The sequence below is a fragment of the Catharus ustulatus genome, chromosome 1 (genome assembly GCF_009819885.2).
Source record: "Catharus ustulatus isolate bCatUst1 chromosome 1, bCatUst1.pri.v2, whole genome shotgun sequence".
In the NCBI taxonomy this organism is placed as follows: Eukaryota; Metazoa; Chordata; class Aves; order Passeriformes; family Turdidae; genus Catharus; species Catharus ustulatus.
Genome location: NC_046221.1, coordinates 77,738,001 through 77,882,179, shown reverse-complemented (window position 1 = coordinate 77,882,179; position 144,179 = coordinate 77,738,001). Strand labels below are relative to the sequence as shown.

Here is a 144,179-nt window from a genome sequence, read left to right as displayed (position 1 = left end):
TTAGAAGGTGTTTCTAGAAAGCGTTTTTGATTTCGTTAACTCATTCTGTCAGTAAGGGTCTCAGCAATATATTTGGTTTTATCTATAATAACTTACTAAACCCAAGAAAGCAATCTTAATTACATAACAACCATCTACACAATATAGTGCTAATGTGTTACAGAGTAGATACAACACCTCCAGTTATTATTTCTCAGTAGCGAGCAAATAATAGTGGTCTTAACTTTTTTTTTTTTGCTTGGTTTTGGTTTCTTTTTTTATGTTTTTTGGGGGTTTTTGTGGGTTTTGCTCGTTTATTTGTTTGTTTAGGTTTTTTTTAAGGGCTAATGAAGAATGGAGAAATCTCTTGCAGCAATTTCGAGGGCTTTATCTGAAAACATCAGTAGAAGAAGATCAAGAAAAAAGAATATAAGGAAGTAAAGTGTGAGAGATTTTTACCTTGAAAATTAATTTGAAGTTATCTTGGATGAATTGTCATGAAAAAAAAAAGCAGAAATGCTGAAAGATGAGCAGAAAAATCAGTCTAATAGAACTTGCTGCTTTCTCACATAATCTTGCTTCACTTGTTAGGAATATTTGACCACAAAACTCTCTGATTGGAGCAGTTTATTTTTTCTTCTATTCCACTAGGCATAATAAACTATAGATCTCCCTATAGAATAATTTCTGACATTCTAATGGGAAGGCGAAACATGTTGTATAACATCAAAAATGTATAAATTCATTCTACCACTTCTGATTGAGGTATTTATTCTAGGAGACACGCAGAGGAACAGGCCAGTATTGCTCCCTAATAAATGATTATTAAGAAAATGGTACAGTAGTCACTTTTCAATCTTCAAAGAGTTTTGTCTGATCAAGGAAATAGTGAATTGGTTGATTTGTTTACCTGGTTCGGTTTTTCTGCCTAGCATGAATACAAAGCTTCTTGGAGTGTTTTGAAAAACACTTCAGCATAATTACTATGCACATCATTGATCTGCTAGCCTCCTGGAGTTTCTTCTATTTCGCTGGCTTTCCTGTGTGTAATACTTAAATGACAGACATGTTTTTGACACTGAAATTTTGGATTTTATCCTGAAATACATTAATTATTTTTTAAAAAGTGTTAAATTATTGATGCCTCCCTATAGCTGTATTGTTGGTTTTCTTAAACAACTGAAATCTTCCTTTAACACATGAAGAAAAAAAATCTTGAAACTTTTCTATATTATATAAAATTTTCACTTTTTTTTTTTCCCCTGCAGGTGGAGATTTTTACCACCATGTTAATTGTGCCTCCTTCTGGTAAATTTGCAAGTTTATTTCTCTTATCTGTGGTGAATCTAGAAATAAGATCAAATTGGTTACTAGCTATTGAAATTGCTTGAATGAATTGGTTTAAATTCCTTTAAATTCCTGATTGTTAAAGCACTGCTGTGCACCAAGTAAGAAATATAGTTCACCTAGCCAACATTTTTTATAAACAGGTGGTCTAATGACCTTCAGGAGTTTCTGAAAGAGAAGAAAAGAGGTGCTTACAGGACAGGGATAAATAAGCACAGCTTCTTATGAGCCATGTGTCCTGTTAAAAATTCCTCAGAGTTCAGTTGCTTCAGAAATACACAAGTAAGTGTCTTGGCTATGGATAAGAGTGTAGATTCTGATCTGGATTTGTGAAGCCTGTAGTTCACAATTGCCTGTCTTGCCCTTTTCTATTCTGTGTGTGAATGAAACTTCTAAAGAACTAGCTTGGAAGTTTGGAGAGAGAGGTAGAAGTGGGTTTTTTTTTCATTTGTATTAGGAGGAGATTTCCCTTTCAATGATCCTAGAAATGAGCATCAATAACAGGAGACCAATTTACCTGATTTTCTCTGGCATAAGGCTTACATGTGGTATCTTTTAGTAAACTGGATTATTATTTATTTATTTTTATTTATTAGACAATGAAAATAAGGACATTTTTGCATCCTTTTAAAGTAATGTCAGTATTTAAGACCAAGGCTAAATGGACTCAGACACCAAAACACTAATTACTGAAGTCTGCAGTTTTAAGAATTGACTTCCTGCAAGTAGAAACCACAGAAACATGAAATCACAGAACCATCAAGCCTGGAAGAGACCTTCAAGATCATCTAGTGCAATTGTCAACCTAGCATACTTACCCCTAAACCGCACCCACAAGGTACACATCCAGATGCCTCTGGCACATTTCCAGAAGACATTGTTCAGGAAGATCAACATGGTTCAGGAAGAAAATTGAGTGAATGGGCACATGGTTTTGAGCAGTGCAGGGCACCACGGCCTATGGAGTCCCTAGGATGTCTCTTGAATTTTAATGCATACAAACTGAAGCAAAGCACAGTTGTTGGTGCCTTAAAATACGGATTTTAACTAAGCTGCAAATTAAGGAGGTTCTGAGATATAGCCCACTGTGTTCTAGGAAATATGCAAGGACCTCACTTGGGACTACTGTTTGTAGGGTCATAAGATGATTTACCTTAGGCATTTGAAGTTTCCATCCTGGCCGTAGTCGATGTTTTTAACTACTAAAGCAGACTTTTTTTCCAAGAAGTCCACTGGCAATGATGATGTTTCACTGAAGGTATGATTCAGGTTAATGATTTACCATGGTTAAAAAGGAGAAGTGCTTATCCTTTGTTCTCCACCTTGGCTCAACTGTTCGCCACCTTCCAAGTCGTTCCTATTTTTGCCTTGCAAGAACTCCTGGTATAGTCAAGGGATGCTTCACCACCCAAGTGGTATAGTAAAGAGGTGCTTCACTGCTCAGTTTGTTCAGTCAAGGCTTACCAGGAGTTCCTCAGATCATGGAGAAGGCTTGAGGAGGATGGGGAACAATGCACAGCACAGCCAGGAGCTGCCAGTTGCTGCCTGGGGATGGTCTGAGCATTGGTAATCAATTGTATTGTGCATCACCTGGTTTCATTCTTCTCTATCTGTGTCTCTCTGTCCCTCCTTTTCATCACTATTATTATTATTATTATTATCATTATCATGATTAATAATAATAATAATAATAATAATATTCGTATTAGTTTTAGTATTTTTATTTTTATAGAAATTTGTTTCAATTATTAAACTTTATGTCAACCCAGGAATTTCACTTTTTCTGATCCTTCTCTTCATCCCATTCTCAGGGGAGAGGGGGAGTGGGGGGTGAGTGAATGGCAGCATGGTAGCACTTAGCTGTCAGCTGGGACTAAACCACAATATTAATTTTTTCAGTACAGTGTTTGCTTGCTATGATCAGAAAATATTGATCAGATTGAAAACCTAAACTAAACTTAGAGAAGAATTCTCATGTATTTATTATAATTTGAATGTATGCTTTCTCCTATTTTGCAAACTGTACAATAACTTTCTGGAGAAAAATTTAGTATCGATGGATCCAAAGGTTTGCTTCAGTGCAGTTAAAGCCATCATCTAAACTTGAATGGTTATGAAACTAAATGTTTCCTGCATTAGCCTGAATTGTAGAAAAATTAGGTTCTTCTTAGAATATCTTCTTATAAAGAAATTTTGTTAAGTAATTATGTTGTTTATATATGGGATATGTGACAAGTAGCATGCAGAACAAATTACAGTAATTTCACGATTAAAAGCCGTACCTGATTATAAGCTGCACTTCCGGGTGTCAGCAACTTTTTGTTCTTTGTCCATATGTAAGCTGTACCTGATTATAAGCTGCACGTTACAATACAGAATGTGATAAAAGATATCTATTCTATCACCATCTGTTGAGAGTGGGGGCAGTGATCCTTATCTCAACAGGAGATGTTCTGCTAATGGGCCATTCATTGAAACCAGGTGGGGCATTGTACTTTATCTTTTCATCCTTTATCTTTCATCCATCCTTCCTCCAGGGAGTCGTTTTCTGCTAATGTCCCATTGAGTTCCACTGTGTGACTGATAAAATTACTACATCCCATTGGAAGTTGCTCCAGCCAGGGGGAAGAGACCAACATTTCTTACCAAGAGAAAAACAGAGGTTTTGGGACACTAAGGGAGCCCCTTTCTCCACTGGACTCCAGAGGAAAACTGGATTTCTCCACATCACCACTGGACCTCCGGAGGGAAACTCCACCTTCTACAGAAGCACAGCTTCAACTGAACCACATCTGTCATTGCAGGAGGATGCAGCCACCATTTAATGGGACTGCTACCAACACCCTGCCTGACGGGGTGTCAGGTTGTACTCTGACTTTGTCAGGGTTTGGAGTTTGTTTCTTTGTAGTACTGTATTTCTATTTTGATTTCCCTAGTAAAGAACTGTTATTCTTAATTCCCATATCTTTGCCTGAGAGCCCCTTGATTTCAAAATTATAATAATTTGGAGGGAGGGGGTTTACATTCTCCATTTCAAAGAGAAGCTCCTGCCTTTCTCAGCAGACACACGTCCTCCTAAAACAGTAACTTTTTGTTCTTTGTCCATATATAAGCCGCACCTGATTATAAGCCGCACTCTGGGTTCAGACCAAAATTTTAGTCAAAATGGTGCGGCTTATAATAGTGAAATTACTGTAGTATATTTTTTCTTCTCTCTTGACAGAAGAAGGTATACATGACAATGCAACAATTTAAACCAGTCTGGAGATAAGCCTGCAGCGACAGGTCAAGTAGTAAAATATAAAGATGCCTGTACTTACTGACAAGTATTTAAACTTGTCAATAATAATAATTTTTTCAGGAGACAGGGAAAATAAAAAGGATTTGATAAAAGAAGAACTAATAGAGAAGCATGGAGAAAATCTACTTGAAACCAGCTCAAGAATAAAAGAAAATAGGGTAGTAAATAAAGGAGGATTTGAAGGAGGGAAGAATAGTGGTAAAACATACTGAAGAGACAGTTGAACTCTAGGAAATCTTATCTCAGGTATAAAGGGTGAGTACTAACAAATAAAATACACAGGTATTACTCTCAAGAAGGAAACTAGAAATGGTATGATGAACAAAAAAGAATAAAAAGCAGATGTTGTTTGACTACCTGCTACATGCTGCAGAGTTCAAATCTTCTATTCCTCTGCAATGAAAGAATGTTAGTATTCTTTAATAAGTAATTTGTACCTATATAAAGACACATGGAAATGATTAATCAAGACGTGTACAAATATTATTTTAGGAGTGAACCCCTATTAGATACACATATTTAAATGGTTAAAATGTGTTTTCATTTCTGGTATTATGCAGGTGGTTTTACTCCTCTTGTGTGCCATTTAGCTGTCAAGCTCAGAAGATTTTCCAAGATTTTCCTCAAATTTCTTTGTTTGTTTGTTTTTGTTTCCTTGGTAAAATTTTAATTATAACAGGTTGTCCTGGTTTAAAGGGACAGTATTGCCAGGAAAAGGCGAGAGGTTTTTTTTCAAAAAAAAAATGGATAGTGAAAATCCCTTCCCTCCCAGTTAACTATAATTTGGAAATTCAGGAACTCTCAGGTAAAAGGTATGGGTTTGGAATAACAGTTCTTTACTGATATATTTACAAGACAAACAAAAACAGCATCAGCTATGAGAAAAAAAAAAAAAAAAAAAAAACAGTGACAGAACAGAACGAAACTCAGTCTCAGTCCCTTTTTCCAGTCACAGATGCCCTCCTCGTCTGCACAGTCCCGATGGAGCGGGGCAGGGCAGCCTCTCAGTCGCGGCTGCTGCAGAAGCAGGGGGGCAAGGCAGTAGCGCCGCCCCAGGTGGGAGAAGGGTGAGGGAAGAACTTGCTCACCGTGGGCATCCCAGTTCTCAGCGTTGTTCTCAGAAGCAGGAAGCTTTAGCAGTCGGAGTGCAGGGGCCTGGTCCCACCACGGAGAAAAACAACCTCTCTCCCCGAGTTCAGCCGGTGAGCTGCGAGTGTCCCCCCACCCGCCGAAGGACAAAGCAGCACTCCACCTTCCATAATCGAACCAACCATCCCTTTGTCTTGAGCACTTAACGGCTAAAAGGGGAGCCGCCCCGGCCAGCTTAACATAATAATGGGAAAAATTTCTAAAACTTCCCCAGCCCACAACACAGGTTTTCACGAGTCTCTTGTAGGAAGCTCATGAACACCTTGTTAATGCAATGCACATAGAAGTTTAGGTAGCCTGAAAGAGAGAAGGATTTTTTTTTTTTTGTACATTTTGTTTACAAGTTTGGTAACGAATTTTTTATGGTGTCAGACTTTGAAGAGGAATGACACTCTGATTCTTCATTTATTGTTACAAATATATCCATCCTTTTCATATGGGAAGGTCCTAGGGACAATAATATTTTTTGAGACTCATCTGTAAAAGTTAAGACTTTAACAGTGGTCACATTCTCCGTAAGAGCAAGCAATAATTTGGACAGAGAAGGTGTGAGCTCAAGAAAATTTGTAACAATTATTGCATCTATTTATTGCTAAATAGGTTGACAATTCATTCAGAGAGTCATAACAGCCCTAAAAGAATGAATTTGACAGTAAGTGTAAAGCATTTTAGGGAACTTTTTACTTGAATATGACTGAGAAAGTTTTAAACTATTAAAAAATCTTTTATAAATATCATTAAGAATGAAGTGAAGAAAGGGAAGGAGAAAATATTTAGTTAAAAAATAAATCAAAAGTGAGGAAACAGTAAGAAACTGGAAAAGGAAAGCAAGGAATTATAGTATTAGAAAGTGTGTTTTCAAGATTAGGGTATTTCTGGGCTGTTGTGCATATTTTTTCCTACATCTAGCAATTTCTTTAATAATGTTGCAATATATTGACTTCCACTTTGATCATTAAAAATTATTTTTGATTGTACTACCCTACTGATGTCTTGCTGAGATATTATTATTTCTCCTCCCATTTAAAACCAACAACTTCCTTTCAGAATAAACTTTTTATGAAGCCCTCAGTGATTTGATCAGTGGTACACCATTGCTGTCTATGCAGGAAGTTTACAATTATCCTCATATCTTCTTGCTTAATATTTAATGATTGATCATAGCCGCTTAGAGATTTAAAGCACTGTGGTGCAATTGGATAAGAAAAATATCCTCTTCTTAAGAGAATTCAGGATAAAAAGCATAATGCATTTTTGATACTTTTATTTAAACATACAACCATTGATACTTACAAACAGGTACAGAAGTAAGATCAATGTAGCTATTTAAGTTAAAATTAAAATAATTCAAACATCTGGAGGGTTTTTTAGTTTTAGTTTTCCTTAATTTTAATTCTGCCTTTTATTTTCCACTGTAGTTACCGTGCTCATTTACTTTCTACTTCTACCTAGAAATAGAGTTGCAATCACTTTTAGAGAAGAGATCATGAGGTTAAAAAAACTCAGTCAGTGAAGAGGTTGAAGAAGGAAAGCTGTTTTTCCACTTTATGTTTGGCTTTAGATTTCAAAATCTTAGTTTTCGACATTTTTCTTCTTTACTCTTAAATCCAGTCTATATCCCAAAAGTTATGAAAATGGTATTTATTTTACAAAACCTTTCAATTAAACTGGAAAAGGGACCCTGTAAGAGAGTGACTGTCCCAATATTTTACAATTTCCCAAAATCTTGTTGCAGATGAACATATTTAACTCAAATTTTCTCTTTTTTTCCCATAATATCTGTTGCTGTATTTTTGTCACATGGGGAGTATATTAGAAGAATAATATCATACTGACTAGTAGCCTACTTTGTATGACTGTACTAATTTCTGTAAAGGTGTATATTTTTATATTGCATGTTTTATATTATTAGGGATTTTTTTTTTTCACTAGATGAGCTAGAACAGCACATCTAAATGAGTAATTCTTCAACAGATGTGTTTTTTTTTTTTTCTCCAAAACCTAGCATGTCATAGGATCATGGAACAGTGGAGATTGGACGGATCACTGATGATCATCTAGTCCAATCCCTCTGCTCAAGCAGGGCCAACAACAGCACAGAGAAATGTCCAAAGGGTTTTCCAGTGTCTCCAAAGATGGAGACTACACAACCTCTATGAGCAATTTGTGTCAACAATCACCCGTACAGTAAGAATGTTTTCTGATGTTCAGCCAAAACTCCTGTGTTTCTATTTGTGCCCTGATGCCTTATTCCTGTCACCCAGCACCACTGAGAAGAGATTATAATTAAGTAAATACTCAGAACAATAAAATGAAAACTTTTAATTCTAGAATTTTTTTTTCAAGTAAAAGAAGATACTTCTTTCTTCTGCCTCTAACTTCAATAATCAGAGTGGGGAATTTTTGGTAATTAAAGGCAGCAATTTAGGAAGTCATTCCCATTTACAAACTGAAACATAGATTATATCATTGACAGAAACGAAGGTAATGTGCACATCTAATTTAAACAAAAATCTAAGAGCTTACTTACAAAGGACATGAATGCAAACCTATGTTATTTTTTTCCCAATGTAGGAATGAGTTGAGATGCTACAACTAATAAGTTTGTGCTTAATAATATGTAACTTTCAAAGTGAATCAAACTGTTTTAGAAGTAAATAAAAAGTAACTATTGTGGACACAGCATAAAAGCAGCTTATACAAATGTTAACATACAGGTGTAAATTAAAGGAAAAAGATTCCCACTTTCCATGGCACACCAATTAAGCCAATTCCTGCTGTTTCAGATGTCAGATGCCATAGCTCATATATTCTACTGTCTGTACTGATTCATTACTAGCAATGAATTACAAGTCTAATCTAATAAAACTCAATATTAAAAAATGTAACTACCTACATACAAGTACCCCACAGTACAGTACAGTACTTATTGAATTAAGTTTCATTTAATTAAAAGCTTAGTCAAAAAAATCAGTATTAAGTTCAGTCAAAAATGGTTATTTTGTGTTAATTCATTTGATATTAGGATGTAATGAAGATAAGGTGCATAACTGGTAAATGGCTTAGTACTTAACAAGCTCAATAAGAACTTTTATATTACTAAAAACTTCTGCCTTCGAAAGTCAACAAGGTGAACATGCCACTGAGATAAAAAGAGTTCAACTAGAAGCAGTGTAGGATTTGCACTCCCAAAGCCCCACTTGAATAGCTTTTAAAACTTGCATGGAAAAATTTTGGCATTTTTTAAAAGCACTCATGTACATATCATATCAAATAGAATCACTATTTTATAATTTCTGCTAAAAAACATATTTCTGCAGGCTTTTTCTGTGTGAAATGACTTGGTCTAAGGTTAAATAACTTCATTTTCTATGACTGAACGGTTTCCTTGTGTTTTCTACTCACAAATACATCCAAAAATGTCAACATGTATTTTTATCTCTCTAAAGTTGAAAAATACAGAAATAATATTTTCCTGGATAACTTTAGGGGTAGGGTATATCTAAAAAATTCTCAGGTATGTAGACTTAGAAAAGTTCTTCTTTATATCTACATTTTACTGCGATGTTGTGTTAGATTAAGGAAAGTTAACTTAAACCTTTCCCCCCGCCAAAATTTTTTTCATGGCAAAAAATTAGGAAAACTCGCAAATTCTTTCAAACTGAGGTCTTCTTAATTGATCTTCAAGTTTTTTACCAAAGTTTTGCTCATGATTGTTGCCCAAGCTGAATTATGCACACTGATTTGAATTATGAGTTCTGCTTCAGCAGTATATGACATATCTCTCACTTTCTCTCTCCTCTACTCCATTATTTTGAGATATTATCAAAACATATCTCCAGTATCTCCTTCCTGTATCTTTCAATTTGGACAATATAGCATCTTTTTCATAGTGAATTCTAATTGCTTTGACAGGATTTAATCCTGGAATTGTTTACTTTTCATTGTTCTATATTTAAATGTCATGATGCCAGCCAGAACATAATCTCTTGTGAGCAAACTGTTATGCCCATTGGTTCCAGACTGTCAGACTGGAATTTCAGTTTTATATCATGTCTAAATAGATTGGAAAACTTCCTCCTTTATGCATAATTAACAGCACTTATACAGTATTTACTACAAGAATTGCTACTCTCGGTACTGTAAGACATTTCAGTAGCAACTCCTTGGCATAAGTTAATAGAGTTTTGTTTGTTTGTTTGTATGAAGCTGAAGTATTTTTAAATTGAAGATATATAGTACAGCATTATTAAAGTTTCCCTCCTTTGTCCTTCATATTTTTGAAGCTTCATTATTGTTTGTTTTTGGTTTTTTTTGCCTAGACCACATCTAATACTCAGGATTTTGTTTGCCCATTTACTTCTTTTTCTTCTTATTTCAGATTACACAACTCTATGTGATTGATTCAAGTACAACACTTCAATCAAAGACGCTGAAGTTTTAAAACTAAAATTGCAATGGACAGTTTCAAAACAGCATTTAGAAAGCAATGTTTTCGAATTTGAGAGTAAACTACTTTATCTGCAAAAACCACACGCATCAATATTTTTCAATACCGTGATCTCTTTTCCAAATTAATTACCAACTAATGTAATAGCAGATAAAACTATAATTAAGCTGGTTGTATCATATTATTCAAATAAAAGTCCAGAAATCATCTTAAAATTTTAAATATACAGAGGTCAAAATTGTCATATCGGAACTTATAGGATGGAAAACTTCTCTGCAATAACACAAGAAAATATTTTTTATTGAAGCTATTGAAACTATCAAAAATTAATTGCTCAGTTATTAGTTCAATGAATTTATATTACTCTTGATATAAGCCAGACAGTACTTCAGCATTGGTTTGCTGAGAATCACTTATGAACCTGCGCTGGTTTATGAACTTGCACTGATTTATGAACATACATACTACATGCATCTATTTCCCCCAGGATTCACACTGCAAAACTGAAAAAAATCCTAAAATTCCTTTATTTGAACAGCTTTTAGGTGGAAGAATTTAGATTGTGGATGCTGGGGCATTGTTAATCAAAAAAAAAAAAAAAAAAAGGAAATAGAACAATAACCAAAAAGTAACCAACAAAAAAAAATTCCAAATTATATAGAAAAAACCCCACACAAACAAACAAGAGGCCTAAATCAAGTAAACCTTTATCGTTTTGTGGAAATGAGCCTTCTTTAACCAGCTACTAATTCTGGACTTTTCTAGAGCATTAATTCTCTATGTTTTTCCAGAAGATGTGGTATTTTGCCATAAATTTATAAGAAATTCTAAATATCCAAGCAGTGAGATTAAATTAGATACCTGCTTTTCTGCATATTCAAGACAAAAAGAAGTTCAATGTATTTAAAAATGCTTGAATTCTAAACTGTTGGAAAACATATTTACCCATATAATTGTGGAAATAAAGCATAGAACTCATATCTACATTATTTTAACATTAACTTCTAAGCACTAAGTCATAATGTGTTAACAGAACCACTTTATTCATCAGCTTCCTACTTTAACATTAGAAAACAAACAGTTTAAAAGCTGTTCTCATGCAAACAAGTTGCCTGGTATTTGATACTAAATTATTTTAAATCAAAGCTCTTCTAGAGTCAGTAATTGTCAGATCCATAGCTTGATGTGGTCGTTTTTCTATCATGACAACATCAAAGCTAATGATTAACGGATTAAAGTGGGAATTAATTTATAAACAACCTCAAAGAAAATGGTTAAATGGCTTTTTAATAGTTCTGTTTAAAAATCATATGTGACTATAAGGTATTGCCTGTGTTCATAGGTAGGAATATACACGGTAAAAGTTGATTTTCTGTTTCTGTTTAAGATTAATTTACTTTTATAGTTTTGCCTGCATATTGCATTAGACTAACATATAGTTCAGACAATTATTTTTTTCTGCTCTATTCCATCGAGTTTTAAAACTTTACTTGATAAATAATTCACATTGCTAGAAGAGTCAATAGCAGAAGTTCAAAATAGCTTTTTCCAATATGCTTAGCAATTTATGTGTTTCTATTTGCATACAAGTGTTAGATGGAACTGAATCATTCATGTTAAAACAGATGGGTGAATATCAACTTCAATGTATAATGGAATTTAGAGCATAAGATAAAAATAAATAAACAGATGTGAGGGAAATTTTTTTTAAAAATTCCTTTCTGCAAGTTTGGTTGGGATTTTTTCAGAGATTAAAAATAGACAAACTTTGTCTCAATTACAACCATTAAATTCTGCAAAAAGCAATTTATAACCTAATTTTTATTGCTAATTATTTTACTATGAAAAAAACCATTTCTCACTCACACATTTTTTCTTCTTTTTTTTCCCAAAATATGTTTCAACCCCAAAACTAATATTTTGACAGTTAAGTGTTGCAATCTGTGGCAAAGGATTTGCTGTTTTATTTACTATCACCTAGAAAGTGCAGCTGCATTTTCTGTAAGTTTCTATAAGTTGACTTCTCAGAAATGGTAGATGTTTATTTACATATGCTATAGGCCTCTACGTTATCTTGCCACAGTAGTGACTTTATTCTGAGAAGGAATGAGGCAATTTTTTTTTTCCATTTTTGATATTTGAAATAAAAATTATTTTCATGTCTATAGAAAACTGTAGAATTGAGAGTTAAAGCAATATTAGGCTTTATTCTCTCTAGTTCAATGTGATTTATTTAATTTATTTTTGGCTTGGCACTTGAAACTCCCTTTCCAGTTTAGAGACAGTTGTCTTTATTAATATGATGAAAAGATTATTAGTCTTTAAATATATTATCATCACTCCCAGTAGATGCCTAGCAGATCAAGATAGAATATATTTTTTGTGATTGATTAGTTTGAAACTATCAGCTATATATTTATAGCTTTAATTACTGAAAGATTATACAGATGAGCTTGTAGCATTTCCATATGAGATGTAAAAGGAGGAAATATATGGGATTTTTACATTTTCTGACATAGAGCAGCTTCTTACCCTCAGTAATATTGTCCATGGATGTACAGGAAAAATACTGTAGATTAAACTTCTCTTTGCATTGTTTTGTTGCAAAACACTGGGTGCAGTTTTTCTTCTGAAACCATTACGCTGAAAATTAAGTTTAAAAAACCCTCTAACTTAAGTATGTATGAAGAGTTTTTCCTGACACAGATCTTAATGGAAGATCTCTGGAATGCTGTACACCATTACTGGAAACACTCTTTTCCTCCAGATAGAGCTGACACAGAGTCAAGTGACAAACTTGTCCAGACAGGTTAGCTGAGCAAGTGCAGTAAGTCTGTCTCCAAAATCTGTACAAAGCGCTAAGCAGCTTTGATTAACAACTTAAAAGTTTGAAATGGCTTCACTTGTATCTGTCCTGTCAGCAGATGTGTTTCTGGTTTAACACCTGGCATTTGAAAGCAGGTAGACCACTCTTACTAGGAGTCCTGCTCTGAATATTGAGTGACCAGTCCTGTGCATTCTGTTGCTGGAAATTCACTGCAGGTAAGATGTATCACTCTATTAATAGGAATGTGCTTGGTCTTTTTCAGGGATTCACTTATGCATTGTTTCTTACAAATCCTGTAAATAGGTCAAAGGTATGTATTTGACCAAAACATTCTTTCTTTCACTGAGAGAAATTACTATCTTTTCTAAGGGTGGCGGTTGCAGCACTGTGGTGGTCACAAAAGGAAAGGGAAATATGTGTTATTCTGGTAAGATTAGTTGTATCTTTGCTCAAATTACTAAAATAGCCCTGAGAAATCACTCTCTGGATGAAGTGACTTTTTCCCAGTCTCCCTGTCTCTCTGCTAAATGTACAGTAATTTCACGAATACAAGCTGCACTGTTTTGACCAAAATTTTGCTCCCATACCAGAAATGCGGCTAATATTCAGGTGCGGCCAATATGTGAATAATTTTCTGACAATTTCATTCCTGGGAGTGCAAACCAAGTCAGTGCAAACTGCAAAGTCGAGCTCCTACCAGTAAAACCCTGCATTTATGCGGTTGTTACAAATTGGTTACTCTGTTGCACGATGGGTGGAGCTGCTCTGTGCAGGCAGCACAGGGGGTGGGGAAGGCGGGGCGGTTCTCTCCAACTTGGCCCCGCGGCTCGGGGGGCTCCTGTCCCCACGTACCGCCGCCACAGGAGCAGGTAGGCTACATCCCCGGCTCCCATCACCGCCACAGGTGCCGGTGGGCTCTGTGCCCCCCCTGCCACCACGGGGCAGTGCCGGGTCGGGGTGACCGAGCCCAGTGGTGGCGGCGGCTGGCCTCGAGCATCCCCGCCGAGCGGCAACGCCGAGCTGGGCCACCCAGCCCTGTCGGCAGCCCCAAGCCCTCATGGCCTGAGCTGAGCCAGTAAACCCTGCCCTGCTGCGGTTCTGTTACTAATTGGCAACTTTGTTGCACGCGGGTCCTCGCTGCGAACAACAGAGCGGCTTATACTCAGGTGCGGCTTATTTATGGACAAAAAACAAAATGTTTACCAACACCTGGCGATGCGGCTTATACTCAGTGCGGCTTGTATTCGTGAATTTACTGTATACCAAGAAATGAAGTGAGACGTTCCAGATTGTTTACATGCTAAGTCTCTCTAGTGAGGGTTTTTCCCATTCAGAAGAGGTACTCCCACACTCTGAGAGCTGTGTTTTCACTAGCTATCTTTCCTAAATGTGATGGAATTGAAGTAGTGCCTTCAGCTTTGAGATTCCATGGACAGTGGTGTAGTCTGCAGGCAACTGACAGCAGCTGGTCATAGGCCCTTAAGATCTTAGTTGGGGATTATGTTGGTATATCTTTTTCTTTTCTTGTACAATGGCTAAACCAAGTTTTTTTTTTTTTTTTTGTGCCCTGAATACATTAAGCTGCTCTTTATATTCACTTTTAACTCATACTAAAGCTATAAAAAATTTAGTACTATTATTGTCCTTGATGCTTGCCTGGTTATCTGCTTATTTTTGATGGTTCAGTTGTTTCCTCTTTAAAATGCCTACCAAGTTTCCTAGTTTTAAATGGTAGGATTTTTCACCTTGGTGGCTTTATATGAAATAAAGGGTAAAATAATTGTGAGAGAAACTTTGATAGGAATTAGAGAAAAATGACTCTGACTCTGAGGTTGGTTCTACAATTCCTTATATTTCTCACTGTGAATTTTATTAATAGTTGACACTATCTTAGATTAAGCCTCTGTAAAGAGACCTCAAGAAGTCATCTATATCATACTGCATGATTCAAATAAGGATGAATTATATTCACATCGTTTCAATGTGTATATTCTTGCAAGATCCTAAAATATGGTGACTCCCCAGACAGCTTATGCCAATGTTTTACTATTGTTATGACTAGAAAGTGTTTTTTAATATCAAACCTAAGTCTTCCTTCTTGCAGCTCAAACCCATTATAATTTCACCATCCACATTCACTGTAGATTACCCCCTTTGATGCCTTTTATGCATCTGAGAACAGCTATTGTATCCTTAACAAGTGTCTCCTTTTTAAACTAAGCACTGGAATACTTTCCAGTCTTTTCTTGTAGACCATTATTTCTAGGTCACTGCTTATCTTATTCTTCTGCACTCACTAGATGGCTAATTTTTCTAGCTGCAGTGTACAAAAAGTCAGCGCTATTAACTATTTATGGTTTTCTTGCTTCCTACTAATATGTATTCATATATATACAGACATATTTAGTAACATATGACATTGTTGGCTTATACCCATCTGCTGATCTGTTATAAACACAGTTTTTCTGCACAACTGCTCACTACTTGCATCACTATAAAAGTATCAGTGTCTGTAGTCAATCTCTGACTTGACAAATTCAAATCTGGCCTTGGAATATCACTGAGTTCAGTATTGATTTCCAAAATATAAATATTGTTTTTTGCAATTGAGTTACTGATAGATTCACCTCAAATCACAGAGAAGCTGTTCTGCCGATCTCATTCTTTAAACATAAACAACAGCTATTTTCACTCGACCCACCTCTGTGGCCAGTTCTTAGTCAATCAACCTAGTGACTGTTTTCTTAATTTGCTTATGAAAATAGATTGCCAAGAAATAAAAATATTTAGTGCATTCCAGATATCTTAGCTGTTCCTTCCGCTCTTCTGCTCTGCTCCGATGCATGCTATCATATTAGAGAGAACGGAAAAAAATGTATATGATTTGGTCTTCCCTTTTCACAGGATTGTTGTTTTCTTGCAGATCCCTGCAAATCTTATTCCTCTGAGGGGAAGAATTATGTTGTTGATTTACATTTATTTCCCTTTATTCTTCCCTGAAGACTCAAATTTGTCTTGGTCATGTCCTTCACGACAATGGACTACTAAAGATAAACTTTAGCAAATCTAAGATTGCTACAGCCAGAACTGCATGTCTAGAACAAAATTTGTCAGGTCTAGCAGACTACTTTAATACTTTTACATTGATTTGTTTCACAAAATATTCAGATGACAATCACAATAATTGCAACTAAATAGAGCAAGATAACCCGTGAATAATGAGAGAGCAAGTTACAGGGTACTTGACTAAATTAGAGGCTTTCAGAAATAATCTCTAACCTTTCTTTTTCTATCAAATTTGCAATCTTATCCATTGTCTCTAATATTGTGTTAGTGCCCTTTTTTCTCTGATTTTTATGGCATTAGATGTCTGATTTAAACTGACCTTTTTGCTTAAGACTTGAAAAGACTTGCATGCAAAGAAGCATTCAACACTCAGGCCTTTCTCAGAGTCATTTTTACTACTTTTAAGAGTCCACTAACTAGAGAACCTTTAGTAACTTTATTCCTATTTCTAATATAGAACATCAGTTTACTGGTTTTGTGTCTCTTTCTTTTATTTGTACCTTGACTTCTTTAGCTGTAAAATTTGTGTACAGTACCTGTAGACAGACTTCATTTTTGCAACATTTCTATTTTATGTAAAAAAGTAGATCTGATTCCATTCCTACACTGAATGAACTTGATTTTTTTCAAATACAGCACAACAGATATGATTTATACTGTTACCCTACACTGTTGTATTCACAAGCAAAAGAAATAAACATAGACTGTCAATAGTTATGCTATTCAAAATATGAAATAGTGTATAATCTCAAGGTAAATTCTTTGATTATAATTAATTTTTAAATTCCTAATTAATTTTAAATGTAATATATCCATATAGAAGTATAAAAACTAAAAAAAATGCAATTAGGTTTGCTGAGCATACTGTGTATCTATTAATATATCCATGTTTGTACCATGCAGCATGAATTTATGGTATACTTTTCAGAATTTATGGTATGCTGTTCAAGAACTTACATGCTTCTTGGAAGTGAATTGATATTCTTATATTCAGGTTAAGCTTGAATTACAAGTATTTTCATGAAAACGTGAAAATGAACTCCAAGATACTTAAAATAAACAAAAAATAACATATGGTTATTGTAAAAAAAGTATTACTGGCAGGAAAAAAACTCTTGATGTTCCAATTTCTGAAAAAATTTTGAATAAACTTCTTTTTGTTTCAGAGCAAAAAAAAATACAAGAATAAACCAAAAACATTTAGAAATTAAACACAACTTTTTTTCTATTTACATTTTAATTCCTCACCTTGTTTAGTTCTTCCATCTGAAAATCTTATACAAATGATGAAAACCATGGAAAAATAGTAGGATTATGATAATGAATCCTGCTTGAAAAGTAATGAATAGCTTTTAAATTTTATTTATTTTTTCACTTACCTTGCATATACATGTTTTCCATCCATTAACTGATTTATCAAGGAATTTTTGGCTTCTCCGTTGCTCTAGTTTTTGACATATAGGCTGTTGTAACCCTGTACCTTGATGCTTTAAGAATGGTATGTCCCTTTAACCCCGTAACCCCTGCAAGACCTATGGACTGACCCTCTGAAAGGTTATTGGCAAGAAGCCAAGATTATCCCCTCCCCTTTTCCTGACCCATAGAAAAACCCTCAGACCTTGAAGATCATTCTCTTTTTCTCCTGCTCTGCCCTCATGGAAGCCTAAGAATTAGACTGACTATATTATCCCTGGGATTAAAGAGCCTCTAATATCTCATATGTTCTACATGGTAGCACCCCAGGCCAGCTCTGCAGAGTATTTGAGGAGCGGGGCCAGGCCAGGGTGTTGTATCAATAGGTTTCTTTTTCAAAGATGATACGTAATCCTACATTCTGTACTCAGTTAAGAACTAGATGTTCTCTAAAAGTAGATATAATTTTGAAACTTCCAATAAAATTCATGGGTACTTTGTCAGTTTTGTTGTTACAGTTGATTTTTTTACAAAATCAATGATATTTCTATAGACTACTGTACAATAGGGTAGAAACTTCTATCATAATTTTGTTATCTATATATCTTTATATCTTATACACACTTTACATGTGTAAATACAATTTAAAATTGTGAAACACTGTTAAGAGTTTCTTGATAGGCAAAATCAAGATTGGATTAACTGGGTATGGATTGATTTCTTTGTCTTCCAATACGGCCAAAGTGCTCTGAGCATTACAGCTACATTGTGTCAGTGATACCAAAAACGTTTCTCATATTTGGTCTTTTTTCCAGCAGTGAACACTTTTACCAACACTCCACAGTGAACCAACAAGAAGGAAAGAGAAATCAGTCTTTCTCTGGATAGCATTCCACACAAACAGAACATAGGAAACTATAAACATCTGGAAAATGGAGTTTGGGAATAGGATGCTTCGTATCGGAAGACTTCCTATTGAATACTGCAGTTACAGACTGTCTGGGTAAGCTCTGATCAAACAGAAGATAATTTCTTCCTTTCAAAAACGTAGGAGAATGTGCAAATAATTTTTCTTTACATAATGAAACAATTGGAAAAGAGAAAGATATTATTATAAATTATCTCCCTTTTCACCCATTAGGTGGGAAACACTTTAACATCTTTCAAACTGAGAAGCATAATTGTTTGATGAACCCAATCTGCATTACATACCTCATCCTCTAATTACAATATATTAGTTTTACAAGTGATTATGGAGCAGTTTGTTAATCTGAGCAAGAAATCAATAATTCAAACCAATAGTTAAATTGCATTAACTACTTCTGTATTGATATGGACAGACAATTAGTGCTTATTTACTTTATTTAATATCTTTTCCAGAATAAATTGCATTTTTCTAAAGTATACACATAACCTAAAATAGCATCAGAGGATATGAATATGTGTGAATATAAAACTGGATAAAAAGACAAGGAAATTGATTATTTGAAAAAAGCATGAGGTAGCAGTTTATAGAAGACATAGAGAAAAATCCTTTCCTTTCTAGTTTGGAATCACCAAGTCATTTGGCTTAAAGCTCACAAAGTTTTCTTTTGTCTATCAGGCTTGGTCTTCACAGTGATTGTGTATATTCAAATAACTTTAAATAGTAAACCTATAGGAAAAGGGGAATTGGAACCCTAAGCAGAGAATATTTGCAAATGCAAGATCACTTGAGCACCTCAAAAATCCCCAACCAACCAACCAACCACCCAAAACACCCCCAATCAAGAAGTCTATGTACTGAGTAGCTATCTTTTACTCTTTTGTTGTTGTTGGGCTTTTTGTTTGTGTTTTTTTGTTGTTGGGGTTTTTTTTGGGGGGGGTGGTGGTGGTGGTTTTTTTAAATTTTCTTTTTTTGTTGTTTGTTTGTTTTGTTTTTAGGGTGTTTTTGGTGTTGATATTTGTGGGGTTATTTTTTGTTTAGACTTTTGGGGTTTTGGGGTTTTTTGAAATTTTTTTTAGTGTTGTTTGAAATGGGTTTCTTTCAAATGAGACACACTAGCAATATTAGCTCAATTAAGAAAAGTTGAAGATTTTGCTTCTATTTCTGCAAAAGTCAACTGTTGTGTAGTTTGACATTCTGTAACTGAGCCAGGACACTTTAGATTTTGTAGTATCTCCTTGTGCACATTACAAGTTTTCTTGGCTCTGGTCCTCATTCAAAGCAATAAAAGGTGGATTCTGGCTCATGTTTATTATTCAAAAAATACAGTCTGTCTTTTTGACACAACTTTTTCATAGGCAATTCAGAAATGTTTAAATTAAAGCCAGAAATAAAACAGGTTTTTAATAGTTTATTTTCTCTTAACAAACAGCAATGGTCTCTATTCTGTTCACAGGAACCTGGTGTGCTATTTAATGTTAACCTTAGCAATGATTTTCAGTTTCTAGAGTAGTAAATTTTCAGTGGATGACTTTCAGTATGATAGAGTAGTACTGTCATGTGGTAATGTTGTAAAATTTCTTCAGCGTTTTTTAATTTGTTATCTTTTCAGGTTTATGTTGGATTACATGAAAGAGTATTTAGTAAATGAGTGGTGTTCTATTTAATGTCTTTTTGAGGATTTTCACCCTCTGTTGAAACAAGTATTGCACTAATGCAACACTTAGCATTTCAGTGCTTTTCAAAGTGTGAAAAAATATATTGATATTTGTTATAGATATTTATTATATGGCATCCTATACTAAATAAATTTTTTTATTGTGGTATCTGCTTGGAAAAAAATGGATATGTGCTCACATACCACATGTTTCTAAAAATTTAATTTAAATTGTCTTCTAAGTTTGGTAAAATGCAGGTAAACCAATGACATTATGTGACAGAACAATTTAAAAGAAAACACACTATTTCCAAATTGATAAATAAATTCGACCTTAATGCAGATGTACTGAAGATACAAAAGCATTTCAATTCTCTTTTTAGGTGTCATCTCATAGGGATCTCTAAGGAGTCCTGTGTGTCAACTCAGATTCACTCCTGTGCAACAGCTGTTAACCAGTGTTAGGGTATTTTTTGTATTCCAGGAAATGTAAGAATTTTGGGAAGGGCTGATCCCATCTGTGTTAGGTGACATAAGATCATTTGTTGAAGTATGATGTCATGTATGATGTCATTATTTTCTTTCTGTTTCAAAGTTTAAGCTGTGCACGTATGTTGATGTTTGTCCATAATTGTTCTTGTTCATGCACTTTGAGAATTCAAGCATAAAGGGCCTTCTCCAAATTCCATTGATGTGTACGTTGGCTCTAATGCTGGTTTATTTGAAATATGTTCAGAATCAATTACAAAAAAAGTTAAGAAAATGTTGGAAAAATATTTATAAATAACTGGTGAATAAGAACAATAATGAAGACAGATAATTGCAATAATAATTCAAAAGAAAAGGATTAGAAAAGCGAAAATGCTAAATCATACTGAAAAGAGACATTTAGTTTTTTTCCTTTTGTTTAGTAAAGGTTAGGCTTGAAATCAAATGGCATCTAGGAGAATACTGACCACTGGGTTATGTTTTTCACTGTGGATCCCTCTGTGCTAAACTAAACAACTTTTTCTCTCCCCCCCATTTCATTAATGGTAAATGAGGCGGATTCAGTAGGACTGAGAAGACTAGAACTTCAGTCTCTTTAAATTCAGCAGGGGAGAATTTCAGTACTAAAAGTGGGAACATTTTATTTTCATATTCTGTTTAACATGTTATTTTATCCTTGAGGTTATTATTTTACCAAACCTTCTATTTGTCTTTCCTTTCTGCAAATCTCTAAAATAAATATATTCATCTGAAAATTCACACTTCAGTGCATTCTCAGTGTAATTCAATATTTACCACAGTATGTCAGTCTTTTTTCATGTATCTATGGAAACCATCTATAATTATAATATCAGAATCATTTAGCCTAACATGCTGGTATAAAGACTAAGTCTTATACATAAAATGAATCTGCAGTGTTCTTGACATAGCAAGGATCTGATTTTAAATGTGGAAAAATATTTTTGATGTTTGTTAAAGGAAAATTTCCACCTCTAAAGTTTTCAGGGAAGATTTTATCCTGCTTCTGGTTTTGATCAAGTAGTAATGTCCTGTAGTACTTTCAGTACACCTCCCATCCTGCATTTGTGTCGGATTCTGTTCTCTCTCTTGTGCAATTTCTAACTAAAATTTGCAAAATACTTCCATTAATCAAAAGGCATTTGCCAACCCTTTTTTGTCATCTTCTATAAAGCTAAACTCTCCAGTATCTTTATAATTTTACAATCATTCTACATTGCATAAATTAGTTTGTTTATTCTAAGTCTGCATTATATTTCCTTCAGAAGTCATATAGCACAAAAGCTGAGGAAAAAAAATAGGTTCCTTCCTAGGAGAGTTATTGATCATGGACAAAGTATTTCAAAGAAGTTGGAGCTGGGAGAATCTGAAGATTAGATTTATATCTAGGTAAAAACATCTAAATTTTTAGTTTCTATATATAGGTGTCTATATATTAACATACGTCTAAGCTACCTTTTTAGTCAATGGAGAGGTAATCCATAAAATCAGTGGAACTTAGATGTCTATAAAGTCAACTTATTGATCAACTGCTCAGACTTATTGTTCAGACCTGGAATCTATTTTGTGTTATCACTCTTTCAGTTTCCTAATCTTTAGTAGTACTATTCTCCAAAGTGCTTATAGAATTATTCAGGTTGGAAAATACCTCTGATATCACCAGGTCTAACCTCTGACCAAACTGAACCATAAGACATGGACATCTGCCATTTCCAGTCATTTCTTGAACACTTCCAGGGGTGATGACTGCAACGTCTTCCTGGGCAGCCAATTACAAAGCATTTTTTTCAGTGAAGACAAAGTTCTTGGTGTTGAACCTGAACCTACCCTGGCACAGCTTGAGGCCGTTGCCTCTTGACCCATTACTAGCTGTCTATGAGAAGACTCATCAACCTCTTTTCAGGTGGCTGTAGAGAGACGGTCTCCCCTGAGACTCCAGGATAAAAAAACCCAAGCTCCCTCACACTCTCCTTGTAAGACTTGTGCTTCAGACACTTCACCAGCTTTGTTGCCTTTCTATGGACAGGTTTCTGCCCCTTAATATTCTTCTTGTAGTGAAGGACCCAGAAATGAACACAGTAATCAAGATGTGGCCTCACCAGTGCCGAATACAGGGGAACAATCACTGACCTGGTTCTTCCGGCCACACTATACTTGATAGAAGTCAGGATGACATTGTCATTTCTGTAAACTTACTGAGGGTGTACTTGATCCTCTTGTCCAGGTCACTGATTAAGATATTAAACTGCACTGGTACCAACACTGAGCCCTGGGGAACCCCACCAGTGACCAAATAGATGCACCACCATTCACTGCCACGCTCTGGGCCTGGCCATTAAGACAGTTTCTAACACAATGTCTTAGACAGTAAAGTGTCCACCTGCCCAAGCCATGGGCTACAAGCTTCTCCAGAAGAATGACATAAAAGAAAGAATTGAAGATTTTACTGAAGTCCAAGTAGATAGATTGCAACATCAGTCTTCCCCTCATTCCCTAGGATCATAAAAGGAGATCAGGTTGGCCAAGCTGGACCTGTCTTTTACTAAAATCATATTTTTTTCTAAAATCAGATCATGGTTTGGTCTGATTCCCTGGTCCTGTACATGCTGTATGACTGTACTCACTGTGATCTGTTCCATAACCGTCCCTTGAACCAAGGCAAGACAACAGGCTTACAATTCTCTGGATCTTCCTTCTGGTCATTCTCCTGGATCACCCTGGTTAACCTACAGTCTTCTGGGACTACTCCCGCTTAATCAGGACTTCTGATTAATGATGAAGAGTGGCTTGGTGAGGTCTTCTGACATCTTCCTCAGTACCCTCAGGTGAATTCTATCCTACTGGCCCCACAGATTTATGTCTGAGTGGCACAGGAAGTCACCAACTACTTTCCCCTGGATTGTAGAAGGTCTCCTGTCTACCAGTTCAGGGGGCTGGTATCCCTGAGGATAACAAATCTTGCTGTTAGAGACTGAGGCAAAGAAGACATTAAATAGATGAACCTTCTCCTCATCCTTAGTGACAATGTTTCCATGTCCAGTAAGGATGGAGATTTTTCTTTGCCCTCCTTCTGCTAATGTACAGTAATTTCACGAATACAAGCCTCAGCAATTTGACAAAAATTTTGGTGGAAACCCGGAAGTGCGGCTAATACTCGGGGGCGGCTAATATGTGAGTAATTTTCTGACATTTACAACCCCAGACGTGCCAGCCAGGGCACCGAGCCAAGTACCTGCCAGTAAAAACCGGCATTCCGCGATTGTTACAGTGTTACTCTGTTGCCCTGGCTCCCTGCAGGCAGCACGGGGGGCGGGGAGAGAGGCGGGAGAGCTCTCTTCTTCCCTCCTCTGCCGCAGCCCAGGGGAGAGACGGGGGGGGCCCCGCGCCGCCATTGCCGCAGCTCGGGGAGGAGGGGGGGAGCCCGCGCCACCATTGCCGTGGCTCGGGGAGCCGACAGGAGCCCCGCGCAACCATTGTCACGGCTCGGGGAGGAGGCGGGGTACTCTGTCCCCGCCCACCGCGGCAAGAGCAGGCAGGCTCCATCCTGGCCCGCCGCCACCGCGGCGGGAGCAGGGAAACTCCGTCCCCACCCGCCGCCGGCACCACGGGCGCGGGAAAGCTCCGTCCCTGCCTGCCACCGCGGGGCAGCGCCAGCCCAGGGTGACCGAGCCCAGTGGTAGTGGTGGCCGGCCCTGAGCCCAGTGGCAGCGGCGACCGGCCCCGAGCGGCAGCGCCGGACTGGGCCACCTGGCCCCGTCAGCAGCCCCGAGCGGGCCGAGCCTGCACAGCCTTAGCTCAGCCAGTAAACCCCACCCTCCCACGGTTCTGTTACTAATTGGCAACTTTGTTGCACGCGGGTCCTCACTGCGAACGACAGAGCGGCTTATATTCGGGTGCGGCTTATTTATGGACAAAAACCGAAATGTTTGCCAACACCCAGAGATGCAGCTTATACTCAGTGCGGCTTGTATTCGTGAATTTACTGTATTTATAAAAACACTTCTATCAGTCTTTCTCAGTGTGGCCAGATTGAGCTCTAACTGAGCTTTCACCTTTCTAATTTTCTCTCTACATGACCTAGCAGCATCCTTGTATTCTTCCTGAGCTGCCTAGCCTTTCCTCCAAAGGTTATAAACTCTCCTTTCCCCCTGAGTTCCAGTGAAATCTTCAGTGTAATTATCTTATTATAATAGATTCCTCAAGCAGAATTAAAGTGCAAATGAAACCATATGCTGGTCAATAGTATGGTTTCTATTTAACAGTTAATACAAGGTAGAGAGATAGAAAGAGATGGGGTGGCATAGTGGGGAAAGGCAAGAAAGAAAGTGGGAGAGAGAGAGATTAAACAAAAGATATCACCACCATGTGGCTCCTGTGGCGTCCCACTGGTCCTTCTTCACCTACTCTGCACTGAAAGGGATCCCAAAGTTGTTTTCTGGAGGTACGACTGGAGGACAGTCCAAGTCCTGGGTATCTACAGCATGTAGATGCCATTTCCACAACTTGTACTGGCATGTGTGTTTTTCCCCCAATTTTCCATCTTGTGAAGCTTTTGTCCGTGTAAATCTAGTCTTAACTTTCCACAGTCTGCAAAGCAGAATTCTGTCCAGTATGTTAATTCCAAATCTTTACCTTCTTTAAGCCTTGGATCAATGCCTTCCTTCTTTGATATTTGTGTTTTTCTCAAGTTCAAGTTGTGGTGCTTTATCTATGGGAACTTCCATATTCAACAGAGTTTTGAGACCTGCAACTACATCCTGTAAGTCCTCACGTTCAGCCAGGACGGTCTTTATCCTTGATGTCACATCTTTCAGCACATAGGGACAGCCAACCTTTCTGCATACCTTTCTTAGAAAGGTTCCCAAGAGACTCTCTGAACCAGTGTACTGAAAAGGCCGAAGTTCAACCTCCAGAAGTCCAACATAGAGGTTTTGTTAAAGTCCTTCCTTACTTCACCAAGGATTGCAAACTCAATCATTTTGGGTTGCTATGTCCTCCAACTACCACATCTCCCACCAACCCTTCTCTGTTTTCCACCAGCAGGTCTAGCAAGGCACTGCCCCAGGTAAGGTCACTCACCAGTTGTGTCGGGAAGCTCCACACACTCCAGGAACTGCCCAAAACTGCGACATCTCAACTGTGTTGAGTTTCCAATTGATGTCTGGCAAGTCAAATTCTCTCTGAAGAGCAAGGCCTGGCAATCATGAAACTGCAGCCAGGCATCCCTGGCTTCATCTTCCTCTTCATCCTGCTTGGGTGGTCTATGACAGATTACTACCAGGCTGCTGCCTTGATGGCCTTCCCTCTGATTCTTATCCATCTCCACTCAAGCTTATTTTCACTACACTTGAGATCCTTCAAGCCACTCCCCAATGCACAGAGGCACCCCACTGCCTGTCCTTCCTCACCTGTCTCTTCTGATGGTCTTGTGACCATCCATTGAAGCATGTAATGGGAGGCATCCCACCATGTTTCTATGATGGCTACTGTGTCATAGTTTTCCTTCTGTACCTTGGCTTCCAGTTGCTCTTGTTTGTTGCCCATGCTGGGTACATTAGTGTACATCCACTTCAGCTGGGCTAGTTTCACCCTAGACTCTGGCTTACCACCCTTAGGTTCATCTCTGGAGAGCCTGGTTTCATCCTGTTGCCCCTTCAAATCTAGTTTGCAGGCCACTTAGTCAGTCCCTTCAACTCCTCATTTAGCATAATTTTTCTCCTTTCAGACAGGTGAAGAACATCTCTCCAGGGTCAACACTCTAAATAGTTCAAAACAGAACCAAGAGGAGGGAGGGAAGATTTTAATGCTGGGGAAAAAAAAATCATAAAGAGGAAACCTATCATCTTCATCAGAAACCGGGGAATTCCCAGCAAAGCAGCAGCCTATTTAAGCAATTGCTAGTGAATTTCTGCATAAAGGACTGCACAGTCATATGACACATGGCTGAAGAGAATATCCCAAAGGGAAAGTTATGATAATTCTGTATTTTTGGGTGAAAGATAGGTCAGAGGATAGCAGTGACCAAATAGACAATTAAAATACAAGTGCTATTTATAGACTTTTTTCTTTGACAGGTAGTGTGGTACACTCACTTTTGTACAAGTGTTGGGAGTGAAGAACTACAATAAGAAGGCTGGTATGTTATACCTTAAATGAAGGCAATGTTGAAATTAGAAACTTGATGAGAGAACAATTATAATAACAGAAGATTATAAAATTTTGTTACAAAATATATAGAATTTAGAGCATAAAACATAGTGGGGGTGAATTAAAGGTATAAATTTAAGAGTTATTGGAGTTAAACCAAATTAGTAAACTTTCTACCTCAAGTACCAGAAACTCCATTGATTGAAACTCTTAGACCAAGCAACAGAAATATTGTCGTCTGGCTACATTGCCACCCAAACAACTAGAGAGGTGAAACAGACCAGTATAGCCTGGGACAGGTCAGGGAGAGTCTGAGAGAAATACACAGATGAGCTCAGTTATTCTATGGAAAAAGGCCAAATCACAACAGGTGATATCAGTAATTATACGATAAGGTACTTACATTCAGAATCCCTACTGAAGTATCAACCACCAAAGAATTCACTGTCAAATTTCAGTAAGACCTAGGTGAAAATGAGAACCCCTACTAAAAGCAAGCTAAATGTGACATCTGCTTCAGAGAATTACATGCTTGCAGGAGGTCCAAAAAACATTGAGACCATAGTGGTATCACACTGCTAGTTCACACCCATTTATGAAATGCTTGAGAAAGTCTAAAAGGAGGTCCAGCATGGCTAAACTCCAAAGAGAAAAGTTAACAATAGTAAGAAGCATTTGAACAAAGAAAAGGATTACAGAATCTGATAGAAAAAAATATAAATATAGTTTGACCAGAAAATAGTTTAATGAACAGCTGTGTAAAGAAGTCAAAACTAGTATTAACTTCCTGAGACATGAGGAAAAAGAAACCTCCCATTATCTGGAAGATCTATGGATAGTAAGCATAAAAAGAATTCCTGGAAAATATAATTATATTATAGAAAAAGGTACATTATTTTAATTTTTTTACCAGAATATTCACTATGAAGAAAATGGAGATTGCCATACCAGAATCTTTTCCATGATGGGGACTTACTGGAAAATCTGAAATTGAATAAACAGATTCACGAGTTACAAATAAGTACAATAAGCACCACCCTGCCACTAAGACTAGGCAGCATTTACCTGGACAACTACAAGAATTTTAGGACAAAATAGATTAATTGCTAAAGTAATAGCTAATCTTGGTCCACTGTCATTGTGTTCTTCCTATTGGGTGTGGGTGTGAATGACACCAAAGTTTAGAAAAATGTTCCACGTATTCACTATCTATTCTATGCATTTGTGAATCACTTCCAGAACATGCATAAACTTATTTCATCCAACAGTTTCGCTTAACAAAGGGTCCCACAGATCTGCTGTGTTTTGTATGGAGGGGGAAAATAATAAAAAATTTAAAATTATTTTTCTTTTTAAAATCATAATAAAGTATCTGTCTCACCACTTTAAGGTATTTCAGGTATATCTATAAACTCTGTCCTTCTTGAAATTTCAATTAAGCCATTTCCCTTCATATTTTGTTATTATTTTCTTTTAGCATTCATTTATTTAATTATTATTTTGAGAAAAATACTGAGTAATGCTGGTTGTGAAGCACAGTTGCATTAAAATAGATTTCAATTCAGATGTATATATTTAATAAAAACAGAAAAGATAGACTTGTATGGGAAAAAAGGGTTTACAAGAACTGTGGTCTCTTTTCAAACAATGATGAAGACTTTGATGTACAAATAATGTAGCACTTTCATCTCTTGATGTTGTATTTGTTTTAACTAGAAATTCACTGCTTTGAAACATATACTGCTTCATGACATCTTTTAGGGAATCTCATCTGATTAGGGGAAACCTGCTAAGTCCAGTTTGGAAGTGGCATTAATGTGATTGTCTTCAGTTAAGTGGAGTCTTTGTCTTCAGTGAGATGCAATGTTGCATAACTAAAATTTATTCATTATTGGCTTCGACATTCACGTTCATTCATGTTCGACAACTAGAGTAATAACCTCATTTTAATAAAAACTTTTGAAATGGTGGCTAGGTGTATGCATAGTCTGTGTGTGCTTACATACCAAGGAAAGTGTACGGCAAGAATACCTGTGCACAGAGCACATTGTTTAATAAAGGCTGGATGTAGAACTCTGCTATACCAATACATGGAATACCGGGCTAACACTAATTCTTAGGATACACCTGAAGAATAAATGTGTTTGACACTCTACTTACATTTCAAATGATGATGTGTATCTGTATAAAACTATATAAATATAAAAGTTTTTTAAGACCTGTCAGTTTATGTATAGCTAAAGGCTGCAGCAGTTCTGACTTCATAACATAGATTAAAAATTCTAGTTGCTTAAAGTCTTGCAATGCTGTGGTAAATAGCAAATAATGCATGAGCTGAAGGTGTCCTTAAAATATGCATTGATATTGATACCATATGATCTACAGGCTTATCGTTCGCGTGTGAAATCTTCCATGAAAGAAATCCAAACTGTTCTAGAAATACTCTTTTCAATTCCCCTCCTTCCAATATAGTATTGCAGAATTTATTTTGATAGTATGTAAGTTATCTCTGTATCCAAACCAGTTTAAAAAAATTCTCAGAAAGTAATTTAATTTTTCTGACTCATGTTTGGATGCCTTTGACATGTTGCACTGAGACCTTATCTAAAGTAAATTTTTTTAATCCCATACTTTGTTTCACCTAGATTTACTTAAAAGCCACTACATATGATGACATCAAAATTTTACCATATTTTATATTTTGCTGAGAGAGGTGGATGTGCTTCATGAAGTGTTTTCTATACAACTGTAGGGAATTCCAGACCAGCATCCAAAAAGTCTATGCCTTGAAAAAATACTTATAGGACTGATTCTTATCAATTTCTTTGTCCCAGTTTCTTCAGAAATATTAGCTCAAATAATTACCCCTATGATATTTGCTGACACTGAAACTTCTACATATTTCTGAAGTTTGGTCTTGTTCCAATTAAATCAAATCCATTTTTACTTTAAAGGCTGTATTTTAGCTATTCTCAAAATTTGAAGTGATGGTCAGAAAACTAATTTTCAGAGCAGTTTATCTATTTGTAATGTATCATGTGCTCACTCTTCATATTTTTCTGTGTGCACAATGATTAATAAAAATGTTAAAACATCAGCAGTGCCTGAAACAGTAAGTGGGTTGCACAATTTGTGAGCTATAGTTTGAGTTCAGCAGTAATTTTTAGGGCAACATTTTTTTACCTGTGCTTTTTGAAGAAAGTAAATAGAGAAGCTGTGATGATTGAAATACATTATTTTTCTTTCTTCTGAAAATTATCAAAGAAATTTCCATATGCATCTTTTAAGTTATATTCTAATATTAGTAAAGACTGAATTTTTAATAATTTCATTCAATTTATTTCTCAGTCAAGATTCATAGTTGATCATAGTCTTATGTTAACTTACCCCTGGGCAAGATAATGTTTTTTTCCACCACAGATTAAATTGACACCTTCATATTTGCAACCAGTTTAGATCATATGATCTTTTATAGCGTCAATTAATTTTGAAAGTAATGACCATATATTTGCTGATCACACCTCATAAACTCCGAAACACCGCCAGTAAAAGTAGAAATTCTTCATGTTTCTTGAAAATACAGTATTTTTTCTGTGTCAGGTGGACTTTTTAAGAAAAATTACTTTATTATGTGAAAGATAGTTGGCTATGATATTCCCTCAAAGGAAATTCAAGAGGATCTGAATCTGTTCTGAGCAAGTAACTAGACTTCAGATTATATTTTTGATGTACTCTATTCACTGCTGTACACACTGAACAAGTTGAGATACTGTGAATTGTAATATCTATTTAAATGTCATTTTTCCCAAGAAATTTGTGGCATGTGACATATTTTGAAACTTTCTGTCATTTTCTGAAATAGAAGTCAGGAACAGCATTCTTATCATGTTCACTGGTTTGAACACTTCAGTTCATCTGTTTACTTTCTATCTCCAGATCACCCCTTTGACAGATGCTGGAATCTGTACATGTCAGTTCGTGAATAAGAAAAGGAATCACAAAGGGGGTTATTCCCATCTTTGAAAGAGAAATCTGTTGAGGTTAAAAGTGAACCTCTGAAGTTTAGAGCGATACTGATTGGTTAAGTTAGAGTAGTTCAAGAAGTTCTTCTTTTTTTTTTTCTTTTTTTTTTTTTAAATGAATTTTGCTTTAAAAATACATATCGATGTATGTTACCAGAAAGAACAGCGATGTTATAGTAAAAAATGTCAGATGGAAAATTCAGCATCTTTGAATAAAAAAAGCTGACTGACTATGACTATGCTCAGTAATAGGAATAATTTCTGTAGCACAGAAGACATGGTTACCGGCTCAGTATAAATATTGCAACTACTCTCTTAGACTTAAAATGATCATAGATCATTTAAAAACACTTTTCAAATAATTTCTGCTGTCAGTTTATTCCCTGAATGCGCTGTTTTGGCACAAAAATTATTAGCTGTTAAAAGGAAAAAATAGGAGTGATAGATTAAATGAGAGAGTTAGTATGTTTCTATCTAAACATTTGTATATAATATCAAGTAATTGGTACTGCCATTATGCACAACATGAAAGCTCTTGCCTTACTATTTAACCAAAGGAAATGAATAATTGTAGTTTATGAAGGTAAAAAATATATTTCCTAGTTTCTAAAAGTTTCTTTCAAAAATTATGTGGCGCACTGACTGCTCATCTGTAATGACGTCCCTTCTTTTTAAATTTAATTAAAGATACCTAAATTTATAACAGATCTTTATTGAGAAGACCCCTCACCTCATCCCCACCATGTTCCCTTGTATTATAGCAAGTGAAAGATTATTTTTCTCCATATACTAAGAATAAGTTTCTGAGTGGGATGGATAAAGATAACTGAAGAAGCTGTCTAGAAGGAAAGGAAAGTTTCATTTATGAAGCACAAAACTGCTATGGTCAGAGTGAACCATCTTTAATCTCTCTGTGAAGTTTGCTTGGGCAACGCTGAGGCTTAGCTCCTGCCTTCCTGGACGGAACTTGATACTGTCTTACTAGTTAGCTGAAGATCTATCCATTCCAAATAATGATAGATAACTTCAAAAGAAATATAGCCTTCTAGAAGAAATTAAGGAAGTTACAAAGATAGTATTTATTTGGATGCAATGGAAGAGTTTATTTGCACTTGAGCAGGAGCAATTGGACGCACTCAAAAACACTTACAGTAATTTCACGACTATAAGGCGCACCCTTTTGACTAAAATTTTCCCTCGAACCTGGAAGTGCACCTTATAGTCCGGTGTGCCTTATCTGATGTACAAAGCTGCGAAATTTGCCAAACCGGAAGTGTGAGCTGTGAGCCGTGGGGGGAACCGGAAGTGCCATGGCAGCCGGCTGGAGGCGGGCCTGGAGGCCTGCGGCACTGCCCCTGCCAGGTGGAGGCGGGTCAGGGCACCCATGGCTGCTGGGTGAATGCCGCCCAGGGGCCTGCGGCACCCCCGTTCCCAGGTCCAGGCAGTCCCGGGGGCCCATCGCTGCCGGGTGAAGGCAGGTCTGGTGGCTCGCAGCAACGCCCCTGCTGGGTGGAGGCGGGTCCGGGGGCCAATGGCTGCTGGGTTGAGGCAGGGCCTTGGTCAGCAACCGCACGGGGGGAGCTGGGGGCGGAGCCTCGCTGCAAAAAAAAAGTGCGCCCTATAGTCCGGTGCGCCTTATGGATGTGAAATTACTGTAAATATAATTGCTACAAGCTTGGTTTTCAAAGCCTTAGCTGAAGTTCCTACAGAAAAAGTTTAAAGTGGGTCATTGAAAAGGTAGTTTATTTTCATCTCCTGTTCCTTAGTGTATGTGTCAAAAATTGACCTGATAAGGCCCTGATTTGGGACAGTACCTCAATATAAACTGATGTCCTATTGACTGAAATGGGAAATGTACATGTGGATTATCTAACAGAAACAAGTGTAGATTTTGATGAGACTCAACATGCTCTTGAATGCTTTTCTAAACATCGGTAAAATTTTCAACCAGCAAAATACTTCTTGCTAAAAAACAGTAATGACCTGCTGCAGTCCTGCTGCTATTTTAAAAGTATATGCTTTAGTGGGCCATAGGATAGAAAAAAAGAGTCCATCAAAGATAAGGAAGCATATAAATCTCACTAATGAAAATTAAATGGCTGTGCAATTTGCAGTACTTATCAAACTATAAATATATTCATTTAGTTTATGTATTTATCTGTTCTGTCCATTATTATCTATTTTATGTATGGAAAATTCATGCCAGAGAAACATTACTCTTTTATTATCATATTAAAAAAATAGGAAATAATATGAAGATTATTAAACAAAAGTTCTAGGAATTAAAAGAAATAAATATGAAGATTCATTGTTCCACTGTGGAGTGCTGTGGCAACAAAACTCTTCTCAATTTTTCTCCAAATCAAACTTTAAAAATGTTTGGACTTCAAAAAGCAAGACAGCACAGGATTTTTATGACAAATCAACTATCAACAGTGACTGAGTGAATCTTAAGGTGAAACGGGATTGTTGTGTCTTGCTGTAACACTAACAAATGGTAGAAGTGAAAGACATATTCTTGGTGTTCACTAGTATTCACTGAAGTAGTGTTGTGTTCTGAAAGTTGAAAATGAAGTTGCACCAAACCTTTAAAGGACTGCTAGATGAACCATAAACCATGATTGCAATTCAGTGATTAGGAACCAATTAAGAGTATGGCACTTGAGGCAAAGAATGCAAGAATAAATTGCTATCAAATTTCAATGCATAAAACAGCCTCACAGTTCTGCCCAGTTGCTTTCCAATCTTAAAGTAAAACATATCAAAGACAAATAAAAACATTCTGAATGCACCCAGGTGTAAATACACTTGAATGCAATTACCAAAGGAAATGATTGTCTATAAACAAAAGTATGAACAGTCACTTAATCCGAGCCATGAAATCAACCTTTCAGGCTGGTTATTGCTGATAGAGTTTTTAGACTAATATCTGTCTCAAAATAAGATCTTCAGTGCTCAAGGTCTAATGCTAATATACTCCAAGCACATAAACATTCGGGCACTGTATTCCATTATAAACAAACTTGCCCCTTTGATCTATATGAGTCACTTTTTCGAAACGCCTAGTAAAGCAGAAGATGTGCAGACCACTGCTGCTAGACCCTGCTCTTATATTCCTGACCCATGGAACATTCCTCACATCATTCTTATGATTAGGATATTTGTGGCTGCATAGACTGATGATAGTCTTCAGATATCCTGTGTAGTCATGCTCTGAGCTAAGAGTTCTTATAAGAAGTTTGGATAAGAAATACCCTGGTTTTTGTAGTTTAACATTTTTCTTTAGTTAAAGCTCACTGATTAGCAATATGCATTCAACTTATAACATTATAGTTTTAATTATCTCTTTGCCTTTGTTGTTATCCTTTCTGACAATTCAACTCGGTTTAAATAACAACCATAGCTGACAATTTATTTAATTTGTGTTGTTTCTCCTCTGTCTTCTTTTTTCTCCCTCTCTATTTTCCTCACTGTCTATTTTAAGCTCTGTAACCTCACTTTTTACTAGCATCTCCAATCTGAGAATCAATGGTACTGCTTAGAACCTTCTGGTTGACAGAAATAAATAAAATTAGGATCAACCTCAGATATATTAATTGTTTTAATAAGGAAACTTTTCCTTAAAATACACACAAGTGATCATTGTCATAAAACATTTCAATGTAGAGAGGAACATTTCCAATTAGAGAAGTTTGTTTTCCTTTAAAGACTTTCCAAGATACTACTGTAATGAAATAGAAGGGTTTTTTTGGTCAGGTTGGGTTTTTTTTTGCTTGGTTGGTTTCGTGGGGGGAAAGGTATGTGGGGGGAAAGGTATGTGGGAGAATGTTATTACTACTATATTTTTTTGAGTGGAGCAAGTAAGACTCTTTAGAAACGCATAATTTAAAAGTTGTTGTTTCTCATTTTCAGCTTTAATAGTGGACTCAAATGGCAATATTCAGCTCTTGAGTTCCAGATACAGATACAGTATTCTAATGTTCTTTTGGGCTTCAGGCTCAAGTTTGGAGTTCTGCACATCATAAGATTACCTTTACTGGCAAAATCTTGCTGTGTTGTAGCTGTCTCTAATATGTTCTCACTTCTTTCTCCAGAAGAAGTTGTTGCATCTTTCCCCCCTCTTCTTAAATATGTTTTCCCAGCTACCATAGTTGTTGATGAGCTCAGCCTTGGCTGATGAAAGGTTCATTTTGGAATCAGTTGCCACTGGCTCCATCAGACATAACTGAAGTTCCAGTAACTTTTTTACAGCAAAAGAAAACCTGTATTCAACCTTGATGTTCCAAACTCTAAGGTATGTAACCTGGGATTATTCTTAGAACCATTTTTTTCTGTACTCCAATATTGCACAAACAGCATGTCTTCGAAAACTATATCCTTAGAAATGATGTCTACAATGTCTTTTGTAAGCACGCCCAATTATATCTGTGCATAAACTCTCCCTAGTGTGCACTCACAGTGCTGTACAGTGGTCTTACATATCTAGATAAGTTAGCAAGATTCCCCTTTTCCCTTGATTGACATTGGATGATTTCCTCTTATAAACAACATAGGAATGAAGGTTCTAGTGGAGATATGGGTCTGAAATGCAACACATATATGTGTGTATTTCTCTAGCTCAAACTGAACAAAACAATACCTTACAACTTCTTAAACAGTAGCAATTGCTTATAAACTGGTCAATTTAATTGGTTTTTTTTTTAAGATTTGTGACGCTTTACAGATAGAAGCTAAAATCGTAACTTTAGCTTGAAAAGTTTGCACTATTTACCTCAAGCTTTCAAATACAGAGAGAGATTTTTGAATATCTGCTTCTCAAATTTTAAGTTTCCCTCTATATCAAAGGGAGGTAAAATACTGTTTACAACCTCCTTTGGGCATCCATCTACCATGTTGTAGCTGTCTCTCTAATATGTTCTCACTTCTTTCTCCAGAAGAAGTTGTTGCATTCCGCCCCCCTCCCTTCTTAAATATGTTTTCCCAGCTATCATAGTTGCTGATGAGCTCAGCCTTGGCTGGTGAAAGGTTCATTTTGGAGTTAGTTGCCACTGGTTCCATCACACATAACTGAAGCTTACAGTAACTTTTTTACAGCAACCACCCTGTAGACTCTCTACTGTTGCTACTAAAAAAAACCTGGCTGTGCAACCCCAAATAATTTCTGAGAAAAAATCTGATATATGAGTAAAAATGAGTTAATGTAGGAGGTTTTTAGGTTTGCTTTTTTTTTTTCTGTAAACTATCACTAGATAATTTTGTTAATTTAGCATTTAAATCAGCCCATTTCTTCAAACAGAAGAATGGAATTATCTTTTGAGACAGGAGCTACGGATGGTATTTATTGTGTCTGTGTAATTATATACACATGTGCATGCATGTTCATATAGTTCATATATGCATGCATACATATATATAATGTAATGAGCAGAAAAATAATTTGTCTTCTACTGAAAGACAAGAAGTAAATCAAAAAGGTTTTTCTAAACATTGTATTTTTAAGATTCTTAACCTTAGCTATTCTAATGAAACATTTCAATAATTTAGTCATTGTCAATATGTAAGACTTCATAAATGCTGTACAAATTTGTTTTTCCTAAATCCACTGTCATTTAATACATTACTTAAAAAATAAATGATGATCGCTTCTGTCAGAATCACTGTTAGCTTCTCACTAAATAAAAAACTGACAAATGAAACTTAACTTCAAGAAAAAAAACCACACTTAACATCACTCAAGTAAATAAACAAGGTGAGATATGCAAGACTTTGTCCATTCTCAGAATCTTGAATGATTCTATGGTATACCCCTCACTGTTATACTGACCTCTGTTTAGACATCTTGTGTGATGTCACTTGAGTCATCTTTTCCCCCCTAAATCTCAAAGGTTTTCACAGTTTCAAGTGTGTGCATATTTTAGCTGTTATAATCAAATAATAAATAGCCATTCTAGTCATCAAGAACTGATTGAGAATGTGAAGCACTTTTTAATTTTGACAGTTTATGACATTATAATCAGGATTTGATTCTATTTCATTGTTTCACTTTGCTATGTCATGGCTGTACTTGGGAGGTAAGGAGAAATTCTGCTGCCTCTTCATAAGAGAATATAGAAAGTGTGGAAGAGAAGTTCAATCAAGCAGGAAAGGATAATTGCAAAAAATTGCTTACTCAAATAGTACTCAAAAATTGTGCAATATAAATTTCATGATATAAAGAGTAAATCCCAGTGTCTGCAGCATTGCAATGTTATATTACTGCATTTTATGGAAGAAATACCAAGTAAGAGAACTCAGTTCAGCAACTTGTCTACTGTGAACTTGGGCTGAATAATTTTGCTACCTTTTTTTTTCTCTTTTGATATGGTAAGGAAAAACAACAATTAATACAAAATACATAGCATTGCTACAGACACTTGACATGTAGAAGACTAGGTCACTTAATAATATAATAATATAATAAATAATATAATAATATAAATATTTCGGCTGATATGCCATTGAAAAAATGAAGTAAGGATTTCTTAATTTAATATCACAGAATAGAAATTACTTTATTAGAAATAGGACAGAAACAACTCTTAGATTTTCCATTTTATCTGTGTATGTAATTGATATTCATGCAACACTTTCGCATTCCTTGTCTCCCTAAAATATGTCTGTGTAATTGTATATGTACGATATCCAGATTTACCTACTGTTTTGTGTTTCGAGAGTGGGTCAAAGAAGTCTGCTTTCTTATCTTTTATGTATCATGGAAATTAACACCAAGTATAACTTTCTGTTGTGAGAAAAGTAATGTTGAATTAATTGGATCATGGAAGCGTATTGAACGTCAACTGCAGAAAAATTTATTACCAGTCCTTCCGTACCTTTGTCTCATGATTGTTTGCTGCTTTCCACTGGAGAAAATTATGATAGACTTCCAAACTCATATCCAGTCGACAATCTTTTCAAGTTTATAATGATACTGAAACATTCATTGGTGTGAACCGAGATTGAGTGTAAACTGAGTGACAAGAAGTCTAACAATCAAATAATATAGATTATTCTTGTAACTTGAGGTGTGGTCTAGTGAAGCATACACAAATTGCTACAGTGGCAGCAGTGGATGTCATCTCTACTAAAATCCCCCCAAGCTCAACTACCTTACTGACACAGGAGACACATTTAGGAGAAAATGGTAAAAATATGGCATTGAGGCTAGCAAACAAACCCAGTGGAGAAGGCATTAAGAAATCTTACCTGAATTGCAAAAAGTAGAAATATATCTGGAAGTGAGAATATCTAAAGACACTTTCTACTTATGCAAAGAAATGCTAAATAAAAGTGAGAGGTAATAATAAGTTCCTTGAATTTATATTTTAACAGAAAATTGCTACAAAAGGTATGAAACCACAATAGCTGAAATGCATTTACAATTCACAACTTTTGTGTTCTATAGGTATGTGTAGGAAAAACCAAAAAAGTAATATTAATGAAACAAGATTCTAAAAAACAAGAGTAGATGTTTATGCAACTTCAGCGTTACAGGAAGAATTCAGATATAAATAATGAAATTCAGATATAAATAATATTTTTAAACAGAGAACTATCTCAGTCTTATTAAATAGAAATTTTAGTGGCCTTCATAATTGTTTACAGGCATATAAATGATAAGGTTATTTCTAATAAGGAGTTGATTAATCTCTCACAGAAGTGCAATTACAGGATGCACTGAGAGTACATGTTTAACTGCAAGGGCAAAAATAGGACTGATGTGGTAAACAAGGGAGCTAGAAATTCAGAAAGTCTGAAAATCACAGCTTAGAAAATGACATTCCTTCGATGGAGTTGTGAAGGGTTTCCTGCTGCTGAGGAAGAGGTTAAATGACACTATATTAAGATAAACTGAAGGAAAAGGCCCACACTAGTGATAAAGTGGTAAAAGGTGTGAAAGAATACTTGTGTTAATCTGTTCTGTTTGTCCATTAGAGGTGAGATTTTCTTGTTTTTTCATCACGTTTTTAAACTTTTCTTGTTATCTTTGTTTTAAGAATAGGAATGCACATCTACCTTAAAAATCATGTTGGTGTGTGATCCTGGGATTATTTGATTTTACTGCAAGTACAATCATTGATTATTCTATCGAATTTTTTATTCAGGTAATACCATCTGTTTTCTGAGGGGCTAAGCCAATTCAGTATTTAGAGGATGAAAAGTAGTGAGTTTTGTAGATACAACTGAGAAAGCAGTTTCTTGAATGTTTGCTTCTTCACGCAGGCATTGAACTGAACATCTGAATTTGCCTTCCAGTCAGATGTCAATATGGAGAAGATGTTATCATCATCTCTGTAAGTCTTAAAGAGCAGTGAGACTTGGTTTTCATATCTCTGATGCAGAAATAGTGAGAAAGGATGGAGGTTGCCTTTTTGTCAGTCAATATCTTTTTCAGTTATACTTTCAGTGTGATGTTTAATTCAGGAATAGCTCTGTAATTAAATTATTTGCAATAGTTGCATGTAGTAAGGCCTCGAAAGAATCACAAACATAATTTATAAGATTATGTCATGCTCCAGATAAGAGGTGGTTCTTCATTTACACTGAAAAATAGAAAAATCAACACGTAGATGAAGGAATGGCAAGCAGCTGTATAGACAACCTTGTTATTTTCATATTCTGGGATATACATGACACTCAGTTTTCCCATCTGGTACACTGATATGTTCAGTATACAAAATATCTCTTTTACTCAACTTTTCACTTGAAAACTACATATCTTGGCAATGTTTGAGGAACATAGTGCACAATGAAAGGAATAGCTTGTAAGCACAAGGCCCCATTGCAGCTTATTAGCAGAACTGTGTCCTCAGTAGACTTCCAAGGATTTGGAGAGACTGAGTTCTGGCAAGCAAAGTCTTATTGTTGAACAAGCAGTCACTCTAATGAACCCAGAAAGGCTCTGCTTAGCACAGTCTCTGGTGTGGCTCACATGGATTGAATTGTAAATGAAACTGGTGTAAAACTGCAATGTATTCATGCAATGATGTATTATGTAGGTTTAATTTAATGTGACCTGAGAAGAACAATGGAATAAAATCACTCAAAATGTTTTTATTAATAACCATAGTGAAGTAATTTATTAAAACAAAGCAGAAGATCTTTCTGGAGTCTTAAACTGTAATGGCTTATTTTTTAATATCTTCTAAATATCCTTCTTTTTTTAAAATTAATTTTAGAATTGTATGTGCTGAGAGTTTACAGATATTTCAACTACAGCAATTTTGATAATCACAAGGTGATTTTTAGAAGGTCTCCAATGTGTCCCCTGAATTACTAATTTTTGGATTTGATTCAATTATGTAAATATCTATAGTCTGATATCTCTCACCAATTTTAAGACAGGAATCTAAAACTGGAAAGAAAAGTAGTTCTGGTCATTATTTTGTGAAGGTAAATTTGTCTGGTTAATTCTTCATATACTATGAGAGTGAAGGAGTCTTTCCCTTATGCTGTGGAATAATAGCAGAACAAAGTCTGATCTTATACTAGTCTCTGTTGTGACTATACGTCTTCTTCCTCTATCCTACCAGTTGTGGGCAGAAACATAGGAGAAAACAGATGGACCCAGACCATTAATACTTGATTCTGTGTCTGATGTCATCAGCACAGTTTTATGTTTTTCAGTTAGGAGGTGATCTACACAGTACCAGGCCTGCTGACATTGTACAGGATTCACTTTCCTGAAAGCAAAAGAGGGTCTTCGCTCATGAGCTACCAGGGCTCATTGACAGAGTTTTAAACTGACCTGAAAGGAGCAGAGTAGAACCCTAGGCTTGCCTATGGTGAAGTGCACCTACACCAATGTATACAGCATAATCAACAGAGGAGGAGCTGGAAGCCACTACGCTACTAGGACCTAGATGCTCTTATTAAAATTTGATGTAATATGTGTGCAAAAACCACTATTTTCTGCTTTTATTATACATGACATCATTCCTCAATTAGAGTTTTAGGGTTTTTAAACAGAGGCATGTAGAAATAACAGTTTCATAATATCCACTGGACTTGTTATAGAGTTTTCAGGACAAGAGAAGAACTAGATATAAGAAACTATGAGATTCCAGTCTGGCTCTAGCTGCCATTATTTCTGCCTTATGCAAGAAACTGGGAAGACTCCTTCTTTTACTCATTTAATCGTTCTTGATGAAATGCTGTCACTGATAAAAAAATTGTCCATCAAATTTTCCATTTGTCCACACAAAATAAAAGTATGATACTATCTTTGACTTATGCTATTAACTTAAAAAAAAATTAAAAAACACTTTTCTATTTATTTATTTTTTTTTCTTTAATCTTGGGAATGTCAACTCAAGACAATAGCTGAACTACACCAAGTGAGTTGAAGATCCCAAAAATCAGCATTTGGAAGTTAACAGTTTGGCATAACAAAAGAGAACTCCTGAATATGACTCAGAGGACATATGAAACCAATATGTTTTGTTTTCCTTTTTCCTCCAAAGTTGTTCCTGACATCCAATTTCATACACATAACTGTCAGACTGTCTATGAGATGTCAGTTCAGAAATTGGTGCAGACATCTCTAAGCATGCAATGATTTTTGACAAGTATGTAAACTCCATGAGTTGTTGCAAAAAAAAATTGTTCTAAGCAACCTCTTTTCCAATTTTCAAAACATCTCCCTGAGGAAATTGTTTACACATGGTCTCAATGTCCTGAAATGTGTTGAAAGCAGTTGATTTAATGTGGATGAAATTTTTGTGGTGATGGTCAGCAATATGTAAACAGGAGCTACAGAACTATAGAATTTATACCTCTGTAGACTAAGAAAACCATTTGCTGCATTTGAACCAAAAAAGGACAGTGGTGTCTTTCAATTAACTGAACTTATTAAAACTGTCATAGTTGAAGGACAACACCTGTTCTAAGGCATGTGACTTAACATTTTCAGGGCAAGTGTTGATTTGAGAAGGTTGGCAGAAGGACTTTGATGATATTTATCACATTAAATTCATTTTTAAATTTTAATATTTTTTTCTCAAATGTCTAAATCAAACTTGCTTTGATTTGAAGGCAGACTTGTACTTATCATTTCAATTGTGAAAGTATATAACTTGTAAATTGCTTTATAACTGCCACTGCTCCCTAACAACCAATGATCCCTAAATAGCAATTTTGTTAGACATAAGAAAAGGGATCTTCTATACTAAAACACAAGAAGTAGTGGGAGAAAAAGAAAAACTCCAAGGAGAGCTCTCCAAGAAAAGGAACCACCATATTAAGGATGCGGAGCTATTTCAAATTGTTGGTTTTGCAACAGTTTCATTTTGACTGGATTGTCTCAAATGACTGATTGAGTTAGAGTAATAATCCTAAATTGTAATAATATTCCTTTTAATTGTTTTAATACAGTATAAATTGCAGAACTTTTGATTGGATCTTCTGTTTCAGAGTTGCAATTTCACCATTGGCTTATGCCTATCAGAATTGGTGCTGCCTTCAAGGCGAGTGGTTCCACTCCATCCTTGGCCACCTTCTTAGTACAGTAAATTCAGGAATACAAGCCGCACTGAGTATAAGCCGCATCTCTGGGTGTTGGCAAATATTTCGTTCTTTGTCCATGAGTATAAGCCGCTCTGTCATTCGCAGCAAGGACCCGCGTGTAACAAAGTTGCCAAATAGTAACAGAACCGCGGCATGGCGGGGGCTTTACTGGCTCAACTAAGGGTGTGCAGGCTCGGCCCGCTAGGGGCTGCTGACGGGGCCAGGTGGCCCAGCTTGGTGGGGCCACTCGGGACTGGCCGCCGCCTCTGGGTTCGCTCGCCCCAGCCCCGCTCCTGCCACGGCGCCAGCGGGGCACGGAGAGTGCACCCTGCTCATGCAGTGGCGGCGGAGGGCGGGGGCAGAGCCCCCCCCCTCCTCCCCGAACTGCGGCAATGGCTGCACGGGGCCCCCACCGACTCCCCGAGCCACGGCAATGGTGGTGCGGGGCCCCCGCCGGCTCCCCAAGCCGTGGCAATGGCGGCGCGGGGCCCCCCCGTCTCTCCCCCGGGCTGTGGCAGAGGAGGGAAAGCGAGAGCTCTCCTGCCTCTCTCCCCACCCCCCGTGCTGCCTGCAGGGAGCCAGACTCCACCCGCGGTGCAAGCGAGTAACAATTTGTAACAATCACGAAATGCCGGCTTTTACTGGCAGGTGCTTGGCTCGGCGCCCTGGTTGGCACGTCTGGGGTTGTAAATTTCAGAAAATTATTCACATATTAACCGCCCCTGAGTATTAGTTGCTTTTCCGGGTTTCCACCAAAATTTTGGTAAAATTGCTGCGGCTTGTATTCGTGAAATTACTGTAATTCACTTGAGTCAGTTCTAGCAGTTATGCCTGAAGAACATTATGGCATTGATCTTACTGAGAATCATGAAGAGTAAATAATTAGATCAGGAAATTGATACAACTGTCATGTGGCCACAGGCTTCCTAGACCTGACGGAGGGGAGAAGGAGACTGGGGAAGGACATTACTTTTTTCATAGAGGTCCAAATTCAAATCAACCTTCACTTACAACTCTACTTGTAAACCTTAAATAGCTCTAGATTTTTAATTTGTATCGGTGTATATATATATATATATACATCGGTATATATATATATATATATATACATACATATATATAAATCTGTATATATATATAAATATAAGAAATATGTATATATATTCATATATATATAAATAAATAAATAAATATGTACACACACACACACAAATATATGTATAATATTGTAGCTTTTTGGCAAAAATGTTTTCTGACTGTGAAATAAATTTTCCAAAAAATTATGAGCATACATAGTAGGTGGTTTCAGTGACTTTGTTTTTTGTAAAATCATAAGGAATTCTTATGCTCATCATTCTCATGAATCTAATTTATTTTGAATTTTTTGTCAGAAACATAATATTTCACAACTCCTGAATAGAAGTATTTTCTTGAAAGATTAGCTCTCTGTTTGACTTCATAGAAGATAAGCAACTAGAGGATTGTAGCCCAAACTCCTCAGGACTCCTTACTGGATGAGTACTTCTATTGGGATTTTCAAGGCTAAAATAAAGCTCTGAAGACTCTTAATGTCTTTTTTACTGATTTTGTTTTGTTTGGTTTGGGTTTTTTTGGGTCAGCTAACTGAAATAATGACTTTATGTTCAAGAGTGGTAAAAAATATTATTAGAAAAAAATACAAAATCTCATCCATTTTTCTGTAACTTGAATTTTTATGGAGCTTTAATTTTCATGTGTTGATACTCTCATCTTACACTACTCTTAGTACTCTGAATTTCTTTCTTACATCTTCTAGTTTCAGCTGAAATCTTTACCAACAATACTTTATCTTTCTTGTGATTTCCATTTTGAAACTATATTTCTTTATACAGTCTTTCTATTTGTATTGCCAAAACTGAGTAATACTATTTTTTCCCCTTCAGTGAAGGCCACTGAATTGATTTTGGTTCACCGGTAAAATGGATCCGAATTAATTTACAAGCAGTTGGACCTGCCTGAAATGATCAGGAAATAACTATTGTGTACGTACATAATGCAAGAAATCCTGAGTATAGAGGCATGCAATTTTCACCACAAAATTACAGCAATGTATAACCATGTTTTTCAGTATGGTTTAATTTTTCAAATAACTTGGACTCTTGGAAATGGACTCTTCTAGCTAAAATACAGATTCCAGTATTTTAATTGAAAATACTATAAATCCAACAGAAAAAATAATTTGAAAACCTCTTCTTATCACCTTATGTTCAATGAGACATTTCCAAGTAGAATACTAACAGTGACAAGTGACGAGATTACTCAGGATTTTAAGCTAAGTATTACTGTCTAAGATTCTACTTCTTTACCTATCAAAAAGCTGTCAGTAGTATTTCCATCTTTTTTAGATAAGTGAAGGTTACTTTAGTTCATTATTTTCATAGGTTATTGCATGTATAAACTATACTGTATTAGGTATTTTAAAAGTGAGGTAAACAAATCAAGGGTAGACACTAATAAGAATAGCCACAGATTTATAATACATTAATTTTTTTTTTTGTGGTTATTTTTTTCTCCTTGCATTTTATCCTCCTGCTCTTTTTTTCATGAAAGTGATATTACTCGTACAGTTTTTTACCCATAAAAGAATGAATGACAGGTATTTCTTTAATTGAAAAAAATAAGCTTTATAAATTTTAGTAAAGCACATTTTATTCTGGTAATCTACACATAGAAATACATTTACAGTAACTTCACAACTGTAAGGCGCACCCTTTTGACTAAAATTTTGATCAAAACCTGGCAGTGTGCCCTATAATCCGATGCACCTTATATATGGACAAAGTTGGGAAATTTGTCAACCCAGAAGTGCGAGCCATGTGCCAAGCCATGAGGGGCGTCAGCCCCATAGGAGTGCCTAGCTGCGAGGGGCAGCAGCCCCGCAGGAACACCAAACCTTGATGGGCAGGGGCCCCGAGGGAGCCCCGAGCTGCGCCAACCGGTGTCGGGGGGCGGGTGGGAGTGCCAGGGCCTGCGGCACGGGAAGGGCGCCTGGGGCTGCATTTAAAGGTTACACCAATCTGTGAAAAATGTTTGCAAACTGAGCACCTGCCAGTAAACCCCGTGATCGCGTGATTCCGTTACTAATCTGTTACTTTTTTGTGCGCGGATCCTCACTGCAAAAAAAAAGTGCACCCTATAGTCCGGTGCTCCTTATATATGTACAAAGTTCGGAAATTTGCCGACACCCGGAAGTGCTTCTTATAATCCAGTGCGCCTTATAGTCTTGAAATTACTGTACTTAGACCAGGTAATTTTTCTGACACTGATGTGTGTTTAAAAAAATGCAAATTTACTTTTAGGTTGTCTTTGTATTGACCTAGGTAACTAATATTTAGTTATTTAGTTTACAAAAGCCCAGCATTGGTCAGATGGTTAAAAACAACACTTTGAACTTTCAAAGTTCAGCAGTACAAATACATCTTCATGTGTATAATATGGCAAGACTTTTACATACTACTTGTATATTCCTTGTAGGAAAGTTGTTTGACTGCTTGTACTAACAGGGGAAAGATTCTTATCAGCTCACCCTTTTAGGTTGTTCTACTGTTTCCTGTAATGAGGGTTTCCATGTTCCCTTTTGCAAGAAACCATGCTTTTTTGTAAGAAACCATGCTCTTTTTTTATCTGGATTTTGTTTTGTTTTGTTTTGTTTTGTTTTGTTTTGCTTTGTTTTGTTTTTTTGTTTTGTTTTATTTTGGTTTGGTTTGGTTTGATTTGATTTGGTTTGGTTTGGTTTGGTTTGGTTTGGTTTCTTTCGCCTGTATGGAGTACAAGGTGCTACCACCTGGACTGACAAAGAATGACACTGTGGCAAATGTCAGCTATCTGTAATGCAGCACCTTTAGGGGACTTAAGTCCAGTAATGTCATAACCACCTTTTAAAACGATATGGAGACCATGGTTTATTTCTTTCTCATCCTTACAAAACCCACTCTTTTTTCAGCTTAATACTTCTTAATGCTTTTGTGTTCCCCTCAGGCTGCTCAACACACTTAAAATTTATGGTCAAAAAATACAGTGTTCAGCAGCTCAACTTCTAACTTTATTCTATGTATGCAGAGCTAAAAGCAAGCAGAAAAAAAAAAAATCTGGCATTTCCCTTTGGTTTAATTTATTTATTTAGTTTCAACGACATTTTGTCGAATGTAGGATGTGGATTACCCAGGAGAAAAAAAAAGCAGCAAAACAGATTCAATATCACTCCTTGTTAACTTTTCTACTTTCCTGGCAGAAATTGTTTCTGTCAATACTTTAATTTCAACTGAGCTGAATAAGGAAAAAAAAATATGGGTTTTGGCAACATGGTAACTGCAGATCAGATTTGTTCTATAAATGTTATGCTCTAGTTTCTTTCATCTAAAGTTCTTAGGTCATGATAAAATTTCTAATTCTTCTCAGGTTTTATGTTTCTAGGCTAACAGTGTTGAGCTACACTGGTACTCATGAACTTTAAGGCAAAAGTGTGAAGAGAACAAATATGCTGCTGTATAACTCCTTTAGGCATTGTTTCTGACATTAATACAGCAGGACAGAATTTTTCCCAGTTTTGTGCAGCAGAAAGAAAGGAAAGGTTCATGTTCATTTTTTTTGATCACTGTATATGAAAAATATCTCAATCCTGACAGCAACTTTCTGATCTTTTAAAACATAAACAGTCATGTACATCAAGTTACCTTTTAACCACACTGAGACTGATACAGAGAAAGAGGAGACAAATTAGGAAATAAACATTAAACCAGACATTCTCTGAAACTTGGCTGGCACACCTGCAGTCAAGGAGAGAAATGCAACACCTACTTTACAAAAAAAAAAAAACCCAAAAACCATGGAGGATAAGGATTCTACTCTTAGCAGACTTCAGTAAGGACAGAATCAGTGTGTGGATGCCTAACAGGCACTGGCACTTGCGTCACTCTACCAGTGCTCGCAGTGAAGGTGGGAGGAAGTGCTTCTCTTTCCCCGTCTTCGCATGACAAATGAACTGTGTCAAGTTAGGACAGGGAAAACACTGGATGATGGAGGAACATTAAAACACAGCCTCTTCTTTGTAGGATCCTGTAATAGTGTTCCCAAATGTTCCCAAATGTTCCCACCTGCAATAAAGTAGCTGGATAGTTTTGTTTAACTTCTTTATTTCCTATATTCCTCAGAAGATGGCAATTTTGATTAGACTGAAGACTCGTGGTCTGCAGAAACTGGAGGGTTTGCTGGATATTAGTCTACATTATTATGTAGTCTACCTAACATTTCCACTCAGTGCTGCAGTAAGAGGATTTTTACAAGGGGAGGGGGCAGGTGGCTTTTTGTTTGTGGTGGCTGCAAGGAATTTATCAATCTTTCAGGTCACTATTGTTTATCTCTCTAAACGAACTTATTCTGTCTATACTTACTTCAACAAAGAAACTAAGGAATTATTTAATTTATTTTGTGTAATACAAGCATTTTGAGATAGTCTGGAAGTAGACTCCAAGAGCAAGAGGTTGATCACCTTTATTTTTCAAAGAGAAGATGGCTGTACAGTACATTGCAGCCATTTACTGAGATAGTAAATTAAAAAGATAGCCTATGTCATACTTGAAAGACCTTGCTCTCCTTTTATTTAGAGATACTTCAGGTATCTGAACATTATAAAATCCCCCAATATCCTCTTCACTATGGGACAACTTCTTCTCTCTCCACATGAAATTTTGACACCTGAGGTCACTTAGAAGTTACAGCAAGTTTTGTCAAAAGTACAAATCTTCTTGTAGGAGTAAACTTGAGGTCTACTTGGAAGGGGGTTTGCTTGTTTTTGTTGTTTTCCTTAAAAAAGGGTTTTATTCTCTTACTGCTTTCAAGAGTTCAAAACAACTTTGATTTCCAATTGACATTCTATTCCTACTGTTTTGATATTTTAATTTTCGTACAACATCTGTATTTTAGTCTGCTAGGCTACATGATCCAAGGGATTGGAAACCCTCAGAGATGCTTAATAGAGAATTATTTTTTTTTTAGATTTTTAGAATTGAAAGTGATTTGAAAATATCTTGATTAAAGTTTCTCAGAATTCTTCAGAAAGTATAATCAAAGTATATGTGTCCCTGTCCAAATAGATCAGTGATCTATCTTGTATTAATTTTTTCACTGTTTGAAAACACTGCTAAAGGGGACAAGAATAGTCCTCATCACGGGAAATAATCTGTTTGCTGTTCCTTAGTGATTTATGTTTCCCATAGAGCTTCAATAAGCACAAGATAAGATCATAAAATTAGAAAAAAATCACATTATTTAACATTTGATCAAGCAAAAGGGAAGAATTAATCTACAAGTAACATATGCCAAAATTAAAATTCTACCTTTCTACAGATAGATGAATCAATAAAATATACATGGAGTGTTACTAAACCAAAATGACAATGTGTTGAATTCATTGTAGTGTAGTTGTTTACTTGAGGTGGAATATCAGTGGTAGAAAATTCAGATTCTTTCTTTTTTACTTTAATATGTAAATTAGATGCGATTACATAGAAAAATTCACTCTCCTGATTGAAAAAAACCTTCCAATTATACCTGAGGCGAGATGTAGCTATATGGTTAGTACCAGTCACCCAAAATAAAGTGCATTCAGAAGTGCACACACATTTCACTTAAATTATGTTTTGCCTTAAAGGATCAAGATTATGTAATTCTTAGAACTTGAACTTAACTGGTTCTGAGCAATACAGTTTCTCAGTCAGGACAGTTGGATCAGAATCTGAAAAGCATGTTCCTGGAGCTCTGTTGAGTATCTTTCAGAAATAAGCTGTAGTAACAAAAATGTCCATTATCCCATGACTGTGATGAAAGCAGGCTTAAAATGTTAAATTTGAAATATTGGGGATTTTTTCACTTGCATCTGAGTAACTTCCAGAATCTCTTTTATCATGCTGAGGTGAAGTTCTTCTATTCTCACAATGCAGTAGAATATGCCTATGTTCCACTTTTAAACTAAACTGGGTGTTTGTGTTCTGAAACACAGCAATACTGCACTCACTCTTTTCCTCATTACAGCTGTGTTCTTACAGTTTGCATTTCTGAACAGAGATAGCTTTACAAATGAGAACATCCTTTATCTCATCCGCAATAAAACCAGAAAAATGGTTTAAATATAAATAAATAAATAAATAAATAAATACATACATACATAAGACCGCTTTATTTATTCAAGTCAAGGAAGAAACAAAAGATACTACTTTTACATTATGAAGGTCAAGGAGGAGATATAATTATTTTCTGTTTTCCCTCATTCTGTTGAAGTATGTTACAGACACAATAGGAGTAGGATAACTAAATAAATGATAACAATAATTGATAAAAAAAAACAAAACTAGGAGTTGCAATGTAAAATCAAGTTACATAAAAACTTACAAGGCATTATTTTCAGAAATAATGTAATCACTTAAAATAGACTGCCATTAAAGAGATAAGATACTATAGAGAAACAGGAATTGTCCCAATCAAAGAGGCCATAATGGGTTCTGAAAATGTACTTCTTGTTTATGACATTACTGAAACACTGCATAAACTTCATTTATCATCCAACTATTGTATTTTAACTATTGACATGATATTCTAGGTCAAGGAAAATTCTGTATTTGGACAGGTAAGACCAACAGAGCTTTCTAAATAGATGAAACCTGTTAGTAGCCTTGAATGTATTAGCACAATTTGCTTCTGATTTGCCAATACAATTAGTGTGTGATGCATTCTCCCTATGGGGTGAGAGCAGTCATATACCATATTATGCTCACAGGAGAGTTAAAAACCAATTACCTTTGCTTCAAGGACACTAAGCAAAGCAGAAAGCCACTACACAGAATTGAATGGCAGCATAACCATTATCTCCAGAGTGTGCAAGTTTCATTGGTACTTGTATGGATTAAAATTTCACATTTCTGACAGATCTTCCTCTCATATCATATCTTTTCACCACACTTGGTTTTCCATTTTTAGCTATCAAGAAAATGCAGAGGTGGGCTCTTCTGTTATCTTCCCACACTTGTTATCAAGCTCAGAAATTCTTCATTAGTTGATTATTCAGATGGCTTGTCAAGATTAGCTTTATCATTCAAACACCAAAAAGCTTCCAATTTTTGAGAGTTGGAACACATGCAAAAGGTTTACTGGAAATGATAATGCACAGGTGAGCCCAATAATCTCCCAAATTCTAATGAAAATGTGGGTAAAGTCTGAAAAGATCATTCATATGACTGACATTTCCAAATTAGCACAACAGGATAATCACTAACAAATATTTTTTATCTATATGCAGGTTAATAGTTATTGAACCAAGCTGCACTTGAAGGCACCATTCTGTTCTTGGTAATGCTCTCTCTACAACTGCTTGATTAATTTTTGCCTGGATCTGAGGCAGTGCTCAGGTATTTCTTAGCAATTTTAAACCATTCTGATGCATGCAGGTAGTCAAGAGCAGAGCTAGCTTTTTGGCACAACCTCTGGACTAGAACAGGTAAAAGTATTGCTACAAGCTATCACGATCAGTATTTAACAAGAAAATTTTATTCCAGTCAACCAATTTATGTAAAAGTTAATTCCTCATTCAAATAGCATTAGAATTATCTTGCATACATCTGTATAAAGATTTCTGTAAGAGTTGGAAAACAGACATGCAATTACATGCTCAGAATGCATGTCAACAAAAATTAAACTTGAAGACAATTTTAATATATCCCCCAAAGTAGGTGTTTTTTTCCACTGTATATGCTGAGAAAGAAAAGGCAGGGTAATTGTTTTCATACTTTAGATGACTCCAAGACAGAAATAGCATATTATGCAATAGTCAAACATTGAATTTAACTGATTCTACATCATGATTAGAAAGAGAATAGTACAGAGAAACACCTGATTCATCAGGCTAGTAGCTTAATACACAATATTCTGAAACCTTATGTTGTTAACAAATTGGAATGTGTCTCCTTTTTCTTAAATATTGTATCCCCTAAGATTGATTTGTTACAAATTTACTAGTTGTGTGTAGGGGATGTGAGAACACATCTCAAGTAAGAATTGCAAACTTGTTGGCATTCTGTACCCTACTTTCATTGTTAGCTGCTGGCATCAGTATTTTTATTGGCTTTCTTTAGATATTTTGCAGTAAAATGTTACTTTTATTTCATCCAGAATATTACAGTAATTTCATGATTATAAGCCGCACCATTTTGACTAACATTTTGGTCCGAACCCAAAGTGCGGCTTATAATCAGGTGCAGCTTATATACAGACAAAGAACAAAAAGTTGCTCTTTTAGTTTGGAGGACAGGTGTCTGCTGAGAAAGGCAGGAACTTCTCTTTGAAATGGAGAATGTAAACCCCCTCCCTCCAAATTATTATAATTTTGAAATTAAGGGGCTTTCAGGCAAAAATATAGGAATTAGGAATAACAGTTCTTTACTAGGGAAATTAAAATAGAAATACAGTACTACAAAGAAACAAACTCCAAACCCTGACAAAGTCAGAGTACAACCTGACACCCTGTCAGGCAGGGTGTTGGTAGCAGTCCCATTAAATGGTGGCTGCAGTCCTCTTGCAGTGACAGATGTGATTCAGTTGGAGCAGTGCTCCTGTACAAGGTGCAGTTTCCCTCCAGAGGTCCAGTGGTGATGTGGAGAAATCCAGTTTTCCTCTGGAGTCCAGTGGAGAAAGGGGCTCCCTTAGTGTCCCAAAACCTCTGTTTTTATCTTGGTAAGAAATGTTGGGTTCTTCCCCCTGGCTGGAGCAACTTCCAACGGGATGAAGTAATTTTATCAGTCCCACAGTGGGACTCAATGGGCCATTAGCAGAAAATGACTGGCTGGAGGAAGGATGGGTTGTGAAAAGATAAAGAACAATGCCCCACCTGGTTTCAATGGATGACCCATTAGCAGAATATCTTCCGTTGAGATGAGGATCACTGCCCCCACCCTCAACAGATGGTGATAGAACAGATACCTTTTATCACACTCTGTATTGTAACATGTGGCTTATAATCAGACGCGGCTTATATATGGACAAAGAATGAAAAGTTGCTGGCACCTGGAAGTGCGGCTTATACTCAGTGCGGCTTATAATCGTGAAATTACTGTAATTTACTTCCTTCTGTCTGTTAATAACGCCTATTCTCTGATTTCACCTTATTGAAGATATATATTGTGATTCCTTCTACATATTACAGAGAAATACATCAACTAAAAGAACTAAGTATTCCACCAGAAATTTCTATACTTGAAAGAAATGGTCTCCTATCTTCAGCCTAGTAACTTAATTTTAAATGTCTTTCATACTTATGTCATGGTGACTTGGTATAGAATATAATTAACAGTATATGATATAGCATGTAAAATCCACTCTAAGTATCTATTTACGCAGTTTTGGAGTATGACACTGTAAATCTAACATTAAGTAGCGATGTTGATTTTGATACAGAATAACATTAATTGTGTGAATTCCCAAAATAAGAGCGCTTTAATTATCAGTGCTGTAAGAAGCTTAAACATCTTTTGAAATGTACTTTCTCCATAAACTCCTTTCTCTTGAAACTTTGGGAAGTAAGAAATATTCTTTAAGGTACCTTATATCACAGTCTATGAATGAAATATATGGTTAGCTGATTTTGTGCCTAGAATAAAAACTGTTACACAAAGCTGAATGTCATGAGTCAATTACTTTGACTCTCTAAAGTCATGCCAGTTTCAATCAGATTGACATTGCCTTAGGTGGAGTTTTCCTTCAAGTTTGCACAATTTCAAGTTCTAGACAGTTTTAACATGAACTTAACCACTGCAATGACTACAAGCAGAAATTAATAATATTTATAACTACACAGTTAAAAATTAAAGTGTGCAAACCATGGAAAGTTTTATATTTCTGCAAATATAATCTTAAATATAGATTTTCACTCTATTGTAGCTATCAGAACATATGCTGCTACTTAAAACTTGGACAGTTTGCATGTAGTACGAAAACAGTACAGAAACCTAACAGCTTGCTAAAGTAATTTTTAAATTCAGACTTAAGCTTTGCTAATTCCTGAGAGCAGTGTGTGAAAACTCATACTTTTACAATGCTGAAGAAGGTGTATTTTCACAACCTTATTAATTGCAATAATCTATCTAATCGAAACTAATTGCAGTTGAAATACAACTATTTCCTACTCTTAGAGAGTTTCATTTTCTCCTGCCTTAACAGTGTTATTTTTCATTGTTTTACTTGTTTCCTTCTGGTTTTATTGTGTACATTTTAGGTCAAAAAATTTGTTTTTCCAGTCTCTTGACATGTACCTGATCTAAAAATAGTTACAGTATACAGAATGTTTCCAGAACAATATGTAAAATTTCTACCCTAGAGACTCTTATAACAGACTGCTGCAGTTTAAGCCTGATGGTGGCAAATGTGTGTTTTTTGGAGTTAAGGAGCCAAAGATGTATTGCAGTAACTCGAAATTTATTTTCATGTTTACACTCTTGAAGAAACTATTGTTGCAATGGTTGCAGGTGACTCCTCCACAGTATTAATTTTGTTTTGATTATCTTTGTTAATAGAGGCATAACAGGTTCTTTCTCTTTATAATTACCATGGTTAGGAAGGACTAAAACTTATTTTACTTTGGACAAGCTCTTTTATAGTCATGTTTATTTAAATACTGAGTGTACTGCATTTTTAAGGTAATTGGCTCCAGTGTGAAATTTTTGCCTTAAATAAGAAGCATTCTCCTGTTCTTTAGCATGACTTATCAAATGTTAAAAATAAGCATAAGCAAAATGCTAAAAAATACAAATAGAATATTTTATTGGGGTAACTCCCTAGAGTATAATAGTATTGTAAGCTTTTCTGAGCCTACATGTCCTCACTGTAAACACGAGAAAAGAATATGAGGGAAGTGAGAATAATTCTGGCTTCTGTTTGTTGCTTAAGCTGCAAATGAACTGACTCATTATTTTATAAACATTTAAAGACCTTCTATGTGAGTTGAGGTCACTGTGGGAATCAATTTGCTGTATTGTAATATATGTATTACTTAAAGTACCTTAAGAATCCCAATCTCTTAAATGCTGTCATAAATCTGATCTTCAAAGGGTCGATACTTTCATTTTTCCTAAAAGTTCATTTCAGTGTTCTGTTTAGAAAACCCACTTAGAGGAAACACAGAGAAGTTCTGGGGCAAGGGTCATCTACCTTAACATTTCACTGGATAAGCAAGGCTCCAATGGAGTACAAGCAAATGACTTTTTTTTTACATATTTTTTTTTACGAAATACTTGTTAATTAATTGGGACATTTTTCAGATGTCAGTTTTACAAGAGCAAATTCAGAAATAAGTATATGACCTTTGGTTTACTCAGCATAGGTATAAGTAGATGCTTTAGGTAAATAAAGTCAAAGTAGTTATTCTCTATCTTTTAATTGCAGCTGCTATTGAAATCACTACAACTACCAAAAAGCAAAGAAAACCTCTAACCCCTAAGCCCTTGTGTAGTAAGAACCTTTTTTTCTTCACTGTTCACAGCCAAAATGACTGACCACTACTCCCAAAGGTAAGGCAGAGTCTGTCTCAACTGGGGCAACTAAGCCAGTGCAAGCTTGTCACTGAGACTGTTTCTGGACCAAACTAAAGTTTATATATAAACTGCATAATGTACGGAAGAATTGCTGTGGCACAGAGGAGACTTACATGATTTCTAGTTTATATAAGCCAATACTTCAGCTATGTGAATATACATCACCTACTTTTAGTTCCTATCTGTCCATTATAAGCGACACTGGTGATCTTGGTTCAAGGGAGAATGAGATTCTACCTCTGGAAAATATTTTGTAAAGGTTTTTTTTTTCATTTTTTTACATGAAACAATAGCAAAAAAATCTAAGGACTTCCCAGGCATCTCAGACTGCATTCATAATGAAAAGTTTTGTGACAAGCAAGTTACCAAGCCTTTACAGTAGATTCAGATTTAAGCGTTACTTTGGCCCAGAGATACGTTTCTCTGAAAAATCTGTAGAATTTAATATCAGCAGCTGAAGTGAAGGGCCACTGCTAGTCCACCTTTTCAATTCAGTTCACAGATTAGTGAAATATTGACTTTTCCAAATGCAAGAGACCCTGCAGGAACCTGAGAAGAAATCAACCATTCCCCTGACTCCGAGAAGAGGTGGCAGTGGCTCTCAAACAACAGGCACCCTATCAGCTGTTATTTGCTTCAACTCTCTCGAGGTAATCCATGTCAGACAGCTACAGATCAGTCAGGAAGCCCATCTTAAATGTCTTCCTTTGGTATTTACACATTCTCAAAGTCAAACTTGTGCAGAAACAAAAATCTTATCAACAGCTCATACAACAGAACATCTAAAACTGCTGATCTTTTTTTCCTTCTGCTGCAGGTTCTGTAGGAATGACCCATCATTGCTCATTTGGATCAACTGCATGACCCCACTGGCTTATTGCCTTTTGACTTCTAGTAAGCACCTACTCCCTTTGAAAAAGTCTAACAGGAAAATACCTGAAACAGAGCTTCAGTAGCCCTCTGTTAGTGGTGCCTTCCTGGCCTTTCAGGGGCTTAATATTGCAGCTGGGGGATGATATTCTAGTGAGATTTGCCATCCAATAATTACCTCGATAAGAGATGTATCACCTAAGCAAAGTTGTTACATTTCCTTTCAAAGCTGTTCACTCTTTTCAATGATTTGGTGTACTGTACAAGCCTGCAGGTTGGAGGGTTTTCTATCTGCCTGTCATTTTCTACTGAAAACCTGAAATCTCAGAATTTTAAAATTGTGAAGACTGTCCTCTTGAGTGGAATATTAGGTATTTATTTTCACCTTCAAAATTTTTCAAACAAGGCCAAATGGGAGAAATTGCAGACCCATGGGCAGAGACAGAATTTTCCAGCAGTATGAAGAAAGGACTTTTAAAATCCTTCCTGGACTTGACAACCTGTTCAAATGCACAAATTATTTGATCACTTCCACTGAAAACACAGTTTGATATTAGAAGTGAGTGGAAACTCCACTCTGTCTCATGAACTATCTTAGGACAAGTGTTGTGAATCCTGTGATTTTACTGAGAGCTGCTTGTTTGGTGAATTTTATTTTTTTTTATGTTCTGGATATTAGCAAGAGGCTGAAAATCTCTATCTGCCGGTGAACAGCAGTCCATTAGACTGAGCTGATCTCAGGCATTGTTACTCAGTGTACTACTCTAGCTGTATTCTGATCATGCCTCCAACCCTAAACCCAGGCACAGAATGCGTTGAGCACACTGATTGTACAGACAGTGTTGTAGATCTAGTGCAGATCAGCACAAGGCAGAAGGTCCATGTCCTGTATTTATGCTTAGTCCATGCTGTCGCTGTAAAGGAGTAGAAAGTGTATAAATCAATACATCCTTGCTTAGGCAGCAACCTGCATCCTCTCTCATTGTAAGTTCCAGGGGGAAGTGTGGCAGAAATGCTATTTAATTTTCTAGACAGGGACGACTATATAGATGAATGAAACTGTTTTCCCTTGCATGCTGAACAGTATTTCCTGTCTGTACTATTGAAACTGATCAGTAGCACTTCAACAGATGATCATAACTCTCTCGTGGGAAAGGGGCACCAGAAACTGGACAGACACAATAATTACTGGAATAGCTATTCCTCCTATTTCTGGCAATTACATCAGAGTTTAATATGATATATTTGCAAATGCTAAATTTAAGCACTGGGAACATTTTATATATTTGGTGTGCTTGTGCAGAAAAAGTAAGGAAATGCTACCTCCACTGTCAGGCTTCAACTAGAACTTATGCTTCCTGTGATCTCTAAGACACTTGCCAATACAGTCAGCTGCCCCGTATGAAAATCAAGAGACTCCATGCATGAACATGACAATCACAATTCAGTCACAATCAGTTTCGACACCTACTACGGGGACCTGCAAGAAACTAAAGAACAGTGCAAGCTATATCAAATGCTTAAATGGAATTATTTTCCTGTATCTTGAAATAAATGTGTAAGCATCCCAACAGAATCCCAAAGCATTCAAATACTTACAAACCTCGAAAATATTGATTCTTCATAAACAGTCCTAAAGGTCGTAATTTTTTTCCATACAGTTCTTTGTAAAAGTTAACCCTGAATAGCGAGTTGAGTTGTCCCAAAGCTTACCTTAACAAATTTTCAATTGCCTGAATTTTTCTACACTGAAAGTCCTAGGAACTAATGATGATGAATAACAAAACTACATTTATTTTTGTGCTTTAAAGTTTTATTTCTTTATTTCTTCAGTTATTTTTAAAGTGCTTCCTTGGATCATTATTTCTAACAATGTTTATAATACTTTTTTTTTTGTGCGATATTGACCTTTGTAGACTTTAGATATGAACAGACTTCAAATTTTTTTTTTTTATCTGATTTGAGGCAATGGGAGAGGAAGACAAAAATTTTCAAAAAAAACTCAGAAAAGAAGACAAGCTGTACAGTTAGTGTACATCAAGGAAGTAGACTATTATATTACTAAAGTTTTAAATTTTTTATTATAGAAATAGGAGATAAGAAAAATGTTATCCCAAGGGCAGAAACAGTCTTTGAAATAACAATTTCTTGTGCAGCAGATTTTTTAAGATTAGTAAAAGTTCCACTTTCATGAAATAAATATGAAAACCTTTGAAGCTTAAAAATTTATTGTTGTCGTGAAGCAGTGTGTCCTCCGATTGGCCAGCTCTTTCCCCTACCTGAAAAAACCATTCAATATACACATTTCCAAAATGCACATCACTGCCTAAAGAATCAGGTTATACGCTGTAATAAGACTGCCTCATGAAAGCCTGTGATAGCCTTTGTCTCTTTATTCTCCCTCTTCTTCCTTTTGTGGTGAAAAGTTTCATAACAAATGAGAACGTTTGCTATTAATTGCCTGTGAAAATGTATCCTTTTTACGTTATTAATCTTTTCCTGTGTTCTACAGAATGTCAGACAGTAAACAGAAATATGAGTCCCCATTTTTTCAAGTACAGGTATAGTTTTTAAATGAGCTGTAACTTACTTCCTGTAGGTCTTTTTTATATCATAAGTGTTTTTTTGGGATTTTTTTGTTTGATGGATATAGGTAACAGTATTCCCACTATACCAGTGACATAAAAAATACCATCTAGTGGAACCAGCCCTTGGCAAAACTAACAAATTATAATTTCTCCAATTCTAATCTTTATGCACTTGTCTGCTGTATTCAATTTGATTGAACAAAATGATAACACATCATTGTCAAATACAATTTTTGCTATTCTGATAAGTTTGATTTGAGCCTGATAATCAGCTTACTATCTTTAATGTAAATTACACCTCCTTTGAGACAAATACTTATATCCTGGAAAGGGTTCATTTTCCTATTCATAGCAATGTAGAGGCAAACTTTATTAATAAATGATTTAATAAACCCAGAAATTATTTTTATTTAGTCAGTCTGAGTAGGAAGGTGCTGCATAAGTATCATGTCTTGATAAAAATTCAGTATTTAAAACAATGGTCTTCAAATATGCAGGAATTCTATTATTAGGCCCTTTCCCCATTTGAAAACAGTAAATGAATTCCCAAACATTTACTTTGAGTACTGTGGGATCCCTAATAATTTCCTTCATTTTCTAAATTTACAGTAGGGCAGTTCTGTAAGTGACAAGTTCACCTGATCAGCCTGTCACTAGGAAGCTCTTTTAGTTTAGAGTTCAAAATGTTCTAAATACAGAAGTTCTTTGAGTCTTTGAAAATATTTATAATTTACATAGCATATTCAAAGCACTGTGTAGGCATCACGACTTAAGGATTCTTTGTCCCAGAAACAGCAATGAGGAAATGTTATGCATATTTTACAGCAATAAAAACTTGAGGCAGAGGGTGAAAAAAGCTCAGCCAAAACCATGAAGTGAGTAACTGGTACATGCAATTAGGAACTAGGCACAGCTAATTCTGTCTTTTAATTCACTTCTCCAAATTCTGGTGCTTTTCAAGGATACAGCTCCCTGACTAGGATGCTAGATAACTTTGTGACTGTTTTATTTCACCATGTTGAAAACAAAACAGAAGGCAGGAAAATAGAGCTGCAATTAGCTGTGAAAGGCAGCCAATAGGGCTTTGTAAATCCCTTGAAGGCTCTGATAATTAAGGGATTGTCAACACTGATTCTTTACTGTCTGAATGAGGTGTCTATTATGCAGAATAATAAACCAAAAAAAAAAAAAAAAGTAACTCTCTGTATTGTCCTTAGATGTAGTCAGACTAAAGAAAGCCTGGGAAAAAATTAAACTGGTAAAGCTTTGAAGAACTTAGTCTAATTATGATTTATTAGTTTGCTGTTGAGTGAGGGATGACTTTAAAATGACATTCTCCCTCCATCATTTCTTACAAAATATGGAAAGGCATTAGTTCTCTTCTTTAGTAGTTCTTTCACTAGCTCTCTATCATTTGCAATTTGATAATTTGCTAATTACCAAAGGAGAGCACAATTGCTTTAATTGTTCTGTAAAAGTGCATATTTTCTGAATACTGGTGCCTTAGCAGTTTGACTGGAGAGCAAAGGAAACAGGTTTTTTAACATAAAAGTATTTGAAAATTGTTGTAGAATCGGTTTTGCATAAACAATCATGGAGGAATCACTTTTTTAATGCTTTATTCTTGAAATAAGGCAAACAAATAAAAGTTTCTAAATACTTTTTATTTAAGTCCATTCTGTGGCTTTTTTATTTAAAAAAGCAAAACAGAAAAGGACTAATAATTTTTTGTTACTGATTTTCTTTCATTTGGTCCCAAAAGGTAATTTAATATATATGCAGTAATACGGGCAGCTTAAAACTGTGTTTCATAACATTGATGCATTGGTACATCCATGAAAAATCCTTTCCAAGTAAAAAAATGTAAGCTATAATTAATGTTCTCACCTCAAGAAGATATTCTCGAGTTCAGTTCTCTCTGTGCTGTCAATCCTGCATGAAGTAGCTGGAATTCTTAATGCCCCTGTTCTTGTATGTTGTGCTTTCCCACTTTCTAAGGTTCTTCACAGATTGCTCTGAAAGAACCTGCTTGAGCAGGAAGGTTAGACAGGATGTCCTTCAGGGGTTCCTTCAACCTCAGCCACACTCTGATTATCTTCCTAGCGTCTTCAAAGGCACTATCTGGAACTTTCTAGAGCCAAGCAATACTTTTGTGAGCTTAAGTGAGCTGAAACAACCCTCAATAGCTAGCTGCTATCATAAGTAGCTCTTCCCCCATATAGATCAATTTTCCACAAGTATTTTTATAATCAGAACTCTGGATAGTGCCAAACTAGTAGTTTCTATGTCACAATGTTAACATATCATTAAATTCAATTATTGGGTGTTACAATAGTAAAATTAATATAGTTTTGTTATAAACACAGCGGGGTCCTGGAGTCACAGAGCTCTTCAAGAGCTTTATCTTGAAAAAAAGTGGAACCTTTAAGGTGTTTGACTCCAGACCAGATTTGGGGGAACAGGGTATATTCCTGAGCAGTGCACACTTCTTAGCTAATTTTTTTTTTTAAATAAAAATTTAGAGAAACCAGGAAACCAGGAATAGGCTTTGAAGCTGAGATGGTAACTGTGAGCCAAGTACTGCTTTGGTTATCCTGGATTCTCCCTGTAAATTCAACTGAATTAAATGAATATAGGTTAGAACTGGTTAATCACTTTGCTACTCATATAAGATTTGAGCTCATTTTTTCTAAAAGGTTCATTTAATCTACGGTACTTGGAAAACTTAGTCATGTGAAATAAAGTTTCCGTGATCTTACTTTTTTGTGAAAATCATCAACACCTTTCTCAGGTGTGAAGAATATTGTGGAAAATTTTTTTACTGGGTCCTAGAACAGTGAAGAAAAGTCACTAGAATTTTCTTCCTGGGTGCTAGCAGTTGGGCTTTCATTACACTTTCATTGCCATTATATGGTAAAATGCCTTCAGTTCATGAAACAACACAATAAAGAAACATAATTAACAGTGTCAGAAGACATTTTTCAGTGTTTTCCCATTTTTGGTGTTTTAAAATATTTTTTCTTAAAAACAGTATAAAAGGAATTTCTAAAAATATTTTTTTTTCTCAGGAAAGGAATTGATATTATATTCTGTATATTTTATAAGTTTTACCTGCAGGAACTCTAATGAATAATGTCTATTTAGTTGTTATCCCATCCGTTTCTACAGGCAAATTTTAAGAAAAATATTATCTTACTCTGCATTGCCACCCTGAGTCTTTGCAGCTGTTTTTTTGGTTTTTTTTAAGAGTTGAAGGAAGATAGCCAGAGATTATTTTTTGAGTGAGGTTTTTTTCGGTGGGAGGATACTTTTTAACAAAGCAGTTCATCACTGTATATATTTTAGCTAAACATTTAAAATTCTGAGTCTAATTTCTATAACCTGTTCATTTCAAACAAATGGCTTTTAAGTGAAACAGCAGGGACCAGCTAATGCAAGAAACATGAGGCTGCTGGCCTTTGCTCAGTAGTAATAATACAGAAATTGCAATCTAATTCCCAACTTTGTATTTTACTTGTGCCCCTGTGCGGATTAATTGGAGAAGAGATTTGGAACTGCACTGTAACGTGTCATGAGAAAGTGAAAGGTCAGACAAGCAGTTTTGAGATGTGTAGAAGGAAGGAGCAAGCTATGAATTAAATATTTCTGCAAGAAATTATTAAGTAATTACATAGAAGGGTGACGAAAAAGAATTATATGGGATTTAATGAATGTAGAAAAAAACAACAGTCCAAAAGTTTAAACCTAAGTTGTATTTTCCAAATATTTGTACATTAAAATTTTATTAGATTACTGAAGAAGCAGAAGACATCCTATTTGGACCATCCTTTTGTGAAGCGTAGCTGACAGGGCACATTACAACTTGGTCTGATTTCTTCCCACTCTTCTCTCTTTCTAAAAATCCTGAATAAAATGTGCAGAGTTATCATGACATTGTTCTAACTAGGGTCACATGAGAACTTAGAAGAAAAAGATAAAATCTGTACATCTCTAAAAGATAACAACTGCAAATAACTGGAAAAAAAATTAAAAATTTGAAACCAAAGCAAATGTTCTCCATTTCCTAATTCTCTGGGCTCTTATCTTCAGTTGTTAGTTTGCAGTACAGCTAGACTGATAACTCTCCAGATGAACAAAACTTGAGGACTTGAGGGACATACTCCTTCAGTGCAGGTAAAAATGTCAGGATCTGGTTAGTTAATTTCTTATTAGAAAGAGATGGATGACTCCTTACATTTATATTTTTTGCTCTTAAAACAAAATTGCATATAGTATTTGCACTAGGGAGGTTAGGGTAAATTGATCTGAAAGGAACAAATTTCTGCATTGTTTTGTAGAATGAGATCAGCTGAGAGGGTGGTCAGAAGATTTGAAAGTCAGTAACTCAGATGTATTGTTTGCAAAAAAATAGTGCAAGGTACATAATCTACAGATGTATTTGTTTTTAAAAAGTATGTTCTATGTATTCAACATAAAAGGAGACATGTCAGGTATGTTACCTGACTTCCTCATTTTATGTGGTGACATACCTAGTAATGCTAGGCAAGCACTGTATGGAATTCCATGCACATACGGAACCTTCACAAAGAGCTCAGGCCCTGAAAGAGTCATAGAAATATTAACAAGCTTCAGTTGTATGTGTGCAAGCATATTCAATGCCCATGTCACACACTGACATATTATCTGAATAATCCAGAGCAGCATTTATGATTTTATATATAGAGAGAAAAAATAGAGATTTCTCATTTGCAATATCACGCATCATGGTAAAAGTAAGATTTAGAAGAGCTATTAAATTTCAGTATAACAAAGCAAAGCAAGCCTCAAGATTGTTGATGTTGTCCACCATTTTTCTGCATAGTAAAAAAATTATAAAATTTTAATTTGGTTTTTCATCTTCTTAAAGAATATTAAAACATTTCTGAATATTTTCTTTCTTAAAGTAAATCAAGGATATTTACATTGATACCTGATAGCAATAATACACCCTGGTAAGAAAAAAAAAAAAAAAAAAAAAAAAAGAAAACCAGAACAAGAAAAGTAATTTGCTAGTATATAATTTCATAAAAAATATATAAAGCCAAAATTATCCAGGTGTGACTTAGGTAATTTTATTGTATCATAATGCTTGTGAATAGCCCTTAATTATATCTTCACATCAATTTCCTTCACATATGAAATCTTCACCAGTCTTCTTCTTATAGGTGGAGATCTCTTAGAGCAGCCTGGTCCCACCCTGCTGATTAAGAAAATTAAGCAGGTATCTAGAGTGTTGTGAAATGTATCTGTGTATTGGGAGTCCTCTAAGGAATTGCGTTCTCTCCTGTGTTTTATTTCCTTGAGCACAGAAAGCTTTATTTCTCTGTAGGCTTTTTAATAATGTCTGAACAGAATGTTCACAGTACTCTATATCAAGAGAGGGAGTTGGGGAACAAGGGTATAAATTCCTAACCATCTGGGTATTTTGAAACATCCTTAAGTTCCTTAAGCATTCTTGACACAATTGTAATATTTTTCTGTGTGAAAAGGTGGGTTTCAGCACATTTTCTATGTCTCTGTTTTTAGAGTGAATACCATCAGCCACTCCTGCAGCTGCCAATGGTAACTGCTTCCCAAGAGTTTTAGAGCCCATATAAACTTGTGATAGACTGGCTTTATTTTTCCCTTTTTGTTTCAGCTACCATTACCTCACAAAATGCTCCTGCTTTGCAGCCGTATTTTTTCATGTTCATTTTTATTGAAATTTTAATTTCTTTCCAAAATCTGTATGTAGTAAGTCCTTTATTTTAATTTTGTCTCTTCTCTACAGTATTCCTCACTACCTCATTTTCCCTCCTTTTTCAATCTATTTTGAATATTACAATTTCAGCACATTATTTCTCTGTCATAACTCATTTAAACCCTGATGCAGCATGGTTTGGTGGTGGTGTTGGTTTTTGGTTTTGTTGGTTTTTTTTTTTCCCTTAAAAAAATTACAAGGCTCAAAGCAGTTTGGGGATGCAAATTCCTGGGGATTTTTCGTTCTTTCCATCACATCGTATGATACTACTCAATGTAACTGTTTCAATAAAGAATCATTCCTCAGTGTCCAGCTATTTAAATGAACTGCCATACCTTGTGTTAGTGCTGATTTAAAAACTTTGAAGCTTTATACTTGAAGCATTTTCATTCTTGAATATAAAGCATTCTGAAAGAGGAATTAGTGATACTTTCTTGTCCATTATTAAGGAATTGCTCACATGAGGAATGCCTCTCTTGAGAAGGGCATTGCTGAACACAGCCTTTGACCTGAGCTACTGAACCATGCTGTCTGGAGTTATGTTGCTATTGAAGACAGGTATACTGACACATTTCTCATCCCTCTCATTCCATAGTCCTCTCTGAGATAATTTAAAACTTATTTTCTGGTTTTCTTTCTCTTTCTATATTATCATGTATAATAGCTACTGGAGAATTTCACATAGCTGTAAAAATTGCCTCCCACAGCTTCTGTGGTTATGATCCCAGGTGACATTATTGCCTCTCACGTGTTCCACAAATGGGGAGGTTATAATTTAATTAACCCTGACAACGTCAAAAGGAAATGCATAAATGCCAAGCTATTTCCAATATTTTTTTACAATGAGTGATCATAGAAGAACTAATAATATCTCACAATAAGGTGGGAGAAGCCAAGAAAAAAAATAAAAGCAAAAAAACCAGAAAAATCCACCAGAACCTTTTAAACGTAGGGTTTTACTGTTATGTTTTTGTTAGCATAACCATTTATAAAAAGGTACATTTTATCCAATAATGCAGTGGCTGAGGGCTTGAAAAATGTGGACACTGGAAAAGAAAAGAAGGCATAAAAATGTGCACTTAGAATTTGGCCTCATAGTTATAAAGTAAACTTGTATTTTATTATTTCAAGTTTGCTGAGTCAGTCCTGCTATTTTTTTAATTTTAATGTTAAACAGCTCAAATACCTCATTTGTAGGACGTGTAATAATGCGCTATTTGAATGTAGATCTAAATCTAAATAGTGGGTATTACAGAAAATAATTTGCATTAAAAATATTTGCAAACTGGGCATTCTTAACTTATATACACCTATATACAACTCAGCTCATATAGATATAATATTTTAGAGCAAAGTCATTACACCTGTAAGATTTCACAGCACTCACCACAGCCACTATTCAGCCTTATGGAGTGGTTTAATATCTAGTTATTAATGAGAGTGATTGAGCCAGCATTAACACCTAGAAAGAATCTAACACTCACCACTTCTTTGACGTTTCCTGAAAGCCCCTGTACTTTGTTTGATAGATTGACAACTCATGCAGTAACAGGTTATAAACATGACAATTTATTATATTCATTATTACCAAGAGGTACATGCTGTGACATAAGACTGTTTTAACTCCACACTTTAACCATATTAAGGGCTTATTTTTTCTTGCATTTCATTGCCATAAAATTGTAATAAAATGTTATCTTAAATATAAAAAAAAAAATTTCTGAAATAAATTAATATTATATATGCAAATGCTGTCTGATTCTCTGTAGGAACATATTCTTGTAAGTATTCTAATTAGGAACAGTTCAGTACATGGTAAGATTTTTAATATTCTCATGGAATTTTTCAGAACAGTTATCAAAATTAAATAGTAACCTCTACACTAGGGAGAGGAAATTTAAATGAAGTGGAAAGCTGGTTTTACTCCTCTAAGAGAGAAATTTAAAAATCTGTTATGGAATGGCTTTTTCCTGCCTGAGGCAAGCTGAAAAATCTTGATGCCCTACAAAATTAACATTGTCTAAGTTTTTTTTATTCCCATAATACTCAGCAGCTCTAAGTGAAACTATGTCTGTGTAGAATACCTTCTTTTCCCACATACATTGGTGTAGTCTGAATTGATGTCAATAAAAGAAGGTTTTATTCCCGGTGTAAGGACAAACAACACACGTAGCTTTAACATAAGGGTTTTTTGTAACAAACAATTCTGATTTCACTCAGTTTTATTTTCATAGAATTTTAAAAAGATGTCAATGAAAACCCAAGGGAATATAAACTTTTCTACTACTACTGCTACTACTACTACTATTATTATTATTATTAGTATTAGTATTAGTGTTAGTATTAGTCTCTTTGTCATAGTAGCTCTTTTGAAATATTTGTTTGGTACAAAACGTTGGGTTATAATGTCTATAGCTCATTTTCAGTTAAACAGGAAAGCTAAAAATAACCATCAGAGTAATTGATCTTACCCCAATTCTTTTTCTGTATGAGTATATTAACAAATCTGATTAAAAAGTTTCCAATGCTGAATTTCTGCATAGGAATTTTCCACGTATATCCTACAGTGAAAACTAGTCTCATGAATGCTGGAAGTAAAACTCCTAGCATAGAGAAATTAAGACCTTTGTCATAATTGCAAACATCATGATTCTGAAACTGCATGATGAATATGATCCTAATCTGCCTGGGGCATAGAAATATATTGCAGGTAATAAATGTCTGATCAAAACAGATTAACATCAATATATTTTATAAGTACAAGTTACAAACCAATTAAAAACACCAGAATATTCAGAAATGTGATGTAATGCAGAATTTGAGAAAGAAAAAGTGGAAAACAGGGAAATAAAAGAAAGAAAACATATTCTCATTTATTTGAGACACATGCATAAGTGTGTACTATGCTACTGAGAAGGGATTTTTGAGTGATATCCTGAGAAATCTTTTGTGTGAAATTATCTACTTTAGCCTGCAAAAGTTAAACTTTGTGTTGCTTATGATACTAAACCCCTAATTTAGAGCATGAGTATCCCCTCCTCACCTCATTATATACTCTTTGCCTGAGAATGTTTTGCTACACAGTAATAGCAATTCTTAATTGAAATACCATTCCTATAAACCATTGCTCTTCTAAAAGTATCAATTTTTATTTAATGCCTAAAAATATCCCACATAAATCTAAAGATATGGAAAATATTACGGTTCTTGTCTACTTTCACAGTCCTGCTTTTGAAAAAGCACACACTGTAATCCTGAAAATATTTCAGGCCTTTGTCTTGTTTTGCAGCATTGCTTTGATCTAAAAGAGGAATAAATATCAGGTTTAAATATCATCACTAGATCAACACACAATTCTGTTTCAACTTCCTTTGTCCTGCTTCCTAACTCTAACGTATAGTAGAATGTTCATGCCTCTACCTGTGCTCAAGTGTCACAGTGCCAGAGAAAAAAGGTCAGAAGTCCAGCCTGCATTTTGCTACCTGGGAGCTGTGAAAGACAATTCTCTCATGTATATACCTAAAATTAGGCACCAATAAGTGCAACCTCTGTAAATGGCACTGGCTCATTTCAGAGGAAGAAACCAAATGTTCAGGACCTGTCCAAATTAGACCACTTTGTATTTACACCTGGCCTACATGGTGGGGGTCGTGTGCTTGCTTTTATATAGCCCTGCCTTTGTACAACTAATGGTTCTGTATGTGCAGATCTGTTCATGTCTCCATTATGTGATTAAAGAAAAAATATTTATCCATGGTGAAGAAATTGCCAGAGGGGTGTTCTCTGTGCTTGAAGGATATTGTTTTTCCTCTCTGCACATATTGTCATGAAAGCAAAATATATAATATATCTGATATCTGTCGATCCAACATATATTTGGAAAAAAATCTGCATTTTGTTTCCAATTTATTGATTGTATAACATTTAAAAATGAAATAAAAATTAATGTCATAAGCAAAATAGCTTTATACTTTTGAGTTCGGAGAGGGTGTTAGGGTTTTGTGTTTGTGTGTGTGTGTGTGTGTGTGTGTGTGTGTGTGTGTGTGTGTGTGTGTGTGTGTGTAAAAATACAACACATCCTATAATGATCTCAAATTTTTCAGAACAAATCAGAAAATAAAAAGTTAGGATTTGCAGTTAGAGGCCTAGAAGTTTAAGTGACCTTTACAATGCTTCATAAATGTCATAAGAAAAATATCCTTTCACACTGTAATATAAACTTAGATGTTTTATTCTACACAAGGTCCACTGATTTTGAGGTACTATGACCATTTTATTTGCAATGGGGGAAAAACATAAGTTTTTTTAAGACTGATATATATATCAATGATGTGCTATGTATTACATTTAAGAGACTTAAGCATACAATTGAGAAAAACATACAGTAATTTCACGAATACAAGCCGCACTGTTTTGACCAAAATTTTGCTCCCATACCGGGAATGTAGCTAATATTCAGGTGCGGCCAATACGTGAATAATTTTCTGACATTTTCAGCCCTGGGAGTGCAAACCAAGTCAGTGCAAACTGCAAAGTCAAGCTCCTGCCAGTAAAACCCTGTATTTATGCGGTTGTTACAAACTGGTTACTTTGTTGTGCGGCAGGTGGAGCTGCTCTGTGCAGGTAGCACAGGGGGTGGGGAAGGCGGGCAGCTCTCTCCTGCTTGGCCCCATGGCTCAGGGGAAGGCAGGGGCTCTCTCCGCTTGGCCCCGCGGCTCGAGGGGGCTCCCGTCCCCGCGTGCCACCGCTGCAGGAGCAGGCAGGCTACATCCCCTGCTCCCATCTCCGCCGCAGGTGCCGGCGGGCTCTGTGCCCCCCCTGACGCCGCGGGGCAGCGCCAGGCCAGGGTGACTGAGCCCAACGGTGGCGGCAGCCGGCCCTGAGCATCCCCGCCGAGTGGCAGCGCCGAGCTGGGCCACCCAGCCCTGTCAGCAGCCCCGAGCCCTCATGGCCCGAGCCGAGCCAGTAAACCCTGCCCTGCCACGGTTCTGTTACTAATTGGCAACTTTGTTGCACACGGGTCCTCACTGCGAACGACAGAGTGGCTTATACTCGGATGCGGCTTATTTATGGACAAAAAATGAAATGTTTGCCAACACCTGGCGATGCGGCTTATACTCAGTGCGGCTTGTATTCGTGAATTTACTGTAATTTTTTTTTCCATAATAAAAATATTCCTTCATATTTATGACTGTAATCGGATGAATGAGGGCTGAAAAGAACATTAGGAAACCTGATTAAAATTTTCACTTGCAAATTATATAGGTCATTGTGAAAAAAAATCACCACAGCAATTATAGTATGGGTAGTCTCATACTTCTTGAGGAATACACAAAGTTAGATGTTACAGACAGAAAAAAGTGGATAATTAAATGTGAAATAATTGTAATATTATTTTACAGGGAAGATCTGTCTCTCTGGTTTCATTTCTGGCAGAGTAATAATCAGCTAAATAACAGAAAGAGTCCAAATAGGACCAAGGCCCAGTTGGAATTAAGATATTATTAAGCAAGGAGTAAACCTGCATATATTTTTCCTGACTGCCCATATATGAAATTTATTATTATCTACTGCTTTTTTACAGTCCTATCTGAGTAAACATCTTTTCCTAACTGCTATAGCACTCCAGAATTCAACTAAAATTTGGATATATTACCTCATACAATTTTAGTGCTTAATTTCCTAGTATAAAGAATTAGAGTATCCAGTAGTTCTTAGGTATGCTGGGGTATATTGAGTATCTCAAGAACTGTTCTGCTGTAGTCAGAACTACAAACTGAAGTTGGCCTAGAGGTCCAGGATGTAAGAGAGAATTGTTCCTTTATCTTCTTGTTTTGTTCTTAACACCGCAAAAATGGAAGAAGAACTACAGTGGAGTTCCATAAGGTCAAATATTTTTATAGTATATATGAAAATTTTAATTTTTTTAAAGTATTTTTAATATTTGTGGAGAAGATTCTGCTATTGAATTTAGAAGGCCTATGAAAATGACTTTTCGAGGTGATATTTTCTTCCCTGTAGGTCATTGTACCAGGCAGTTCAGGTTAGCCCTAAATTATTCAGTTGTTAAGTTAAAATCACAATCAGACCTGACTCCTGTTCATTTAAAGCTGCAACAAATTATCAGCTCTTATTGGCAAAAACACCAAAGATTTACAAATTTGCAAATATAATGGAACAGAGCCTAAAGTGTAACAAATGCCCAACAGTTATACTAATGCCTGATTTTGAATGTTAGAAACTATTGCTGTGCCAGAAAGGCCCGGGGGAGAAAGAGAAGTCAACATCATGGCTTGTTTGCTCTTGCCAGGAAGAATTACTGTTATTATTAACAGATATAGCAATCACAAGACACTGAAAATTTAGATTTTAAAGATTTGAAACAATTATATTGATTTAAAGATTTGGAACAATTATCTCCAAATCAGCTACCTAGGAATCTAGTTCCTATTCTTCCTGCCTACAAAATAACATTAAACTCTAAATCATTATACAGGAGGAGAGGAAGAATAGAACACTAAATAAAAAGCAGAATGAAGAAGGTTTGCGAACAAATATGGGAGTAAATTTCACACAGAAGCACAGATGTTGGGTTGGTCATCCTTTGTTGTATTAGATTAGTAATAACATCCAGAATTTCTCTTAAAGGAGATTTTTACATGTGTACATTTTATTTGAAGGAGCAATTTACATTTATAAGAAAAGTCTGAAATCTTAGCCAACCAAATAAAGGCATGATGAGCAGCAAGGAAGAAGGTGAAATTTTAAATCTATAGGTAAAGAGATGCAGGTGGTACTTACAGTTATAGAAAAAGTAATGAGAGTAAACAAGTAATGCTGAAGAAACAGACCAAAACTATAAATTACTTAAAGATTGAGAACTACAAATTTAAGAGTCTGAACATGACATAGTCTGTGGAAATGCTGGTGAGATCTTAAGAAAAAAGCCAAATCTAATCAAAACAGCAGTAAAAGAGTAACTTTGCCAGTGAAATTTTTAACAGACTGAAAAAAGGGAGTTCAGCTATGAGGACACTAAAACAATCATGACAAAAAAGCTAAAAAATGCTTTTGATTCTGGAGTGGACAAACAAGCAGCTTAAGGGGATATGGAAGGAAAAAATACAAGATCTAACAAATGGTGGTGAAATGCGAGATAGAAAAGAAGATTAGTGTAATACAAAGGATTGCATGGCTGGAAAGCTTTGTGAGCCTGGGGGGTAATGACAGATAAGAAGTCAGAGGAATGCATTAGGACAATTTTAGATTCAAAAAAACTGATCACATAAAGTTTCTCCCAGGACATTGAAAAGACATTGTCTTTCAGGGATAATCTACAGAAATATCTAATATACTAGCACAAAGACCATCTTTATGTTCATTGGCATTCTAATGCTCTAACCCTTGCTATTTTTTCTCCATATTGTGCACATCATTACCTATTTCTTGTTTTAAAATTATGTAGCTTTTCTGCCCAAGATTGGGAAATACAATATTTTATGAAGAACATATTAGAAATTGTTTCATCTTATCATGTATGAATTGACAAACAGGTCACATTATCTCAACATAATAGCAAGTAAAACCCATAGCAAGTATTTCTATAATGTTAATTAGTTTTCTAAATTAAACATAGTGTTTTTAAGCATTCTTTGATGCATCAAATACTTTTATCCATAGCAATTTTAGAATAGAATAATTATCTAAATTGAAAAAAAATAACCACAAGTTTGATGCACAATGGAAGTTTTATAAACTATGATGAAACTGAAAAAATCTGCTGTTATCTCGGATTGCATTTAGCTGGAAAAGTGAAAAAAACAATAGCAAATGGAAACTTAATGCAGACTCACCAGAACTAAAGTTTACAGATGTTCTCCTGAACATACTTCTTGATGATCAACACTTACATTTTCAACTGTTAATTATAGTTTATAGTTATAATTTTAGTTTGGTGTTTAATATACGTAGTGATTGCCCAGACAATATCTGAGATGAGATTGTATCTACACAGACATTAAAAACAACACAAAGTTTATCATCTGAGATAAATGCTGATGTTGTCATCTTTCTTCTTAAACAGAAAAGAAAAAGAGGTAATACTTATTTCTGCTGCAGTATGAGGAGACTTCACCTAAGAAAGTTTATTGAAGCAGCATAGTAAAGCAGAAAATAGATGACACAGAAAAATTATTTTTTGAGAAATGGTATGAACAGTGCAATGGAGGATATAAGCAGTATTGCTATGAGAATACTATGAATGTTGAAGACATCTAGATTGTGGTCTTAAAAGTAAAAGTAGAAACAGGACCTCTTTAAGGATACTCCTTTTGATAAGAATTTCTGTGAGCATGCAAGACAATGAAACACACTGAAATCAAGTTTAAAAAAAATTCTGTCACCCAGAGAAAAAATAAATATTTCTCACAGTATAGAATACCCACATTGGTTAAACAGTGATGCTGTCAGATTGCACATTTGGGCACTAGGTAGCAATCTGTGCAAGTATTTAGCCCTCCCAAAAGAGTAGTTAGTTTATTTTCTCGTGGAGTATTCGCATACATTGTCTGGGTTCACACAACTAGAGATATCTATATATCCTTGAGGCAACACCAGTTTTCAACCACTGGCATTTGGTAGATTGTGCCAAAAGCATACTTTTATAAGCAACAGTCATTAATCTGAAATAACTTTCCTAGAGTATTTTTAGAAAATACCTTTGCTTAGTCTGATGTTAAGAAAATACACCCTCTGTTATCTTGACAAAAACTGGTGGGGAAAACGCTGAGGACAACTGGAGATTAATACCTTCAGCTTTGCAAGGCCAATTGGAGGCAGTGAGCAGGACCTCTTGAAACTTTATAAATCAAACCTTGGTGAAGGATTTATTTATTTCATTTCCCAATGAAAGTAAAGAACAGTAAGCATAACTTCTGAAAATACTCTACTTAAAAGTCAAATCATTCATTTTATTTTTGAAGGCCTAAATCATTGATGCTTGGAAACATGAGAGATTCTGGATATAAATGCCCTGGTTTTGATTTTTTCCCCTCAGGAAATAGTTAAACATATCTACTAGGTTAAAAATGGGATAGACAAAGCTCTTAATTTTTTCCAATTTTCTTTTAATATTTTGTCTGCTCATATTCTTCCTGAGGTCTTACTTCTCTTTTACTGTTTTTAAGTTCAATAAAGTTACTTACAATGTATCCTAGTGAATGTGAAACCTTAACCTTACCCTTTCCTCCATTTCTTTCAAGTCTGTCTCTCTCCCTAACACTGTAAAACAAAATATTATTGTTAGATTTTTTATACTGACATACCAAATATATTTGACAATGGAGTTTTTTAGCATATTGCAGATTGTTTTCAAATTTTGCCACAAGATTAACCCTACGTTTCTTCATTTACATTAAAATCCTGCTCTCAAGAAATGACTTTCCAAATTAAAAAACAAACAAACAAACAAACAAACAAATATATAATCCTACTAGCAAAGCATTTCACAAATGCTTACATTTAGTCAGCCCTTACACAGAAAAATTTAGCTATAATTTTTGGCAAATACTGTTCTTCGAGTGAAAAAATGGACAAATTTAAACAAACAAAATAAGAAAGGGTAATGATTTCATTTGTTATTGGTATACATAGATTTTATATTTAGTGATTTAAATTATATTATTTTCTTGTTAATAAGAATTTACAACAACATATATTTTCAAACAACATATATTTTCAGGTCTTTCAAAATTCTGAATTCTTCTGGGCCCTCCATGCTTTAGGGACAGGTGGGAGTCAGAAAAACCAAGTCTCCATCAACTCTTTCCAAGTGGTTTACTAATGGGAAATACCAAAAAGATGGAAAGATTCAAGAAGTGACTATCTTGTGTGTGTATGTTGATCAGCATTCATTAAAAATTATAAGAATGAAAAATATTTACTAGGATCCTAAAGAGGGGAAACAGGGAGGAAAATATGTTCCAAAAGTAAAAAAATGTAATGTGTGAATGCAGTAATGTAGGGCAAGAAAGGAAAGAACTAAAAATATATTTTTATGCTATTTTTTTTTCCAAACAAGCTATCAGTGTCCAATAAATAATATATGTAGGACTGGAACTGTTTTGCTTTTTAATACACCTTATAAACATTTGTTTGATAGACACACTGTCTTCCTCCAGAGTGTGTTTATTTTTAAGATTGATAGGTTGCATAATTTCAAGCAACAGTTCTCTCCTAGGGTCATTTAACTTCTGTTGAGGGCTTTCAATTCTCACTTTAAATATTTTATGTGCAAACTCTTTAATTAATACAATTTAGATATGTGCTGTGTTTCATGCTGAACCAATTAATACCATAAATAAAACCACTCAGTCATGCTGCTCAGTTACACTGCTGGCTTTAAAAAACATCTCTCAGTGCATCCTATCAATATTTCTCTGAAAGTGTGCAAACCATTAGACAACTAAAGACCTATGAAATAAAAGAAAGAAAAAAAAATTGCAAAACTCTGTTGATTGAAAGTGACAATGAGTTTGTACAGATTCATCTTTTCAGGTAATTGACAAAAGAAAAGCAAAAGATTATCCTTGGGTAATGGAAATTCTTGGGTGAAATGATCACATCAATTCTAGTTTGGAACCCAGTGCATTATCTTATTTAATGCATTAAAAAATAGAGGTGAAACACACACAAAAGCAAGGGATCTGAAAAAGATTTCGATGCAATTTAAGCTTCACCTGATAATAATGATTCATTGGTGAAGTTATTGGAACAACAGTGTGAGATGGTGGAAGGCTTTTCTTAAACACCAGGGGCAGATTAGCTAATAACCCCTTAATAAATTGAATAGCGTGTAGACTTGCCTGAGCCGGGCAAAGAAAAGCTGCATAAAAATTCTTCCTCTGATTAGCTTATTCAAATCAAAAGGTGAAGCTACATTAATATTCCAACAGAGTCACATTAAGAACAGAATGAAGTTTTTCGTCCAAGCGTTTAATTGGGCAAGCACCCATATGCTGTGTTTGGGCAAATTTTTATAATCCTCTAAGGAATATTACAGAAGGTCTTGGACAAACTGCCTGCAGGGAGAATTTAAATCCCTATGTAATATTTGCCACATTCAAGAATGCTGGGGAGAAGCCTTTTCATTTTTAAGTTAATAACAAGATTTTATGTTACATGAGTCTATTAAGGATGGAAAATTTCTTTACCTGTAGAATAATTTCAATAAATATTAATTATGCCCCATCTTTTTTAGACTAAATAAAGCTTAACATTTTTATGCAATAAAACTAATAGCCTTTATTTTTTAACCTAAGATTTTCTGTCAGGCTTACCCAGAGACATGCTTCTTCAAGTCCTTTGATTTATAAAATTAATTAACAAAAATCTACACTACTTGGGAAGTGGAACGAATCATGTGAGTATGTCTAACCATATCTCCATGTGCTTGCATAGTTCAATACTATGCCAACACTGGCAATAAAATTAATTTTAAATATTATAATGAATAATAACCTATTCATATAATATTTCATGAACAGATGCCTAATATTCACACTTCAAAGTGCTAACCACTTACAAAGAAAATAAATTTATTGATAATCATAATGTAATTAAAAATAAATTATGTACTTACCTATTTCTTAAATATGTAACATTTAAGATATGTTATAAAGCAGTTTCTTGGTACCCAGTGATAAAAAGCTAAGGAAGGAGAAGAAAACCACAGGGAGCATTCAGAGTGATGGTGTTTGTTTTCCCAAGTTTCATGAACCCTGATTTCCTGGAGATGGCTGAAAACCTGCCAATCCATGGGAAACTGTGAATACATTCCTTGCTTTAATTTTCTTTTCTTATTAAACTGTCTTTATCTCAACCTGTAAACTTTCTCATTTTTACTCTTGTGATTTTGTCCACCATCCCCAAGTGGAAGAAGTGAGAGAACCTCAGTGGTGCTTGTTGTCAGTGGTTAAAGCATTACAAGTAGTATAAAATGGAAGAAAATTCATCTCTTATATTGTTCTTCTCAGCTATAGGCAGCAGAGAACCTGAAATCTGAAAATCTTTCTTTACAAGCAAATACAAAATATTTAGTGAGCATTTAAAAAACAGAGTGGACAAGGCAGCACAAAATATTCTATGAATGGTACAATTGTGTCTGTGTTCAAAAATTTGAAACCTTCATTGAAATGACACATAAGTACCCCATATGTAAAGGCTTATAGACAGTATTAGTGTATTAGTAAAGGCATTCTCTTGCAAGTACTTTGCATTAGCTGTCTTTTCTTGGTGTATCCTAAAGCAGTGATGCAATTAGTGACCCAAGAGAAGGGGAATCAGACATTTTGCTCCTGTACATGTTTAAGCCAAGAAAATTCTAGGATATAGTTAAAGTGTGGGTTAATTCTTCATGACGCTATAATATATCTTGATTTTCATTACTAACAGCTTAATGAATTAGCATACTAGAAACACCCATGTTGCTCAGGTAAAATAATTATTATTATCTGGACATAATTAGCAGCACAGTACTGACAGTTGTACCTTTATAACTACTGCAGTAATATTTTACAAGCTCATTTTGGTCTATTATACTCTAAAATAATTAACTTTGTGAAGATAGTAAGAATATTGGAAGAATATGTTATAGTAAGATATGTAACAGTGTCAGAGCTGCACTTAACACAGGCTAACATGGTTTTGTTTCCACTTCTAAGGGATATCAGTTGAAGGATACGAACTTATGTGAAATAATAACTATTTCTTTCAGTAAATGTACTTGTTTTCCTAATGCATTTTAGTATGTATATATATTTGTTAATATATGTATGGGACACCATGCTGAGAAGCTGATACCCTACCTAGAGCCTTGCCAGATACATTTAAACCAGCCTAATTTCTTAGTGAACGTCATCTTTTACCTTTATTAATTTTAATCCATATTCAATAAAGATAGACATTTTATTAAAAACCAACCTAATTGAATGTATAATTTGACGGCCTATATGAAATTTCCACAATAAATTCATTAACATTTGTTAAAATTGCTTTAGCATCTGTGGGTTGTCACATATTAGCTTTTTCATGAAAGTGAATTAGAAAATAAGAGATAGAGGACTGGCAGTGTTCCAGTACTATATTACTATAGTATTATAAATTAAAACAGTGGTTCAAGGTCATTAGTCTAGTCACTTGCTTGTCATTAAGACCAAACAATTAATATGGTTTTAAAAGAGGTTTCATAATTTTTTCCTTTATTGTTTTATTCAAGCAATTAGGTCTTTTTTCATTTAAAATATTTCCAATTTTTATTCTGTTTTGGAAAATACCTAGAGAAATGAATTCTTCTTAAATTTTCAGTAAAACTGGCTTCAGTATTCACAAGTAGAACAGAGGAAAGTAGAAATAATAGCATTTGCAAGACTCACCTTTAAGGCCTTCATTGCTCTTTGAAGAGATAGACAATGATACTGGAAAATCAATTTTTTTATTTTGGTCTACTACTTCTAAATAATCTATGAGCAAAAATTTAATAAAAGAGTAATTATTGTAAAGCTATTGAAATACTGATATAAACACATGCACACAGAGATACTTCTAATGGTTTCAGAAATAATTGAAAACTGAGTCTTTGGAGAGGTTTGTGAATTTCCTTATTTTCTTAAACACTGAAGACTTCATGTGATATATTTTGGTTCATTGGCATACATGTGAAGAAAAGATTTTACAAAGATTTTGTTCCTGTCTTCCACATGTATTACATGAAGATTGGGAACAGCAAGTATTTAGAGATAAATGCCTTAGGATGGTGCTTTGACTATTGATGAAGACATGTAAATTTGGTATGCTTAAAATACATCTATGTCAGGGAATGAAAATAATTAAATAGATAAAAAGACAGTTCTGTTTATATAGATTGCAAAAGAAGAACGAATAGTGCATTATGCATGCTTCTTCACGAATGCCAGATTTTTAAATAATTAGGTAAGGGAATTTTGGATGTTTGCTCCCAAATGCAGAAATTGACATAGTAGGCATGTTGGAAACTTGGTGGAATACTGTCAGTTGGAGCCATTCTGGAACATCACTATGACAGATTTGGCCATAGCTTTGATGGGAGAATATTTTTTAGGTGTCAAGAGATCTCAAAATCAAATCACACTAATTAACTACATATCTTAACTAGTATCAAATGCTGTACATAATGAAATTACAGGCCCTAAATAGAAAAAAATGTAGTATTTGACCTGTACTACTGATTACACACCCAGGATGCTGATGATGCCTGGATATTTGCTGGCTACAGTGGAGGGCTAATAACAATAAGACAGTTTGTAGAGAAGAAAATGAGGAAATTCAACTCTTTATGGTGTGGAGGCTGCTATAGAATGCCATATTTGAAATACAAGGCAAAAAACACTGCCTGTACAGAAAATTTTCAGATGGGAGAGAGGAAATGGAAGGAGAAGGGATGTTATTACACACAAGAACTGTTCCTTCAGAAACCTGAACTCAAGTCCAAATAAAAATGAAACATGAAATAAGATGCCAAGAAACACTGCCAGATTAAATGTAAAAGCAATACATTAAAGAAGGCCACAATGAGTTGGAGGAACAGCTTACTGATGCAAAAAACCCTGTCAATAAATCTTTGTAAAACAAGGCAGTAGCAGGAAGCCTTCCAGTAGTCTGTAGAATTTACAAATTGCAATCTGTTTATTACAAATAAACAAATCCAAAGCGTTCAGAGAAGATAAAACACAGAAACAAAATGAATCCTTTTCATTAGCATTGACAAAGAAACAGAAGATTCTCATTGAATTTTTCCTGGTGGCAACTTCTCAATATAGAAATAGAAGTTATGGAAGAGATTGCAGTTCAAGTAGAGTGAACTCCGGCGCAAATCAGAACTAAATTGTACTTATACAAGGCTTCCAAACTGAGTCACAGCAGCTGTGTGTGACTGCTTCCTTAAAAGTTCTTTGATGCAAGTGGAGAGTAGAAAATCTGGTGTCACTGGCTTTAGAAAAAATCAGGGAAGGCATGGAAATATTTGTACTTGGAAAATTAGTAAAATTATAGTTAATGACATAATTAATGACACTCAGTTAAACGTGATTTACTCATATAAAACCAACTTTTTTTTAAAAACTTCACAAAAAATTTGTGATTTTGAGAAAACAAAGATCAAGTGATTCTGTTAAGTTGATCTTCTTGAAGAGTTTCAGCAAAATTGGTCACAGAATCATAGAACAAAACTGAGCAACCGAAGTGTAAGAATTAAAACCTCACATGAGGACTAGAAAGTTTGCTTCTACCACAAAATGTTTTGGCAGTAGAGATGAAGGTCACTTGTCACACACAGCAGAACTTTTTGAGTGTGAGTGAAAGAGCAATAAAACACCCAATGAAATTCAATGCAAGTGAACATAACATGATGCAACTGGACAACTTTTCGTTAGACATCCACAAAGGGTCATTAAATTAATGAGTATTATAATGTGACTGGAAATATTTTGGATAGGAAAACAACTTCTTCTGTTCCTTAGGCAATTACAGTTGTATTCCTTAGGTATTGTCTTAAGTACAGGAACATTTAGTGCATTCATTTTGGCCATTTGTATGTTTAAACTGCAGTAAATTACAACAGAACTGAAGTCTAAGACTGGCACATTGTTTTGAATTGTGTTTCCTGTAAAATAGCCACCTTGAAATGCTTACTAACCATTCTAGCAAATTGCATAAGTATTGTAAAAGGCGTATATAATAGGGGGTAAATATTCCCCCATTCCTAACAAATAAGTAGTCATTTTGTAACCTAGTATTTAATTATTAAAATTACAATCAAAGAGGATAAAAAAATCAAGTCCTTGTACAATTCAACATCACTATTAGACTTCTGGGTTCTAAATTATCTGAAATGGCCAGATCATTGAAAACACAGAGGAAAAAAATTCAGTTACTATAGTTCAGTTTACACTGACTAAGATAAATAGAAGATGCTTTAGAGATTTATATCAGAGGTGACAGCTCTTTAGAGTCTGTTGACTCTTCTTGCCAGTTCTGTGAAAGGAATTCTGTACCAACCAGACATAGACAACTGTTGTGATGGGGGATGTAAAAGTGCAAGAAAATCTGTGAAAGAGAAGAGGAAATCCCAGATGTCTGGGTTATAGAAAGCAGTACAGCAATTGAATTAATTTCCCACACATGGAAAGGACTAAATTAATTTTACCCATATGATAGTGGATAATCTGTAGCAGTATGATAGCAACTAAAGTTGTGCTTTTTTATTGTACCATAGGTGTGAGGAAGACCCTTCATTAGGGGCCAGAAGACTGGACACCCTGAAAGTGTGCAGAATCCTAGAAGCTGAAGCTACTCACTGCCTGCATTTTTGACTCTTCTCAATGCTTAGGCCACGGCACATCAGCATTCTTACAACACTCTGTTTATGTGTAAGATGGGAAAGAATAACCACTGCATCACTGAAAATATTAGCCTGCATGTGTGCCTGTCTCCATGAGGTTGTAGGACTAAACAAAAGTTCAGTTTTTGTTTGGGTTTTTTTTTGTTTGTTTTTTTTCCCCAAGAGAGCTCATGGTATTTGGTGTTGGGTTTTTTTGTTTTGTTTTGTTTTTTTTTTTTGGTTTTTTTTCCCAAGACAGCTCGTGGTATTTCTGTGCCAGATTTGTCTCCATATGTGGAGCACAAAACTGCAGCTCCTACAGCAATCTTTGCACTTTCCTTTAGATTTTCTTGACATCAAATATATACTTTGCATAAATTTCCAGTGTTTACCTGAAATAGTACATGGGTAAAGAAGAGTAAATGAAAGCAAAATTTAAATTTAAGGAAGGTTTAATGTTAAGGGTGACAATTTTCTGAAAAAAAATTGTCTTTCAGCAGGTTTCCCCAAGTTACCAGTGCACCCAAACACATATAAGACATAGTTTCTCAGCACAAGCAGCTTTGCAGGGTGGATCCAGGGGTTGTTATATTAAATCCACAAGGATGGTTTTACATATATATGTTTTTCATATTAACTGCAATGCATTTAAGAAAATACAAAATAACACACTTTTATTTAAACTTGGATTTTCGAACTGATTCAGAAAACTGTGTAAAAAAAGTATGGAAGTATAGCTTTAAGAGATTATATGATGTAAATTTTCAATAGACTTTGCATTATTACTGATCCCAAAACTATAGCTTCTAAATGTGTTTTTATGTGGGAGAATCTTTTCTGTTTGTTAAGACTTTTTTAATGATTGAATGAAGTCTATAGAAATTACATGAATTTTGAGTCTGTCACAATCTTTTTTCCTTTTTCAAAATATTTATTGCTGTTTTTGTTGTTTCATATTTTCTATATAAATGGGTTTATTTAAGCATAAAAATCTGTTTCCAAAATGAAATATTTTGAAAATGTTCGACTTTTGATGTGTAACTGCATAGAAGTCTGGATATTTGTTATTATTTATTTAATGAAAATAAAATATAAGATAGTAAAGAGGAAAAATTTAAAATATGAATACACAAGACATATGTATTACATGTATAATAGTTCTGTACTGTATATTTTTTTCCAATGTTTGTTTGTTTTGCTTTTCCTTGAACAACTTGTAATGAAAATACTTTTTCCGCTGAAGTAGTTAATATATTGTTAAAGTATTGCTTTTTCCTATACTTTAGACCATTCTTGATGGTCCTGATGGTTCCTGCCACTTTGATGTTGCATATTTTAAGTTCAACTTTTATGAACTATAATATCTGAGGTTGAAGTATTTTATCAGAGCAAAATTAAGGACAAAGAAGACCAGTAATACCGTTAATATGATGCCTCTTTATTGTTTTCTCCATGATCAACTTTGAATACTTAGGAAGCATGATATGTTGAAGGAAGTCAGAGTGCAGCTATGTAATGGAAGATCTGCTAAGGAGGATAAAAAAACCTGAGGTAGCTACTCAGTTCTTAAAATGCCTCTCTTATTTCTTTCTTCTTAATTTCTATGTAATCTCTTCTTTTAAATTGTTACAGATTTCCTTCTTAGTTTGTAGTTTTATAGTTTAATCCTTAAAAGACACATATAAAGATTAATAATTTTACCTTATCGCAGATAAATGCTCACTACATTTGAGAATGCACTTAGACTTCATCAGAGAGCTAAGCATGTGCTTCAGCTTTGTTCTAAATGAAGACTTTTTCTGCCTTGGAGCTTTACCCTGTTACTTGCCATTTCATCCAGATTCCTTTAAGCTTTCCATAAGAGATTAAGTTGCCTTTAATGGAAATGGGGTAAGTTCCTAACTAAACTGGAATTACTATAAAGCTGTATACCATGTAAATCAGGTTGTCACTTAGTTTAAAAAGTCATAGAAAATAATAACATGCTCTTTCCTGAGGCAATAGTATCTGATTTAATATGGTAATACTCTTACATCAAATACTGAGGCAGACCTTCATGCATGTATTTCCAGTTTATAAAAAGATTGCTATAAGGTTATCTTGAATTGCCATTACATTTTAAAACAGAAATGTCAATATTGTTCTTAGGCAGAAGTTCATTACTATTCCTAATATTCATTATAAATTTGCTTTCAGTAGACATTGAGGAGCTTTAAGCATATAAAGGGATTTTTTTGTGTTAAAAGATTTTCATCATTAATTTACAATAAAATGTTAAAATTGCCATTTTCACCCTCACTAACCCATGAAATCAGTTGTCTGTCTGATTTATTGGGAGCTTAACATATTTTAACAAATGAGATAGAGGAATAGATGCCTTGTGAGAAATAAGTTTCCATTTTACAAATATAAAATGTCTCATAACAAATCAGTTCTGCCATGAAAATTATAAGCACAAGGCATACTGTGCATCATAAGATTTTTTCCTGAATTTTTGTAGGCTGAATACTTTGCTTTCATTACACCTTAGATGAGCAGAAAAGGTCACTTTTATTTATTGATATTTTTGGTCACATGAGAGAAATACGGTTACTGTCAAAATTCCAAGGCAGTATAGATGAACTTTTGGCATCTCACAAAGAATATTTAATCATTATACCAAGTGTATTAGAGATGGGGAATGCCTCTTGTGTTAGCAACTGATGATGAAACAATAAGAAATAGAAAAGCTACAGTAAAAGAATAAAAAGGACAGACCATACGACTGATCATATACAGTCTTTGAGAAATAAAATAACATCAGAGAAAGCTATTTAAAATATGTCAGAGTAAAGACTCTTCAGATTCACTCCTACTTTAAAATCTTTTGGTAACCCGAAAATCTTTTTGGCGTTTTTAATGTATAATTGTTTTAATGGATAAATATAGTATCAATGTTATAATTAGTTGAAACTTGCATTAGGAAAAAGAAGTTTATTTAAAAACCATGGTAAGTACCTGAAGAAACTCTGAGCAAACAATACAGACAGATATTTTCAATAATAAAGATAATTTAAGGTATACACAATATTTACCAAAAATTCATAGAATGTATTCTAGCTCATCATTTGGTGTACAATATGTCAGATTTAATTTTTAATAAAATAAATATAATTTCTAAAATTATAATCCCTTTCTGATAAACTTCTATAAATTCATCTTTGAGTCCCACTGAGCCCTTTGAATTCCAGAGCAGATGTTACTTATCTCTCAGCATACAGTTGAGTTTCACTGAGAAACCGTACACAGATTGTCATTCCCTGCACCTCAAATAAAATTTCAGAGACTACCATCTTCCCTCTTTCTTGATTTTTAAAAATTGAGGCATACTTCTTCAGCAGTTCTTATGACCTCTGTATAAGGTACATGCATCAGCTCCTCAGCTTCACAAAGCACAGAGGGCACTGTCCAGCCTAATGAATCTGACCCCTCACCTATCTGCTCTCTTTGAAGGACAAACATAGCTTTAAAAATCTATAAAGAACAATTTTCCCTTTTCCTTCCCAGGTCTAAGATACCACTTGCCTTGCTTTTCAAGGGCTGGTAAACACAGTATGCACTTCACCATTGAGTAATGTCTAACCCCATATTTTTAAATATTTCCTAAACAAATAGAATGACACCATTATTCTTAATCTATCAGCTTAATGCATCTACAGCATTTGGTTGAGAATCATACATGTAGAAATAAAAGGCTCCCATATCACAAATTGGATTCTGAGATCATCAGGACCAAGGCGCATAAACATCAGCAACAGCATGCTTCAACCAGCCAAACATAATTAGAATTATACAGTATTTGAGTTGAAAATAATTTCTAAGTGTTAGAGCATTTATTAGTGAACATTCTGGCTACAAAAGCTTTAAACACCATTTTGCTCTGTCCCAGTAAAATTAAATGAGTGTGTACTAAGAAGTAGACAAAAAATGCGAGTTACTCATCAATAATGCAGTAAGAATTGAAAATTAAAATGCTCAAGTAAGTCCCTGTTTGCATTGCCTAGAAGTGTATAGCTAATAAAACTAAGAATTCTGCTTAACTTTGCTTAACTGTGAGATTTAAAAATATAAATAAACAAAAACACAAGATGTTTAAGTTTCTAGAATTTTCCTACTCCAAAAATTGAAAATAGACTTATTTCAATTTATCCAAAATGTCAGATTATTTTATGTCCTAGAAAATAAAATCCTTCTACTTTCTGAAGGCCTGACATATATTATTCAGGTTAATAGCAACACTGAAGTTCACTCAATAGAAGAAGAAAGAATAAAAATTAAATTAAAACCAGGGAATACAACTATTTTGTGTGACTTAATGAGCATTTTTATAGTGTTTATTCAGGGTATTTGAAATGAAATTGGGAGATTAAATTGGCTCTAGCTACTATCTGATCTGGATTAGAAAGCTCAGAACATTGCTTGCTTTTCTTTCATTTCTTTTTATTAGATGTGGCAAAAGGAATATAGTGTATCAGCTCTCCTGACAACAACCAGGATTAGGCACTCCAGAGCCTGTAGGGATGCTGTGAGATGCCAGTACCAAACCATGGGAGTGTAAGATAGTCATAGACATCTTACTATGCTCATGACTAAATTTCCAATAAATCAGTATTTGTACTCTCCCGACAAAAGGACAGCATTCTCATCTGCTTTTTTTTTCAGTGCTTACAAGTATTGCCAAGGTTGATAACTTAATGGAGAATACAATACTGGGGTATAAAACTTTCTGCCAGCACATTTTCCTCAGACTTTTAGTTTATGTAAAGGACATTATTCATCTTTGAAGAAATAATCAAAATCAATCTCAAGGCAAAAAAAAAAAAAACAAAACCAAAAACAAAACGAAAACCAGAAATGTGGTAAAAAGCCAGAAGTGTTCGAAAATTGGAAAAGAGAATATAGTTTAATGCTTCTCAGCATTAGCCATCATGGCGAGAAAATCGTGGTTGGCTGGGACTCAAACACATTGCTTTAAAAATCCTAATGATGCAGGCTTCCTTTGAGGCAGAAGTAAGAAGATTTTCTGTGTCCGTGTAATACACACTGTTTGATTTTTCTTCACAGTTACAGTGATTTCACACCTATAAGGCACACCCTTTTGACTAAAATTTTGGTCCGAACCCGGAGGTGCGCCTTATAATCTGGATGCGTTTTATATATGGACAAAGTTCAGAAATTTTCCAACCCGGAAGTGCAAGCTGCAAGCCGAACCGGGACCAGCAGGAGCTGCGGCCGTGCAGGGAGAGCCGGGAACTCTGGGAGCTGAAGCCACCGGGTGGGGGCACACCGGGACGCGGCGAGGTCGCGCAGTGGGACCCTGGAGCCGTGAGCCGTGCCAACCGGCGCCGAGGGCGGGTGGGAGTGCCGGGGCCCACAGCACAGGGAGGACACCTGGGACTGCATTTTAAGGCTACACTGATCTGTGAAAAATGTTTGCAAATTGAGCACCTGCCAGTAATTCGTTACTTTGTTGCACGCGGCGCAGCTCCTCGCTGCAGAAAAAAGTGCATCTTATAGTCCAGTGCACCTTATATAATGTACAAAGTTGTGAAATTTACCAACTTCTGGAGGTGCGCCTTATAATCCGTTGTGCCTTATAGTTGTAAAATTACTGTAGTTTCTTAACATGATGGGCACTGTGATAGATGCAATTTTTATCCACAAGTGTCTTAATATGTTGAAATGTGTTGCATTTTGCCTTTCATTTGAGACACGTAGCATCTTTCTTTTTTGCTGAGAACAAATGTCAAGGTAGTATTTGTATATGATTTTGTTGCTCATGTTTTATTAAAATTCACTTCTCTCCTAATCAATAAGATGAATTCTACTATGATAAAAGAATCTGCCACTTTAATCTTTACAGCGTCAAACTTTTGGAAAAGTTGTGTCTCACTACTAATACAGTATTTTAAAAACTGACTTGCTTATCAGTAGAACCATGTCTTATATTTTATGGGTCAAAAGATTTTCTACAAAATAAATAAAGGCATACTGGTACATACTGACAAAAGGAGTAAAAAGTTGGAGAAAATCTACTTTTAACAAGAGGTTCATTGGCCTCCCTATGGCAAAAAAAAATATTCCCCTGGTCAGTCGCAGAACACTATCTTCCTTATCTCAGCATTTACTAATACTTTGTTGAAAGTATCTATTGAGATGCATATTGATACAAAAAGAGGAGATACAGAAGGGAAATAACAGATTAAGATTACACTGTAAGAATTATTTTTTATTAACCATTGTTACATAGACTTCTGAGGGTTTTCTGAAAACTGTTTCATAAAGATTATCTGTGTGTTTCTAAATTGCAGTAATAGCACAGTAATTTCTCAATTAATCAGGAGTGGAAAGGGTAATGACAGCCTCCCTTTAAATACTCTTGAGATTTGGCTAAATTTGACCTAGATCTGTATAAGTGGGGTTTTTTGGTTGGTTTTTTGCTTTTTTTTTTAATTTTTTTTTTTTTTTAATTTTGAAATCAGTTAAAGACTCCTCAGCTGCATAAACACATACAGTTTATATCTACTAGATGAGGAACAAAACATGGGAACTAATCATTCCTCACAGATTAAGTTTGTATGTTTAACTGGATTGTCTGGCACTTTCAAGTCAAAATTTCTCTTAATAATATACTAAAATCCTGCTTAATATTCTAGATGTGTAGCTTGTCAAAATTTAATGAATACAGTTAATGTAAATTGAAAATATGCTTCCAGATGAACCAAATCATACCTTGTTGCCAGTATATTTATATATCTTGAAGGGAGCTATTACATGTATTTACTGATACCAAAAGCATTGTTTCAGTCTCTATGAGATGATGAGTTTTTATATTGGTGTTAATTGTGCTTTTACAGTAGTTACAGTTTCCCCAACATGATTAAAGTAAAATCAACACTGACAATTTTGAGGCACAGCAAGACCTTTGTGAGGCAGCAATCATGCTAACTAGTGATGAAAATTGTGTTAAAATATCTGAGACACAAAAAAAATAAAGATATGAGAAGATACCAACACAGTATGTTCTTCTCTTCAAAGTGTGCCTCTTGTATTACATATTGCATATTGATAAGTGATACTTGCTTAATAACCAAGTCATTTGGGCATGGTCAAAAATCAGATACAGTAATTCAGTAATTTCACAATTATAAGCCACACCATTTTGACTAAAATTTTGCTCCCAACCCAGAAATGCGGCTTACACTCATGAGTGGTGAATATATGAAAAAAGTTTGGAAATTTCCAAACTCGGAAGTGCAGCCGAGGTGCCGAGCTGAGCACCTGCCAGTAAAAGTCAGGATTGTGCGATTGTTACAAATTGGTTACTCTGTTACACAGCAGGTGGAGGCGGGTTCCCTGCCAGCAGTGCAGGGGGAGAGGAGGAGCGGGGTTCCCTCCTGCCGGCCCTGTGGCCTGGGGGGAAGGTGGGGGGCTCCCTCCTGCCAACCCCGCGGCTCGGCGGAGCGAGGCAGAGTTCTGTGCTGTAGGCCCCGCAGCCAGGGCCCCGTACCTCCCTCCTCCTCCCGCCGTGGGTGAAGGTGGGCTCCATGCCTCCCCCTCCCGCTGCCACCGTGAGTGAAGACAGACTCCGTGCTTCCCTCCCGCTGCTGTCGCAGGTGTGAGTGGGCTCCGCGCCTCCCTCCCCCTCCCGCTGTGGGTGCGAGTGGGCTCCGTGCCTCCCTCCCCCTCCTGCTGTGGGTGCAAGTGGGCTCTGTGCCTCCCTCCCCCTCCCGCCATGGATGAAGGCGGGCTCCGTGCCTCCCTCCCCGTCCCGCCATGGGTGCGAGTGGGCTCCGTGCCTTCCTCCCCCTGCTGCTGCGGGTGCAATCAGGCCCCATACCTCTCTCCCGCTGGCACCATGGGGCAGCGCCAGGCCAGGGCGAGCGATCCCGCGATCGTTACTAATTCTTTACTTTGCTGCATGCGGATCCTTGCTGCGAACGAAAATGCGGCTTATATTCCGGTGCGGCTTATACATGGACAAAGACCTAAACATTGCTGACACCCGGACATGCGGCTTATAATCAGGTGCGGCTTGTAATCATGAAATTACTGTAATTGAAAAAATTGTTTCCTTTAAGGATAAGTTGAAGGTATCTCTTTTGGTGTTTTAGATCAAATTAATATTTACAAAATCAAGCTAATTATTTTTTTTATTGTTACAGTTCAGGTTCAGTCTAGAATAGAGCTCAAAATTCACAACAGGTTCATTGCACATGGGATCTACTAAATCAGAATGTTTAGAAGTGTGCACAGTAATCAATTAAATTGAGTTCAGCAATTGGATAGAAGCAGAAATTCAGAAATTCCTAAGTGTTAAATTTATGTATGGGGGAAAATATTGATTATCCATTATCTATACCATGTGTATCCAAGAGCAGAAGAGTCTGGATTGGATTCAGCAATGGTACTGTCTCTCCTGTTCAATTCTTCCTTTTAGAAGAAACTTCCTACCATTATACCAAACACAGTTTATGTTCTTTAAGTGTAAAGCTCAATAAATTCACTTTGTCAAAATTATTGTACCTTTACAAGGCAGTAACTAGGGGTAGAATTTGGCAAAACTTCCCACATTGTCATGATTGTGTTCCAGTTAATTCTGATAACAGATTACCTTTTTGAAGAAATGTAGAGAGGTTTCAAATCTCATGTAAAATCATAATATCCATAAAATGATAGATCTGTTATTAAATGGAAGCATTTTCTTGATAGTTTACCAGGAAACAACTGAAGATTCAGTTACTCTAATAACTGTGAAATCTGTTGCACTCATTAGAGATGATCTCCAAGCTGTAACACAGCTACAACTTCAAGGATTTGCAGAGTAGAAGGCACAGAATACATTCCTAATTTGTGTATGTTTAGATAATAGAGGATTCTGCATTTTTGTTGAATTCTATTGGCGCTTAGGTTAGTAATTAAAATGAAGATTGCAGTGATCAGACTATTACCTAAAAATTATGAATACAGTGTATGTTCAATGAGAAAAATACTTCGCTTTTATGAAGCTCAAGTGAAAAAAAAAAAAGATTTTCAATGTATGAAAAAGACAATATAAAAAGTATCCCTTTAGCTTGATTTAAGACCACAATTTCTTAGGAAACTCATCTGATTATTTAAGCTTTTGTCACTAGTTTATGTGGTTCATCTTTACCAACTGTGACTCTAAGCATATGTTCTTCTAGAAAGATTGTTCAGATTGTTAAATGCCACATATTTTCATGACCTGAGTTAATTAGAGAAATAATTATTTCTGTCATCCCATTCAGAAGTTCTTTATTTATTGGATTGCATACCTGTTCAGCTAAATGTGTTTGTTTCATTCCTCAGACACCTAAAATATCTCCAGTACATATTCTCAGTAATTTGAAAGGTAAAAAAATTGGTCAGTATCCAAATGAAAATCAAGATTTCTGAAATATCAACTTTGTATTACTTGAAAATAACAATCAATATTTAGACATCTATTTTTTGCATTTTTTTAGATGTATGCATGGAGTGCTAGTAGTATCTAGCTTTTGTCTGCACATGGTTAGAAAGCGACAAGACTTTTTTAATGTTCAGTTCTTGGTCTTCAATTTACTAGTTTTTTATGACTACAGACATTTCAAGAAATAAATATAGCAGCCTTGTCCCATCTCCATCAGTTTGAGGATTACTGCTAAAATATACAAATCAGGTCTATGTTTTTTGCTATCCTTTTGCTTAGGTTTGAAAGAAATTATTCAGCTAAGGATTCATGGTTGGATCGTTGTTGTTGTTGTTATTAATTTTATATTCCTCCCCTCACTGAGACTGCCTTGAATTTTTGTCCATATTTTAGCTCACTGCAATTAGCTTAATATGCTGTTGTATCACTAGAATTTAAACTGCTTAATATTTCATCTCTGAGTTTTTACTTGCCTAAATTGTATCATTTTATCTTTCTTTTTAGCAAATGCACTTTTAATGCTAAGTAGTAGAAGTGAAAAAATGAGCCCTATGACAAAATTTTTTATACAGTCAGTAAGCATGCACTTTTTAAATTATGCTTGGTTGCAGTTTTGTATAAATCCTAATTATTCTTTTTGGCATGTGACAATATAAATTTTGGAGTGTATAGTGATGGAAGCAGTGAAATACCTGTTAGTCTCATTACGTATACCCAAAGCAAGTGGATTTTTATGCAGTAAACTCCACAGTTGTAAACAAGTATTACACTGAAAGAAAAATTTGCTATAGAAAAATCTCTAACCAGGGTTTTGCAAAGTTCCCTACAAAATTTATTTTTAGTTGATTCTACCATTAACTTAGGCTCCTGGCGGTTACAGAGTTTTAGAGGGAGATTTTTTGGTTTGAATAATGTCAATGTTAATAATTTCCTCCTAGATACATATGAGACTAGCCTGAAATAACTTCAGATGAGTTGTACATAGATAACTCAGGTAACAGAAAACATATACTGCACTTTAACATCAGCTTCTCCTTTCATGTTTAGCTGGTGGACAGCATTCCTTTCACCAAACCAGTGAAAATCATTGCATTGACTTGTTCATGTTGCTGTTGCTCTTATGAACATGAACTTTTTGTTCATGTTTGAAACATGAAAACAATTACCTTATATACACATTTATATGAACATCTCACCTTAACAGCAGTATCTGCTAAACACTGATGACTGCTTAGATTTCAAATTCATATCATAGAGAACATGAACCATACAACTGGAAAATACATCAAGTCTAGACTATACTTTTGGTGTTCACTTTGCACAGAATCACAGAACTCTAAACAGCACCCCAGAGTTCAGCTTAACTTCCCCTTTATGGTTGTTTATGGTCAGGATTCTGAGAGCCCAAGAGTTTGCAGTTTTAAGGAAGAAAATATTATTATCTGCTTTATAATGATGATTTATTTGGCATTATAAATTAGGCTAGGTGCTGTGATCTTTTTTTGCCATTTAGATTGTCACTGTTAGCACCACAGATGTACAGGTCTAAAAGCTGACATCAAATGTTTTCAATTTCTCAGAATCTCAAGTTTTTTTCTGATTCTATTAAAGCATGAAAAGAATGTGAAAATGTATCAGTATGAGTGGTTTTGCTGTGGTAAACTAACACATCATTGAAATAATAAGACTTTGATGTGAAACAGTCCCACAGCAATAATAATCTAAAGACATAGTAACGACTAATTTAGCGATCACACAAATTTTGCAAAATGTTCAAAGCATTTTGGTTAATAAGTGTCCTCCTTCAGGAAGGAAAAAAACACAAAAAATCCCCCAACAAACAGTTTTTAAAGCATGAGCCGAGGAGGGCAAGATGATAAGAGGGAAAATAAATTGTTATGTCCTCACAAAGCTTTCCCTTTAACTCCTTTGTAAATGTGAATTAAAAAGCCTAGTTTGTACTGTGTGTACTAAACACTACACTGCCTGATGCTAAACGAAGCAGTGGAGGTCAGGAAACTTATGAGGCATAAAAGGAGCAAGATTAGAAAGAGCATAGTGAAGAGAAAATCAAAAAAGGAGTTCTGATATGATGTAGAATATTTTGGAAAGCCAAACTTCTTTCAGAGGACAAATTGATTCAATAAATTTCAAACAAGATTTAGTACCTTTGATGCAAGGCATGATAGTTTTCAGTGAATAAAATTTCACAGGAAAAAGGTTTTGAGTTGGAATGCCAATAGAGAACAAATGAAGCAGGACAGAGTATGCTTTGTCCAGAAATTCAATGGCTTAATTAGAATGAGAGAACCGATTCAACCATTTAAGAAAATAGAACAATAAATGCTCTTTTCAATCTCCTTTCGTTTGACCATTTAAAGAAGAAGCAATGGTTAAATATTACCCTAGATATTTCCGTATTGTCAGGCCTTACATGAGGGAGATTAAACCACAGTCATGCCTATTTTTGTGGGGAGAGCTGAGGAACACATGATTTTCAGTGGGTGATAAGAGATTTCGTCTACGAGTTCATCGTTGCTGTACAATACTGCTGTGGTTTAAATGTAGTAAGGATCCAGACATCTGTAACTGGATGAAGCTCCTGTATTATGACCTGGTGTTTCATTAATGTCTTCTGAGTTTCTTGCATAATGCATCCATAAAGGAATTTGAAACAGGGTGTGTACATAAATACATGCATACGCATTTCTAGTATGTATAACAAATTCTATAAAAACCTACAATATGCTTTTTTTTTTGTTTTTTCCTCCTGTTCTTTTCCAAAAGATCTATGCTTTCCTAATACAGTATTGAAATACAATAAAACAGAGAGGAAACATTGTGTAGAAAATAAGTTCTTAACACAGGGGGGGAGTGTAAAGAAGCACCCTGCTGGAGTTGTTGTTTGTGAATGGAAAGGAGCGGTGGCTTATACTTGGAGGCCATCCTGAGCATAACAAGCATGTGTAAAGTTTTTGATTCTCACAGAGCTAAGGTGGAATCAGCAGAACTGCTACAATGGACTTCCAGAAGGCAGTCTTTGGACTGTTTAGGAGTCCAGTTGAGACTCTCTTGGAAGGCGGTCCTGAAGGGAAAGGACTCCAGGAAGGCTGGACATTCCCCAAGGAGGAAATCTTAAAGGTGCAGGAACAGACCATCCCCATGTGCCAAAACACAAGCTAGTGGGAATGATTGGTGTATTTTAATGGAGACCTTTCACTGCAACACAGGGGGGAAAAAATAGTTTTCTGCATAAAAAAATGACTGGATGGCCAGGCCAAAAGAGATGTGGTGAATGAAGGAATTCCAGTTGGCAGCTGGTCATAAGTGGTGTTCATCAGGGCTTGGCATCTCTTTTGCAGTTAGCTGTATTAAACACTACCAAATAGCAATGAACCAGTGAAAATCCCAGACCTCTTCATGATGCTTTGTGACCCAATGTAGAAGAATCTCTTTTTTGTGAGGGAGAAGAGTTCTTGAGATGTCTTGTATCTTTTGTATCTATAAGGGAGGTTTTACATACTTTTTGAAAAAGACTTAGCTGCAGAAAACAATGGCAGTGCTTGAAATTGATGAATGCAGAATACCCTCTGTATTCTCCCCTGAGCTGACATTTTCATTTTCCTGTTCCTTGTAACTAGTGGGTTCGCTAGTAGTATGAACTATAGACCCAGGGTTTTCTAACTGCTCTTATTTTCCATTTTTTTTTTGCTCCTAATGTCACCACAAAAGCAATTTTCTTCAATTTTCTTTCTTCCTTCCTTCCTTCCTTTCTTTTTCTTTCTTTCTCTTTCTTTCTTTCTTTCTTTCTTTCTTTCTTTTTCTTTCTTTTTCTTTCTTTCTTTTTCTTTCTTTCTTTCTTTCTTTCTTTCTTTCTTTCTTTCTTTCTTTCTTTCTTTCTTTCTTTCTTTCTCTTTCTTTCTTTCTTTCCTTCTTTCTCTCTTTCCTTCTTTCTTTCCTTCTTTCCTTTTTTCTTTCTCTTTTCATTGTTCTGCCCCTTTCCAACCACAAAAAATGCATAGAGAGACATGCAACTATCTTCCTAGTCACTTTATTTTATCATTTTGTTCTCTTTATTAATCTGAGTCTTGAAAACAGACTAGAGATGCAGTCACTACCTGTATTTTCAATCAGAGTAGACACTCTTTAGTTCATAATTTAAATAATTCTGGCTGTGATTCATATATATTATGCTGGCTTGAACCAGGTTAAAAATGAATTAACACTGTTCTGTTCTAACCTGTTGAACTCAGTTGGTTTGAAGCCACAACTTTTCTCTCACCTGCAGAGAAGTCTAATGCAGACAAGGTTTAATTTTATGACTTAGGTATGGGTCAGGCACATAATTTGAGTTTCCAACTGTTTAAGATTTGAGAAGTGGGAAAAATAGTAGAGACAGATAGGAGGAGCTAGGAACAAAATTTTGAAATTGCAGTGTTAGAATGCAGTGTTTATCATGTCAGTAGGGCACCTATGTCAACATTTATTAACAAGAAGAAATGTAGTAAGAAATCACAATGAACAACTAGATTTGAGAATAATCTGTAAAGATTTTCCTTTTAGAAAGTAGATGATCTAAACTATCTTTAAGCAACTGGAAAAAATAATAATTTGGCTTATTAGAAGCAGAATTGGTGAGGAATTGTGAGTTTGCTTTTTCCCTATATTTAATTAGAGTTAGTTTTAAGTCCATAGTTCACCAGCAAAAAAAAAAAAAAAAAACAAACCAAACAAACAAAAAAAACCCCACTACATTGAATTTGTCAGGCTTGCTAGCATTATAAGTATCATTGAAATAATTGCACCAATTCCAGTAGAGATTTCACATTAAAATTAACCAGTAGTGATTTGTATTGAAAATGAATCATATTGTGGCTACTGTAATCTGGTCTCCTACAGCTATTGAGACAGATGGTTCATTTTTTAAAGTTATAAATATAAATGAGAATATTAATACCATTACGAATAAGCATTATTGATATCTAGTGTATTTATGATTTTTTTCTGGAATATGTATTTTAAGTCTATTTTTGGGTATAGGAAATAATGCGTTTTGATGGTTACCTTATAGCTTAAAGGCCTTCCTTCTAGAACTACAACAGGTCCTTGACATCCATCTTCTGATTCAAACTCTTCTCTTGCAAAATATTACTATGCAGAGGTGTTTGTACTTCTTGTGGAGACTGAAAAGGAAACAAAAAGTAAGGAAAACAAAAATTCATACAATAGATTATGACGTTTGAAAAAAATTAAGTAACATTGAAAGACTGTAGCGAAAATCACTTTTATACTCAGGCAAAATATTGCTTTTCCAAGTAAATAAAGTGATATTGAACTGGATCCTTATATACTATAAATAAAAGAGATGTTTGTTCATGTTTATTGCTGAGAGTTTTGAGGACTCATAGCATAGTCCAGATTCTTTCCTCTTGGCTGATGAGAGCTGTTTTCTACATGTTTATGCAATTCGCTGCTATGCCAAGCACAGGTATTTGTACTGACCATATCTGAAGAGTTAATTTTCTTTGCAGCAGCCTGTGTTCTGCTGTGTTTTAGGCAGGTGAACAAAAGAATTTGGATAACACACCAGTATCTTGGCTATTGCTGAATAGAGCTTACACAGCATTAATGCCTTCTCTGTTTCTTCCTCTGTCTCTTCAGTTAGTAGGATGTTGGTGGGCAAGATACTTGGAGAGATAGAACTGGGACAGGTGATCTGAACTGACTAAAGAGGTACTCCATACTACACAACATCATTTTCAACAACAAAAATAAGGGGAAGGTCTTTGAAAGTAACCATTTCTTGGAGACTTGTTGGGCATCTGTTTGTTGGTAATGATTTTTGCATCACTTGTGTTTTTCACAGTTAAGCCAAAGGTTTTACCATGTCAGTTGAAGCTGGAGTCAAGACAACTCTCAAAAACAAATTCAAGTTACCTCTGCAAGGATCACATAACCTATATACTAAATATATTCACTTCCCTCTTTCAATAATCAAACACTAGCTGATACAAGGACTTAAAACATTAATGAAGGACAAATTCAGCCCATATTGACTCATTAACCAAGAAAAATAATTAGTTTAGGTCCTTCAAATTGGGGTCAAAGGTATAAAGTAACTTCACATCATAAAAAAACAATTATACACTTCAAGCAAAGGTAGGATTTATAATTGAATTGTCTGTCCTGGTTAATTAGATAATTAGCGTGTACCAGTATTGCTGCATACTATGGTAATATATGTAAATAACGCAGAAGGACATTTTGAAGTTTAACAATACTAGTTCAAATGTATATGTTGTTCAGATAATATATAGAACACTGGAACTGGGGTGAAGATGAAGGTTTATGACTTTGGATGTTGGATAATGAGACAGCCTTCATAAGGTTGTATTTCTGGCTTAACAAATTCTCAATGGCATTGAACTTCATTAAAAGAGCTCTCGGGATGCATCTACCACGGACAGCACTTAGATGTAGGAGAGAAAATTCTGGTCAAATGCTCTTATATGCCAAAATCCACTGAAGTCTTGGGCATGAGGGAACAGTTACAGACTTTTAGAAAACACTAAACAAGTGGGAAACTTTCTCATAATTTCACTTGAACCAAAATGAAAATTTTGATTAAAAAATTATGCTTAAAAAAGAAAACCAGAAATTCTATCTATATATAAAAAAACCTTATCTGTGTTGTAGCTTTATGCAATTTGTTTTATCTTGATGAACTGGACATCATACTGTATTGCAGTGTTCATAGTTTCAAATAAAACTATTACTACCCTTCCCCTCCCTCTCTTTCTTTATTAAGGGGTTATTCAGATACTGTACAAAATGGAAGTGTTTACAAAGAGATTATGAAACAACTTGACTGACTGCAAGAGGTTGCCCACACATGCTATATTCATCCAAGAACTTTAAAGGAAATCTAGATTAAATGCTAGTTGTGCTATGAAATTTCATAGTAAAAAAAACCCGAACAGCGAAGCTACAACAAACACAGCATTGGTTCTAAGGACTGAAATATGACAAATATCATACCTGCTTTAAAGAAAGCATTATGTAGATTTGCAGAACAATATTACTTAGTATACCTCAGAAGTATACATGGTAAATTAATCAAAAGCTTCAATAAAGAATGCTGATAGTAGACATTTAGTATCAGGATAAATGGCACAAGGTTTAACAGCATGTTTATTAAAAAGAGTAATACCTTACACATTTTTGGGTTTCTTTGACAACATCAATAAACATGGATAAATTGAATCTTGTTGGCAGGGTATCTGCAAGGTCTGTCTACCAAAACTTATTCAGGAAATTTTTCAGGAATATATGATGCAATACAATTTGATATTATTATATGGAGACAAAAATATAATTATTTGAGTAGATCAATAATTGGCTAGAAGCTTCGGCTCAGATGTGAGGTGTGAAAATATATTTTTCAAAATGAAAGAAGGTCTTTTCAAGAGATTTCAAAGTAATCTTAAAATTGGTGTGAATAATGAGGTGATAAAACTTGTTGGTAGTTCAATACAGTAAGAAGCAAATCCCACTGTGAAAGATTACAAGAGTTACTGCGTAATCATGTGATGTCTAAATTCCAGACCAGATTTACTGTGAAATGATACAGTTGGGAAAACTTCACATAAAGCAAATGGGTGCTGACCTAACCTTTGTCATCAGGAGTGAAATTTTTATGTTATAACATACTGTTCCACAAAAATGCCACCTCCATGCTCAGTAGTGGGTAAAGTACAAATGAAGTGCAAAGTGCTAATCATGAAAGGAAGAAGACCTGGGAGCCTTGGTGGATGTCAAGTTGACCAGAACTGTGCCCTTGTACCCAGGAGGACTAATAGTATCCTGGGGTGCATCAGAAAGAGTGTGACCAGCCAGTCAAGGGAAGTGATTCTGCCCCTCTACTCAGCCCTTGTGATACCACATCTGGAGTATTGTGTTCAATTCCAGTCCCCACAGTTCAAGAAAGAGAAGGAACTACTATAGAACATAGATGATATGGGGTCTGGAGCGTCTCTCTTATGAGAAGAGGCTGAGGGAGCTGGGTATATTTAATCTAGAGAAGAGCAGACTGATAGGGCACTTTGTCAACATATATATCTCAAAGATGCTTTTTAAGAGGAGGGTGCCAGACTCTTTCAGTGGTGCCCAGAGACAGAACAAGGAGAAATGGCCATGAACAAGAAGTTTTACTTCAACATCAGGAAGAACTTCTTTTATTGCAAGTGGTAGAGCACTGGAGCTGTCTGCTCAGGAGAACTCTGGAGAGATTCAAATGCCAAGTTCCTGCTCCAGGAACCTCTTGACCCTACCTTGGTAGAGGAGTTGAACTAACTGCTCTCCAAAGGTCCCTTTTAACCTTAACTATTCCATGATTCTGTGATTATATATCTTTCTTTCCACTTTATATTGATAAGTAAATTAAAGTAGAAATAAGTGTAAATGCAATGGAAAAATACCTCATAGTTTCCAAAAGAGTACTGTAGAAATAAAAATTAGTGAAAGCCTGTGATGTTATTTTTTTCACTTATCATATAAGTGAAAGCAAATAAATTCAAAAACAGCTTAAAAATAGCAAACACAGCTGTTACCACCATCTTGTGGGGTAAAAGTGAAAGCTGAAACAGTGGCGTTTGTGTTAGTAAAGCTATATTCTGTATGCTGGCAGAGGACAAACTGACTGGGCTATTTATTCTTTAAATTCTTCCATTTTATGATTAATGGTCATTGATCTGACTGCATACACACTGTTTTTTTCATGTCAATGTTATAAACTACAACAACTGGATTACTGTCAACTGCTGAAATCCTGTTCAGTGGATCACCTTTCCTTGCATTTTTCTAGCTTGTATATTGCTTTTTTTCTATTAGGGACAATGTGTTTAAGATAATGTTTCTTCAGAAATTGCAATAGATCTTATTTCTGTCCCTGTGTCAGAGTATAATCACCATAAAGTACATGAACCTACACAAACATATGCTCCACATGGGACCTATTTTTCTGATGCACTTTATTTTAGAAGTGTTCATATTATGTACTATGCTATAAGGATGGCTGGAAGGCCTGAAATAACAAAATTCTGTCAAAATCCTGGCTGCAGAAGTCACTGCATTTAGGTTCCCCATTCAAAGGACACATACATACAATACAAGATATATGGTCGTAAGGGGACAATATAAGAAACCTACTTTGGTCTTTGGAGGTACCACAAGAGGATTTGCAATGGCATTCATAGCCCTCAGTTGATATTATATATCAGCTTATTGGTATCAATTAGCCACTAACACGGACAGTTCTTGAAAGAAGTAATTCCAATTACACTAATACTGAGAAAAACGAACATTTCTTTTATCTTTAACAATGGTCTTCCTATGCAGTGTTTTGGGACTAAGAAATAGAGACAGCTGCCATCAATTCACATCAATGGTTTCCTATTTTAGGCAATAGATTGTAGGTACATTCTTTCATTTAGAAGACCTTTTCTGTATATCACATTTCCACTTATATTAATATCTTCAAGTATCGTACTGGTATTACTGAAGAGGTGGCCCTGAGTTTATATGAGAATGATGCTTGTCAAGTCATCAATAACAGTCACAGAGGATGAACTTAAAATAAGCATCTCTTGAGAACCTGTGAGGTTCTCCTATAGAAACACAACAGTCATGGAACACAATGAAGAATGACTCCTCCTAAAAATAGTGACTGTTAAGAGGAAGAGGTTTTTTTAATTGTAGAAATTTTAAAAAATCATTTTCTAGAGAAGATGGACATTACAGATGTCAAAACAATTCTGCACTATATGTGGACTTCTAGTCAGGATTGCCAGTATGCAACACTATTCATCACCAGTACTATTGGCAGTTTTACCACATCCTAATCCTTTTCTAGCATCTGGAAAAAAAAAAAAAACCAAAAAAAACCCCACCAAAAATAAAACAAAAAACCTGTGTGTACACCTTTTAGGAAGTTATGTGTTTCCTTTTATTGTGTAAATGCACCTGTTGTTTAGTAAACATACTTCCAAGTAATCTGCAAATGTGTTCCAAATAAATCTTATGATGATCCAAGCATCTGAAAATACCTGTATCCAAGATCAGCCAGAAATATCTATACTTGGATTTGTATAAGCATTTAGACACGCATCTACTTATGCTAATTTTTTCAAGGTAGTCAATACAAGTACTTTTTCACTTGTTCCTTGTTAGTAACACTACCTTGCTACTACCTTTATATCACTAGAGATTTATATTCAGTAGAGTAATTGAGGCAGTTGGCTAGCCTCCCTAAATGAAGTCATGTACTTATTACAGCAATATTCCGTTTCCTGGCTTGTATGTTCTTGGCACACATTCTTTCTGTCGTAAGAAATTATTTAAGCCTTCCATGGAGGCACAAAACTCTCTTTGAAAAAACAAAGATCCTCTTATATTACGTGAGGAAGTTTTCCCTGTTATTCCTTTAATCTCCATGATTAATTTGGGAAAAGTAACACCAGACTCATTTTATTGTATTCTAGTTTACACAACCAGTTCCTCCTCTGTATCCAGGTAGAAAGAGTCTTCTTCCTTTTACTCAGTAGCTTGCTTTATTGTTTCACTCTTCCATTTACAAAGAGAAATCTTTATGAAAATTGACTGCTATAATGAATTTTATTGGCCTCTTGTTTGCTGAAAATTTTCTTGAAGTGACAAAGGTTTTCTTTATATTAAAAAATTCACTCATTTCTGGTGTTAAGGCCTTGGTGAATTGTTTCTTTGAGGAGTCCAAAACAGTATCAAAATAGGCTTTTAATTATATTTTGATGCTATATTTAATGGAAGCAATAATGTGTCAAAAAGCCTATATATTTACTTAAATAATGCTACCTTTTTGACCTTTTAGAAATAAGCAAACTATAAAGAAAGTTATTATCAGTGCCTGAAATAAGAGAGATGTTAAAGCAGTTAAAACCATTAAAGACAAAATGGTTAAAAAGAAGTGAAAAGAAACTGTTAGGTGAAGGGAATAATGTTATTTTAATTGAAAGTGACAAAGAAGGAAAGAGATCCTGAAAAGCATCAAAATTAAAAGAGGCTATCTTAAAACATTAACCCTGTTCTAGGATGTGTCACGTACTGGTGCAAATCAGAGCTAAGATGTGATTATTATTGACCAGCAATAATAATTCAGAGAGACCAAACACCTAAGTCTCTAGAAGCAAAACTCTCTACTGTCTCCTTTCCCATCCAGTAATCTCAAAGTGGCATAGGGGGAAGGATAAGGTAGTATTAGTGTGAGAGAAAGAGGATTCTATGTTAAGTGCGTACAGGTAAATCCTATTGACCTATCTGTCCTTTGTGCTATTGGGTAAGGCAGCCATACATTCTCTGAGGATTCCTTTATGACAGCTATTGCAAGATAAAGCCTTTTTCCCACTGCAGTAGCACTAAAGGGAATTACAAAATTCAAGAAAAAGGTCTGTTGGTTTCAGTAATGATAGACAGTTTTGTCATGTTCATAGACTGGGATTTCAAATACACTGAAATTCAGTCCTCATGGTAGGTAGAAATAACAATTTTTACAGGTTGTATAAGACCCTCCTACTTGTTAATGAAGTTCTCCTTTCTTATTCAGTGCTCAGTTTTGTTCTACAGCTTCAGAAGAACAAATATAAGTGTTTTTTGTGTCCATTACCATTAAATGTCATATTTCGCAGGGTAGTAGGGGATTGGTTTAATATAAACAATCTTTGACTGACTTATTTTAAATTTTTTCTATGTATTCCATCTATTAAAAAAAAAACTGATAGTGGTTTCCTTCTATTTTTGTTTAGAGTGTAAATGAAGAGTAGAAAATTGACAACTACTTGGTTTTTATAAATTTGTCTACTATATTTAGTGTGACAATAGCTATATAAAAGCAGAGAAATCAGTGGATTTTAGATTTGTTCTTAGATGAATTACATTAAATGGGCAATAATGGGACAGCTACTATGTCTGATCTTTATTTGGTGACTGATAGTATTAAATACCCACAATCTGAATTTATGGAAAATGGGCATTGACGTTGAAAATTCCTGAGTGTCTCTCATCAATGGTCAATGAAACTCATTCCATTTAACTTCATGAGAAAAATGGATGTTCTCAAGTCAAGCATTTTATGTGCTTCAAGAACTTGACAGTAAATGACAGCTCATAAACTGTTCTTTTACATTTTTGTGTTCTGAAGTGTCTTAAATAAAACTGGAATGAGATATCTCTACATCAAAGATGAAATAACCTTTATTCCAAAAAAACAAGTCCAAAAGCCTAAACTTCCATAAAGTTTATGCTTTTTTCATAAAGTTTTCATATAAAATGAAACTCTACCAAAAAAGTCTAATATAGATTTCAGAGACATTGAGTGGAAAGACTAAATCCTCAAATGAAAAATGAAAGAAAGATTATATGGTGGATGGCATTTTAAATGCATGAATGACAAAATATGTTAGAAAAAAACCAGAATTGGTAAGTATGTTAGAGAAGTAATACACTGTTCTAACAACAGAAGTCCAGGAGTTCAGTTCTACAATCGAATCTGATCTGACTGAAATAATTTTCTCTTTCTGTATAGCTAATTCTTCTAATGGTATAGCTTCAGGTTTTCAAGAAATTTTCTGCCCAAATCAGTTGGTACCACCATCATAATTGGTCTTAACAAATAGTATTATTATTGTGACAACTTATCACTTGAATAAAAATTAGTGCAACATTTTTATTGGTCTGGTATTACCAAGATGGGAAAAATAAATTTATACTCATTAACTCACATCCCATCAATTCTTCAGGTGCATTTTCCCTACCCTCCCTTTCTTCTCATGCAGGCCAAACAACTTCAGTTTTCATTGTTTGAATTCATAACAATTTCAACAAAACAAGTTGGGAGGTAGCTTTTGATGAAATGTGTACAGCCAAATGTATAACAATAATTTCCAACTCATAACTAGATGCAAAAACATTTTAAAAAGTTGGAAGGTGACACAAATTATAACTCTAGATTAATTAAACTGAATTTATGAGTGAAGATACAATGCATGCTTTATTGGAAAAAGGAATCAATTGTTCTGTTGTAAGCATGTCTATTAGTTAATAAATGCAAATACTGTGTTGCAGGAGGAGCCATTTTGCACTTGAACAAAGATTCAATTAACTGACCATAGTGCCTGAAGATATACATATATTTCCCAAGTTAGGAAACATTTCAAATTGCCTTTCTCACATCATGCATTCATGTTTGAATCCACGTGTGGAGCCAACTAAATCTAGATTCAAAAGTTATCAGCTGCATCCAGAATATTACAATTGTAGTTCTCAAACTTTGCACGCAAATACCGGTTTCCTTTCCTCCATGATATTTTTAACACTGCATGTATGAAAATGGCATATTTTAAGGAGAGAATCCTCACAGTTTATGATTCATATGACTTCTATAAACTAATTTCTTAGGCAATAAGTTCATTATTAGGAAATAAGGCATTTTAACAGTGATTATAGGCTTTTTAGATCTATAATGGAAAATTATTGCCCATATTTTATTGTCTCTGAATGACTTTACAGTAATTTCACGATTATAAGATGCACTGATTATAAGCCGCACTTCTGGGTTTCAGCAACTTTTTGGTTTTTGTCCATATATAAGCCGCACCTGATTATAAGCCACATGTTACAATACAGAGTGTGATCAAAGGTATCTGTTCTATCACCATCTGTTGAGGGTGGGGACAGTGATCCTTATCTCAATGGGCAGATAATCTGCTAATGGGCCATCCATTGAAACCAGGTGGGGCATTGTTCTTTATCTTTTCACACCCCATCCTTCCTCCAGCGAGTCATTTTCTGCTAATGGCCCATTGAGTCCCACTGTGTGACTGATAAAATTACTGCATCCCATTGGAAGTTGCTCCAACCAGGGGGAAGAGCCCAACATTTCTTACCAAGATAAAAACAGAGGTTTTGGGACAATAAGGTAGCCCCTTTCTCCACTGGACTCCAGAGGAAAACCAGATTTCTCCACATCACCACTGGATCTCCTGAGGGAAACTGCACCTTCTACAGGAGCACTGCTCCAACTGAGCCACATCTGTCACTGCAAGGGGACTGCAATCACCGTTTAATGGGACTGCTACCAACACCCTGCCTGATGGGGTGTCAGGTTGTACTCTGACTTTGTCAGGGTTTGGAGTTTGTTTCTTTTTAGTACTGTATTTCTATTTTAATTTCCCTAGAAAAGAACTTACAGTAGTTTCACGAATACAAGCCGCACGGATTATAAGCCGCACCCCCGGTGCCTCGACAATGTTGCTGTCTTTGTCAATAGATAAGCCGCACCCCGAATATTAGCCGCACTTTCGTTCGTCGCGAGAATCCGTGCGCAGCTTTCACAAATTGGCCAATTAGTAACAGGATCGCGGCATAGCGGGCTTTACTGGCTCGGGGCGGGGCAGGAAGGCTCGGCCCGCTCATGGTTGCCGACGGGGCCGGGTGGCCCAGCTCAGCGCCACGGCTCGGCGGGGCTGGCCGGGTGGTGCTGCCGCCGCCGCCGCCGCCGGGCTCGCTGGTCCCCCTCTCCCGTCAGCACCGCCCCGCTGCCGCGTTCGCTCGCCCGGCTGGCAGGGCTGCCGCCGCCGGGCTCGCCGCCCGCCCCGCTGCCGCTTTCGCTCGCCCTGCGCCGCGCCTCGCGAGCGGCGGCGCTTTCGCGAGCGGCGGCGGCTCGCGGCGGCGCTTTCGCGAGCCGCGAGCAGCGGCGCTTTCCCGAGCGGCGCTTTCGCGAGCGCCGCTTTCGCTCGCCCCGCCAGCAGGGCTGCCGCCGCCGCCACCAGGCTCGCCGGCCGCCCCCTCCCGTCTGCACCGCCGCCGCGTTTCCTCGCCCTGGCCGGCACTGCAGGCCCCCGCACCGCTGGGCTCCCCCACGCTGCTGGCCCCGATTCTGCTGGGCTTCCCCCGCTGCCAGGCAGCCCCACCCGCCGGCCTTCCTGCTTCTGCCATGCTCCCCTGCACTGCTAGCCCCAGTTCTCCCGGGCTCCCCCGCCCTGCTGGCCCGGGCTCTGCCGCCCCCCTGCCCCGCCCTGCTGGCTCAGGCTCTGCCGCCCGCCCCCACACTGCTGGCCCCGCCTCTGCCAGGCTTTCCCACCTCTGCCGGGGCCGGCCGGGCTCCAGCTTGGCTTGGGGCTGCCGCGGGCTCTCACTTCCGTGTTGGCAACTTTTAGAATTTTGTTAATAGATTAACCGCCCCGGAATATTAGCCGCACTTCCGGGTTTCCACCAAAATTTTGGTCAAATTGGTGCGGCTTGTATTCGTGAAATTACTGTATTCCTAATTCCCATATTTTTGCCTGAGAGCCCCTTGATTTCAAAATTATAATGATTTGGAGAGAGGGGGTTTGCATTCTCCATTTCAAAGAGAAACTCCTGCCTTTCTCAGCAGACACCTGTCCTCCAAACTAAAACAGCAACTTTTCGTTCTTTGTCCATATATAAGCCGCACCTGATTATAAGCCGCACTTTGGGTTTGGACCAAAATTTTAGTCAAAATGGTGCGGCTTATAATCGTGAAATTACTGTACTTTTTGGTACAAAATCTCTTTAGAAATCAATCAAAGTATTTCCATTTTTCTGAATGGCACAAAAGTAGAATAAGGAATACTCAACTGCATTTAAATCTATGAAGGCAAAGATTGAAAATGTGACAACAAAAAATATTTTTTTGTGTGTGTGTGTGAGATTGTTTTGAAGAAACTGGTGATACTTTTAAATGTTTCTGAACTCGCTAGCAACATGGAAACAGCTCTAACATCAAAAACACCCCAAAACTACCAAGGTTGCTTATGCACATAAGTAACAATGAAAATCAAGGGCAAAGAAAATTATGGGGAGAGAAAAAAATCCACCGTTGGGTACTGACCCTCCATGCCAAAAGAAAGAAATTGAAAATCTTTGGGCTATTTTAACTCAGGGTGTGGGTATTGACAAAACTATTCTGATGTAAATAAGCATAACAAAAAATTAAACAGCTATCCTGTTCTCAGAAGATTGATTTAAAACCATAAATGTTTTTCCTTTTCAGAGAGTATGAACACATACCTGAAAAATAAAAAAAACCCAACCCAACAATAAATTCCACAAAACATAGTCAGTATTTATTAGTCATTATGATTGTTAACTTGTTCATTAAAAAGGATTCCACTTTTTATCTTTCGTACTCATCCTACTGTTTCAAAAGGACTTAAACTCAGATCTTCTCATATTTAAAAGAAATTAAAGGATGAGCGTATTTTTTTCTGAAGCGAGCTTGAATATGCAAACCACCTTGATAAACATGAGTGCTTTTATACATTTTATTTGGATGATTTTTTTTTTTCTTCTCAAAGAAAAGAAATTTTGAAAAGATGTCTGTATTGACTTTGTCAGAAATGTCTGATAAATCGTCTGTTTGAAGTTTCAGTGAAGCATTTTTTTAAAGGAAAATTGTGATTAAAGTGATTTCTACCAAGGTTACCATATTCCTGATGATCAAAAAGAAAGCAGATGTCACAACATGCAGAGGGGGTGAGTGGGGAAGAAAAAGGGGATGCAGAGCAACATGGCTGCTTGTGAATGAGCAATGGAAAGCTCAAGACATCTGTGGCTGGGGACCATGCCTTGGCCATGCATGAGCAGACACAGGGTGGCTATGAGCAAGAGAGGAGAATGAGCTGCTGGAGCTGTGGCATCCAGGCTCAGCTCTGCATCTACTGACTGCAAATCCTGATATTTCTATACTCATATGCTTTCCAGTTCTCTCCGTGTTTGACTGGAGGAGATGTAATACTCAAAGCATGCAGGTGGAACATGCTTGCCTAAAAATCCCCAAAGTCCTGCGCAAGAGTTCAAGCTGCAGAAAGTGTTCCCCAAGCAAATACCGGCTTACAAAGCCTCAGTATATGGAAGCCTAAATTCCAGAACATGTATAATCCAGTTTTTGACCCTCCAAAAAGAAAAATAATTTTTTATCTCAGGGTATTTTACAAAACTCCTTGCATAGCCTTCAACTATTTTCAAAAGTAGTTTTCAGTCCTTTTGTGCTCATTTGTACAGAAGAGATTGGTGTGGTGGCACAGCTAACAATGTAGGACACTGCCTTTGCTTCAAGGCATAGCTATACAGTGCTCAGCAATGTGCTGCCCCATAAAAGAAGATTGACAGTCTGATAGGTTAGAAGCTGAGAGCTGCTTACAGAGTGTGTAGCGGGAAAACTTTGATTTTTGTTTCTAAATTATTAAACAATTTATGTTTATCTTGACGTTATACCACTTCTATTTTGGCACATTCCAGGGATCTTAGGATTTATAATAGAAAGAAGCTAGAGCTTTCATTTTGATGATAAGAGTTTGAAGTTGTGATCAATGAGTAAGATTTAAAAAAAAAATATTTTGTGTAAAATGTTTAAAAGCCAGGGAGCTCTTTACATGGGTGTTTGTAGTGAAAGAGTTCAATCCTCTAAGTGAAACTTGATTTGCACTTACTAGCACTTAGATACTATAGCAAGATGTTTATTAGAGATACTTAAAGCAGATGGAGATAAATTAAACCAACAGTTTGCCTTTTCAAATATAGTATCTTTTTTTTTTTCTATGAGATCTTTACTCTTATGAATAAGCACAGGAATAAAGGCTTACAAATCTGTGCTCCTCAGAGTGCTTGAACCAAATACACTTAATGTCTGTGTGACACATCTGTAATGTAAACACCTTAGATGAAGCAAGTACAAAGAACAAAACTGATGAATGTCAGAAAGCCAGCTACAAAATGTTCTGACAGAAAAAAATAACCTGCTCCATGCTGTTAAACTTTAAATTCTGTAGCTTTCTTTAATTTTTCCTCTCTTCACAGGTGCTGAAAATACATGGTGCTTAGAGAGTGCACAGAGGAGAGATGTCTCCCAAATGTCTCTCCCCTGACTGTTACATCCCATGTGTGCTGAGCACTGCTGGCAAGGAGACTTATCCTATTGGGTGGAATTCTGCCAGCAAGAACAACCTTGTGGAAGCCTTTCCCAATGTCTTCAGCTAAACTGAATGATGCACAGGGCTGCTGCTCCTCCTGTGCCTCCAGGCAGGTGATGGCAGTTCAAGGCTGAAGAGGAAGGAGTAGGTCTGGGTCAAAGCCTCTGGCACTGATGGGATTCCTGCTGTTGACTGCCGAGTATTTGAGATCAGGACTTTTATACCACTCTAGCAAAACTTTCCCACAGCTTGCCCCTTATGTAAAAACCACCACACTAGGCCAGGGTAAAGGTCTTCTGATTCTTTCTGTGGCTTGTGATAAATGATTAGGAGTGTGGGAAGCAGTGAATACTTCTCTCCCAGCTCATGTACCTGGTTGAAGGTGGCCCTGAGACTTTCCACACCTGAGGGGAGTTCAGTTCAGTACTCCTGAGGCTGCAGCCGCAGAATCATGTTAAATACACAGACATTTCTTCAATGACTTAATAATTTTTGAACTCTTCATATTTGCTTCCTGTAACAATGAATTCCAAAGCCGATTATCATATGTACAAAACAGTCTCACAGAAGAGCTTTTTGCTGATTCTACAGCAGCTGTACTATCAACTCTGATGAAAAATTGAGAATAAACTTTGTCTATTCATTTTTTGCAAAACATTCAGCTTCCTATATGTTGTGTATATGTTACATTCTTCACAGTTTATCTAAACTAAAGATAATTAAACCAGGAAATATTTAATTTTTATCAAGTAGAAACTCCCCATATATCAGGTCTGTTCTGTTAGCTTACACCTTCTGGATCTTCTACATGATTTTGAGAGAAAGATGGCTAAAGCTATAGCCAATTCAGATCCAACAAAGATTGAAATTGCAACATTAAAAAAAAAAAAAAAAATTTTTAATTTCCAAATAATCCAAAATATCTTACTTGAGTTTTTGACTACTTCTGAATAGCAAGCTGATATTTTCATAGATCCATCCATAATGAGACAAAGACCTTTTTCCTGAATATATGATATGTTAATAGTTCTTTCAAGCTTATCACTGTATATGTATAATTGTGACTGTTAATGAGCATTATTTTGCATTTATCAGTTCTGTGTCTTGACTGTCATTTTTATCACTCAGTCATTCACTCTGATTCTTCTGAGGATCCTTGTAGTCAGTTCTAATTATGTACTCTAAATGTGCAGTTGTTACCTCCCTTTTCCACGTTATTTATTAGTATTTTGAATAGTATTGTGCAGAGCACAGGTTCCTGAAGAGCTCTGTGGAAAATCTCTACTGTAAAATGCTTGTATTTCTTTGTATGTTTGATTTTCTATTTTTGTCTCTTTCTTCCTGAAAACTTTGTGCTACAAATCTACCATCCTCTGGCACTGATGATCTATTCTTTTTAAGAACTTAAGATAACTTAAAAAAATTTATTGGAAACCTAAGCATCATTCCCATAAATCATATCCAAAAGATGTCATAAAACTTCAAGAGATTTTGATTCAAGGCTTTCTTCAGTGAAGTCACTGTTGAATCTTCTTCACAATGTCCTATATCAAGGTACATTGAGATCTATGTAGCCATTCCTACATGGCTTCTACCAACTTGTTCAGTACAGAAGTCAGTGTTTTTGGTCTATTAGACCTTTTTTCTCTCATATGCAATCTAGTCCCCTTAAATAATGATTTATTTATGGCAAGGTGCAATCTGATAGTTCTTTATTTTAGTTTTTTTAGACTTTGGGGAGTAATAGTGTTTTATTTCTGGTTGTTTCGGGATGGCTTTTTGGTTGGTTTTTGGTTTGAGTTTTTTTTTGTTACATGTCTGTTCATTTCAATGTTTTTTTTTTTTCTGAAATCATTCTATTGACACTCTGTATAGGGTATTTTATTAAAATTATGCCTTGTAAATTATGATAAGTAATGAAGATCTTCAACTCTTCTGCTGTGAATCTTAGTATGAAAAAATCATGTTGCTTTTCTGACCTAAACCTCCATGAATTGATATGAATCATCCCACAATTTCAGAATACCACACTGCAAACATAATTGTAGAATATTTGGCTTTAAACTTCTAAATTACAAATGCATTGATAATGCATCTAGAATTAGAAAAAAAAAAAGTTTTAATTAAATACATTAGCACATTTTGCATGCTATTTGCTTGTAAGATGTTTCAGGTTAGAAAATTTGCAAGGCTCCTTGGGTATCCTGGAAGTAAGGCTGAGGCATAAGATCTCTTTTGCATTCTTGTAACAGTTTGAAAGGTATCCAGGCAATGGTATACATAAACCAGGGCAGCTTTAGCACACGATTTGAAGAAGTCTCCACTCTGCCTCTTGCATAATAAATACTTGTGACACTAAATTCCTCTTGCATCTCTTTCTTTCCTTCTGTCAACACATCTGTCGATCCTCTGCTTCTTAGAAGTTAACTTATCAAAAATGTTATATTTAAATGACCTGCATACTAGTTCCCTGGAAGAAAAGTATATAAACAACCAATGGTGTCTCAAATACTTGATTTCTATATCTGCCTTGACAAGACCAAGTATTACCATGCCTTTTGAAGCAGAAATTACAAATCTGATCAAAGCACTATTACTAATGCTATTCTTGACCCACATAACAACCCTCCAACCTTTATATAAGAAAAAAAAATTAGTGAAATTCTTTCTTCTTAGAGGGAGCAACAAAGACAATCCAGATCCAGTTTGTGCTGCCTTTCCCATTACTCTCTTCTCAGTTTTGGTTTTTACTCAATTGCAACATTATTTTGTATTTCTAATGGCTCTGAACTGTCTGTGACTTTCACCTAGCAGAAACAACACTAGTCCATTGAGACTTACATTCTCTTGTGGCCCTAGTCAGTGTTTAAATAAAACTGTAGAATTTAACATTTCCTATATTCACCTGATTAACCTGGCATGAAAATAAAACTAGAAACAAAAACAGACAAACAAAAAACCTCCAAAACACCCCCCCTAAAGCAAACAAATAAAAAGGTCAAAGGAATAAACCGCCAAAGGTACCAAAAAGCATGATATGTGTGGTCACAAAACAAATGTCTGCCACAGCCCATATTTTCTAATCCTGCTTGTTGTTAATACTCAGCTTTTTTCTGGAGTGTGGGTTTTAGGGTTTTTCTTGCCTTCTTCCATTGAATTTTAAGTCAAAGAGAGGGTCACTGCAGGTGTTAATATATGAAAGAATATAATCTGTAAAATATACATCTAACATTCATAGCTGTAGTAATTTTTTTTTCTCTGAGTATTTCAAATAATAACTTTTCCTTAAGGAATCACTACTTTTTTTGTGAACAAAACTATGACATTTTTGAAGTCTTGACTTTGCATTCTGGAGATTTTAAATTAAATCCCTGTCTTGATACATATTTTGTTATAATTCTGAAATGATGTGTTATCTCCTGATATGACTCAGATTTATACATTTTCATATCTAGTTATTCTTGCTACTACTCAGAGCATTAAGAGAAGATAATTTTAATAATCAGTATTTTGCCAGCAGCACAGCCAGGTCTTTCTGTTCTCTAAGTATTTAACAATAGTATATTTTTGACAGTTGTTGCAACATCATTATTCATAGCCAGAAACATAAAAAAAATCACCACCAAAGAAAAATGTGTTGTTATGTGATTCATAAAAAGTAGTAAAATTATTCTGAAGAAAACATTATCAAAATGGTGACATTTAGTATTTCTTAGGAGGAAAAAAAGTCCTAGTGTTGCATTCTTTCCTTCCGTTTTCTCAGAAAAAAAATCTTTTCTGTCTTGAGTAAAAATTAGCAACCACTTGTCAGTTTTAAACAAAATTTTCTTACCATAGTCATCCTTTTCTCCTTTAAAAGTCGATGTTATTTTCATTCTGCTACTCTGATCCAGTTCACTGTCAGCATTTGTGTCCCAGAGGAGTTTGTAACCTGCACTTTTGCTTTGGCCTTCTTGTGCAAATTCCACTTGCTATATGCTGCACTCTCCGTAATTTAGCCTGATTTACACTGATATGGGCAAAAAACCCAAATATTTCTGTTTAAAATAAGAGGAAGAGTAAGCCTCAATGATTAAAGACTCAAAATATGCATGATATCCCTTTTTGTGACAGCAGAATAATGACACATTGCCCTTCTTTAATTTCTGGGGTTTTTTAAATCAGTTTTATCAGCAAATGATGACTACTGTATTGATGCTGTCTTGTGCATTTCTTTTTTTTTAAATTACTTAGTTCAGACACAGAGGGGAAGATGAGGACAAGCTATTATTATTAAGCTGCACACACACAATGCTGCTATTTCCTGCTATCTCCTAGTGGTTCCTGATCCACTACAGGTAGTCTGGAACATGTTAAGAGAAAAGCAATGCAAACAAGTGGAAATGAAAGAGAGGTAATGCAACTATTTTGAAGCAAAATACTTAGCATTGCCTCTGTCCTCTGCTGTTCCTCTTAGTCACATGGTTTCAGTAAAGTCTTTGAAATTAGCTGTTCTCTAAGTGACATCCGTTTAGGGATTAGTTAGTCATGTAAGGATCAGTGTTTAAGTATGGGCTTGTTCCCTCTTCAACCCATCTGTCATTTTTCTGAGATAATACATTAATTTCCATAGCAACAGCCTGTAATGTTACCAATAGGATTATTACGACTTTGCTGCATGATCAAGCAAAGGAAGCCGGACTGGTATGGAATAAACTGTTATCCAAGCCCAGGAAGCCTGAATAATAGGGAAGCTGTTTAAAAAGCCATGGTTAAGCCTCCTTTGCTATCTGTCACATTAAAATAACTGGGCAAAATAAGTTAAATGTGGTGTGAATTGTCACCATTTGTAAACGTTAGTTATGTCCACTTGATTTGGCTTATTCCATGTTTTACTAAAGTCCAAGAGATGCAGAGTCCTGGCCTAAATCCATTGCTGCTTTTTAAATAATTAAAAAATGCAATCTGGATTCCCAACATTAGCACATTGTTCAACATCCTAAATCCATTATTTTTTTACAGCATAACAGAAAAATAAGAATAAATTCATTTCAACACTATATGAGGTGAAGCTCAAGCATTAACAGTATAGTTAAACTTGCTGATATTTTAACAGAATAGAATTTCATGTTAACAGCATCTTTTAAAGATTTGACAGAGTCACTCAAATTACAAACTGATATATTTTGCAGAATCACTGTTCTTACTGTGCTTGGTATCATGGTTTTTTTGACCAATTTCTAAGAGAATATGGGCCAAACAAGTTGATAATGGTCAAAAAAAAAAAAAGAAAAACAAATAGGAAATTAATTAGAACAGTGCTGATTGTCACAATTGTTAATTAATAACACTTATATGGTCTACAAAGAATTCTATCTCCGATCATTTCAAGACTTCTGTATGTCTACATGTGATTTAGAGTGAAAAAAATCATCTTATTAGACTGATAAAGGTAAATTTAATAATTATGGCAGTGAAATTATCTATTAAATGTGTTTTAGTGTAAAAAATATGCATGGAGAAAAATTATGAAGCTAAATTTTTGCCATATTATTTTAAGTTATTTCTCTAAGGCATTTTAAAACTTACTGCTGGAAAAGTTACTTAGAGAAATTTAGAAAGCACTGTACATCCTATATTTGAGTAAAGTACTGTGGGTTAGGCAACCCAGATTTGCAGGGACCCTCTTAGAATTCAAGAGGATCGTCTAGAAGTCTTAAGTGAAAAAAGGGGAAATGCTTTTTACTGATAGGATTTGGATGAAGTACTTTGGTCTAGTAAATTGCATATACTGGCTTAATTGCTGAGTTCCCAAAAGGATTTAATGCTGCCATCCTAACTCATTTATTGAAGTCAACCCATTAGTGGCAGACTATTTAGTGAGCTTATAATCATTCTAGGAATTGCTGGGTTTGACTCCAAAATAAACAAATTTCACAAATAAAATTCAGATTAAATGAATAACAGGCAGGGTCTCTGTTTTACTTTTTTTTATTTATTTTTTTTTGAAATCAGATCTGTAGAGGGATTATTTATATGTTTTCTTATAGGATGAAATCTATTTTTTACTATACACAGGACTTTTGTCAGGTAATATGTAAGAATCCAAACAATTTAGTTTTTTCCATGAGTACGTATATGCGTGGGTATATCCATTTCAATATCTTCATATGAAGAAGAATAACCTAGGCACCAGTAAGCACTGGGGGACAACAAGCTGGGAATCACCTTGGAAGGGAGAGACCTGGGGGTCCTATTAGGTTCCAAACTAGCATTAAAAAGTAATACATGCTTGTAGCAAAGAAAACCAACCACAACCCAGTCTGCACAGGGAGGACTGTTGCCAGCAGGCCAAGTGAGGTGTTCCTTCCTCTCTGCTCATCCCTGGCTCATCTGGAATACTGGGTCTTGTCTCCCCAGTAAAAGAGAGATAGGAGCATACTGGAGATTCTCTTTGACATTCAGCCAAGCAGTTGATGGAAAGGCAGAACTTATTAGACATCTTTTTTTCCAAAGAGGGCTAATATTCCTGCACTGGAGATTGATTCTAGTTTTCTATTGAACTGTTCAAACACAATAATAGGGCTACTAATATTGTATCTAAAGAAGTTTTCTATTCCATTATGTTTGGAAGTCTGGAAGTTTGCTAAAATTTGTGTAAGTAAAAGTTCTGTTTTCCTATACTGAGCTCAAATGTCAGCAAGAGAGGCACTGGCAGTATCTAACATTCACTCTTAAACACAGGTACACTCTATGTTGACTGCTATGAATGAGAAAGAGTAGAGGTACACTTACTTTTGTTGATTTTCATATGCAAATGAAGAATTCTGAGATACAGAGACCAAAGCTCAAGATACGGGTGCATTAATGGCAAAACAATGCCTTCTCCCCTGTCCTCAGTGCCTGGTATGGTATGATGAAGACCAATATTTTGCTGTCAAAACTCAGATACACACTGAAAGACTGTATTTTCTGAAGTTGTATGTACCAATAATAACCCTGATTCAGGAGATTTCATGAGATTGGCACCTGCACCAACTTCCTTATGTTGTCTGCAATGGTGTTACCCAATGGGGACCTAAAAATTTTAAAAAATATCCAAAATTGGAAGACCATCAGCTTTCTTGTACTGACCACTGTCCCTTTTGCTACACCTAATATCAAATGCTGTTAGAAAAGGGTTTCACCTGGATCACAACCCTGGCTGTTCTCAAGCTGTTAAGTACTCTTTTGAGAGAGATCTTCCATGCAAATCATACCTGAATCCAAATTAATATTTATCTCATATAAAATGCCATACCCATATGAACATTGCCTTGAAATCATTGATGACGGGATGAGTAGCCTGGCAAAAACCAAAACCAAAACCAAAACCAAATCCAAACCAAAACCAAAACCAAATCCAAACCAAAACCAAAACCAAAACCAAAACCAAAACCAAAACCAACCAACCCAACAACCAAAATTAGTTGTATGGTTAATTTAGCTCTTTCTGTAATAATTAGATAGCTTAAAATCTTAGATTGACAAAACCCAAACAGGAATAAGACCAAATCCTTGGTCCTAAATTTAAGAATTATTCCCTTTTTGTCCTTAAAAAATTCATGTTTCTTGAAACACTCTTCCTGAAATCCAGATTCATTGTCTGCTCTGCCAGCCTAGTCTTGTACATAGACAACACCACAGCACAAAGTGAGAGATTTGAATATATTTACTAAGTTACAGTTTGGTTACATTCTCTTTGTTAATTTCCTACCTGTAGCCCATGTATTATACATAACACCAGTAGCTATTTAATTAATCCAAATTCCAATTTCTCCCAAGGAATTTGCACGCTTTATAAAGTTCATGTTCATAAGTACCTATGGATATCTCCTGTAACCTTTAATTCCTTATTTTTTGCAAAAATTCTAAATATCTGTTTGGAAATTTATTCCACACCCTCTAATCTTCTTGCACATGTGTCTGATTGCCCCTGGTACCCTGTTCCCCACTGAGATCTGTTATCCCTGCACTTCACTTTCTAAGATAAAAGTCCCATACAATTTCTTAGAAAGCTTAACTTTTATATATGTGCATTTCTTTGTAAAATCTCAGCTTCATCCTCTCTTAAAAGGATTTTTTGTCACTTCCCCACCTATTACTTCCATTCTTAGGTAAGAGGTTATTTCACTTTGTCAATCCTCTATACTATAGCAAACAAGAATTCAAAGCAATAATAAGTCCATCAGCACAACTTTGCTATCTGTGTCATGGTCTATAGTACATTGCCTAATTCTTGTTAAAAAATTGCTCTCTGTGGGAATTAAAGCCTTCTATATTAAAATCAAACATTTCCCTAGTAACATATGAATGCAGATTTAGTGTTGAAGTTTACAACCAAATTCATAGACATGTTTAGTGTGAAGAAGGTGAGCGGGAAGAATGGTAAGACAAAAGTTTTTATCGTAAGAAGAATTTTTCTTCAGGTATTTATTCTCCAGCTATCAGCACCAGAGGGAAGATTCTCAGCTTCTTATTTGTTTATTGCTGCAATTACTTTACAGTCTCAAACACTTCCACCCTCCTGTTTGAATTCAGGTTTCTTACAGAATCATACTATACCGTACTTTTCCACATACAGTCTGAAATATCTAGAAATTATTCATCAGATATACATTTCTTCTCATTTTGCTGGTGTTTGGTGATGGTCACAACCCATTCACATTTGTTCCCGCTTTATATTAACCCTAACACTCAAACACCCTTAATCATTATTAAGTGAACAATTGTCTTTTTAAAAACATGCAACAGTGAGCAAGTTTTGCAACTGCTTCAGATCCACAGTCAAGCTGTTGCCATTGTCACTCTAGTGGGTGCTAAGAAGTGAGGTATAGCTGAATTTTCTGTGTACTCAGTACTCCATTCCTCAAGCATAGTACATATTAAACCTTTGGTAGCTGTCAGAGCTCTACTTGGATCCTGCTCCTGTGTTGGTGCAGCTGTTTCCTCGGCTCATGCGTGTATTTCCATGGCACTTCCCACACTAACCCCATGGCTGCAGCCCCTGCGACACCGACAAAGGATTGCCATCACCAATCAAAATACCACTGCCATGATTTCCCTGGGTTCCATATGGCCATCTGGGAGTTATGGCTTTAACTGCAGCACTCATTCCCAGCAGAGTTGTCTGCTCCTAGAATGCCTGATGCGTTGCTGTCTGAAGATACAGGTGCCAGGTGCTCTGTCTCTCTTGTCCCTGAGGAGAAATCTGCCTCAGGTTCTGGCCAGCACTTGGACTGAAATTGTGGTCCATTTCTGATGGTATAGCAACTAGGAAAAATTTGGAAATTGCTACTGATGGCTTTTGTCCATAATCCTTCTTATTCTTTTAACTCATTCTCACCTTTTTGCTCAGTTACAAAAATAGTAAGTTTGAGAGCAACTCTGTTAATGTCTTGTGGATAGCCCAACCAAATATTCTTCCTAGACCACCAGTCAATTAGCTCTACAGCACTGTAGGAAACATTTTGCTGAGGTTAACGTATTCCTTGGAACATTGTCTCAAGATTCCTTGAAATTGCAGAAGTTTGAGTAAACAAAATGTAAGACAAAAACCTCTATCAAAATACTGGCAATTAAGACTCCACACCTCCATTTTGATTTAAGCTGTATTTTCAAGGATTCATGCCTTTAACATTCTTACTCTTTTCTAATAAATGCTCTAGAAACAATACAAAGGAGGTTTGTGACTACTGAACTTACTGACACAATAAATCTTTGCTCATTTCAAATTATATTTTGCAAGAAAGAACTTAAGCTTACTGCTGGAATAATAATTCTATTATTATTTTTAATATAACAAAGAGATGGAAGATGGGATTCTTTATGTGTCAATGTCTGTGAGCTGAACAAGATAAAAGCTGAATAATGTCAGCATGCTGTTGCTCTTTTCTACAAAAGAAATTTTGAGTAATGTTACACACTTGGTTTACTGAAATAGATTTAACATACTGCATACCAAACAGCAGCTCACCCTTCCTGTCCTTCTGAAAGAGAATAATGTTGTGCTTCAGCATGTGAATAATTTCTCTTTGTGCTAATCACCGAATTAATGAGATTTACAGACCAATTTCTTCCTCTGGTACTCCTTTATTGTAATAATGCACACACTATAGCTATTTTGTCACTAGACAAGAACAGGTGAGAAGAAGGTGACTTGTTTATGAACACTAAAAAAATATTGTGGAACATTGTCAGTGTTTTTATTTATCTTAAAATATTTTAATAAAAAGGAAAAAAACCCCAAGTTTTCAGAAGTCCTTCACAGAGTTGATTTCTATCAAAATTCATTGGATTGTAATAATTAAATACTTTGGAAGTGAATTTATTTTTATTTAGGAGATTCCCTGTAAAATTAAAGCCTACATATCCCCTTCAAAGTTTTGAATCACCTTATATATTAAAGAAAGTAACTTCACAGAAGAGGCCATAAACAGTAATAATCAAGTAACATAATTTAGCTAATACACTTTATCATTAAAAGCATACAATTTTCTAGCATCTACAACCTTAATGTTTTTTTAATCACAATAGATGAATGTTTTTCCACAAGGACACCTAGGATATATATTGATTTACATCTCTGAAATTGAGGTGAATAGTGGTTTCTAAAAGAGACAAAGATCTCTTAGAAGTTTGTGTATAGTCGAGCCATGTAAAATTATTTTATTATGCTAAAAATATATACATATCCCAGAAATATATACTTACTATTTTAAAAAATATATATATAAAACAGGCACAAATTAAACATGTTCCAGTAGAGTAGTGTATCTATCGTTTAGCATTCTTTTAAAAAAAATTATTTGTGTTTATTTTATTCTGTTGGGAAAATTTGTGGAAACTGGAACATTTATTTAAAACCTAGAAGAGATTTTGGTATTTTGGGTAAATCTGGTGCATTTTGGTGCATTCCATATCTATGGTGGTAAATATTGTTGATGATTTAAAGTATATTACTTCAGCTTACTGAAAGTATAGGGAAAAAATGGCAGTGCCTTTGTGAGAAATCTACATCCAACTTGTAAACTACGCTCTGAGTGATGTCAGCTCAGTCAATATATATGAAAGAATTTGAGGAGTCATCTGGTGTTTCTCTCAGAAGAATCAACTCTAGCTTTTTCCTCTAGTATTTTCAGTGGGAAATACTCACTACATAATGAGCCTGCCAAATAAATATCTTCTCTCGTCCTTCTCCAGATTCCTTTCCCCTATGATTAGTTTTGATACTGGATGACATAAAGGAACAGAGAGTCCTATATAGTAGCGTAAGTGCTAGGCTAAAAAACATCTTAAGAAGCTCAAATTCATGGCTTAAGACTGTAGCAAAAAGGGGAAAAAAAGCATAAATGGATTTCAGAAAAATAAATTTGAGTTTCTTAGGAAAAGCACTCCTAATCCTCCTGCTATTCTTTAAATCCTTGCCTTAAGACTTGACCAAGGACCTTAAAAAATATCCCAAAGCATATTTTAACTTCATTGTGCAGAGAAATCCTACATCGAAGCAACACCTAGTATAACTGCTTAAAAAATATTCTTTCTTCTCTTGTGACTTTACAATTACATGTATATTGAGCTGTAAGTTTCCATGATTGCCATCCACCTGTCTCTCTGTCACTGTGTAAGTATGATGTTCAAGAACTGGATTTTTAATAATATTTTAAAACCTATAATTGAATTTTATGCTGGCATTTGGTATCCTATTTTGCTAAGACTACAAAAATGTTTTCTAGATGGTTGTAGCAAACAAAAGAAATACATACTCAAAAGCTGATTTGAAATAAGTGGTATAATTACTTGTTTTTAATTTGTGCAAGATGTACTTTGGCTTTGGAAACCTTGTAAATCCTTTTGTGTCAGCTAATACTAAGAACATTTGTAGGATAAAATAATATGCCCTCACAAAAATGACAAATATTTGGGACTGATAATACAAATGTACACGCAGATACATCTGCTTTTGAAGCGTTGAGAACTACTAATGGCTTAATCCAGTAAATCAGGTACAAGATGACTACATGCAGTAGGATGAAGAGACTTACCCACCATGCCTGCCATACATTGTCAGGGAACAAATTCACAAAAGGATTTTTTTTGTTTGCAGCTTCTTCTGTGTTTATTATGCTCTGTTTTAATCATCAACACACTAACACATTTGTTCTACCTGGGTAGTGCTATAAGCACAGATTGCTGTTTACACTTTCTGCATAACTCATGGCATGTTCTGTACAGAGAATTTTGTTCTGCTATGTAGGCCTACCTTTCAAATGGAAAGACCAATATACACACTGAACAGAATGGAGCCTTCCATGGAATGGCTTTTCTTGGGATTAGATCAGACTCTAAAAGAGGCAGGCAAGTATCCTCTAATATTCTGATTTTTCATCTTTATGCCTCTTCCTGTGTTACAAGACTATGGGAAGCCTAGAAACTGATTTAATTAGTGATGCCTTGTTTGAAATGTTAATAGAACTGCTACTGATTTAAGTTTTGCCCACTTCAGCCAATTTTGTTTTTCTCAAGGGAATAGAAAGAGACATATGAACATTTTCAGACGTGATGCTGTAATTCAATGGACTTCTGATTCTGTACATTGGGGCCTACTGATATTGAGCAATGTTTTGCTACATATCATTGTATCAATCTATGATCTAGGTCACTCTCTCTTCTTCTTTCCTTAGAGTAAAACAGTGAATGTAGCTAGTGAGTTTAATATCTTGCTACAAATATAATACTGCCCTTGAACAAAGATCAATCACAACTGGATTTGTTGATATATTTCAGTCGTGGCCCATTTTCTCTAACTAAAAAGTGGCAAATATAAACTTCTACTCAACAGTTCAAGTGCTTAAAAGAGTTGTTTCATACAGCATCAAGTGCAGTAAAAAAAAAAAAAACCAAAAAAAAAACTTATGTTTCTGAAAAAGTCCTAGACTTTTTTAACTCTGGATTCCATCTGAGCAGATAGAAAAAACTTCTATTTTCAAATACAAGAATGCTTTAGAACGGAAGAGATCAATTTTTAAACTGTAATTATTATGAGTGCCTTAATTCCTCTTTCAAAACTTAAAAAATCTCTGCTTTCATGTTTCTTGTCTAGTTTCTTTTTTTTTTTTTTTTCAAAAACAGACAAAAACCTAAATTAATCTCAGATTCTGAGATAGCAATCTCAACAGCAAGTATTACAAAAGATATAATAAGTTACTTAGGAAGTAGTGACCAAAAATCTCAATATCTCCAAGTTTCCCATTCTCATAAAAGCACTACATTCCTTCAGCTGAAGAGTAGAAAAAGGACCTTGTGATCATTTACTGAGATACTAGCATAATTTTCATTTAGAAGAGTGTACACTGAACGCTGACAAAATGGTGTGACTTGTATTCTAGACAGATTTGAGCAAATATTTATCCATGATACTCACACACACATTCAAAAAAATTTGTAGCCTTTTTATGGACACGTCACAAGGAAGAAAGAAAAAAAATAGTACATTTTTTTACTGGTTGATTGAGTATAAATTATTTGATCAATCCCAGTGTTTTTCCACTCTGTAAGTATCCTAAAATGCAAAACATTTTTAATGATTGATAGTGTTTCCCTTCATTTCAGTGTAGCACTTCAAGAGTATAAAACTCTTCAGAGTCAACCACAGCAAGGGAAAATAATTCAATGCACTATAATGCCAGCTACCACATATCATCCATCAGCGTTTTCAGTGGTAGCAAACCACTAGTCATGAACATCAAGGACTTTCTGTATCTCAAAAGAGTCAGCTTGAGGCAGCTTAACTGTTTTACCATTGTTAACTGTCATCTGAACTGTGACATGCTGCTTTCACTACTTCTAACTGATGTCAAAATGAAGAGCATAAAAGTAACTGAATAAACCACAAGAACTGAAGTAGTTCCTTTATCTAATAGCTTTATATTTACAAATTGCTTGATAAGAAAACCACTGGTCATGGGTTGTATTTGTGTAAAAAAAATGTTTATTGTCATTGCTGAACAGAGTTTAAGGTAATCGCGATCACATAATAAATTAAATCTTGAATATTATGTCCTGCACCAATGGCTGCCCAGCACATGGTCCTGCAAAAAAGGATCTTGAGCCACTGATGATCTGCAGCTAATTCTCTTTGGGGAGCCACATTTGCATCTATTTTAAGGATTTGAGAAAAGTGTTTTTAACACTCATGTTGATGGTGGGTTTTGTTACAGTGTGTTCTGCACTTTGTCAGACATACATCATCCTATCACTGGGACAGTAGTTTTTGATTCAGGGTTTCTTGAATAGTTTTCTGGGTGTCTTTTCTAAAGGAAAGCTCTCATCTGCATATTTTCCACTGCTGCCATTTAGACAGATCCTGTGATTTATGTTCTTTGTCACTAGGATGTCATAGGAGTTGCAAGCTGGTCCCCGGAAATTTGTTGCTGCTTTCTTTGGCAAGGATAGTCTGTATCACAGTTTGTGCTGCAATCTGACAAAGCTTTTGTGTTTGTTTATTCATACTGGTGGTGAGCAGACCCAGTCAAGGCAAAAACATTACAATGGTTACAAAGAGTTTTACTTGACTGGACACAATTTTATCATTTTATGTATCAATGATAAAGAGCACTGCAACAGTGGGAATGTAGTGGGAGTGCTGCTCAGTAGCACACTTCATATTTGGCAAATGTCGGACCTAGGCATTCAGAGACCTGCTGCGGCACAAGAGTGAACCTGGTCTTCTGACCACTCAAACCTGTGGACCTTGGGAACCTTAGAAAGCTTCAGTAGGTTTTATTTCCTCAGAAGAGGGAAAACATTAGCTTTGAAATAATGAAGATATCATCTGAAGTAAATACTCCAAATGTTTCTCTCTTCTCTAGATAAATTATCTCAGTATTAAAATTGCATTTCTATGTGTGAATATTTAATGCTCAGAAAAGTACAGCAGGAAATAGAATTAAATAAAGTAAAATTAGAATTAGTAAAATTCTTAACTAATACTTTCAAATAGTAGTTGATAAATTTACTGTTGCATACAGTAAAATTGTAAGTATATTTTCTTGCTTGTTTCAGATTAATCACGGTTTATTTCAACTATAACCTTTTATTAGGTTTCTGGTCAAAGGTAATAAAACTATTATATCACTTGAAACTTGAATAATTTAGACTTTTAATGCAAGTTGTCTTGCATCATTGTCCTGGTTTAGGGCAAATTTTGGAGGAAACTTCCAAAGGGGTCCCTCTAGAAAACAGATTCAAGTTACCCTCCCCCAGCTGGTTCAGGAAGATTTCCTTGGAGAAAAGTGGAAAAAATCAGTTTATTAGACAAGCAAAATATTCAAAAACACGGAAAAACTAATAATATTAAAAAATAGAACCTCTTACTGTTCAGAAGAGATGACAAATTCAGATAATCCTTTTCACAAGGTGCAACACAGCTCACTCAGTCGCTTACCAGTCCCTCCTTTGCTGGAAAATGCCATGTCCTGGCCCCAATATGCCACTGGTGTGAGCTTCTGTCTGGGTTTTCAGTCCAAAACAGGGCTGATCAGTTCCAAGAAAAAGAAAAAAACACAGTCCAGGGAACTTCTCTGCCTCAGCTTGCTAAAAAAGAACCTAGCAAGCAAAGGAGAGCTCTCTCCCACTGTCTATGTGTGCTGCAGACAGCACAGTCCAGGAGAAGGAAAGCTGAAGCTCTTATCTCTATGTGTTTGAAAACAGCCACCTCACACATTCCCCTGCTTCTTCTTCTCCCCTGCTTCACTCTCAGATCTACTTTTAAAGGTGCAAAACTCATTTCTGGCCTAAACAGACAAATGGGGATACAATTCAGCATTATGATGTCGCCTCAGGACTATCATCTTTCCATTTAATCCCATAGACAAATTTAAGGGATTAAGCATATTTCCAATTTTAGACAGTAGAAATTGTGAGTGTCTTATCTGGAGAAAGTCAAACAATTTCTGTTTGTGCTTATGATGGACTTGAATCTTGTTCACTTTAAGATAAATAACATAATTTTGCACAAGGAGAACACACACGAAAAAAAAAGAAATTAAAGAAATTTGATTCGTTGTTTCCTTATTTGCACCTAGCTTTAAAGCTGAAATGTCCTTTGTTGAAGGTAATGCACTATGAAACATTAATTACACTGAAAGGGCAGAATACATTGCCTCTATATTGAATATATTTCCTAGATAAGGTAAAGGAAAAAATATAGAAACTATATATCCCAAATATTCAGCTTTGAGGTACTTTTTAATTTGTTTGAGCTATTCTTAGTTCTTTGGGGATTTTTAAATGACATTTTAGGAGTTAATTCTTCCTGTTTTGTCTATGAAATTAACTTGTTTTCAGTTGAACACTAGTCATTTTGATTGCAAGATGTTTTTTTTCCCTTTTAAGTTCCTGCATAACCAGTGATTAATCCTCTGTTTTTTCTGATTTTATTTTTATCCTGGAAATATTATATGCATTTAATGATGCATTAATATTTTTTTCTACAAAAATTTTGAGTAATTCTACTCATAGTTCAGGTTTAAGGCACTTTGATGTAATAGTTCTAGATCTGAATCCCTGAGTGTCTACAAACTAATCTGCATGTGACAAGAGAGGAAAATGTATAAACGCCAAATGATTGAGGCTCTTTCCTTCTAAAAAATTATGGGTAAAGTTTTATTAGCTTTCATGTTACTATATGTCTCCAAATAATTATTGTGACATTGATATTTTGTCTATACTGAAGAAAGGAACTAAAGACCATAATCAATATTAGAGGGACCTGTTCTACTCTTCTTGCCATAGCATAAAGATGCCATGGTTAGTTATGGTTTATAATGAGGTGACAGCAAACAGAAGAAATGATAAACTCAAGCAATGACAGAAAATGAAGACCTCTCCCAGCTGGAGAATACTAATACCATTAATCCCTGGCAAAACAAACAAACAAACGAACGAACAAAAAAAAAATCCCAAAAAACCACCAACCAATCAACCAAACAAACAAACCAAAACAAAAACCCCAAACAAAACAACAACAAAAAACCTGAAAACAAACCCACAAAAAATAAAAAGAAGAAAAAGGAAAAGAAAAAAAGGAAATGAAACAGTAAAATTTAGACATGCGTGCCTCAAATGTTTTTTGCATTCTCCAATATCTGTTATCTGTTGTATGTAAAATATATCCTTTCCCTTTTTCTATGTTGCCTAACTCATAAACTCTTACACTTTCTTCTTTCCAGTACACTCAAATGTTCACAAATTAATTGTCCAGCAATCTTAAATCTCTAATGTCTTATGAAGATAAGCATTCAGAAATAAACTGATATCACCCAGTATTGCATAAGGAGATGGCATAATTTCAAGATTATTAACCTTCTATTTTGACTGCTCATGTTATTTTTACTGAGTAGTTCTTTGAAAAATAATAGAAATTTTAAATTCCTTTATTAGTAGCTGTAATTAATTAAAACATGTGAAAAATATGTTTTGGTTTGAATAATTCCATAATATTTTGAATGTCTTGCCTGGTTTTAAAGATTGGAAAAAAGGAATCAGTCTTAGAAATGCATGATGAGGCGTATATATTTCTCTGTTCTCTATTCTAAGTAAAATTTTTGGGAAAAATAAATAGGTCTGCAAGGTAAATCATATATATATAATGTACATATATATTGATATTAAATATATCCACATATATACATCTGTAGATATATATGTATAGTTTCTTAAAAATGGAAGTGACTGTGCAGTAAAAAAATAGATATTAAATTGACAATGATGGGTTGAAAATATAGTTGACCAGAATTTTTCGAAAGTCTTTCAAAACAACAGGTGTTCCTCTTTCCTGCAAGTAGCAAAAGAACTACAGTAGTTTCACGAATACAAGCCGCACGGATTATAAGCCGCACCCCCGGTGCCTCGACAATGTTGCTGTCTTTGTCAATAGATAAGCCGCACCCCGAATATTAGCCGCACTTTCGTTCGTCGCGAGAATCCGTGCGCAGCTTTCACAAATTGGCCAATTAGTAACAGGATCGCGGCATAGCGGGCTTTACTGGCTCGGGGCGGGGCCAGGCAGGCTCGGCCCGCTCATGGTTGCCGACGGGGCCGGGTAGCCCAGCTCAGCGCCACGGCTCGGCGGGCTGGCCGGGTGGTGCTGCCGCCGCCGCCGGGCTCGCTGGCCCCCCTCTCCCGTCAGCACCGCCCCGCTGCCGCTTTCGCTCGCCCCGCGCCGCGCCTCACGAGCGCCGCGCCCGCCCCGCGGCGCTTTCGGGGCTCGCGGCGGCGCTTTCGCGGCTCGCGGTTCGCGGCTCGCGGCTCGTGGCTCGCGGTTCGCGGTTCGCGGCTCGCGGCGGCGCTTTCGCGGCTCGCGGTTCGCGGCTCGCGGCGGCGCTTTCGCGGCTCGCGGTTCGCGGCTCGCGGCGGCGCTTTCGCGGCTCGCGGTTCGCGGCTCGCGGCTCGCGGCTCGCGGTTCGCGGCTCGCGGTTCGCGGCTCGCGGCGGCGCTTTCGCGGCTCGCGGCTCGCGGCGGCGCTTTCGCGGTTCGCGGCTCGCGGCTCGTGGTTCGCGGCTCGCGGCGGCGCTTTCGCGGCTCGCGGTTCGCGGCTCGCGGTTCGCGGCTCGCGGCGGCGCTTTCGCGGCTCGCGGTTCGCGGCGGCGCTTTCGCGGCTCGCGGTTCGCGGCTCGCGGTTCGCGGCTCGCGGCGGCGCTTTCGCGGCTCGCGGTTCGCGGCTCGCGGCGGCGCTTTCGCGAGCGGCGCTTTCGCGGCTCGCGGCGGCGCTTTCGCGAGCGCCGCTTTCGCTCGCCCCGCCGGCAGGGCTGCCGCCGCCGCCACCACGCTCGCCGGCCGCCCCCTCCCGTCTGCACCGCCGCCGCGTTTCCTCGCCCTGGCCGGCACTGCAGGCCCCCGCACCGCCGGGCTCCCCCACGCTGCTGGCCCCGATTATGCTGGGCTTCCCCCGCTGCCAGGCAGCCCCACCCGCCGGCCTTCCTGCTTCTGCCATGCTCCCCTGCACTGCTAGCCCCAGTTCTCCCGGGCTCCCCCACCCTGCTGGCTCAGGCTCTGCCGCCCGCCCCCGACACTGCTGGCCCCGCCTCTGCCAGGCTTTCCCACCTCTGCCGGGGCCGGCCGGGCTCCAGCTTGGCTTGGGGCTGCCGCGGGCTCTCACTTCCGTGTTGGCAGCTTTTAGAATTTTGTTAATAGATTAGCCGCCCCGGAATATTAGCCGCACTTCCGGGTTTCCACCAAAATTTTGGTCAAATTGGTGCGGCTTGTATTCGTGAAATTACTGTATATTAATATGAATAGTTTTCTAACAATACATGTAATTAAGAGCCAGAATGCAGAAAGTGTTAGGGTTTTGATCAAACACACTTCCTGATGACAGTTCTGAAACCTTATTAATGAAAACCAGATTCAAGGAAGAACAGATTTTTCCTAGAGAAAAGCCATATTCAAATATGGTTCTATGCTCAATTAAACATTGTCAGATAAGAAGATAGCAAAGTAATGATCAATAGTTCAAACTCACTGGGAAGATTCCAAAGCGCACTAAAAGAGATAACAACTCTAACATGGAAATGTACCTACATGTTGGGAAAGTTTTTGGGAATGTTTAATATCAGCAGCATCATGTGCACTGACTAAAGTGTTCTAAAATTCAATGGACATGACAGTTGCTGAAAAGGATTTGAGTTAATGGTAAATGTGAAATGTAACTGAAAAGGATCTAAAATACAAGTATAAGAAATGCATTTTGTGGAAGAAAGTCAAAGTCTAATCAGAATTTCCTCAAGAACATACCCTCGGTGCACAGAAATATTCAGTGCTTGTAGATTTGAATTGGTCTTGGAAGAGAAGGACTGTACTTAAATTTATCAGCTTGTTGAAGAAAAAGACAAAGTGTTCCTTTATTCATTCTAGATTTTTTCAGGGAATAAATGGAACTTAAACCTTTTGTTCATTTCTTTTTCATTCAGCTTCAAAAACAGAATACAGAGTTGATACAAACTGAAAAGACTAATAGAAAGCCATTAGAGTTAATAATAATTTGTGTTAATAATAATTTGCATTAAAAATCTCATATTAAAATCTTAAAGAACACAACTGGTACTGTACTTCATGGTAGCACAATCCAATGTACTTCTTTTTAAGAGAAGGCACATATCAGAGTTAGAATTCGGTGTAGAAAACAGATATGTAGCACAAATGCATACGAAAAAAAGGTGGCTGTTGGCATAGGTAAAATGGATATATGAATGATGTCCATGACCCCAACACAAGATTTATCTATGCCAGAGTTCTGGAAAGTGGGCAGACAACGGTGGCAACTGATGGTGTGGGAGCAGTTGTTCCTCACATTTTCCCATCTGCCAGGCAGCAAGAGCAGGAGCAAGCAGCTGAGCTCTCCACAGCTTCCCTGTGGCTCTGTATTCCCGCTCCAGCCATTCTCACAGTCTCACCTGTAGAGCCGAAAAAATTTTTTTTTTCTGTGTTGGAGAAAGAGGTCTTGAGCCAGTTCTGGGGATCTTTCTGAGTAACTTGAAAGAAAAAGTTGAGGTAGCGAAACTTCTGGTCATTGTAAAAGCTCCTATTGTCTTTTACTCTCCATGATATTATACCAGAAGTTTTTTGTGGGATGTTTGTACATCTATGCTATCTACACATGCACACACAAACACATCCCTTCCTAACTTTGATCAGAAAAGTTCTATGGGAGGTAGTCATAAGAATTGTAAAGTGTTTCTGGGCTTCTAAAGATGCAAGATGTTACTAATTCATGCTGTTTCAATCTTTTCATTATCAAATCTGGGGTCCTTACTTACAGCTTTAGTATTGCAGACCTTGGGACAATCTGAGAGGTCTTTTTAGACGATGTTAGAAAACAAAAGATTATATAAATCCCATCAGATCTGTCTTCTGATCTTCTGTCAATCACTTTTTAAACAAACAAATGTTTCTTATTCATATGCACAAGCTTCTCACCCTCATTGAGAAGTCAGATTATCTCAGCTACCAGAAGGGGAATATGTAAATCCTGTTAGATGGCTTGTTTTAAAATGAAATAAGTCACCCAATACAGCTTTATCAGCAGCTATTCAGTTTGTCTAGTTAGCAGATGAAGCACTTTGGCATGTTTATAAGCTTTTCTAGCTAAGTTACACAAACTGGCACACAGAATACAGTTACTACATCAAAACCATGATTACACTCTAGAGCACTATCTTCTTTCTTCCTCTATACTACCCTCACCAGGAGTAAACCCAACAAAATGAATAAACACTACAAACTTAATTTGGGATGTACCTGATGTAGGAGTGGAACCGAGGGAATGAACAGCTGTTTTCACTTATGAAAGAGTAGGATATGCTGATTTAACCTTTTGATTTCCCTCTCAAAGTAGTTTAAGCAGAGGATTAGCTCCCTTAAGGGAATTGTCAGTGGCGTGACCCAGGAGACCCAAGTGCACAGGTGAAGAGCAGAGATAGCATGAAGGGCTTCACAAAAATCATACAGGTAAGAACCTGATGGATATGTTGGATAGCAGTGGGGGAAGGGGGGTGGGGCCATGGCAGATAGACAGGAAGATTGACACAGACATATTAAGAAAAAACATATCACTACTCCATGGGTCCCAACAATGCCTCATCCGTCCCCTCCTCCTCGTCTTCTTGGTGGTGAGGGTCCCCAGCAGAAAAGTATAGAATCAAAAGGATTAATATACATTTGGGCCAGTTGGTAACATCCTGGTACCTCTCCTGGGGAAGGCAAGTTTGGTGCTGTCTCTTGCAAGACTGTGGATCAGTTGCATCATTTTGCATCATGTGCAGTGTTCTGCTGGAAGGATTCAGGGATGAGTCTGAGGGAAATTCAGGGGCGTTTAATGGATTGCAACACCTCCTCTGCTGCCCATTCACATGCATGTCCTGTGGATGTGGCCTTCCCAGGGTGGGGGGCTGATTTCACAGCGGAGCCAGTTCATGTAACGGAGGATGGGTGTTCACTGTCTCTGGCCAGAGGTTGCTCCACACACCCAAGACCCTCCTCCTCCCCACTTTGCTCTGAGGGGCCTGTGCAAGCCTGGCAGCAGGTAAGCCTGTACCTGTGGGCTCCATCCCAAAGCTGCTGGGCTTGATCCTCCTGTGGAAGTGTCCTCCCAGCCTTATCAATTACTTTACAGATATGCTTAAAGTAAGTGTCAGTTTTTCTTATCTGGAATAGCCTTAGGTGTTTTAACTCACAGTTTAAGGCCTCAGCCCTGGGGCAACATTCAGGGGGCAGTGGTCTTCCATGCAGATTTTGTTAAACAACTTTGCCATAATAGGCAAAAGTCCTTCACAAAAACGTCTAAGCAATAAACCATAACATTTCAGTCTCTGACAGGAGGTATGAACCAAACTGCTTAATTTGTATTTCTGGAAATATGTTTTTTCTTGCAATAGAAACATATTTCTGTAGAGAAAATCATATCTGTATGGATTTCCACTCATGTGACTGTGGTAAAGTGTCAGGCCATAAATATTTGAAATATGCAGATTAATTATAAAGAGTTTGAAGAAAAAAAATGGGATTGATCAGATATCCCGAATGAGAATTGAAGTAGTCTATCTAGAGGAGAAGTTGGAGGAGAGAGGTTAAATCTCTAAATACATAAAAGACAGCTATAAAACAGAAAGGTACAATCTGTTCTCCGTGTGCACTGACAATAGAATGACAATAATGGATTTGAAAGGGAATAATGCAGGTTAATGTCCTAATCAGGAAGGAAAAAAAAAAAAGACTAATGTCAAATGTAATTATATACTTTAATGAAATGCCTTGAAAGACTATATTATCTCCATCACCAGAATTTTTTAAACAAGTAAAAAAAAAATGTTGCGAAAGTTGATAGCTGTCATGGCTTAACCCCAACTTGCAACTCTGTACCAGTCAGTCTGTCACTCACTCCACTGCCCACCTTCCCCCAGGTGGGGAGGAGAATGGGAGAAAGAAAAAAAGTAATCTCATGGGTTGAGATGAAAAGAGTTTAATAACTGAAACAAAATACATATGATACTACTAGTACCAATAGTATTACTACTCCTTATCCTAATTTGTGAAAGTATTGATAATTGCAATGAAAAAGAGAGAGCGGGAGAACGAAGAATCATCAACTGTAGTGGGAGATCAGGTACAAAACCGTCTCAGGAACCTGAAGGTACACAAGTCCATGGGACCTGATGAGATACATCCAAAAGTCCTAAAGGAGTTGGCTGAGGAAATGACTAAGCCACCGTCCACCATATTTGAGAAGACATGGCAGTCTGGCGAAATTCCCAGTGGCTGAATAAGGGAAAAGGTAACGCCCATTTTTAACAAGGGAAATAGGGAAGACCCAGGGAATTACAGGCCTCTCTGCCTTGGTACCCAACAAGATTATGGAGGAGATGTTCCTGGAAACCATGCTAGGACACACAGAAAATAAGGTGATTATTGGTGACAGCCATTATGGCTGCTGTAACAGCAAATTGTGCCTGACAAATTTATTTTCCATCGATTATGAGGTTACAACAATGAAGAATGAGAGAAATACCAGAACTTGTGCAAAGTATTTGACACTGTCCTGCATAACATCCTTTTCTCTAAACTGCAGAGACGCTGCTGAGTGGTGTTCCTCAGGGGTTGGTTTTGGGACCGCCGCTGGTTAACATTTTTGACTCAGACAGTGCACTCTCAGCAAGTTTGCCAACACCAAGCTGTGTGGTGCAGTCAGTGTGCTGGAGGGACGAGATGCCATCGAGAGGAACCTGGACAGGCTTAAGAGGTGTGGCTGTACAAACCTCATGCAGCTCAACAGGAAGACATAATTTTTTTTCTGTTGAAATCAGGATCATACATACATCACATCCTCTCATGATTTCTTTGTGTTCTGCATTTCTATGACTCCCAAGTGAATCAAAACTAGGATTAAATTTCATTGTGTATATTTATATGGATAAATGATGTATATGTATATGTATATGGATACTAAGATTTTCTAAAGAATACAACCAGTGTTTCTCACTAACCTAACAATTAAGATTTTTTCATCTGCAATACAAAGTGTGCTAGTAAGGAATATAGGAATGTTACATTTTTCAAAGGATTAGACAACTAAGGGAAAGTACCTAATAGGCCTTAAAAATGTGTGTAACAGTTAATGACCCTTTCTCTCATTAAAGTAATTGAGACTTATACTAACAAAGTCAATTTTTCCACCTATTTCTTCTGGACTGAAGTGAAAGCGATTATGAAATCTCTCCGTTAATGGAGTGCTAATCCAACAAATGTTGGTTTACAACCTGTGCAGTTCATTAGCACATGCTTTATTCTCAGCTGGAGTGCTGCTGACTTGAGTACAACTTTGTAACCTTCAGAAATATCAATCCCTTTTTCAATCTATCAAATATGTGGAATAATCACAGAAGGTTTTCGTTAGATGTCTTTATTCTGCAGGGAGTATTTCCTTTGTCATGACATTTCTTTAAGCATAATGTTTTTCCATGTTCATGTAAAACACATGAGAATAGATATTCTTGGTTGGAGGCTAGAGCTGTAATGGCTGAACTGACTCATCCCAGCATGACAATTCTTATCTTGTCTCATGTTATTTCCTGGAAAGAAACAATTACCTTGTTACAGTTATATTTTTAGAGAGTCCCCAGCTCAGTTTTATTAACAAAGGAAATTAGCTGGAGATCCTAGAATATTTCCTAAAATCTGAAAACTTAGGCCTTTACCATGGTGGAGATGCAGACAAAATATAGCTTGTTAATCTCAGTATTTCAGATTTGTGTGATTTCAAATAGTGTGATTGTCTCAATTTCAGGGCTGCACAAAGAAATTATTTTTGCAGTGATAAATGATTTGCAAGCAAGTGTACAACTGGATATGTTTATTGTAAGACGCAAAAGATAAAAGAGGTGTTAGAAACAAAACAACACAGTCAGTTGCTTTGTGACATTTCTCAGTGGGAGAATCCATTGGCAGCTGTTCAACACCGTTTGTAAGCTAATATTAAATTAAGTCTAAATGTAGGCAGTCCTTAACCATACTCTTGCACCCAAATATTGACAACATTTGGGTGATTCAACACAAAAAATTATATTTTACAACTGAACTCCTTGCCTCATGAATTTTAAACTGCTTAGACTATCTTCCAGCCTACTTTACTTTCTGAGCTACAGCTCAGAATTATTTTTAAATGAAAGAACATGGACACATCATATCACAGGACTACCATGGGATGGTTTCTTCTTTCTCAGCCTGCAGATTTTTTAGTGTCATGAAGAACATGCAGACAAATAACAAGATGCTATTTACCACGTGTTCACCTTTGGAGTGATTGAATATGACCAGACTGGTAGAAACTGAAATGTGATGTAAAATTTGAGGCCTGTACTAAAGATGTCCAGTAATTTCTGTCTGAAATATTCATAACCACTGCTGCCAGAACCTAGGTAGTAAGTATTTACATATTTTTTGACCAGTTTTTTTCTAATTACTTTTACCTTAATATCAAATAACTTTTTATTTAACTACAGCTTAAGTGTTTTCAGTGTTTCAATTTCTGCTTTGCCAGATTCACAAAATTATTTCATATAAGCATCCTAATATTAGGGAAATGGGAACAGTTTGTAAGCATGCCTGAATTCAGACAATTTAATATGTGGAAGAAACACTTTACGGTCATTGTGCTTTGTGGTTTTCACCCATGCTAGTGTTTCTTCAACAATACAAATGCACAAAGTAGTGGAACAAGTGCATTGCTTGCCTAGGAGCTTCAGAATTCATTCTTCACCTGCAGAGAAACCCAAGCATACTCATAAGGCTGAGGATTTCCAGATCAGAAATCTCAATCTCCTAAAGTCTCCTCTCTCATGCTTTCATTCTTCACCTGCAATAAGAACAGTTTGCTTTATTTCACTCCAAAAAGTAGGTACGTGTAAAACCCTTTCCTGCAGAACATCCTTCTCTCAATATCCTACTCCTTCTGGAAATAGTGTCCTGAAGTGATAAAAATTACTTTTAAAATTAATACATAAATGAAATATTGCACTTTTCCTTAAAATAATCTTATATTTTTACCTTGATATTTTAATTTAATTAATAGTAAAAAATTAATTTCTTCCTTCTTCCCTTAATGATTGTGTTGTGGCATACTGTCATAGCTCAATATACAACACATCGATGATGCACACATGACACTTTAAAAGGTATTTATCTCCTTAGGCCAGTAGTAATTCTTCTGAACTCTAAATATTTTTAATTTCTGTATTAGATACAGCCACATGCCACTAAATTATTTGCTACAGTAAGAGAAATAGAGTTCAGATCCATCTAATGTAGATTTCATAAATAGATTGATCTATAAATTATAAAAGCACTAAACCGTGTCAACTACATGACAAAACAAAAAAAAAAAAAAGATTATGGTAAAATATGTATCAGAGAAGAAAAGATTTAAAGATATGCTGTTAAAAAGAACCCTTGGCTTTGGTTTGTTTGTTTGTTTGTTTGTTGGTTTTGTTTGTTGGTTTTGTTAGTTTTTTTGTTTGTTTAAAGATAAAGCCTTCTATTCTGAGCATATAGGAAGAAGTATTTGAAAAGAAACAGGAATGTTGTGTATTATAGAGCAGATGGCTTATTTAGTCAGGTTCAGGTCAGCAGAGATAGTTACATACTCTACTCTATTAAATGTACAAGCTGATTTATTGATTTAATAAGGAAGGAAGGAAGGTAACAACAGGAAAAAATAATTTAAGAGACCCTGGAATTAAGATTGTAGGAGAAAGACCTATAACCACTTGTAGCCTGGGTTTTTGCTTCTCTTGGACTTTCCATCTGACAAGTGACAGGCCCTTTGCTGTATGGTTGATTACTTTTGTAACCTAGCTGTGTTAAGAATGGATGCATATCCATCTGAGAACAAAAGAAAGAAAAGCAATGACTGACCTGAAAAGAAGTGGTAATTTTTCCAGAGTTTTCAGACACTTTCATGAGTGCCTGGTCTAGCACATTTTGTCATGCTGGTATTCTTATCTTCAGTTCATAGCAGGAGGGTCTGTAACTTGAGTTTTCTATTGCCTCTGTTGCTGTTGGCTACTACTTTCTGTACGTAGGGTTTTATAAGCTGTCAAGGGCTAAGCTCGTTCATATAGTAGTCCTTTGTTACAGAAATAGCTTATTTGTTCATAGAGATAGTCTTTGAATTAAACTTAAAAATACTTACTGCCTTTTTACTTTTTATATCCAAGCGTGAAAGGAATATTTTTTTTTATGTGCAATGCTAGTACACTGTCCTTGACCCTATGTATACTGCAACCATGTTATGCCATGACCTACAAGATCAATGAAAACAAAGGACTTTAGAGTTTGATCTGGGGAATATAGCGCCATAATTTAAAACAAAGTGAAGTATGATTTGAGCACAATCTATTCTTCACCGGTTACAGAAGTTCACCCACTGAAAGCTTTTCAAAGTAGGAAAGTCAAATGTGACCAGGTATTTGTGACAGTGGAATAAATGAAGACTTCTTCCAGATGCATTCCTTTTCCTGAAGCCTTACCTGATGTATTCTAGTAGAAGAGTATATAAGCAGGTTCATCTTACGAAAAAATGCAGGCAAGAAACCAACTGAGGCTAGTTTCTTCTGAAGAAAATATTGACTGTCTGAGTTCTTTCTTCTTTTTACTCACTGGCAGCAGTAATTTGCATGTAATGACTCATTTTCAAGAAGTATGAGACTTTTTTTTAGTTCCTGTGGAAATGGCCAACACACTTAAAAGTTTAGAGTGTTATGAGGAACAGACTGTGAGAAAGACAAATGGACATCACAGACACCCCAATTACACAGTCTTTCAAATGTGTGTGTAGTAAAACATGAGTTACTGTTCTGTTCTCGGCCCTAGAACACTCACATCACCTCCAAAGGAATCAATAGAATCTCTCAGATTTGTACATGTCCATGTGTATGTGCCTGTATAACCCATATACATGTAACTATACAGACACTGGAGGGACAATACACAAATAGCTCCATGTTCAAGCTTGATGATGAGAAAACACAGTTTTTTAGAAAAACACTTTATCACCTTTCCCATTCCCCATGAAGAAAGAGTACTTCTAAAAGACATAGAAAATAACAAATGTCAACTGGATGGCTCACATTTCTATCATTACAGATTTGAACATTTTCTTTAGCTTTGTGCCACGTAATAGATGCTTTTTACATCAGCTATAAATTAATCATTCTTTGATGGTGCAAAATCAAACACAAGGCAATGCTACACTAAAATTCACTTACTTGTGTTTGCCATTCTAATTAAGAGAATAATTTTCAGTCCTTTCTTTTTCTCCTCTGTGAAACATAAATTCAGACAACCTGGCAGAGATATAAGCAAATGATGTATGTAACTTAAAGACAAATGAATGTTCTTCATTACTGTAGTAGAAAGAGTAATTCTTGCACAGTATCCAATGCCAAAGAAGTCTGCTAACTGGAAGACTCTGACGATATGATGAAGCTGCAGCTGCAGTTTCTATTAAATTAACCACAAAGGAGTCTTTAATATTATTTCTCTGAACGATAAAACTAAACAGCAAGTAGTTACAGAAACATGAAAAAGACCTTGCAAACCAGATAGATACATAATAATAGGAAAAAATATAATAATATGGAATAGTTCAGAAGGCAGATAATTTTTTTGAGAATTTGGAAATTCTTAAAAAATTATTGGAATATGAACACTTACAGTAATCTGAACACTTTTAGTAATGGTGGTGTACGTCACGAGAATGTCTTGCCTTTCAAATTTTATGACATACAACCCATTACTCCTTTTATTTATTGATTTTTGTTTTCTAATAAGCCTGTACCTGATGAGGAAAGAGTCTCAGAGTTTTAAATACAAAGAGGTTAAGTGATAAAATAGTTAAAATCATTGTATTAATGCTTCACAATCTTTCATAATGTATTTAATTCATCTGTTTCTCTGAAGGCAAAAATCAATCATTATATGCTGGGAGATTTTTTTTTTTCTCCAGCATTTCACAAAATACCAGTTTACTTTACATTTAAGTGCCTTGATAGAATTAGATTTATTTTATTACCTATCTTGAATTGCTGCCCAGAGTGTAGAGTCTCTCCCTGATACACCAAAAATGGGAATCATATTGAAGGAGGGAACTTGTTTTACTGACCGAAAACTCTGCAGTAAGGAGCTTTTAATTTACCATATTTTGGATTCAGATGAAAGTAACCAATTAGCTAAAATTGCAATTGACCCCCATCCAAGGAAACAGACAAATAAATAAACAAAAAACAAACAAACAAACAAATAAATAATTGCACTGTTGAACATTGTTGGCTCTATATACAGGTATGGTAGTTACAGATATCAATGTGGAGAATTAAAATCTACATTTATCAATTCACCATAACAGAATCCAAACTACTAAAGTAATTTCTTCATGTTGGACAAGAAAGTACTGTGGAACTTTGGATCATGCAAGGCTGAAGTGGGTGCTGTTTGACTTTCTTATGATTGTTATTAAAGTTACAACAATCAGTGCTTCTCAATAAGGTTGTGCACAATGAGCAAACAAAGTTTTTCGGGAGAAATATTAAATATAAGAAAACAGTCTCATTCTAAAAAACAAATATGATGCACTTCTGTCATGCTTTAGCCCAGTCAGCAACTAAGCTCCAGGCAACTGCTCGGTCACTCCTCCTCAGGTGGTACTGGGGAGAGAATTGGAAGGGTGAAAGGATTGAAAACTTGGGGCTAGGATAGAGAGTTTAATAGAGAAAGCATATATCATACACATAAGCAGAAAAAAAACCAATTAATTAGCTGATTCCCATGGGCAGACAGGTGTACAACCACCCCCAGGAGTGCAGGGCCACATCACACACAACAGTGACTTTGGAAGACAAATGCCATCACTTCAAATGTCCCCTCTTTTTCTCCTTCTTCCCCCCCACTCTATATACAGAGCATGATGTCACATGGTATAGAATATTCCTCTGTACAGTTTGGGTCACCTGTCCTGGATGTATCTTCTCCCAGCCTCCCATGTACCTCCAGTTTCCACATCAGCAGGGCAGTGCGAAAAGCAGAAAATGCCTTGACTCCATGCTTAGAAACAACAGAAACATCTCTGTATAATCAACCATGTGTTCAGCACAAAATTACTTGTAAGGTTAGATTATAGTAAGAAATATTTTTTTAAATTAACATCTTATAGTTTTAGTTTTACATTGGGCAATAGGTGTGAAATAATTCATCTCCTTATCACGTTCTGACTAAGGCTGGTCCAAGTACAAATATCCCTGAGAAGAAGGCACAAAAAGTATACCCTATAAATCCCTTCTGTCCTTTACTATTCCCATCTGTAGTGGAGAGATAAATGAACATATTTGAAAACACAAAAAATATGCAAGGATCCTAACCCAGTTGACTTTAATGAAAAATTCTATGAACTTAGTTCCTTAAACACTTGCCTCTGGAATCTTCTGATTTCAATAATCATACTTTAATAAAAGAATTTGAAAGTAATGAGCAGGAAAGAAGACCAGTATCTATTACCAGTCTGGAGCTGATTCTAGCTCTCAGTAGAAATATATGCTATTTCTAATTTTGTTGTTAATCTAGCTCACTAAGAAATGTCAGAGAATATTTTTGTCTAAGAGTATTTCAACTCTATTTCCACTTACAAGAAAGCTGTAATGATTCATAAGTATATCTGGATTCACTTTTTGTCTCTTTCAGATGATATTTTAATAGCCTATTTTTCACTATTCTTAATAGAAAGCAAGTTGATAAAGCAATCGGATTGTATGCAAGGCTTTGACTTAAAGAAGTGCTCAGTGCAATCACATATCTTACACTGAATTTTTAATATTTTTCACTTCTTTTTCACTTGCAAATGAATCAGATGAGGAAAACCTAGCTGATAAACCATCATCCTAATGTTCAAAACTGAAAAATAAAACCATCAGTATATGTCTACCCCAATCCTCTTTCCTTCGCCAAACTATAAACTTTACGTTAATGTGGCCAACATTACATCTGAAGGCATCATTATGTAAATATGTTGAAAAATCTATTATAAAAGTATTTAATGTACAATATTATGGAGACAGAAATTGTCCTTGTAATGCTATCAACTCTGTATATTGAATGTCAGTGACAGTCCAGCTTGTTACATATTATTTTGACTACAAAAATTACGTGATACTAAGAAATTGACAGCACAAATACAATTGTTGCACTCTTCCTGATTTAAATAATACAGTAATTTCACGAATACAAGCTGCACCATTTTGACTATGATTTGGGTCCCAAACCAGAAATGCAGCTAATAGTCAGGAGTGGCTAATATGTGAATAATTTTCTGACATTTACAACCTCAGAAGTGCCAGGCAGAGTGCCGAGCCAAGCAGCTGCAAAACCGGCATTTCGTGATTGTTACAAATTGCTACTCTGTTGCGCCGCGGGTGGAGCCTGGATCCCTGCAGGCAGCACAGGGGGCGGGGAGAGAGGCAGGAGAGCTCCCTCCTTCCCTCCTCTGCCGCAGCCCAGGAGAGAGAGGGGGGAGCCCCATGCCGCCTTTGCCACGGCTCGGGGAGGCGGTGGGGTGCTCTGTACCCGCCGCCGCCACGGCAGGAGCGGGGAAACTCCGTCCCCGCCCGCCGCCACCACCACGGGCACGGGAAAGCTCCGTCCCCGCCAGCCGCTGCCTCCACGGGCTCGGGAAATCTCCGTCCCCGCCCGCCGCCGCTGCCATAGGAGCAGGGGAAGCTCCGTCCCTGCCTGCCACAGCGGGGCAGCGCCGGACCGGGGTGACCGAGCCCAGTGGCAGCGGTGGCCGGCCCCAAGCGGTGGCGCCGAGCGGCAGCGCCGAGCGGCAGCACCGGGCTGGGCCACCTGGCCCCGTCGGCAGGCCCAAGCGGGCCGAGCCTGCACAGCCTTAGTTGAGCCAGTAAACCCTGCCCTGCCGCGGTTCTGTTACTAATTGGCAACTTTGTTGCACACAGGTCCTCTCTGCGAATGACAGAGCGGCTTATACTCGGGTGCGGCTTATTTATGGACAAAACCCGAAATGTTTGCCAACACCCAGAGGTACGGCTTATACTCAGTGCGGCTTGTGTTCGTGAATTTACTGTACTACTACTCTAGGAAAAATTTCACAATAGAGTTCTCATAAATTCCTTTCTAATGCAGGGATCTGGGAAGATAAGAAGAATAAAAAGAAATAGGAAGACAATAAGTCACGTGTTCAAATACTGAAGAAATAATGATTTTACTAGAAAATGCTATAAAGACTATCGCAAATATTTGTATTGTCAAGGTAAAAAGCCAAAAGAATTAATTGATAAGATTACTCAAACCAGATACAGGTGACAGTTAATCTTCTTTGATGAAGATTATCTAAAAGGGCAAGATTACACAGTTACTTGATAACTACATACCCTTTTTTGTGCAGACAAAATTATATGAAGTTGATGGGAAACTAGCTGGAGAATAGTTTGCTATTTTAGGTTAGTAGTTTAAATTGTATTACCTCGATAAAGCAGGACATTTGCAGAATTTGCTCTATTTTATATAAATTATTCAAATACAAATGTAAACTCCTAGAACTATTGGAATATTATATGTAAGAACTGATTTTAAAGAATACAGTAAATTATATTGTCCCTGCAGTTGTCAAAAAGCAGTAAACAAACTTAAATGAAATAAAAACTGTGCTGTGTGTATGTTGGTGGATATATAGCATAAAATACACAAATATTGGTCCAGAAAAGATCAAAGAAAAATGTGACCAAGCAAATAGGAATACTCTTGGACTGCCTTTAACTGCAGGCTGATGGCAAGTTGACCATGAGCCAGCAGTGCCCTGGCAGCCAGGAGAGCCACCCCTGTCCTGGGGGGCATCAGGCACAGCATCACAGCTGGGCAAGGGAGGGATTGACCTGCTCTGCTCTGAGTTGGGGTAGCCTCACCTTGAGTGCTGGGGGCAGGTTTGGGTGCTGGAATGTAAGAAAGGCGTTAAACTATTAGAGAGCATCCAACAAAGGGCCACGAGGATGGTGAAAGCTCTGGAGGGGAAGACGTGAGGAGAATCTGAGGTCACTTCTTCTGTTCAACCTGGAGAAGGGGAGACTGAGGGGAGATCTCATTGTGGTCTTCAAGATCCTCACAGGGAGAAGTGGAGGGGCAGGTACCCATCTCTCAACTCTTGGGTTCGGTGACAGAACTGATCACATCATATCAACTGATTGATGAAATGGCATGAAGCTGATTTAGGGGATGTTTATCTTGGATATCAGCTCTTCACCCAGAGGGTGCTTGGGCACTGGAACAGGCTGCCCAGGGAAGCTGTCACAGCAACAAGACTGACAGAGTTCAAGTATTTGGAGAACACACTCAGGCACAGGGTGTGGCTCTTGGGGTGTCCTGTGCAGGGCCAGAAGTTGGGCTTCATGATCCTGATGGATCCCTTCCAACCCAGAATATTCTGCGATTCTATGATTCCATACACTTTGGAGCACCCAATGAGTAAAATAGAAGTTGTTTTATCTTATCATTTTAGAATATCAAATTAAGGTTCTATTAAGGTAAAGAGTAAAGCAAGAAACTACTTGCATAACACAATTTTCTGGAATATAGTATTCTGTTTTTACTTTAATAAGTGCTATTTGGTTTGTGCATTGTTAGAAAACCTCCATCTTCGAAAAGTTAAATCTTAGAACAATGCCAGACACCTCATTCTGAAGTCCTGGTCTTTCACTAAATTTTATATTTCTCCAGATCTTCTTATTGCAGGCTTGAGACCTGTTCATTATAGAATCATAGAATCATAGAATATCCTGAGTTGGAAGGGACCAACAAGGAAAATTGAACTCCAGCTCTACAAGCCAGTAGCTCTACAAGAGTTGAAGCAACCCATCCTTAATATTGTATAACACTGACAGCAGCTGAGCACAGTATCACTAAGTACAGATAAATCATTCATGCCCTGAGAATCCAAGTTATAAATACAATCACACAATTTTATTAAGTGTGATAATTGCCCAGATAAACCCTACAAGTGCCTTCTACAAATTTAGAAATTCAGTCATTCTTGGGTGAGACATTAAGGTGTGAAATGAGAGGAAAACAAGAAAAACCCGTCATCTCCATCTATGGCATTTTTAGATTGGTGCATGTTGATGTGAATCAGAATATACAACTGAGAGAAAAATAGCAATGTTTCTAAACCAAACATAAATTATATAAATATTATTGGGAAAAGAGCCCTTAAAACCACTGGGATGCTCCAGTTATGTAATTAATAATTTGCTGAATAGCTCCATAGTAAAAAAAATCTGTGACATTCAGTAAACATTAAATTCCACCAGAATCAGCACACATTTGAGACATACCATAAAATAAGTGATCAGCTCACTTGAGCACATAAGTTCAGACACTCTTGAAGCTCAAGAGTATTTCTGTAGTTAATTGACATAATCTCTGCAGGGAGGATATTTTAAAAACCAGGATTAGATTACACACAGTTACCCTTGAAACTGAGTAAAAATGTTGTTACACAACGAAAGAAAATCTTATCAAGCAAACATTTATTTTTGAAGTTTATTTGGAGGTTCAAACACCCTAGTAAATTGCCATTCTACTCTGAAAATTAGTCTGCTTTTGTAAAAGGAAGGGTATGAGTGTATGAAACAGTATTCACAGAGGATGAACATTGAGCTAATACTGTTCTGATTTTCTTGACCTTTAAAGGCAAGAGACATGTTCATTTTTATAGGCTGTAATAACTCTAAACGATATTCTGCTAAAAACTCTCCAGGGTCAAAAGCTTCCCTACAAACATCTATGTTAGGGACAACATAAGCTTCCAAGTAAGTTTTTGAATTTTTCTGACCTTAGCAGTTTAGAAGGCAATGTGTCAGACTTACCAACGACTCCCTGCAGGAAAGGAATCAGGGCTCTGTCCATCCTAGCTCTCCCAATTGACAAGTACAATCCTTTTAGTCAAAAGAAAACAGACTTTTACTTATTCCCTACAGATATGAGCATCTCTGCAGTCTCACAGCTTCTCTCTGATGACATCTTTTTCTTGTGAACATTGCAATATCTAAAATAGGATTCACTGTGTTTAGATAGATAGATGTGCATGCATACTGACTACTTTCTAGTTTTCACTCTTGTTTGATTGTAAGTGAAGTGTAAATCTAATGTCAAGGTTTTTTGCTTGAAACTTTTTTTTTAATGAAGTGACTCTAAAAGATGCTGGATGAATTAAAATATATATATATATTAAAAGAAGGGATTATTTTCAAAAATGTGGTACTTCATAGCCTGGTCACTGGCCTTCTAAGCATGTGCAAATTTTTCATTGTTGCTTGATTACAATTTAAAAATATTTTGCTATGCAAAATAAAGAGAGAAAAGAAAATATTTTAGCATATAACAGAAGTCTGCTTGTAACCTTCACTGTGCAGCTGCTCTTTATCAAAGTATTTTGGATGACCTGTAACTCAAAAAACAGCTTGACAGGTTTAAATTCACAATTTGCAGGAAATACACGCATTCGGGTGCCACTCTGCAACAAATCCATTTCCACTGCAGAAGCGATAATCTACATAAACCATACAAACCCTCATATCTAGGATTAGCTCTTGTTAATCCTCTTTTTACTTCTCTCCACCGTCTTTCCGTTCCCTGCTGCACCAAGCATAAATGATTTGCTTTCATATTTTAAGTCCTTATGACCTATCTCTGCCCAACCTTTCATCTCTCCTGTGACAGAAAGACACTGACCCCCACCTACAGTCTTGCACACAGTACCTGTACGCATTTGATGATATTTATCTGCTTTTCAGCAGAGAAGTTTCCCCCTTTTCCCATACTATCTTGAGGGAACGAGTGGTATATTCTTTTCATTCTGACCTCTCATATCTTCAAAATGATGACATTTTCTTTCTTCAAGTCCTTTAAATCTATTCTGTGCTTTACAGCCAATAATCGGTAGGTAAATGAGGTGCTATGACTCAGGTGTACCCCT

At 36.2% G+C, this 144,179-nt stretch overlaps 1 long non-coding RNA gene across 2 annotated transcripts; it reads right to left on the bottom strand.

The window, feature by feature from the left end:
• Nucleotides 1-52,093: 52,093 nt before the first annotated feature.
• LOC117001314 lies at nucleotides 52,094-123,742 on the bottom strand. 2 transcript variants are annotated; one of them, XR_004419028.1, is made up of 4 exons: nucleotides 123,473-123,742; nucleotides 95,124-95,242; nucleotides 62,930-62,998; nucleotides 52,094-52,127 (listed from the first exon to the last, which is right to left on the bottom strand). It is a non-coding gene; the product is annotated as an uncharacterized LOC117001314 (long non-coding RNA). The 2 variants fall into 2 exon arrangements; XR_004419026.1 differs by lacking the exon at nucleotides 52,094-52,127 and adding an exon at nucleotides 61,681-62,303.
• Nucleotides 123,743-144,179: the final 20,437 nt, after the last annotated feature.